The sequence below is a fragment of the Orcinus orca genome, chromosome 13, assembly GCF_937001465.1.
Source record: "Orcinus orca chromosome 13, mOrcOrc1.1, whole genome shotgun sequence".
Classification (NCBI taxonomy): domain Eukaryota; kingdom Metazoa; phylum Chordata; class Mammalia; order Artiodactyla; family Delphinidae; genus Orcinus; species Orcinus orca.
Window position 1 is genome coordinate 76,140,823 of NC_064571.1, and position 143,180 is coordinate 76,284,002.

The window sequence follows — 143,180 nt, forward strand, 5'->3', positions numbered from 1 at the left end:
ACAACTATAAATTTTGATAAAATTTAATTAGCAAAAATTACATCTTAAGTTCCATAAAATATACTTATACATTATTTGTTCAAAAGATGTTATTATGCCATATTTGAGTATGCATGATCTATTATATGTATATATAATATAGTATATAAAGGTACATATAAAAGAATATATATACGTAAATATATTCAATATATGCTGTGTCAGACACTTTTGCCAGCTGATGATGCAATAATAAAAAAACTCAGAAATCTCAGCAGTTTACAACAACAAAGATTTAGTTCTTTCTCCCATTACACATCCTTCACTGGTTGCTTCCACCTCTATTCCATGTCTTCCTCATTCTGGGACCCTGGATAAATGAACAACCCCAATCTGGGACATACTGATCTTGGGGCAGAGAGATAAGAGGAATGACAGAATCCCATAAGGGTAGAAACCCTCAATGGACCATCTGTTAACATTTCATTGTCCACAAGTTTGATACCAATGGGACACAAAATACAATCTCTCAGCGGGAAGGGCAGAAAATTATTGGGAATAACTTTATTGCTTAAGAGACTTCCTGGAAACATGTTTATCCAAACAATGGACTGTTCAGCTCTCTTCTTCACAGGACAGTAGATCTCTCAACTGGGCAAATCTGCTTGCTTATCAAATGACTTTACCCATCAGTACATCAGAAATACGGCATAGAAGCAAAGCAAAGCTCAGAGGAAAATTCATAGCTGGAAAGTTTATATTTACAAACAAGTCTCAAGGTAGGAAAAAAGGAATGTCAAGGAAAGCAGAAGGGAAGAATCATAAAAAGTATTCAATAATGAATTTGAAAAGAAGAAACATAAAACTATTACATAAATCCAAGAGCTGCTTCTTCCCAAAAAAACCCGTAGAAATATATAAACACAAACCATTAGGTCATCTGATCAAGTGGGGAAATGAGATAGCACAAAAGTACAAAAGTTGAAAATGATGATGAAATAACCACAAACACAGAGAAAACTGAAAGATTCATAAGTGACTACTTTGCTCAACTCTAAGCAAATAAATATGAGAGCCTGAATTAAAAGGGTGATTTTTAGAGAAAATATAAATTATTGATAGTTCCAATACTATTTAAATTGTTCCAGAGCACAGAAAATAAAAAGAATGAAAACTTCTAAATTCTTTTTATAAAACTAGTGTAATACTGGTAACAAAACCCCTAAAAGCCACAAATTAATCCCACTTAAGAATATCAATGGGGCTTCCCTGGTGGCACAGTGGTTGAGAGTCCGCCTGCTGATGCAGGGGACACGGATCCGTGCCCCAGTCTGGGAAGATCCCACATGCCGCGGAGCAGCTGGGCCCGTGAGCCATGGCCACTGAGCCTGCACGTCCAGAGCCTGTGCTCCGCAATGGGAGAGGCCACAACAGTGAGAGGCCCACGTACCGCAAAAAAAAAAAAAAAAAAAAAGAATATCAATGTATAATTCTACGTAAAATATTAGCCAATAGAATATAGCAGCATATTAACATACCATTTTATTATTATTTATATTTTTGACAAGACCCCCAAAATAGTACCCTTCATCTAGATTCTGAAAAAACTGAGAAATAAGACCCTTGTCTTCTTTATGCTTACAGAACACCTGGAGGCCTAAATATCATCTCGACTTCCGATAAAGGCTGCATTAGGGCCCATAGCTAGCATGCATATCAAAAGGGCTTGCAAAGTGAACCCCAGAATTAAACAGACTTACCCACTCAGTCAGAGGCAATCTTCTACAGGGGTGGAGAGTTGCTTAGGTTATATCATGGAAGAGCAAAGACCTCCTACTCCCTATGGGATGCTAGGGAGAAGAAGAAAGAAAACAGAAATGAGTTAAGCATGAATAGTTTATTCTTCCAAAAGTTACATTATCAGGCAAGTCACTCCACTTTCCCTTGGCAGAGTGCAGAGGGGCTTGAGAGAGGCCAGGACTGTTAAACTAATTGAGGTCCTTCATTTTGAAAAGAAACATTGCAAGTGAAAATTATATTCCAGCTTGTTGGTTTTGTTGGTTTTTTAAAAATTCATTTGGTTTGACCATTAGCCCATGGTCTATATCCATCCACCCATTAGGAGAGTATTGCTCCCAGCCTCAGGAGGCTATTCTACCAATAACTGCTCTTTGGATGTCCTTCTAGAACCACTGATGGACAAGATAGATTTTGCCTCCAGAAGGCTATCAACTTGCTTAAGAGTACATTACTTAATAAATCCAAGGCCATGCTATGATTCATGCTCAAAGCTAAAACTTTATTTTATCTACATTTTATTTTCCATTTTAAATTTTGTCCTTGCTACACTGTCTAAAATAGACCATCAGAGGCTCTGCAATGAGAGTAAATGACAACATTAATATACTCCAGTGGTAAAATGCAAACACTTACTATTGTCCTAGAAGCCCCAGATTGGAACCATGAAGACACAGTCAGCTAGATCTATTTTAGAGAAATTAAATATGAGATGGATATTTAAAAACATTAAAGAGCTATTGCTAATTTTGTGCAGTGTAATAGTGGTATTGTTGCTCTTTCTTTGAAACTCCTTATCTGTTAAAGATTCATACTGAAGTATTTAAGGTTAAAATATAGTGTCTGGAATTTGCTTTTAAATGTTCCATCAAAACAAATAAACAACAACAACAAATAGTTGTGTGAACATACTGTAGAGGTAATAAATGTAAGACTACAGATATGTTTAAGGTATCTTGAAAGCCAAGTAGTCTAATTCTGCCTAGGAAAGTAAGGACAGTGATATTTGAGTGTTGAAAGCTGTGTAGGAATTTTCTGGGCTAATGGGGTAGGGTTACTGGGGAAGAGAATAGCATTCCAGGCAGAGGACGTGAGATATGTAAGCTCACAAAGGTTTGGAAAGTATGTTGAAATGGACATGAAGGAGCACAGGGCAATTCTTCAGTAGAAGCTGTGAACAACCTTAGTGAAAATATCTGAGGTAAAAGCATTATTCGTCTTATTCTCCAGGATAGAGCATATCTTGGGTCACAAATCAAGCCTTGGTAAATTTAAGAAAGTTGAAATCGTATCAAGTATCTTTTCTGATCACAATGCTATGAGACTAGATATCAATTACAGGAAAAAAAACTATAAAAAATACAAACACATGGAGGTTAAACAATACACTACTAAATAACCAAGAGATCACTGAAGAAATCAAAGAGGAAATCAAAAAATACCTAGAAACAAATGACAATGAAAACACGACAACCCAAACCTATGGGATGCAGCAAAAGCAGTTCTAAGAGGGAAGTTTATAGCAATACAATCCTACCTCAAGAAACAAGAAACATCTCAAATAAACAACCTAACCTTACACCTAAAGCAATTAGAGAAAGAAGATTTAAAAAAACCCAAAGTTAGCAGAAGGAAAGAAATCATAAAGATCAGATGAGAAATAAATGAAAAAGAAATGAAGGAAACAATAACAAAGATCAATAAAACTGAAAGCTGGTTCTTTGAGAAGATAAACAAAATTGATAAACCATTAGCCAGACACATCAAGGAAAAAAGGAAGAGGACTCAAATCAACAGAATTAGAAATGAAAAAGGAGAAGTAACAACTGACACTGCAGAAATACAAAGGATCATGAGAGATTACTACAAGCAGCTATATGCCAATAAAATGGACAACCTGGAAGAAATAGACAAATTCTTAGAAAAGCACAACTTTCTGAGACTGAATCAGGAAGAAAGAGAAAATATTAACAGACCAATCACAAGCACTGAAATTGAGACTGTGATTAAAAATCTTCCAACAAACAAAAGCCCAGGACCAGATGGCTTCACAGGCAAATTCTATCAAACATTTAGAGAAGAGCTAACACCTATCCTTCTCAAACTCATTCTACGAGGCCACCATCACCCTGATACCAAAACCAGACAAAGATGTCACAAAGAAAGAAAACTACAGGCCAATATCACTGATGAACATAGATGCAAAAATCCTCAACAAAATACTAGCAAACAGAATCCAACAGCACATTAAAAGGATCATACACCATGATCAAGTGGGGTTTATCCCAGGAATGCAAGGATTCTTCAGTATACGCAAATCAATCAATGTGATAAACCATATTAACAAATTGAAGGAGAAAAACCATATGATCATCTCAATAGATGCATAAAAAGCTTTTGACAAAATTCAACACCCATTTATGATAAAAACCCTCCAGAAAGTAGGCATAGAGGGAACTTACCTTGACATAATAAAGGCCATATATGACAAACCCACAGCCAACATCGTTCTCAATGGTGAAAAACTGGAAACTTTTCCTCTAAGATCAGGAAGAAGACAAGGTTGTCCACTCTCACCACTATTATTCAACATAGTTTTGGAAGCTTTAGCCACAGCAATCAGAGAAGAAAAAGAAATAAAAGGAATCCAAATCAGAAAAGAAGAAGTAAAGCTGTCACTGTTTGTAGATGACATGATACTATACATAGAGAATCCTAAAGATGCTACCAGAAAACTACTAGAGCTAATCAATGAATTTGGTAAAGTAGCAGGATGCAAAATTAATGCACAGAAATCTCTTGCATTCCTATACGCTAAGAACGAAAAATCTGAAAGAGAAATTAAGGAAACACTCCCACTTACCATTACAACAAAAAGAATAAAATACCTAGGAATAAACCTACCTAAGGAGACAAAAGACCTGTATGCAGAAAACTATAAGATGCTTATGAAAGAAACTAAAGATGATACAAACAGATGGAGAGATATACCATGTTCTTGGATTGGAAGAAACAACATTGTGAAAATGACTCTACTACCCAAAGAAATCTACAGATTCAACGCAATCCCTATCAAACTACCAATGGCATTTTTCACAGAACTAGAACTAAAAATTTCACAGTTTGTATGGAAACACAAAAGACCCCAAATAGCCAAAGGAATCTTGAGAAAGAAAAACAGAGCTGGGGGCTTCCCTGGTGGCGCAGTGGTTGAGAGTCCACATGCCAATGCAGGGGACACAGGTTCGAGCCCTGATCCGGGAAGATCCCACATGCCGTGGGGCAACTAAGCCTGTGCACCACAACTACTGAGCCTGCGCTCTAGAACCCGTGAGCCACAACTACTGAAGCCCCTGTGCCTAGAGCCCATGCTTGGCAACAAGAGAAGCCACCACAACGAGAAGCCCGCGCACTGCAACAAAGAGTAGCCCCTGCTCACCACAACTAGACAAACCTCACACACAGCAACGAAGACCCAACACAGTCATAAATAAATAAAATAAATAAATTAAAAAAAAAAAAAAGAAAAACGGAGCTGGAGGAATCAGGCTCCCTGACTTCAGACTATACTACAAAGCTATAGTAATCAAGACAGTATGGTACTGGCACAAAAAACAGAAATATATATCAATGGAAAAGGATAGAAAGCCCAGAGATAAACCCACACACATATGGTCACCTTATTTTTGATAAAGGAGGCAAGAATATACAATGGAGAAAAGACAGCCTCTTCAATAAGTGGTGCTGGGAAAACTGGACAGGTACATGTAAAAGAATGAAATTAGAACACTCTGTCACACCATACACAAAAATAAACTCAAAATGGATTAAAGACCTAAATGTAAGGCCAGACACTATCAAACTCTTAGAGGAAAACATAGGCAGAACACCCTATGGCATAAATCACAGCAAGATCCTTTTTGAGCCACCTCCTAGAGAAATGGAAACAAAAACAAAAATAAACAAATGGGACCTAATGGAAATTAAAAGCTTTTGCACAGCAAAGAAAAACATAAATAAGATGAAAAGACAACCCTCAGAATGGGAGAAAATATTTGCAAATGAAGCAACTGACAAAGGATTAATCTCCAAATTTACAAGCAGCTCATGCAGCTCAATATCACAAAAACAAACAACCCAATCCAAAAGTGGGAAGAAGACCTAAGTAGACATTTCTCCAAAGAAGACATACAGATAGCCAACAAACACATGAAAAGGATGTTCAACATCACTAATCATTAGAGAAATGTAAATCAAAACTACAATGAGGTATCACCTCACACCGGTCAGAATAGCCATCATCAAAAAATCTACAAACAATAAATGCTGGAGAGGGTGTGGAGAAAAAGGAACCCTCTGGCACTGTTGGTGGGAATGTAAATTGATACAGCCACTATGGAGAACAATATGGAGGTTCCTTAAAAAACTAAAAATAGAACTACCATACGACCCAGCAATTCCACTACTGGGCATATACCCTGAGAAAACCATAATTCAAAAAGAGTCATGTACCACAATGTTCATTGCAGCTCTATTTACAATAGCCAGGACATGGAAGCAACCTAAGCGTCCATCAACAGATGAATGGATAAAGAAGATGTGGCACATATATATACAATGGAATATTACTCAGCCATAAAAAGAAACAAAACTGAGTTATTTGTAGTGAGGTGGATGGACCTAGAGTCTGTCATACAGAGTGAAGTAAGTCAGAAAGAGAAAAACAAATACCGTAAGCTAACACATATATATGGAATCTATGAAAAAAAGAAAAAAACGGTTCTGAAGAACCTAGGGGCAGGACAGGAATAAAGATGCAGATGTAGAGAGTGGACTTGAGGTCATAGGGAGGGGGAAGGGTAAGCTGGGACGAAGTGACAGAGTGGCATGGACCTATATACACTACCAAATGTAAAATAGATAGCTAGTGGGAAGCAGCCGCGTAACACAGGGAGATCAGCTTGGTGCTTTGTGACCACCTAGAGGGGTGGGATAGGGAGGGTGGGAGGGAGATGCAAGAGGGAGGAGATATGGGGATATATGTATACGTATAGCTGATTCACTTTGTTATAAAGCAGAAACTAACACACCCTTGTAAAGCAATTATACTCCAGTAAAGATGTACAAAAAAGCATTATCAAGTTTGATTGTGCAAAGTTGAGACTAGAGTCAACTTTTCTCCACAGGATCATGCCACTTAGACCATTTAATTTAGACTATTATATTTTGTTAAATCAATCTCCTCATCTAGAATGCCATTTTCTTTCTCCTTTATGCAAATAGTAGCTATCTTTCAAGGCAGGACTCAAGAACTTCTTTCAGTCAAAAGCTCTTCTTACCCAATTTGTAGTTCAGTGAATTCCCCCTCTTCTAACTCTTAAAAGCATGCTATTCAATATGGCACTTGAGAATGAGCTTGTCTATAATATCAGGACAGTTTTATGTAGGATACTCTCATTTCCTCAGCTAGAAGGAGTTACCTTGAACCAAGCCCAGCACAATGCTTAGGATGTTATAAAATTTATCATGTGGAACATTTCCCCAAGCATTGGGAGAAGGCCAGATGTGGGCAGCCAAAAGTTCGGGCATCCACTCAGTCCCCAGAGATACTCTTTGTGGTCCATATCTCAATTTTACCATCTGGGAAAAAAAGATCCAAAAAAAAGCGAGAGAAAAGGAAAATGAATGTGGTTCTCTGACCTCTCTGAAATGTTACAAAAATGAATGATGCTTAAACTAAAAGTTAAGATGCTTTAATAATGTCAGAAATTCAACATTAAAAAAATTTTTTTGGTTTAACGCTATCAATTTTAGTAAGGAATTCTAAAGAAGACCATAAATGAAAATGTACTCTGTGCTAATGACATGACTACTTTTTAGTTTTCAGGAACTAGACTATGAAAAGATAGGAAAGCATGAGACTCTTTTAAAAGGATCTAAATCGAAGAGAGCAGAAGTTGAACAGAAAAAACATAATAACAGAACAAGAGAATTGTAGACATTTTAGTTCCTCTGTTGTGTGGTACCCAGCATTGTGGAGAACAATATCTCTATTGGATAATTCACAGAGAGCTAAACCATAGGCCTGGGCCTCATTAAGGTTGCTACTGAGAGTGTGAAACAAATATGTTAGTCTGGTTGGTTTGGACTGAGAATAGAATTCCTTTGCAGTTTTTAAGGACACAACATAATGAATTTTTAAGCTATAAACTTAAAAACTAATACACATGGCTAAGCCAAAAGAAACCCAAACGTTAGAGGAAAACATATATTAGTCAATTAGCTTTCTCTCTATCAAGATTAAACACTTATCAAAAGTCACATGAAACAGGAATACAGTCGTCCCTTGGTACCCACAGGGGATTGGTTCCAGGATTCCGGCACCACCAATTCCAAAATACGCAGATGCTCAAGTCTCTTATATAAAATGATGTAGCACTTATTCAGCAAATAGCAGAACGGAGGAACAATGAAAGAGAAATGGGCTTCCGTCATGTTTGGAAGAAGAGAAGCCTTAGGATTTGGGTAACAGCCTGTACTCTGAAGACTGAATTCTACCTGGCTAATATTATTCACTTGTTTACAAAACAGAAATGTCTAAGCCTTTATTTAGTTGGTATATTAGTTTCCTATTGCTGCTGAAACAAATTACCACAAATTTATTGGCTTAAAATGTATTATATTACAGTTCTGGAGTCAAAATCAACTTCACTGGGCTAACATCAAGGTGGTGGCGGGCCTGTGTTCCTTCTGGAAGGCCTAGGGGAGAATCCATTTCCTTGCTTTTTCCAGCTACTGGCTGCCTGCGTTCCTTGGTTTGTGGCCCCTTCCTCCATCTTCAAGCCAGCAGCATAGCATCTTCCGATCTCTCTCTGACTATGACTAGTGCTTTCACCATCACATTTTCTTCTCTCCTTCAGCTTCCAGTGTCACATAGCTTCTGTGACTCTGGTCTTCCTGTTTCCCTTTTACATGAACCCTTGTGATTACATTGGTCCCACCTGGATAATCCAGGCTACTCTCTCCATCTCAAGATCCATAACACATTTTAACCATATCTGCAAAGCACTTTTTGTCATGTAATGCAGAATACTTACAGATTCCATGGATTAGGACAAGGACATCTTTGGAGGGCCATTACTCAGTCTATGATGGTTGAACACATGGATAATACAGACAGACATTTTGATTTATGAAAAACTCCATACTTATTTTACTGGGGAATATAAAGTCTCCATTAAAAAATCAGAAGGAACGATGTGTAAAAGTTCTGTAGCAGTATAATTAGCCCACAAAAACCTTGTTGAAAAGAGCAATTAGTTCCCAAGGAATCCAATAAAGTGGGAACATACTATCCTCTAAGGGGATATTCATCTGTAGCTAGTCCCAATCTCTACTTTGTTTTTAATTTATAGAGATAGTTGAACTACATTTCCCATATTTTTCTTATCCTTAACGTACCGTGCTCTGCCACTAAAAGCTTCTTTATGGAATGGTTTCATTGAGGGGGACTAATTGATCATATCAATGGATAACAGTAAAACATTTGGAGTTGCAGTTATATAACATGTGGTGAATGACCTTGAAAGTCTTAAAATAAAAATATTATTCTAGTCTCTTTCATATATACACATATATATGTATATATATACATATATATGTATTATTTTTGATGGCCTGAACATCTAAATGTTGATGTTTGCCAGATATTTTTTAGTTCATTCCTTTTATTAGCCAAGTGCCTCTACGAAGGCAATGCTGTCAGTGAACAGTCCTATAGTGAGACACTCCAAGTCTCACAGTTCAAGGGTGCTGGCTTTTAGGACCAGCTATCTCTTGGTCAGGAGGAACAGTATAACTATAATATGGGGGTTAAATGTGGTTTTGTCGATTTTTAGCTACTGATTTTAAATTTATGTTTAAGAGAATCATTATGTGGACTTCTTGACCTAAAATGTTTGAAAAAAGACATTTATGTAGATCTCAGGGTACACCAGAGCCATCGTAAGGAGGCTGCATGGAGCAATGGCATTTTTACAAGCATTTAGAATTATTTACACTTAAAGATTTACAAATGAGAAAATTCACTATTAGAACCAATTCACTATTACAACCAACAATTCAAAATTCACTGATACTCTCTCGAGAATATATATTGAAGATAAATCTTAGTTGTCTTCTACACTTAGAAATAAATATTTTTTTCTCTTATTTCCTTGCTCTTCTTTTTCTTTCTCTTGTTCCTTTTTATATAATATTCAATCTACATATCTTAATTCAAAGGGTGTCTAAACTAAGAGTTTCAACTTTCTGTGTAATGAAATAATAAGATGGGAACATACTTTATTAATAAGTACAGGTCCTTCTAACATTCTCATAACATCCACCAGAAATATTCTTTCCTGTTTTTCGAAACAAAACAAAACCACACTCGTAGATACAGAGAACAGATGGGTGGTTGCCAGAGGGGAGGGAGTTTGGAGGTAGGTGAAATGGGTGAAGGGGGTCAAGAGGTAAAAACTTCCAATTATCAAATAAATAACTTGTGGGGATGTAATGTACAGCATGGTGACTATAGTCGATAATATTGTATTGCATATTTGAAAGTTGTTGAGAATGAATCTTAAAAAGTTCTCATCACACACACACATACACAAAAGAAATATTCTTTCCTATCATAAAGATCTAAGTGTTACCTACCACTCTGTCTCACTCTCATTGCTATTGTGGGCCCTCAATCACATCTGCAAAGTGTCCCCAACTACTCTCTTACCTCTGCTAAAGTGTTCCCAACAGCTGTGGCAGTTTCTAGGAGCTGTTTTTAAAGATCCCTGCATAGTTGATCTGGGCCATATCAGAAATGCAAACTTTTTATTTTTTTCCTCTTCCTCTTCAATGATGTTGCCCATGAAATGGCAGGAGTCTGAGACACTACCTCCCCTGCAACTTCTTCCCTGTAAGTGCTACATGTGGTTGACAGTCTCCTTAAATCATCCCCTGTCCGCGGGACACTGCACAGCTTCCCTGCTCAACAGAAGGCAGGTTTCCTTGGTACTCTGTCACAGTGGTTCCTGAGCTGCATTGCCTTGGGATGCCAAAATCTCTCAGAGATTTTGTGGGAAATTTCTTCTTTCTGCTTCCTGCCATAATCCTTCTCTTGCTAGGACTCAGACATGAATCCATATGGTTTGGGCAAAGAGGGGACCATTTATCTGAGACCATCATTCTGAACTCTGTCCTCAAACTTCTCTTTCCCTTCTAGACCTATGTAAAGCATTCAGCACAAAACTTGGCACAGTAAATGTTCAGGAAATATTAGCCATTACTCTCATTTGACAAAAGTCTCTCCTTCTAGTAATTTACATTCCTTAGAGTTCCATAATTAGAATAATTATTCTACATAAGCCTAAATTTACCTTTTGAAGCTTTCTTTCCGTAAATTATTCCTTGCCATGCAGTCATGAAGTTAAACAGTCAGAAGACCCTGCACTGCATCTCTTTGTGGACACTGCTAGATTAATGAAATGCGGAGTCAGCCCCTGAATGCTTTTATGAGTCCCCAGATGCCCCTGGAGTAGGTCAGCCTCTGGCCAACAGCCAGTGAGGAACAGTGGCTGACTAACAATCACGTGACTGAGCTTAGTGCTGGATTTTCCAGCCTCAGTGGAGCTTCGAGATATCTGCAGCCCTGACCAACCAGCTTGGCTGAAACCTCAAAGACTTTGAGCTCCAGGTAGGCTCTCCGGGATTCCTGACCCTCAGAAACTGTGTGAGATAATAAATGTTTTAAGCTGCTATGTTTTGGGGTAATTTGTTAAGCAGCAGTAGGTAATGAATGCACTCCTCACTCTCTTTTACCCTGCCTTTTAGTTCCTCTTCCACTGTCACTATATATCAATGTATTTAATTTGTTTATTTTGGGTTTTGGTGAGAGCAAGTGTTTTTCTCTCTGGGTTGCCTTTGAGTCCTCTGTGCCTGGAAGAGTGTTTGGAATGTAATAGGTAGTCAATAAACATTGAATGAGTAATGAGAGTCTAAAATTCTTGTAAAAGGTGAAACTGTTTCAATTTCATTTATTGTTTTTAAATCATTGTAAATAGATACAATGGTCTAATTTTATAGCCATGTCTGCTTGTAGTAGACACCTTTGTGGAATGTTTGCCTGCTCACTAAAATACCCTTAACTGTAGCAGAGGGTCCCTGTCTACAAGGTACAGTATGACCCCTAGTGCTTGTTACTGATGATTGGACAACTGCTGACAACCAGACCCAAGATGAGGCAATCAGAAAGTCTCCCCTGAGTATTTAGAATTAAAAATCAAGAGCCTGAGAAAAAAGATCCTCTCTGTGGTGGCTGTCCCTGTGTATCAATTAGGACAGGCTACATTGTAAGAACACCAAAAGTGACAACAGAGGTTTCTTTCTTTCTCCAAAGTATTCGTCACAGGATGGTCAATAGGCTTTATGTAGCAGCAGCTACTGAAGGACACAGGCTCTTGGGACAGACATCATTCAAATGTTGCCAGTACCTCACCAGGAAAAAGTGAAGTTTTGGAGCATCTCACACAAGAAATCAACTGCTCAGCTGGAAGTTACACAGCATTCTCCTCACAACTCATTGGCCAGAATTACTCACATCCCCTTGGTCCCTCCCTTCCTCCACTCCCCACCCCTGAACTATAAGGGAAATGTGATCCTAATAAGTGCCTAGAAGGTAGAAAGTAGAAACTATATGAACAGCAAATAATATGGAGATAATAATACAGACTGGCCAAAGGTCTGGAAAGATAGATTTAAAAAAAAATGGAACCCCTTTGGTTAACTTTTCTGGCACAGTCTTATTTAATGAAATCAGAGACACAAATCACTTGAGCAATGCACCATAAATGCATATGCAAGAATTGAAAGAACTGCTGCATTTGAACCACACTCATCGGAATTTTGCACACATTGAGCTGTGCATTAGTAACGAGGGACAACACCTTGAACATACCATGTAATGTCACTGCAATGTAATCATTCACTTATTTTGTGCATTTGTCTATGTTTCCAGACTCTATGGTCACACGTTAATACTGACTTCATTGGGGTTGCTGTGAGGATTAAAAATGAGTTGATTCATGACAAGCTCTTAGCACAGTGAGTGGCATCTTCTAAACTCATTGGGTTAACTATTATATTTAGGAAGTTAAGTGAAAGCAGGGAAGGTAATAAAGAGGTACCAGTCAACTTCCAACAACTGGTTGGAAGGTGGTGCCTATAAGAGGTACCAGTCAACTTCTAACAACTGGTTGGAAGGTGGTGCCTATCACTGACATGTTGAATGAAAAAGCATCAAGTCTTCTCCTCTATGTGTGGGGGAGATTACTGATTTGCCAGTTTACTAGTCCGCTTCGACCCCTGGCTATAAAACTACTTTGTTTTCTCTATTGCATTTTTGAACAGATATATGCCGCTCACCTATTACGTGCCAGGTGCTGAAGATGCCAACAGTTCGCAAGATGAATATGACCTTTGTCTTCATGGAGTTCGGATGTGGTAAGCTCGAAATACCTCTGGAATCGGCATTTTCAGCATTTTGCTAAAGGGCCGAGTAGCAGATGCTGGGCATATTAATGCTAATAAACAGGGCAACCGAGAACCAACTTGCCTGTGAATGTGGGGAAAGGAAGGGAAGAGATGCAACCAGTAACGTATGAAGGGAAACATGGGCATGGGGGAGAACTGGAGAAAGGGAAGCTGAAGTGTATTAAGGATGACTAAAATAAGAGGCGGATGAAATTCATATGAAAGGGAAGAGAAAGTTTCAGCGTAGCGACAGCTTCCCAGCGGTCTCGTTGGATCTGGGCCACAGGGCCTAACCCAGGGTAAAGAACCTCCCAAATCCCAACACACCACGTCTGGTAAAGGAACCAGTTCCCGGGAGCGGCGAGCGGCGCGCGGCGCGGCGCGGCGCTGTGACGTCAGAGGGAGGCGGGACTTCCCGTCCCGGTGACGCCTAACCAAGACGGCCACGGTAGAGCCAGCTGCCTTCTAGGCTGACAGGTGAGGACCTGCCTCCCACGCTCGGGGTGACTTTGTAGGAGAAAGGACGGCCGGGCAGGCACGCGGGAGCTGGAACCCTTCCTCTCTGTGGCTCCTCGCAGAGCCCGTGCTGTCCTTAGCCAAACGGCTGCGACCGCTCGGGGGTTCGGGGCCACTTTGGCCGGGAGCCCCTTTGGCTGCTTGCCCAGCGGGAACGTACCATTTGTTCTGCTAACTGTAGCCCGCCTGTGGAGAGTCTTATGGCGGCTCCTCTGGGGGGTAAGGTCCAGGACGTTGGGCGACTGGCAGGGCAGAAATGACTAAAAGTGACTAGAGTCTGGGCCGGGGACTCCAAAGGTCTGAGTTCTTGTACCAACCAAGCCTGTAGCCCTGGGCAAGTCACTCTCTTCCCTCCCTGGGTCTCAGTTTCCAACCTTGTCCATTAACGGGCTCTTTTGATTTGGAATCGAGTTTCTCATCAGGATCAACTTCCTCCCCCACGCCTCTCCCAAATTTGTTACACCAGGTATCCTTGAGAACTGACTCTTGCACCAATTTCTGAACTTGACACTCCCCTAGCCAGTCATTTGAGGTTCACTCTAGCTGCTGTAATATTTCTCCGTGGCGCCAAGGTCAAAACGGCGCTTGCTCCCTTGAATTTGGAGTGCAGCATTTTGGGGAAACAATTGCGGGTCTTGTTGCCTCTACTGAGTGCCATGCATCATGGTATTTTTCAGAAATAGTCTGTCTCATTTTTTCTCATGTATAAAATGGGGTACATTAGTAGCCACTTGATAAGATTATTTTATTAACTGAGATAATTCATACAACACTTGGAACAGTGCTTTATGTGTAATAAGCACTTAGTAAACATCAACTCTTAAAGAATGACCCGTACACTGACTTTCACAGCTCTCTTGAAGTTCTTTGCAGCAGACACCTAGTGCTCATGCTGCTTTTCATCCACACATAGGCCTTACTGTAAACTGTCACCCTTGGTTTTTTTTTACTTTTCTACACGAGACAGGTTGCATAATTCCTTTAAGATGCATCCAAGTTGTTGAGTGTGTCAATAGTTTGTTCCTTTTTATCGCTGAGTAGTATTCTATGGTATGGTTGTACCACAGTTGGTTTTACCATTCACTTGTTGAAGGACATTTGCGTAGTATCCACTTATGGGCTGTTACAAATAGAACTGCTGTGAATCTTTGCTTGAAGGTTTTTCTGTGAATATGTTTTCATTTCTCTAGGAAAAATGCCCAATAGTACAATTATTGTGTCATAGGGTGTGCATTTAGTTAATTCATGTGATCATATGTTTTTTCTTTAGCATCTTGATATGGTGGACTACACTGATTGATTTTTGAATGTTGAGTATACATGGAATAGATCCCACATAATTCTTCTTATACATTGCTAGATTCTATTTGTTAATATTTTGTTAAGGTATAGATATGAGAGGTATTGGTGTGTAGTTGTGTTTTGGGGGTTTATTTGGTTTGTTTCTTTGTTTGTTTTTTGGCCACACCGCATGGCTTGTGAGATCTTAGTTCCCCGACCAGGGACCAGGGATTGAACCAGGCACAGGCAGTGAAAGTGCCAAGTCCTAACCACTGGACTGCCAGGAAATTCCCGTGTAGTTTTCTTTTTTTGTACTGTCTTTGTCCAGTTTTGGTATCAGGGCAATAGTACTCTGTAGGGTCTTTAGTGATAACCCCTGTTTCATTCCTGATGTTAGTGATTTGCATCTTCTCTCTTTTTCAGTGGTGGTTTATTGATTTTATTGATCTTTCTCAAAGAATTAGCACTTTAATTTTTCTGTTTTCAATTTTATTGATTTTTGCTCCATCATTTTCTTCTGCTTGCTTTAGGTTTAATCTGCTATTCTTTTTTCTAGTTTCTTGATTATTAATTTGAGACCTTTTCTTGTTTCTAATGCTAGCATATAGTGCTATAAATTTCCCTCTCAGCATTGCTTTTGTTGCATCTCACAAATTTTGGTGTATTGTCTTTTCATTTTCATTGAGTTCTATGTATTCTTAAAATTTCCTTTGCAACTTCCTGTTTGACCCATGGATTATTTAGAAGTGTGCTCTTTGGTTTCCAAGTATTTGGAGATTTACCTGTTGTCTTTTCTGTTACTGATTTCTAGTTTTATTCCATAATGGTCAGAAACATAAGCTGTATGATTTTAGTTCTTTTAAATTTACGTTTGTTTTATGGCTCATGATGAGGTGTATCTTGGTGAATGTTCCATGGGCACTTGAATGTGTATTCTGCTGTTGTTGGATGTCAATTGCATGTCAATTATATCCTGTTGGTTGATGGTATTGTTAGGCTCTTCCATATATTATTGATTGTCTGTCTAGTAGATGTTTCCATTGCTAAAACTTTCCAGCTATAATTGTGGAATTTTCTGTTTCTCCATTTAGCTCTATTGGTATTTGATTTATGTATTTTGAATGTCTGTTGTTCAGTGCATATATATTTAGGATGTCTTCTTGGTGGATTAATCTTATCATTATGAAATGTCCTTGTTCAGTAATTTTCTTTGCTTTAAAGTCTACTTTATCTGATAGTTGCATAGCCATTGTTGCTTTTTTAAAATAATAATATTAGCGTGATATATCTTTTCCCATTCTTTTATTTGCAACCTACCAATGTCATTATGTTTGAAGTGAGTTTCTTTTAGGCAACATATAGTTAGGTCATGTTTCTTTTTAAATCCATTCTACCAGTCTCTGCCTTTTAGCCAGTATAATTAGACAATTTGTATTTAAAATAATCATTGATATGTTAAGGCTTAATTCAGGTATTTTATTATTTATTGTTGTCGTTGGTTTCCTCTGTTATCATTTTTCTGTTTCTCTTTTCTTGCCTCCTTGTAGGTTACTTAAATGCTTTTTAGAATTTTATTTGACTTATTTACATTCTTGAGTATAGCTCTTAGTATACTTCTTTTTTTCATGGTTGCCCTAGGTATGACAGTATATATACATAACATCATACAGCCTACTTTTGTATTGACATTTTACTGCCTTAAGTGAAGTGTAGAAAACTCACTTACATTTACATCTTTTTACCCTTTCCATTTTTTAAATATAATTATCAGATTTCCTCTACATACACTGAATACCACATTAAACTTTTGCTTCAACCATGAAATATTATTGAAGGAGCTAATGACGAGAAACATAATCCATTATATTTACCACTGCTTTTACCTATTGCATTGTTCTTTTTTATCTGAAGTTAAACCTTATTCACTTATTCCTTTCTGTTTGGAGAACTTCCTTTAAGAGATCTTACTTGAGAGGTAGATACGTTAGTGACAAATTCCTTTAGTTTTTCTTCATTTGAGAATATCTTTATTTCTCCTTCATTCTTGATGGATAGTAAGGATAGTTTTTTCTGGTAAGGAATTTGGGGTTGAGAGTTACTTTCCTTCAGCACTTGAAAAACGTTCGCCACTTCTTCCTAGCCTCCTTGGTTTCTGATGAGAAATCTGCTGACATTCAAATTATTGTTCGCCTGTAGGTAATATGTCATTTCTCTCTGGCTGCTTTTTAGATTTTTTTCTTTGTTTTTAGTTTTCTGAAGTTTGACTATGATATGCTTTGTATTGTATTTCTTTGGTTTTATCCTATTTGGGGTTAACTCAGCTTCTTGAATCTGTAGGTTTTATGTGTTTTGCCAAATTAAAGAGGTTTTTATCAATTGTTTTATATAACATTTTCAGCCCCATACTCTTTCTTCTATTTCCCTGGGACTCTGGTTATACAAACGTTGGGCCATTTGTTATTTTCCTACCAGTCCCTGAGATCCTGCTCATTTTTTTAAAAGTCTGTTTTTGTCTTGTTTAGATTTAGTAAATTCTATTGATGTGTCTACAAGTTCACTGATCCTGTTCTGTCAATTTAACTCTACTAGTGAACCCATCCACCAAGTTTTTAGAAATGTATTATACTTTTCAATTCTATAATTACATTTGGTTCTTACTTTTATAAAGTATTTTATTGTTTAAGGAGAATTACTTTGAATATCCCTGTAATTTCTGAGCAAAATTAATGATAGCTGTGGATTATTTGTGCATATAAACTAATCATCTTACTCAAGATTTTAATCTTCTCAGCAGAATTATTGCTTTAATTAGCAGAAGAAAAGTGAACACATGTAATTTTTCTCTCCTTGTTTCAGTCAATTTCTTATTAGAAACCTAATAAAAGGGAAATGGGGAAGGAAATGAAGAAGGAAATTTAGGCCTTGGTAAATGGCAAATTGTAGTATCCCACTAGCAGGTGGAGTGGGAATTTTGGAATTCTAGAAAAAAGAAACCAAGAAGCAAAAATGAAATGAAAAATTTACATTTGCTTACTAAAACTTTTAAAGGAGTTTTGTGATATAGTTCCAGATTCAGAAAGCTCCCTCCTTTCCCCCTTTTTCCCTTGAATAACACTGACGATTTTAAGTACAACAGGTAACTTTCACTGGCCATACTTGAGATTTAGGTAATGTTGATTCTTGGTTTTATTGGTTCGATTTCTACCCTTACCAAATAATTAAAAATTAATCATGGACCCAATTGCCAGATTCATTGACATTATAGCACTGTGATTAAGAACGTATTTCCCAGTAAGTATGAAAATTTAATATATGAAAAAGTGGGGAAAAGATGATTTTTTAAAATTAAATAGGATTAGCACAAGTAGCTCTCTTGTAAGAAAAACAAAATTGAATTCTTATATAGATGGCTTAAAAGTTAAAATGTAAAAACTAGAATAATAAAAATTGCAATAAACATCTAGGAAGCTATATGTTAAATATAGGAGTCCAGAAAAGGGTTAGTATCAGCAATATACGAAGTTGTCTCACAAACCAATAAGAAAATGATAAATAACCCACTTGGAAGTCAGGCAAAGGATATGAATAGACAATTCACAGAAAAGAAAGTCCAGAAGGCCAGCAAACATGAAAAGATGTTCAAGTATACTAGTAGTCAGAGAAATACAAATTAAAGAGTGAGATATTTTATACCCAAAGACTACAAGAATTAAAAGTAATGGTACTGCTTATTGATGATAGGATTGTAGTATTTCCATTCCCCTCATCTTTAGCATCAGAATCCAAGTCATCTTTGTCACTTTCCCTTCCCTGGATTCCCTTACAGAATTATTACCAAGACTTCAGTCTCTCATTCACTCCTTTCCCACTCTTGCCCTTATTTCTTGCTTAGGTTATTTTGATAGCTTCCAAACTCTAGTGAAATCTTGTGTTTTCTCTGTCTTTCACAATCTTCTTAGTAATATAATTTGAAAGCGTCTGCAGAACTAAAATCTTTGTTTAACCTATTTTGACAGATTGTGTTTTCCAAAGTTGGCCACAACAATAACTCCCATACCACATACTATTCATATGATATGATACTTCCCTTATTTAGAGAGGTCCATTTTGCTCCCCTTGCATATAGGTGAGCTTGTGGCTAACATGCAAGTAATGCTGTGTGACTTCTGAGACTAGGTCTTAAAAGGTGATGCATTTTCAGTCTGTTCCTCTTGAGACAATTGCTCTTGGAACCCAGTTCTCATGCTCTGAACAAGCCCAAAATAGTCCATGTGGAGAGACCATACAGAGTGGACATGTATAGATATTCCTGGCCAGCAACCTATCTGAAAGCAGCATCAGTCATCAGACTTGTGAATAAAGATACTTCCAGAAGACTCTCACTTCCAGAAGACTCTTGCCCCCAGTGAACATATCACACCCACCAGTCACCACAGGAGAAGCAAATAATAATAAAGATAAATAAAAGAAATAATAAAATTAAAAACCATAGTACAGCCCTCGTTGAGGGCAGTGGGAGAGGAGGGGCTGCCCTGAGTGTGGTCCTTGCCTGGATTTTGACACAGCAACTTTCTGTAGTGAGCACTTTGTATGAATTGTGGACTTCCTTTTCTCAAGTTGTGGGTATTTATTCTGTAATCTGTCTAGAGCACACATTGAAATCCAACTTCTAATAAACATAATGGTGCATTCCCCCCCGCCGCCCACAGTAAAAAGTCTCCTCAGCTAAGGCCCCAGATATTGCAGATTAGAGATAGGCTATTCTTGCTCTGCCCTTTCTTAATTCCTGACGCACAGAATCCATGAGTATAATAAAATGGTTGTTTTAAGCCACCAAGTTTTGGAATAATGCAGCAGGCATAACTAGAACACCCATATAATGTATATAATCTTGGTGTTTGTGACTAATGACAGCTATCTTTCTTCCTATCCAATCAATATATATTTATTTCTCTTCTGTGTCTTATTACATTGGTAGAGACCTCAAGTACACTGTAGAATAGAAGTGTTGACAGCAGACTTCCTTGTCTTGATGTCAAACTCAGAGGTACGTGTAGTATTTCACCCTTAGTAAAATATCTACTGTAGGTTTTGTTGTTTTTGCTGTAGGTTTTTTATAGATTCTTAGATTCTGTAAAAGATAATCCCTCTATTTCTTCTTTTTTAAGAGTTTTTCGTGACTGTATTGTATTTTATCAAGTGTATTTTCTATTGGTTGAGATGATTATATATCTTTCTCCTTTATTCTACTAATGTGTTACATTGATTACATTTTGAATGTTTAAACAACCTTGCATTTCTGATCTATACACAATTTGGTTGTCGTGTATACCCTTTATGTATCACTGAATTTGGTCTCCTAATATTTTGAATAGAGTTTTTGCATCTATGTTTCTGAGAGAGGTTGTCCCATATGTTTCCTTTCTTATAATGCCCTTGTCAGGTATTATACCAAAGTTTACTGGCCTCATAAAATGAGTTGATAAATGGGCACTCTTTCTCTGTTCTCTGGCCAACTCTGTAAGATTGGTATTATTTCTTCCTTAAATGTTGACTCTCATCTGGACTAGGAGTTATGAATTCAATGTCTGCTGGATATAGGACTATAAAGATGTTTCTAGCCTTTTTGTGTTTGTTTCAGAATTTGCCCACATCAAATTTATTGGCATAAAGTTCCTCATAATATTCTTTTATTATCTTTTTAATGTCCATAAAATCTGGAGTGATATCTTCTCTTCACTTCTTATATTGGTTATTTGTGCCCTTTTCCTTGATGTGTCTTCTCAGGGATTTGTTTATTTATTTATAGGTCTTTTCAAAGAGCAAACTTTTGGCTTTGTTAATCTTTTCAAATGTAAACTTTCTTTTCCTATCCCATTAATTTCTATTTTTTATTATTTTACTTTTTCTATTTTATTTATTTGGATTCATTTAGTTTTTCTAACTCCCTAAGATAGATAGTTAGATCCTTGATTTCCAGCCTTTTTTTCCTACTATTTTAGAAAATATTTTAGAAAGTATTTTAAGACTTTAAATTTTCTTGCATTCATGCCTTTGTCTGTATCCTATACATTTTGATATATCATATTTTCATTATTTGTTTCATTATTCTATTCTAAATTGCATTGTGATTTCTTCTTTCCCTCATCAGTTATTTAGAAGTATATTGCTTAATTTCCAAAAATTGGCAGATTTTCTTATTATTTTTGTTATTTATTTTTGGCTTAATTCCACTGTGGTTAGAGAACATCCTCTATATTATTTCAGTTCTTTGAAATTTGTTGAGTCTTGCTGTATGGCCAAGTATGTGGTCAGTTTTGGTAAATGTTCCATGTACACTTGAAAAGGATATGCATTTTGCACTTATTTGGTGTAGAGTTCTATATATGTCAGTTATGTTGATTATGTTAACATAAATATTAATTATGTCAATCAAAATTTATATATTTTTGTTGATTTTTTTTCTGTGCTCATTCTATCATTCTAAGAGGTGTGTTAGAATCTTTCACTATGCTTGTGGATTTGTCTATTTCTCTTTTTACTTATGTCCCCATACAATGTTGTTACAATATTATTGACCATATTTCTTATGCTGCATATTACATCCCTGTGACTTATTTATTATATAACCGGAGGTTTGTACCTCTTAATCTCCTTCACCTATTTCACCCACCTTCCTACCCACTTCAGGATCAAACTTAATTTTAATGTACTTTTTTTTTGCGGTACGCGGGCCTGTCACTGTTGTGGCCTCTCCCGTTGCGGAGCACAGGCTCTGGACGCGCAGGCTCAGCGGCCATGGCTCACGGGCCCAGCCGCTCCGCGGCATGTGGGATCTTCCCAGACCGGGGCACGAACCCGTGTCCCCTGCATCGGCAGGCGGACTCTCAACCACTGCGCCACCAGGGAAGCCCTAATGTACATTTTAGACTAAAAAAGCCTCTCTAATTTAAAACAACTCCTAGACTCACTTCTATTATAGACCAAACATTTAATACACTACAGAGATCACCAGCATGTCAAAGTTTGCTACCAGCCTAATTAAAAAAAAAAACTTGGAATAAAGCTTCCGCTGCCAATTTTGTATGTATTTGTACTTCTTATATTGTGTTTTGATAACAATTACAAATTTTGTATCTCTTCCCTGGGCCTTTAAAAATTTAATGCTCACTTGTCTAGTCACTAAATACTTTACAAGTAGGTTTAGTACTATGCCCAGGAATACCACTAATTAATTGCCAAAGTGCAGTACATGCAGAGTGTACGCTCTGCTTTGTGTAACTGTGGGACAATAACACGGGTCACAACTTATATTTGATAATAATATATATAAAATTTTTGTCATTTGAAGAGGTTTCAGCAGCTTCTTATCTGCCTTATATACATGATAAATAATACAAGTTATTTTTAGATTTTGTTTGTGCTTTAACTTTGAAAGAAAAGTATCTTACTATCTCTTTTTCAAATGTAATGTAGTTTCATTGAAGACTACCTGGACATTGCAACGAGTTCTTTAAAAAATTTTTTTATCATGTGCAGTTCTTACATGATGGATAAAGTAGAATTCTGAGTAGCCAAAATAAAATGCAGACATTACTTGGATGCTAAAGCTGAGTGAGGGACTCATTTATAGTGGTCAACTGCTGCTTTTCAGTTTTGTGTATTGTCTAGGTTTGTATAAGATTTAATTGGAAAAAAATTCTTTTCTAAATAAAGTTAGAAGCCCATTAATATAAGCAGATGAACACCTATGCTTAGCTGAGTAAGGATTGCCTAAGTTGTACAGATTATATCTACACTGTACACATGGTTTTTATCCAGGCTAAGTCTTGCCGCTTATCAAAACTGATCATTAAAATTGCTTGTAGGTGGCGGCTGAAGGCGGGGCCATCAGCCTTTAATAATATATATTAGAACACATTGTCCTGTCTTAACCTGCCTACCTTTGGCAGCATTGAATTACCTTGGGTTCTTAGGTAAGGAAGAAAGTAAAGCTTTTCTTTACTTTTTTTATTTGGCTGTGTGAGATTCAGAAACATAAGAGTGAAGTAAAATAAAAAGATGCTTTACAAATACATACATTAACTCAGTGTTTCTCAGCTGTATTTTACTTGAAGTGTTTTAGAGTTGTTGCTTTTTTGTTTTCTAATTTTCATAGACTGTTTAAGTTTCATATCTACTTGCATTCTCATTAACTTTGTGGCTAATCAAACTCCTAAGATGTCATTTACTTTGAAGTTAAGTATTTATGAGTTGAATACAGTTAATAACTTTGGATTCTCTTGTGGTGCAGACCTTAAATTTAGCCAGTGTTCTCTCTGTCAGTGCTCTAATTTAATACTGTGTATAACAGTTAAATCTAATATTGTTTCTAACACTTTACAAATGTCATAAGACCTTTATAAATATACTGTATTTTGTGATAGTTTCAAAGATTGGGCTACAGTGACATAAGTGAACTAAAAATCAATCCACAAGAAAAGGTGAGATGATACTTTTATTTATTTAGTCAGTCAGTATATTTTTAATATAATTTTGAAAGGAGTCCCCACTTTTTAAGTGAAAATTTTTCATTCCAGATATTTTTCCAGCCTTGGCACTATTGACCTTTTGGGCTAGTGATTCTTTGTTGTGGGCGCTGTCCTGTGCAGTGTAGGATGCTTAGCCGCATCCCTGGCCTCTACTCACTAGATGCTGGTAGTAACACCTCCCCTGATACCAAGTTGTGACATTGAAAACTATTTTTATTTATTGCCATATGTCTTCTGGGAGCAAAATTGTCTCTGGTTGGAAGTCACTGCTCTAGAGAGACCTCACAGCCTGAGCACGGGGATGAGGGGAAAAGTGCTCCAGAAATCTTCTGAGAGGGTACATTGAAACCAGGGGAGAAATCCTTCTTCCTGCAGTGTCTCTCTTTCAGCACACTCTTCAAGGTTAACATCATATCAGTTGGCAGAGGAAAAATATTTAAAAGACCCAGATCCATTTTTCCAGAGAAGGCAATGAAGGATGAATTTGGAGGCAATAAATTGATAAGTTGCACAAGGGGGAAAGCATTCCAGAAGTGGTGGCAGAGTAAAACCATTAGCAAAGGTATAGGAGCAGAAAAGCATGAAGACACTGAGGAAATGCAGGGACAAGATAGACCAGAGTACAAGCTTGGCATAAAGTGGAAAGAGGAGAAGAAGCTTTAGGGGTACTTATAATCTAGACTCTAGAGGGCTCTGAATGAAAGGAGGATAGCTGAAGAGGAGGATAGAAAGAACAATGAAAGTTTGGGACATGGTCGTATTGATAGACACAGGGAAGGCAGAGGTGGAAGGGTAATATAAATAATTTGGGACTGCATTTTTGCACATATATTGATTATTCAGAAAATTGTTCATGATGTTATCTCCTATTCTGTTTTCTTCCACCTATCCATTTCATAATTTAATGATATAATGCTTTAATAATGTATAAAAATATACTTACAGAATTTGGGATGAGAGGATTAATAGAGGAGAAAACTCAGAGCTCATCACGGAGTTCACTGTCCCTGTTTACAGTTCTATCTGAGAGAGTACAAGGGCAGCCATAGCCTCTGTATTTTTTCACCAGACTTCACCAGGTGAAGGTAGGGGGACTTCTCTCACTGGTAGAGCATATAGCTATATAAGAATTCCAGCAGAGGGAAAGTGGAAGTTAGCCATGGATAGTGTCAATTTAGACTGGAGAGGAGAGTGGTGGGATTTTTGTTTTGATTCACACTCCTCTGTAGTCTTTAATTTCACCAAAGACATTCCCCTCTTTCTCTCTTCTCTTGTGGTTTAATTTTTTTTTCAATCCTGTAATCTAGAATAGCTGAATAGTCATATATCTCTCATATCTCTTTGTGACATTTCCTTCTAGGTATATTGAATTTTGTCTTTTTTATTCTCGAATATTGTCTTTGGCTCAAAGTTTTATATTTTAGTGACTCTTCATATTGTTCTTCTCCCCTTATTTAGAAATGGACTCAGAAATCAAGGAAGAAATTCCTGTGCACGAGGAATTCATTCTATGTTGTGGAATTGAAACCCAGGTTCTAAAGTGTGGGCCCTGGACTGACCTCACTAGCGATCAAATTGCCAACAGGCCTAAGCTGCTTATTTTCATTATTCCTGGTAAGTTTAAAAATCTGGATGAGAAGACTGTACACAGATACTTGTAACTATTTCTGATTTTAAGAGAATTTGATAAATATAAAAATCCTTATAGAAGGAAATACATTCAAGCCATTGATAACAACCACCCTTGATACTTTAGTGGCTGGATGTTTCCTTTGTCATCTATGCATTAATAGTATATATATTATATACATTTTTTAAATCACAATGTATACCATAAGTAGTTTTATAATCTGCTTTTTAAAATTTCTTAACAATATTTGGAATAATTAGAACTTTATCAAATAATATTTTTGATAGTTTTTTAAATAATTTTTACTGTCTTATTTCAAGATGATTATAAGATTATGGTAGAACATTTATTTATTCTGGGATTTGTCAACTGGGTCATTTGTGATTTATGCTGGATCAGTATCAATAGAATGTTAGGGGAAGATGCTTGATTGTAGGTATTCGAAGCAGTTTTTAAAAATATGAGCTTGAAAAATATATGTGTGTGTGTGTGTGTGTGTGTATATATATATATATATATGTATCAGCCTAAAGGTTGAAAATGAAACTGTTAATATGTATCATATTATATCATCTCATGTACACAGCTAGGCCTATGGGGTATTATTATTTCTTTTCTTGTACATTTTTGTTTCTTTTCCCTGGATTAATGGTTGTCCCTTTTATTTGCTTAGTTTTCTATGTTTCAATTGGTAATTTATCCTAAAATTATTCTCCAGAAGTGAAAAAAACTTCTCATTTTTTGAGTAATAGGGTTTCTGTTTTGTTTTGTTTTGTTTTTTGGGGGCTGTCCCTCCCAGAACTCTGTGTTCTTCGGCTCCAGTCCAGACTGGTTGCTCTCTAGGCTTCTTACACAGGCCATCCTGGGGACTCCTTTCACTTTTCTCCTGGTTGGATTCCTTGTTTCCTGGATCCCGTATTTTTTTTTTTTTCTGGGTTTATTCCTTGTTTTTGGTGGAGCATACCTTCTAGGAGCTTCCTGAGAAGAGGTGCATGGGAAGTAATCTTTCACAGTTCTAGCATGTCAGAAAATGTCTTAGAGTTCTAGGTTGGAGATCGTGGTTTCCTTAGAATTTGGAGGGCATGTTCATTGTTTTCCAGGGTTCAGACTGTTTTTGAGAAGTCTTGATATTATTCTGATTTTTTATCTTTTGTATGTGAAGCTCCCCCCCTCCCCCAGCAAAAAAATATTTTAGATCTTTTCTTTGTTCTAAGATTCTGAAATTTTATAGTCAGGCACCTTGGTATGGCAGTTTTTCATACATTGGATTTTGGTGGACCTTTTTAAGCCAGAAACGTAACTTCAATTCTCAGAGCTCTGTGTTCTTTCTTTTTTATAGTCTTCTGTTTCATGTGTTTTGTGGGTGCATTATCTTTTTTTTTTTTTTGGCTTCCTGCATTGTTAGACTTTTTGCTGCATTCCTTTTTCTGTTTCTATTAGTGTTTGTTTTTCCTCAAATGTTTGATAATCCTTGACTACCCTTTCATTTTGAAGAGGAAGATGTAAAAAATTTATTGGAAGCTTGTATTCAGGGGTGGGGCTTGTCCACAGGTATGCCTAGGGTGACCAGCCATCCTAGTCTGAGGGGTGTTCCAGGACACAGGACTTTCGGTACTAAAACCATGACAACAGATAGGCAAAACGGAGTGGTTGGTTACCTTAGGTAATCCTCACCTTAAGGTGATTGGGTAGGGACCCAGCATTTCATTGGAGGATTTCCAGCTTTCAGTATCTGTAGCTGTTTCTTGGATTGTTCAGTTTTCCAGGAAGGAATCTTCCAAGTATCCTATTTGAGGAATGGAAGCCTGTCTGCTAATGTTCAGAGCTGAACAAGGGAGAGGAGGTTGGAGTTTCAGTGTTTCTTCTCAGTATAGTGCTTTCTCAGTATAGTGCTTTTGTTCTCAACTGGGCTAAGACTTCTGATCCAGAATCTCTCTTTGGTTTAACCTGTTCTGAAAATAAACTTCCAGTGTTCTGCCATGATGTAACAGTCTTTTTGGAAAGCAGTCTGTCAGCATCTATTAAAATTAAAAATACAGGGACTTCCCTGGTGGCACAGTGGTTAAGAATCCACCTGCCAGTGCAGGGGACACAGGTTCGATCCTTGGTCCAGGAAGATCCCACATGCCGCAGAGCAACTAAGCCTGTGTGCCACAGCTACTGAGCCCGCGTGCCACAACTACTGAAGCCCACGCGCCTAGATCCTGTGCTCTGCAACAAGAGAAACCACCACAATGAGAAACCCGTGCACCGCAATGAAGAGTAGCCCCCGCTCACCACAGCTAGAGAAAGCCCATGCGCAGCAACGAAGACCCAACACAGCCAAAAATAAATAAATAAATTTATTTAAAAATATATATATATATGCTCTGCCAATAGTGAGGGAGAGTTTGAAATTCTAGGCGTGACAAGTGCTATTAGATGAAGCCGAGATTTGGAGGCAATGGTAGAGTGTGGGATTGAGAAAATAATTAGAAACATTATCTTGGACTGGAGAAGGAATATCTTTCTGAGGCTAGAATGGAGGTGACGTTGGTTACTGAAATGGAGAAGTGTGAAGGTGTGTCAGAGGAAATAAAGTAGTTCCTGCCTCCTGACCTCTGTTTTCTCTGTTAGTTAAGAGTTGAGGTGATCTGTGGAGAGTAAGGATGGCAGAGGGTGGATTGGGGCCTTAAGGAAATTGGTCAGCATTGAAAATAGCAGATATGCAGGATGAAAGGAATTATTGACCAAAAACAAGTAGATAGATTTTGAGCAGGGCTGTGATCAAATAGCAGGTATATTGGGAGTGAAGTCTAAAAGGGTCAAAGATTGAGCTGGAGAAGGGCTATCAGAGTTAGGATGCTTTGGATGTATACCATTTCTGGGTAATGAAAAGACATAGGCCTGTCATTGTTAAAGTTGTTGTCAGGATCAGCAGCATCACCTAAGAACTTGTTACAAATGCAAGTTTTGGGACCCTATCCCAGATCTTGTGAACCAGAAACTCTGGGGGTGGGGCATCTGGGTTTTAAGAAGCCCTCTAGTGGATTTTGATATGCACACCACTGATCCAGGCTGTGGCTACTGGAATTCGTTGCTTAAATTGGATATAGGTGAAGTTCTTTGAATTTGATCGAGATAATGAATTATGGGACAAAGGTGTTGGCTCAGTCAGGCCTCCCAGATTTTGAAATCACCTAACTTATGGAATGGCAAGTGAAACTGACATTTAAGGGTCAAGGTTTTCAGGGAATGTGTGAGAATGACTAGAAAGTTGATAGATGGAAGCAGATGGCTTCAATCTTAGAGGAGGAGAGCTTGTTAACAGTAGGATGAACTATAAGTGGAGCAAACAGCCCACTCTATACTTCCCCAGTCAGAGGTGTTTTCACTCACTCATTGGTATTAGGTGCTAGGAGTGGTGTGTTGCAAAAGCCTTTGCTCTCATTGAGGTATATGAAGTGTTAGAGAATAGTGAGGTCTCTTTTGCAGGGCCTTGAAAGGAAGAGAGTCTATCATAGCGGAGAGCCAAGTTTAAGATATGATGAAGAGATAGAAGGAGCATTCATTGAAGACACTGAGGAGAAAGGGAAGTTTAAAACACTTGTTTTTTGTTTTTGTTTTTGTTTTTTTTTGCGGTACGCGGGCCTCTCTCTGTTGTGGCCTCTCCCGTTGCGGAGCACAGGCTCCGGAAGCGCAGGCTCAGCGGCCATGGCTCATGGGCCCAGCCACTCCGTGGCATGTGGGATCTTCCCGGACCGGGGCATGAACCCGTGTCCCCTGCATCGGCAGGCGGACTCTCAACCACTGCGCCACCAGGGAAGCCCAAACACTTGTTTTTTAATAGTGTCATTGTTTTATAGTGGCTTTGACATTTTCAGATCATTCTGTTTCCTGGTGGTCTTTTATGTTTGCCCTTCTATTCTCCTTGCTGCCCTTGGCCCGTTTCTGTGGGCTTTGTGCAAGCTGTAGGCTCTTGCTTCTCTTTAGTTTGTGGAATTCAAAATTGTATTTTATTCGGGGAGCTAGTACTTTTATATTGTGGGGAAAATTAGGATGACAGTATTTCAAAGATTGTTAAACCACTATAGACCTCATGTTTAGTCCATCTCTGATAGACTGACGTAAAATTTTATTTTAAATCACTTCTTCTTTTTAACATCTTTATTGGAGTATAATTGCTTTACAATGGTGTGTTAGTTTCTGCTTTATAACAAAGTGAATCAGCTAATCCCCATATCTCCTCCCTCTTGCGTCTCCCTCTCACCCTCCCTCTCCCACCCCTCTAGGTGGTCACAAAGCACCAAGCTGATCTCCCTATGTTATGCAGCTGCTTCCAACTAGCTATCTGTTTTACATTTGGTAGTATATATAAGTCCATGCCACTCTCTCACTTCGTCCCAGCTTACCCTTCTCCCTCCCCATGTCCTCAAGTCCATTCTCTACATCTGTTTCTTTATTCCTGTCCTGTACCTAGGTTCTTCATAAACATTTTTTTTTTTAGATTGCATATATATGTGATAGCATGCAGTATTTTTCTTTTTCTGACTTCACTCTGTATGACAGATTCTAGGTCCATCCACTTCACTACAAATAACTCAATTTCGTTTCTTTTTATGGCTGAGTAATATTCTGTTGTTTATATGTGCCACATTTTCTTTATCCATTCATCTGTTGATGGACACTTAGGTTGCTTCCGTGTCCTGGCTATTGTAAATAGAGCTGCAGTGAACATTGTGGTACATGACTCTTTTTGAATTATGGTTTTCTCAGGGTATATGCCCGGTAGTGGGATTGCTGGGTCACATGATAGTTCTATTTTTAGTTTTTTTAAGGAACCTCCATACTGTTCTCCATAGTGGCTGTATCAATTTATGTTCCCACCAATAGTGCAAGAGGGTTCCTTTTTCTCCACACCCTCTCCAGCATTTCTTGTTTGTAGATTTTTTTTTAACATCTTTATTGGAGTATAATTGCTTTACAATGGTATGTTAGTTTCTGCTTTATAACATAGTGAATCAGCTATACATTTACATATACTCCCATATCTCCTCCCTCTTGCATCTCCCTCCCACCCTCCCTATCCCACCCCTCTAGGTGGTCACAAATCACCAAGCTGATCTCCCTGTGTTACGCGGCTGCTCCTCACTAGCTATCTATTGTACATTTGGTAGTATATATAAGTCCATGACACCCTCTCACTTCGTCCCAGCTTACTCTTCTCCCTCCCCATGTCCTCAAGTCCATTCTCTACATCTGCGTCTTTATTCCTGTCCTGCCCATAGGTTCTTCATAACCATTTTTTTTTGAGATTCCATATATATGTTAGCATACGGTATTTGTTTTTCTCTTTCTGACTTACTTCACTCTGTATGACAGACTCTAGGTCCATCCACCTCACTACGTATAGATCAATTATATTTCTTTTTCTGGCTGAATAATATTCCATTGTATATATGTGCCACATCTTCTTTATCCATTCATCTGTTGATGGATGCTTAGGTTGCTTCCATGTCCTGGCTATTGTAAATAGTGCTGCAATGAACATTGTGGTACATGACTCTTTGAATTATGGTTTTCTCAGTGTATATGCCTAGGAGTGGGATTGCTGGGTCACATGATAGTTCTATTTTTAGTTTTCTAAGGAACCTCCATACTGTTCTCCATAGTGGCTGTATCAATTTACATTCCCACCAACAGTGCAGGAGGGTTCCCTTTTCTCCACACCCTCTCCAGCATTTATTGTTTGTAGATTTTTTGATGATGGCCATTCTGACCAGTGTGACGTGATTCCTCACTGTAGTTTTGATTTTTATTTCTCTAATGATTAGTGATGTTGAGCATCCTTTCATGTGTTTGTTGGCTATCTGTGTATCTTCTTTGGAGAAATGTCTATTTAGGTCTTCTGCCCATTTTTGGATTGGGTTGTTTTTTTGATATTGAGCTGCATGAGCTGCTTGTAGTATTTTAAATCACTTTGCTTATACACATGGCAAAATTAGTTCATCACTTTTAAGTTAGTAATGATAATGAGGAATTATTTATTGGAAGCCACAGATTGAGGAGGTTTTAATTTAGTTTCATCTTTTCCAATGAACTTTTGTAGAATTTCTGCTAATAGCATCCTTGGACTTCCTTTAAGTAGTGAAATAAGCAAAGGAAGGCAGTATGAGAACTCACTGTAGAACATATTGAATCATTATAATTCTCAAGTGGTCATATGGGGATAATGGAATCATGTGGCATGTCTTGTATTGTGAGTACAGTGATTGGAGATGGAGCAGACAAGGCTCCATGGTGAAGCCCAAAGTTCTGTCCACATGACAACCTTCTCTAGATGCCATGCCACATTAACTTGATATATGGAAGTTTTGTCCCATACAAGATTAACTAGAAGGCATAAGTCTACAATTGCAGTGTTAAGTAGTTAAGGGTTTATTGGCATTCAGGGTCTAGAGATGATCACCACAGCCTCTGTTATACGTTGCTTAGGCATTTCACTATGTGTATGTTCAACCATGTGTTTATAACACCTTTTGATATCCTTTGATAAAATGTATAACTTGCATTTCTGTATTGGAATGCTTTTGAACATCTTTACACCTGGAGGTAGATATATATATATACGTACATATATATCTGATTTTAGTTGTATAAACAAGACCCTTTTAATTTTCTCTGTGATCTCCTAACCAGGAAGTTTAGTTCATGGTTCATAAAGTGTAACATAAGCCATAACATTTAAGCGGTGAAGTATGCAATGACATTTAAATGTTTTACATTATATTTTCTACCTCTGTCTCTGTTATAAGTTGGATCTCCATGTTAGTGGCCAATGTGGACTTTCTTCAGGAGCCAAGCCCTTTATTACTTGAGGGCCTTTGCACCTATTCTTCCATCCTAGTATTCTTCTCCCTCAAATCTTTACATGGTGGATTTCTTCTCATCTTTTGAGTTATAGCTAAATGCCACCTCCTCAGACATTTTTCTCAGGCCATCCTAATCTTGTCCCTTCTCTATCATATGATCCTGTTTATCTCCTTCATAGAAATTATCACCCTCTTGAACTATCTTATTTACCTACTTAGTTATGTGTATATATTCTCCTACTAGAATATAAATTACAAAAAAATAACTAAAAGAATACAGTAAGTCCCCTACATACGAACGAGTTCTGTTCTGAGAGCACGTTCATTAAGTCCAATTTGTTTTTAAGTCCAACAAAGTTAGCCTAGATACCCAACTAACACAGTTGGCTATATGGTACTAAACTGTAATAGGTTTATAATACTTTTCACACAAATAATACATAAAAAACAAACACACAAAAAAGAAAACAGTTTTAATCTTACAGTACAATACCTTGAAAAATACAGTAATACAGTACAACAGCTGGCATACAGGGACACGTTCGCATCTTTGAAAGTTCGCAACTTGAAGGTTCATGTGTAGGGGACTTACTGTATACAAAAGAAGCTATATTACTGAATGGAATAAATGGACATGGAGTAGCTGGCATTATCATTTACTTCATGGTGATAAAATAGTAAATCAGAAAGTTTAAGGGGATTTGCTTAAGATCTTACAGTCATTAAGGGAAAGAACTCAGACTTAAACCCGGAGATAGAGAGAAAAAGTTGTTTTTTAGCAGTTCCATTATCTAGTACTCATTCATTCTGGTTTTATGTATACTGTCATTGCAACCATTGTGTCTAAATCATGTAGTTGTTATCTTTGGATTCTCCTTAAAGTTAAACCAGTTTAACACTCTCTACATCCTAAACTTACAGAATGCTACATGTTAAATCTATTCAACTTAAAAAATTAAAAATTAAAAATGTAATAATAATTGTAGTAATAATAGCAATGATAGTAGTAATGATAGTAATAATAATAATGGCTGTCCACTCATTATCCTTGGTGATAATGTCAGCTACTTTATAGCGCTGTTGTAAGATTAACTAAAACAAGGTATGCAGAAGATCCTAGACTAGGTAATTTTATGTTCTTTTTAAAATTCAGTATTATTTACTTTTTATGTTCTTTCAGTCTTCAGATATTTATTGAGCACTTATCATTTGTATGATAACACTGGTAACACCTTTGGCAAGTTATTTAACCTCCCTACCTCAGTTTCCTCACCCATAAAATGGATATAATAATAGTACTACCTCATGTGAGGACTGAATGAGTTAATATATGTAAAACACTTAAATACTGCCTGGCATGTAATAGGTTATAGTACTTAAAAGTGTTATTATTTTCTAGTCCTATGAAGAAAACTTATAAATCTTTACTGAGAGACATAAAATATTTGAGTATGAGACATGACACATTCCTAAAAGGTTATACTCAGTAATGTGGAAAATATCAAATATTTCTAAACTTATGTATAAATGAGATAAAATTTCAATCAGAATTCCAAAGAAGTTTTTAAAAATTGAAACTGTTGAAAATAATTCTAAGGGCCTACCAGTTACTGAAACATTAAAAAACAAACAAACAAACAAAAAACCACAATGTAGTAATCAAGACAGTATGATGCTGGCAGAGAAGAAAAGGAAAAAATAAGTGGAATTATTTGGAATCAGAATTAGCAAACAAATGTAAGAATTCAGTATTGGATCAGAAGACATTTCAAATCCATGCAGAAAGAATGGGTAATATAATAGATGCTCTTGGGACACTTGGCTATTCACTTGAAAAGAAGCTGGATTACTGCTTTGTACTTTACACTCAAGAATATTCCAACCATACTGAAGATTTAAGTATAAAACATGAAACAGTGTCATCACATCCACCATTGACGTTACAGTAACTCTGTGCTGATACACACCCTGTTTCCCTTCTTTCTCCTCTAGCTGCACAGCAGACACTTAATCAGCTGACCAAAGAACACATTACTGTATTTGAGGAAGTCTTCACCTATTTAACAAAGATGACACGAGCACCATCACAAAAAGGAATTTGGAACTTGAGTCACTAGGTCAGAATGCAACAGAAGCAAAGTAACAATAGGGGTGATAAGGCCTTCATGTATTACCATCATGGCTAGACACTGATGACAAGTTTGAATAGCTAACATTTATACAGCAGGCAGTGTATTGAGCATTGTTTAAGTATTTTACATATATTAGTTCACTTAGTTCTCACATGAGGTAGTATGATTATTATCCTCATTTTATGGACAAGGAAACCAAAGCCTGAGAGGTTAAATAACTTGCCAAAGGTCACACAGTTGGTAAGTGGCAAGGTAAGAAAACCATCCCAGGCAGTCTGGCTCCAGAGTCTATGCCCTTAACCACTTTGCTACATTGCTTATCTAGGAAACTAAAAGATATAGACAATGAAAAAGAAATCAGTAAAATTTGACAAGGATGGCAGAGGTTACATCAGTACAGCAAAACCCTGTCATGTAATTGCAAAGAGGAGAAAACGTAGCAGCATGAAGAAATAGATAAATTGATTGGAGAAACAGATATTGAATGAAATGGACTAGTATTTATGAAGGTGTTATACAGATGATGATTGTAAGATGAAAACACCATTTCACTCTTTTCCCCCAAAGATGTGTCAGATTGACTATTTTTAAAAAAGATCACTTATTCATTCTGTCTCTTTATAGCAAACCCACCTCAAAAATACCTTCTGTACATACACAAGAAAAATCTACATGTATTAATTGGTGGTCTTTTCCCCCAAAGATCAAACTATACATCTCTACAATATAAGTACTTGTGATAAATGACCAGAAAAGTTAGTAGATTCCGTAAAGTTGTCTTTGTGAATGATTCTGACACTGGTTTTTGTGCAGCTTGGTAACTGATCATAGTCAAATCTTGAAGGGGCTGACAGGCAGTATTAATGATTTTAGACAATGTGAAACGACTGGAAGGTGTTTAAGTAGGGTACTGCTGTGATTCAATTTGAGGTTTGGAGATATCTCTCTGGGTACCCTGAAGAATGGATTCCCAGGGGACAAGAGTAGATAGAAGACCTGTTAGGAGGCTGTTGTGGGAAACCCAGTGGGAAGTGATAACACTAATGGAGAGAATTGGACAAAGTTGAGATGTATTTTGGAAGCAGAGTTGACAGGACTTATTGATGAATTGGATGTGAAGAACAGGAAGGAACCAAGAATGACTCCTGCTGTTAGGACTTGAGTATTTGATTTATGATTGGTGCTTCCACTTATTAAGATGAGGAACATGGAGGAAGAATTTATTTGAAGCAGTTGGAGAACAAAGCAGGAGCAGAAATTTTCTAAATGATAATTCCCAGACTTAAGGTATAAAGCATATTAAAATTGAGTTGTATGGGTAAATGTTACTACGTTTGTATAGTAACATTTAGGGAAGTATAAGGAGAAATAGATCTTTCTTTTTCAGTCAGCACATTGTCTTATGTGAGTTTATTGCTTTGGTTAATCTAAAAGTCTGCTTCTTTTCTTAGGTAACCCAGGTTTTTCTGCCTTTTATGTGCCTTTTGCAAAGGCTTTGTATTCTTCAACAAAAAGACGCTTTCCAGTTTGGGTTATCAGTCATGCTGGGCATGCCTTGGCCCCCAAAGACAAGAAGATTCTTACAACCTCAGATGGTATGTGTTTGTTAACATCTGCTTTCCTTTACAGTGAGTGGGTGTTCATATTTCTAGAAAGCCTGCTAAGGTTAAGAGTTATACCAGTGGAAACCTCCACTTGTGTCATTGGGCCCATGATGCCACATTCTGGTAATTTTAGGATTTGGGGGGTCATTTTAATCATTCTGCAGGTAATTTTCTTTAAAAGTTTGGGCAGCTCAAACAGTTTGTCTAGGACTTGCCATCTGTATTTACCTACTAGTAACCAACTATATGTTTATCGATCATGTACTATAGTTCCAGGGTTGTATTAAGAGGAACAGTGAAGTAGTATAAGATGACGTGGTCCTTAGCCACGGTTCGTACTCTAAAGAAGCTCTCATTCTCATCTTTAGAGAGTGATTAAGTGATAAACTCTGGCCTGCTGATCATGTGGCGACTTAAGGAGTAAACAAAGGAGAGAGTAAAAGAGTTTTAACAGCTGAGTAGTATTTGGAATTGAGGGGTGGAGGTGGGTGCCTTCTGTATAATAGGCAGAAGGATTAGCATAGCAGGAAGAGAGATTCAGTAGGTACTTGAGTGCTAGGCAGGGTCAGATTGGGAGGAACCTTGAAAGCTGAAGGGAGAACTAGGACTTTACATGGTAAATTTCTGGAAGCTTTTAAATGGAGGAAGTAGTACCACAGAGTTGCAAATTACCTGCTTCTAATTCATGAGTATTCTAGCATGTTCACTCTTCTAAAAAAAAAAATGAGATGAGAGGAAAAAAAAACATAATTTCTGTGTGGGCATTCCCTAAGGGTTCCACTTTGTTAATCTGAGGTGGGAGAGAGGTGGCTATGGCTTCATTGCCTAGTTTGCCCCTGGTTCTGGTATGCCTCTCCTATGGTATGAGCATCTTCTTGTACTTATTGAGCATCTAATGATAGGGAAAACCATGTGTGGGGAGGGAGGGAGAAAGAGGTAGGTGATATGGGAACTTTCTGGACTAACCTGTTCAAATTTTCTGCAACTCTAAAACCATTCTAAAAAATAAAATCTGTTAATAAAAAAATACTGGAGGGCTTCCCTGGTGGCGCAGTGGTTGAGAGTCCGCCTGCCGATGCAGGGGACACGAGTTCGTGCCCCGGTCCGGGAAGATCCCACATGCCATGGAGCAGCTAGGCCCATGAGCCATGGCCGCTGAGCCTGCGCATCCGGAGCCTGGTGTCTGCTACGGGAGAGGCCACAACAGTGAGAGGCCTGTGTACCACACACACACAAAAAAATACTGGAGGTTTTTAATAATTTTAATATTTACATTATACTTTTTATCATTGTATTAGTTCAGACTCCCATAACAAAACCCATAGGTAACTTAAATAGCAGGAATTTATTTTCTCATAGTCTGCAGACTATAAGTCCAAGATTAGAGTTTCATCATAATTGTGTTCTGATGAGAACCCTCTCCCTGGCTTTGAGGTGGCTGCCTTCTCTTTTAGTCCTCACGTGACAGAGAGAGAGGCAGAGAGAGAGGGAGAGTGAGGGAGCATGATAGAGCGAGAAGGAGTGCAAGCCAGCAAACTCTCTGGTGTCTCTTCTTATAAGGGCACTAATCCCTTTGTGAGGGCCCCACCCTCATGACCTCCTCTAACCCTAATTACCTCCCAAAGTCCCCATCTCCAAATACCATCACAGTGGGGGCACGGGGGTTGTTCAACGTAAGAATTTTAGGGGACACAAATATTCAGTCCATATAATCATGAATGGGAATGTTATGTTTTAAATCTGATCACAGGTATAGGTCAGCATATACATATGACATTGTACCTGAGCAATAGTAGAACATACAAGTTATCTCTTAAAACATTTTTGCTAAATATTTGTTCAAGTTTTATTAGCTTACCTTTGGTCCATCCTCAGAAGTATTACCTTACAGTTGTTAGAAGCAGTCCCTCTGAAGCCTCGATCCTGTTGAGTAGCAAAGGAAAAGTTTCTGTTCTAAGTGGCAGCTCCTTCCACATTCATGAACATCTGCAGGCAAGCTAAATTGTAATAATTTTTTTATTTGAAGAAGTGGGTGACAATTAAGAGGTGATTCCTATTTTTATCCATGTCCTATTTTTGGCAGTTAACTGATACATATGGTCAGGACACAATGTAGTTATTACAGAATTTAAGAAATGAAATCACCCTGTCCATACAGAGTAGATAGATACTCTTTGGTTCTGTAGTTAGCATGGGATTTGGTTCTCTTTTCTTTTCCCTCCTGAAGCCATAGCTCAAACTATTCATGTGTCATCTCACTGTGAACATCACAACTCCCTGGCTCTTGATCTCTTAATTCTCACATATCGTGGTATATATCAGCTTCCTGAAATGTTAGTTCTGGTTCCAGAATCCTGTGTTAATTTTAGATTGACTTTAACATCAGATGCCAACTCTTGAGAATGGAATTTAAGCTTTCTTTTTTCCTAATTCCATTTACTCAATTTAATCTTTTTTGAGTACCTGCTGTGAACCTGCCTCTTTGCTAGCACTTAACGGAAAAATACCTCTGTGCTTAAAGCAAATCTGTTGCACTTACATTGTTTATTATTAGGTTATCTCACCATCCAGACTTCCTGTGTCTTTCTTTTTAAGGCATCACATGTAAGATTACCTTTGTCTTGGCTAATCTCCTCCTCTCTGTTAAAACAGTTTCCACTCTCAGTGATCAGGCCCTTGATAAGCAGGATCATCCAGACTTTGTTTCAGCTCTTTAGTTGCTCAGATTTCTTCTACTACCACTTTCACCTACTTTATCTTTTTTATTTCCCTAATTATCTTCTATTTAGAATTATAAATTTACAGATTAAGTGCAATCCCTATATAAATTCCTACAAAAATTACAGCTGCAATTTTTCACAGAAATAGAAAAAAAGTCCTAAAATTTGTATGGAGCCACAAAAGATATCAAATAGCCAAAATAATCTTGGGGAAGAAGATTGAAGTTAAGGTTCAAAGGTGAAGTTATCACACTTTCTGATTTCAAACTATATTACAAAGCTAGTAATCAAAACTGTATGGTAGTGGCATAAAAACAGACCAGTGGATCAGAATAGAGAGCCCAGAAATAAACCCACAAATATAGGGTCAGCTAATCTTTGACAAGGGCACCAAGAATACACAATGCGGAAAGGATAGTATCTTCAATAAATGGTATTGGGAAAACTGGATATCCACACGCAAAAGAATGAAATTGAACCCTTATCTTACACCATACACAAAAATTAACTCAAAATGGATTAAATACTTAAATTTAAGACCTGAAACCATTAAACTCCTAGAAGAAAACATAGGAGAAAAACTCCTTGACATTGGTCTTGGCAATGATTTTTTTGGATATGACACCAAAAGCACAAGTAACAAAGGCAAAAATAAACAGTTGGGACTGTATCAAACTAAAAGGCGTCTGTACAGCAAAGGAAACAGGCAACCAAATGAAAAGGCAGCCTATAAAATGGGAGAAAATATTTGCAAACCATATATCTGATAAGGAGAATTTCCAAAATATATAAGGAACTAATACAACTCAATAGCAAAAACACTTAATAGCCTGATTTTTAAAATGGGCAGATTTTTCCAGAGAAGACATACAGATAGCCAACTGGTATATGGAAAATGCTCAACGTCATCAGTTATCAAGGAAATGCAAATCAAGACCACGATGATATTATCACCTCACACCTGTTAGGATGGCTATTCTCAAAAAAGACAGAAGTTAACAAGTCTTGGAGAAAAGGTCACTTGAGCAGTTATTTAGGTTACCCAAAGCTTTCTGAAAGGGAAAGCCTTCATGGGTGGGGGTGGCCTAGTTCCTTATCTGGTTGTTTTGCTAGTAGCTGGGTCATTACAGCTGGCAATATGTTTATTCAAAGTGGATGTCTCATCAATCAAAAGCTTAATGTCAGGCACTTAACACTCAGTATGTGAGGTGATGAATGTGTTACTCAACCTGACTGTGGTAGTCATTTCACAGTGTATATGTATATTAAGTCATCACCTTGTACACCTTTAAAAACAATCGTGTTGTACAACCTAAATATATACAGATTTTCTTTGGAGTCATACTTCAGTAAAGCTGGAAAGAAAAAGGAAAATAATTTTTGAAGCTGGACCATGGGTACATGGGGGTCTATTATACTATTCTCTGGACTTTTGTGTATGTTTCAAAATTTCCACTATTAAAAAAAGGTTTTAAAGAAAGAAAAAGAATTATAGGATCTTAGAGCTAAAAGTATCTACCATATGATCCAGCAATTACACGCCTGGGTATATAACCAAAGAAAGTGAAAACACTAATTAGAAAAGAGATATGCATCCCAGTGTTCATAGCAGCACTGTTTACAATAGCCAAGGTAATGGAAGCAACCTAAGTGTCCTTCAGCAGATGAATGGATAAAGAAGATGTGATGTGTGTGTGTATACACACACACACAGTGTTTTACTCGTCCATAAAAAGAATGAAATGTTGCCATTTGCAGCAACATGAGTGGACCTGGAGTGTATTATGCTTAGTGAAATAAGTCAGACAGAGAAAGACAAGTACTGTATGTTATCACTTATATGTGGAATCCAGAAAGTAAAATGAAGGAATATAACAAAACAGAAACAGACTCATAGATATAGAAAACAAACTAGTGCTTACCAGTGGGAAGTGGAATGGGGGAGGGCAACACAGAGGCAGAGGATTAAGAGGTACAAACCACTATATAAAATAAATAAGAGGTACAAACCACTATATAAAATAAATAAGATAAATAAGATAAATAAGATACAGGAATATACTGTACAGCATGAGGAATGTAGCCAATATTTTATAATACTTTTTAATGGAGTATAATCTATTATATAAATGTTGAATCACTATGTTGTACACCTGAAACTAATATAATTTTGTAAATCAACTATATTTTAATTTAAAAAATCAACCTAAAAAACAAAAGTATTTACATTAAATTCCATCTTGAACCCTTATTTTTCAAGGAAGGAAAGTAAGGCCCAAAAGGGCTAAATGACCTTGTCCTGGTGAGTGGTAGGACGTGGTCAGGAAGCCAGCACTTGTGATCCTGAGGTCAGTGCTCTAGTCCTGTGGTAGGTCATCTCAGGTGGCTGGTGCAAAGTGCTAGTGATTAGCCCTTCCACGGTCACAGATTGTACCTGGTCTGTCACCCTTTTCCTGCTATGACTTGTAAAGGGGACAGGATAAATGGAGTGTAGATGAAACTATGCAACTCATGGCAAAATCTTGCCTAAATACCTCAAAGTGCCTCTTTTTATAGTGTCTTTTTCTATCTGTTTACGTGTATGTGTGTGTGTGTTCCTCTGTGAATGCAATTTACTTTCGAGCCTTTTACACTTCTCTTAAAGACTAGGGTATGCTTTGAAAGGCAAGCAACTATTGATTACCTAGCAGTGAGAGATTTTGTGAAGTGAAACCGAATATACAGATTTTATTGCCTTGATTAAAAACATCTATTTCAACAGCTGTCACAGAAATGTGGCTGAATGTGAATCAAATGTATAGTATATACTTGCTTTACCTTGAAATAGTTTAAAAGATACATATTTATTATTTCTTCATATATACCCAAAGAAATTTGGGGGTTTTAATACCACAGTTCTTCCTCTGTCAGGAAATTTGTACGTCTGCTTAGAATGTGCTTTGGCTATCTTATGTGGTATTGGAAAACAGAGGTGTTAAAAGAATTCTTAGAAAACAGGCTTGTTTAACTTGCTAAATCTCGAAAAGCTACCGGTTTTGCTGGCCTGTTATCTTAACTCTGGCAAGAGAAGAGATAACCAAGGACAGGAGAAGCTAGGAAGTAGTGGAAATACCTCATAGTACTCATGAAGGATAATACCTCTCCTTTCATGGTGTTCAAACTTAGTGATGATTAGCTAAAATGTCTTATTTCTATATTCTTACCTCAGTGAGAAAGGTCATCATCATAGAAGCTATATATTGAATTACCTAATGAAAGCAACATCCAACTCAGTTATCACAGTAAGCCCTTAAGTCGTACTTGAAGACAAAACAAACGTTGAGCAGAACATGAGTAGCAACTTTGAAAGTTGAAAATAGACTCAAAGAGCAACCCTACATCAGGGGTTCTCAAACTTTGGCCGGCATCAGAATCACCTGGAGGATTTATTGAAACACAAATTAGTGGATGCTACCTCCTGAGTTGTTGATTCACTACAAGTGGGGTAGGACCTGAGAATTTGCATTTCTAACAAGTTCTTAAGTAATACTGATGCTGCTGGTCCTGGTACCACATTTTCAGAAGCCCTGCCATAGATCTTCGCCAGTAAACACTGGTGGGGAAAACCAGCAGAAAGTATCTATTGTGTCTGAATTTCTGAGAAATGTATTTAATTCTTGTTTTAAATTGACATATTATTTATAACTTTATTTTGAGTATGTTTATTGCTTAGGCTGCTTGTGTGCTGTTGAGTTAATGACTGAGTAATTAGAGCCTGGGTCCTTTGCTGCTAATGAGAACAGTGCCATCTAGAGGCATTAGCCCAAAGGGCCACCACAGGGCCATAGGAAGCTGTGGTTTCTAGAGGGGGGTGAAAGGGCAACTCATCCATCATCAAGGATTTATCGACAACCTACTAGATTATTATGTGTGGTGCTACAGAGGTATACAAAGAAATGAAAATGCTGCCTTTTAGTGACTTTGCATCTGTGTTGTGAGTAGCCCAAAAGTTCTGTAAAGGGCACATGGGGCTCTGAGCTTCACTAGTCCCCCCGATTGAACCAGAACAGTTCTGCCTTCATCTGTTTTACAAATTGAAGGTTATGTTTATAAATGCATGCTACAGTAGACTGAAATGGATAGGCAGGACAGATATATTATTCATCATCCAAGATTATTGTTCTAAAGTACAGGTTTTCTGACATGCAAAATATGGTGTGAAAAATACGTAATCATTGAGAGAAAAGACATAAGCTATAACCACACATCAAATGTTGAAAGTACGTTTTGCTTCATATTAGCACATGTTAAAATCATGAACAGTTGGAAATAATATTCTAGTTGCACCACATTATCACAATCATAAATTGTGTATAATTGGGAGAACAGATGTTCACCAGTGTCAGAAGGAGGTGACTCAGGAAAAAAAAAGTGTGAAAAGAAAATTTGAGGAATTAGAAGTATAAACTCTTTCTGGCTTTGATTTACTATGGAGTCAGCTTACTTGATGGCAGATTCATTATCAACTATTTTGTCATTTGTTCCAAACGTGTAACAGAAAAGCTAGAAATCATAGTGGTTTAGTTTCAACTGGTAAAACATTACCTAAAAAAGTTACGTAGTCTTTCAGCTAATGATGAATTTGCGTCATGTTTATCCCGAGAATCATTAAACCACTCCCACTCTAGTACCCAAAACTGAAAGAAAGAGAAAAAACAGTAGGGCTTTCTCTTTCCAGGACTCTGGCAGAAGAACATGGAGGCTACAGGGAACGACAAGATTCTCCTGAGGCAGGGACAGTTAGTCAAGTCTCAGGGCTCTCAGTCACTAGAAATAAACAAGTAAGTCTCTCAGTAGGTGGGAAGAAGCAGAAAACCAAAGGGTAGAGCAAGAAGAAGAGTTAAGAATCGAGCAAACTGTTAGATTCTCAGGGAAGACAGAAATAAGAAGCAGACCAGAGGAGGGAGAAAAGCATTGTAGCTGATGTCCTATAACACAGACCGGATCGTTGTCCCTCCCTTTGAGATCCTTGGGCATCTTCTCACTGCTCACACAGTGGAGTCCAGATCCCTTAGTGATGTTCAGGGTCCTACCTGATCTAGTCTCAACCTTCCTTTCTAACCTTATTTGTTCCATCTCTCTTATAACCACAAACAGGCACAGTACTCATCGCAGTGTCCAAAATTACACCTCACACTTTTATGCCTTTATGTTCTAGTATCATGAATTTAGAGTAAATTTAATTTCTCTTTTTTAGTTATGTATATGTAATGCTAAACAATACATGATATTGTTTTGTGTGTTTTTCAAAGCTTGACCTAAAGAGTAAACTGTATATTCATCTTGCTCAAAGCATTCTTTAAAATATGAAGTGCTATTTTTAGCCTTTTAATCTCCACGTGTAAGTTGTTTAATTAAAGTTATTATTAAGGTATAGCTTTGGAGTAATGATGGGAGCAGGATGGAAGACTTCACTAGTTGAGAAAATTCTGGTGTAAGATTTAGAGAGTTTCTGTGTGCAGACTCAGTCCTAGCAGAAGGCTCATGTAGCACTAATCTTTGGTCTTGTTAGCTCTGTGGTCGTTGGTGACTTGTAAATATTGTTTGTGTGACAATATATAGTAAAACTTATGCATTTATATTCAGTGTGTATCTAGATAAACATATATGTGGATGTGTTGTTAAAATGTGTTGTTAAATTTAGACCATTGTGATAGTATTCAAATGTGTAGTTAAGATTACACAGTTATAGTAATGTGCATGTAGTAAATAGTATTTTCCAGGTATCTCTCTTGGTTTATTTGGAGAAAGGCATAGTACTTTTTATGAATTCAAAGGGGCATTACCTTTCTATTTTGACCCAATAAAACCCTCTTATTTTCTCAAGGAGATGCTTGAGCTATACTTACTTCAGTGTTTTATAATAATGTTTTTATCTACTTCTGTTTCCTCTTATTAGACTGTGAGCTCCTTGAAGACAAGGGAGTATATTGTATTTATATCTGAGTTTTCAATATTATCATGGGCCAATTAGTCACTGTTTTCTGTCAGAGTGGTCAATTTACTTCATGAGAAATGGAAGAAAATAATAGTTATCAGATTTACCTGTCTCCTGAAGCTATAAGGGATGCATGATATTTTGATCCAGAATTGACAGAATTTTAATAACTGGATCAATCAGTTTGAACAACTAGATGAAAAGTAAATGCGAAGTACTGATATTACTTAATTCCCCAAAGAACTACTTAGGAACAGATTATACATACCTTTTGAAATAAACTCCAGAATCAGTAAATGATCTATGAAGTGAATTCCATTGAGATGGGTCTAAGAAACAGGCTCGGGTTCTAAAAGGCAATTGTCAGTACTATATTCAGGACCATATATTGGTAAAGAATTGGTGAATTGGATTGCCATCTATCAATTCAGGCAGTTTTCAGTTTAGAAACAGTTTACTTTCCAAATATACTTAGTTGATCGTAACTTGGAGTACATTTTCCCTATAAAAAGAACGGTATAAATCATTTCCATATTATCACTCTGATTTTGATACAATTTAATGTGAATTTTTTACAATATTTTTATGGAGAGTAAATAAATGATTCCTAGAATTTTTTTCAGAGTATATTAAAATCATAATAGGAGAGAAAGTATAGAGTATACAGTCCAGTATATAGATATTCTTTTAGCTTTTAGTTTTTGCTAGTAAAATAATATCCAGAGTGCACATTGAAATTTTCTATCATAGATTATTTATTTATAGAAAGAACTTTCCCCATTAATCTCATTACTTCAGAAAACACTAAGTAGTGTGTTTATCTTGGAAATCTACTGAGCAATTCCCAGAGGTAAAGCCAGACTTACTTCTGAAATATTCACTTCGATAATGATTTGAATTATAATGGTCATTAAAGTTCATCTGAAATATGTTTTAGGGCCTTATTTCTAGAATCAATGAAGTTTCTAAATGTTTATTGTATTTAGCTCATTTTCTTTCTCTTTGCTCTAACCATATAAATGTATATTTGAGGGAGGCCTTAAATGACAGGAATTGAAATGATAGCAGTCATAAGTTTCATTTCTCAAATAGTTTATGCCAGACACTTCCTATGTGCTTTAAAGTGTTACGCAAGCAACATTCCTCGGAGGCTAGAATTACTATCTCTGTTTTATATATGAGGAGACTGAAGCCAGAGGTTAAAGTATTTGCACGGAGTCACATAGTAAGGTGCTTAGCTGGGAGTTAGAACCAGGTTTATCTTGTCTCCAACGCCCTTGATCTTTGTACTATACCATACCGTCCCAATGAAAGGAAGACTTCAACATTTTCAAAAGCTGTATATTTTGAAAAATAAAGAACTTGGGTTGCAAATATTATAGGTATTTGGGGTATCAGAACAATACGATCACTCCTGGGTAGAGTGATCAGAGAAGAGATATGACAGTAGTGGAATATGAACAACTCAAACTTAAATAGAATATTAAATAAATAAAAGCTTGGATTTGGAGCCATCGGAGGCCCTACGAAAATCAAATTTCCAGATTCTGTCTCTTCCCAATTCTGTTTTATGGGGAACTTCCTTGTTAAATAGAGAATGAATTCTAGGCTGACCTGGGAAGAAGGGTTAAAGCAGAACATGTCTCACCTGGGAAATCTCCTGTTTCAGTAGTACCAGTGAAACGGGGAACTAAGCCTCATTAATTCAATAAAAAGCACTTCAATAACTGTATGCCAGGCATTGGAGAAAGAGATAGGCAAGACAGGAAGTACAGAAGTAAATTAGGAGTAGTGTGGTGAGATAAATATGGGATGTGGTGGAAACTGAAAGGAAGGCCACTTTACTCCTCATCTACTGAATCATAAAAAGGCTTCTCAGAGGAGGTAACACTTGTTGAGAGTTTGAAGGATAAAGAGGAATTAGCCAGATTAACAAGGGGGAGCTGAGCACTGAAGGAAGAAAAACCAGCATGTACAGATAAAACTGAAGAGCAGTTCTTCCTAATGAGTTTTGGGTACCTTTGTTATAGTTTGCGTCAGTACCTTGAAGGCAATTGACTACCTTGTGATATCTTGAAATATTACACCCTGTCATTGGGGTTGTATATATGTTCATAGGGAAAGCCTATTGAAGTTTTCTCTGCTCATAGAATATTGGAGCTGGCAGCATCCTCAGATTGTCTAGTCATTTCATATTTTCATTCAACAATAATATTTACTGGGTGCTAGTCACAGAGGACACAGAAATGAAAGATGGACCTTGCCTTCAAGGAGCTCGCAGTCTCAGGGAGGAAACAGACAGTTATACAAATATGATAAAGTGCTATAATAAGAAGTGAATACTAGTTAAACACAAAGGAAGGCTCATTCATTTTTCTTGAAGATTAGCTAGATAAAGTTTTGAGTAGGTCTTGAAGAATCTTAAAGACGTTCATTTGTGAAAGGAAGAAAGGATATTTCAGGTCAGGACTGTGCTGGTTAAAAGGAACAGTTTAAAACATTTCTACTTATGCCTTTCAGTCTTGACTTCTTTAAACAAAGATTATCTAAAATAATGAAGCAGTGTCATGGATTTTCTTGGTTATATATTAATCATGTAACCTAGCCTAACCAGTGGTTCTCAATGTGTGGTCCTGGGACCAGCAATATCAGCATCTTCTGGAGGCTTAGAAGTGTAAATTTTCGGGCTCCAGCCCAGACCCACTGGATCAGAGACTCTGATGGTGAGGCCTAGCAATGAGTGTTTCACCAAGCCTTACAGAGAATTCTGATGCATACTCAAGTTTGAGAACCAGTGGCCTAAACTGTAGTAGTTGATGGAATAGTTGAGAGTTCATGGGCTTTGAGGACAGACACCTGGGTTTGAATCTCACCTGTCGCACTTAACAGGTATGTAACTGCCAATCTATCACCTAACGTCCGTGAGCTTTGGGATTTTCATCTATAAAATGAAGATAGGAATACTTCCTTTCCAGGGTTGTTGTGAAGATATAATTTAAATAAAGTGCCAACACTGTGGCTTGCACATGGTAGGCTTTCAATAAATGATAGCAACTGCTATTATTATTGGTTTGTTTTTTTTTAGATATTTTCCCCAGTGAAGCGATTGCTTTCACTTATTGAATGAAAACATAACTTATATTTTTTATTTTAGATCCAAATGCTCAAGAAATTAAGGACATCTATGGACTCCGTGGTCAAGTAGAACACAAGCTAGCTTTCCTGAGAACTCATGTGCCAAAGGAAATGAAACTTGTGGTCATTGGCCATTCCATAGGCTGCTATTTCTCCCTTCAGGTTCTGAAGCATGCCCCTGAGCTCCCAGTAAGTACGCCTCAGGAGGGGACTGTCGGTGCTCGATTGTGCACTCGCACAAATCCTCTCAGATTTCCTTTGCTTTTTTGTCTCGTATTGAATTGATAAATAAAACACAGAGAGGGATACTTGTTAGCTGCCTTTATCCTTATCTCTATATTACTGTGGGCCTGTGTGAGTGTATGTTCATACATTTCCCATAATGTTTCAAAAAATAACGCTGAAGGAGGTGGGAATTTTCTGAATAAATGCCTCTTCTTTTTAAATTGAAGTATAGTTAATTTACAGTATTTTATTTGAACAAATGCTTTTTAATCTAGGGTTATCTGGAGTTCTTAAATTACATACAACTTGCTGTCTTTGGTAAAGGAATATTTCTTTTTTTATATTTATTTATTTATTTTTTGGCTGTATTGGGTCTTAGTTGCAGCACGCAGGCTCTTCGTTGCGGTGTGCAGGCTTCTCTCTAGTTGTGGCACGTGGGCTTATTTGCTCCGCAGCATGTGGGCTCTTAGCTCCCTGATTAGGGATCAAACCAGCGTCCCCTGCATTGCAAGATAGATTCTCAACCACTGGGCCAGCAGAGAAGTCCCTGTAAAGGAATATTTAAAAGCAGTCACCAACTAGGGCTGAGGCAATAATCTTGTCTAGGGAGAGTATTATGCAAATATTCATGCCTCCTCTCAAAAGGAAGAAAAATTATTATTATCACCATTGTTGATAGGCAAACAGTTATTCTTAAGGAACATTAAATCTTTATTTAGTCATAAGTCTGAATCCTTATCTGTTCTATAGCTTGGCAGCCTGTTTGAGACACTCATTTATTCATTCATTCATTCATTCACAAATACTGGGTGCCACTATGTGCCAGATATTAAGTGAGACACTGGAGATATAAAGACCTATTTAAGGGGCTTCCCTGGTGGTGCAGTGGTTGAGAGTCCGCCTGCCGATGCAGGAGACACGGGTTCGTGCTCCGGTCCGGGAAGATCCCACATACCACGGAGCGGCTGGGCCCGTGAGCCATGGCTGCTGAGCCTGCGCGTCTGGAGCCTGTGCTCTGCAATGGGAGAGGCCACAGCAGTGAGAGGCCTGCGTACCGCAAAAAAAAAAAAGACCTATTTAAAGTGCCAGGAAAGCTAGTGAACTATACAACACTTCAAAACAAAACAAAACCTCATACTTTCACTGACATATACCATTGAAATGACCTATTAAATGAATGTGATTCACAGCATAAATTATTTCTTCATTCAACAAACTTATATTAAGCACTCGCCTTGTATCAGGCCTTGTGCTGTGTTTTGAAGACATCCCAGTGAATAAAATAGTCTTTGAGGTAAGAGAGCCTGAAGTCTAAGGGAGGACACAGACTAACCCATAGGTGTGATACCTACTTCTTATGTAAATAGAGGGTGTGTGAGATCATGAAGGAGTGCTATTTAACCTGGTAATCTGAATACAAGATAGGAAGTGATTCCTTCCTGGAATCTCCCTATCCTGGGATATTGACTTTTCTCACTCCATGTGGTAAAATATCTTCAGTGGAGGCTTGGAGCTCACAAGGAATTTGCTTCTTCCCCTCCAGCTTGACACACTTACTTCTTACTTATAATTAATTGCCTTTGGGAAAAGTACAACTATAGCGTCCTTGGGTGTGCTTTTTAATACCAAATGGAGGCTGTTAATTTCTTACATTGGGTATCAGAAAGTATATTTTTCATTTCTAAGTGTGAATTCAATAAATTCTAGATTGCATTCCATTCACTATATTATTGCTTCTTCTCTGGTTTTTTCCCCCTAGATAAGGCATCTTAATAAGAAAATGGGCTTTCCTTTTAGCATTTTTTTTTTTGTTTTTAGCATTTTGCATGGCTTCTAATCTCTGTTGTGCCTCTAAAGCTCCTCTGGTACCACGTTATGAGGTTACTGTTTTCATAGTGTCCAGTCTTAGCCCTTAGCGGTTCTCTTTGCACAGTTGCCACAAGTCCTCACTCTAGAAACAAGACACCTACGTTCAGATACTTGCTGTCATACTTTGTCTTGGTGACCTTGGGCAAGTTATTGAGTCTCTGTACCTTTGTTTCCTCATCTGTAAAAGGGGGATAGTAATATGTTCTTCAGAGGATTTTTGTGAGGAATTATATAAAGAATTAAGAATGGTGCCTAGAACTTAAAAGTTCCATATAAGTATTAGCTATTATTATTATAATGGAAATGACTCAGTAATTAGGTTAACTACTGTGTTAGTAATCTACAGCTGTGTAACAAGTTACCTCAAAACTTAACAGCAGACGCAAGAGGGAAGACATATGGGAACATATGTTTATGTATGACTGATTCACTTTGTTATAAAGCAGAAACTAACACACCATTGTAAAGCAATTATACCCCAATAAAGATGTTAAAAAAATAAAAAAAAAAAAGAAAAGAAAAAACTTAACAGCATAAAACAATACACATTTATTCTCTCACAGTTTCTGTGGACCTGGGACTGGTCACAACTTAGCTAGGTTCTGTGGTTCAGGGTATCTCACAAGACCGTAATCAAAGTGTCTTTCAGGGCTGTGGTCTCATGTGAAGATCTGAATTGAGGAGGATCTGCCTCAATTCACTCCCTCAAGGGTTGTTGGACGGAGGAGGGCCTTGGTTCATCACTGGCAGTTGGGTGGAGGCCACCCTCAGTTCCTTAGAATGTGGGCCTTTCTAACTCACCCCATGAGAGCAAGTCTGGGAGGAGAGCCAGAGAAAGAGTCTGCTGGCAAGATGGAAGTCACAGACTGTAACCCAATTACAGAAATGATATCTCATTACTTTTACAGTATTCTCTTTGTTAGAAACAAATCACTGGCTCCAGCCCAAACTAAAGGGGAGGGGATTAGACTAGAGCATGAATATTAGAAGGTGAGGATCACTGAGGGCCATGTCAGAGGCTGCCTACCCCACCACTACTACAGTTAGGACTTCACTTGTGTGAGGTACCATCAAGCATGTAGATATATAGGTATATATCAATATATAAGTTAAAATACTGAATTTATTTCCTGGTGTAGGAAGTAACTTGGTCCTGTCAAATAAAATGTTGCAAACTGATATGACATATAATTTTTGGCTATTAGTTGTTCCAGGTGTTTTAAAAAGAGTACTTGCATGTTTGAAATAATAATAACATTATTATTTGTGATGGTTAATTTTACATGTCAAGTTGATTGGGCTAAGGGATACTCAGATAGCTGGTAAAACATTTCTAAGTGTGTCTGTGAGTACTTTTCTGGAGGAAATTAGCGTTTGAATTGGACTGAGTAAAAAAGATCTGCCCTCACCATTGTGGGCGGGCATCATCCAATCTGTTGACGGTCCAAATAGAACAAAAAGTCCCAGGAAGGGCAAATTCTTTCTCTCTTCTTGAGCTGAGTCAGCCATCTTTTCATGCCCTCTGACAGTGGAGTTCCAGGTTCTCAAGCCTTCGGCATCATCTGTTCCCCTGGTTCTCAGGCCTTCGAACTCGGACTGAATTATACAACTGGCTTTCCTGGTTCCCATCTTGCAGATGGCATGTTGTGTGGGACTTCTTGGCCTCTATAATTGTGTGAGCCAATTACTATAGTAAGTGTCCTTTTATCTATATCCGTATATATAGTCTGTTTCTCTTGAGAACCCTGACAAATACACTACTCTAAACATAGGGAAGAAAGTAACCATTTGAGTCTTTCAGTTTGTTAACTTAATCAGATCTTTCCTTTTGGTTTTTGTTTGTTTGCTCCACATCCATTCTGCATGTAATGTGTAATTTCTCTTATGCATACTTGAAAACAGTTGTTCAACACATTTGTTTTGAACCCGTCTCTTTTTTGGCTCGCGTTCACAGCGTCTGTTGGGAAAGAAGTACAATGCATCTTAAGGTTAATGTAGCTTCTTATAGCTTCCTCAGCTCTATAACTTTCTAATTAAGGCAGGAATAGTGGTGAAAAGGAAAAAGGCAGATGAAACATGAGCTTAACCTAGTCTAATTGTGAAGACATAAGTCATACTGTGATTATAGAGTTTTCAGAGAGACATGAGAAAGTGTGTTTTCTTAAAAAGGGTGTACTCTAGAAAATAACGCATATAATAAATTGTCCACAAAGGTTACCCGGGGAGGAGGGTGAACATCTGTATGATTTTTTTATTATTCAAAAGCTTTATCTGGTTTCAGTTAACTACATTATTGAAGTCCACGCCGCCCGCCCCCCGCCGCCCGGCTTAAACACCTGGCCCAGTTAATATTGGTGGTGTGACCCCTGCTGAAGTGTTGAAATTTCAGTGTCTCTGGGCTACTCTAAGATGGCACAGTGCCTGCATGCCTGAAGTTAGCATGACATACTCCATTTAAGATGCATTTGACAATCAAATAAGTTTGTATTAGCCAGAGTGTTGCAATCCCTAATCATTTTGCCAAAAATAAGTTAGCTGTTATGTTTTACAACATATGAAGTGTGATAATAAGAAACTTGTGTTTCCATCTCTCTGTTATTTTTACTGGAATATTTGACTCCTATAAGATTTTAAGGACATATGTATAGTTTAGTAGCTGGTTTATTTGGTTTTATTTTGGTTTAATTCTTTATAATATTTTTGTAACTAATTATAGGAAACTTTGGTCTTAAAATTATTTTAAGAGACTTACTGCGTATTTTAGACATAATGTCTGACCTATTTTTTCATATTCTGAAGAAAATAATTGACTCTTAAAAATCTGGTATTAAAAATTTTGTTTGTTTCTTTAAGCAAATTTGGTACATAGAATTATAGAAAGTCTTCATATATTTTGACAGTAGTGTCCAGAATAAAGAACTTAAAAAAGAAACTTAAGAAAATAGATAATCGGAAGATTGTTAAATAGTACTGTCGTGACTTAAAATAATAAACACAATTTCAGATTCATAGGATTTTTAGAGACAGTCTAGTCCCATCTTTAATTTTATAGGTAGAAACTGAGAGAAAAGTGCCTTGCCAGGATACAGCCAAGGCTCTGTCTTAATCTAGGGGTGGGGTATGGTTATGTTAGCTGTGGATATAAAGACAGTCTACAAAGATATCTGATGGTCTTCTCAACCTTTGGATGATGGCAGAGACTCTAGATAGTATGGCGTGTTCCTGGAGTGTTCACAGCTAGCTCCACATGACTCATTACATTGCAGCTCAGGGAGTAGGAGACTCCATGAATACTGTTCTAGCAGTTGGGGGCAGATGGGGTGACATGGGGATAAAAAAGTAATCATCTTACCCCCACTATCTAGAATCTTCTTTCCTTCAACATCAATCCTCTATATGTTTAAAATGTGCCATCTGATTTTGCCAATAAATTGCATAAAGTTCAAGGTTGGGCGTTGAAACCCTCAATTCTTTTTTTTTTTTTTAAATAAATTTATTTACTTTAGGCTGCATTGGGTCTTCGTTGCTGCGTGCGGGCCGTCTCTAGTTGTGGCGAGTGGGGGCCACTCTTCGTTGTGGTGCACGGGCTTCTCACCACGGTGGCTTCTTCCGTTGCGGAGCACGGGCTTCAGTAGTTGTGAAAGCCCTCAGTTCCTAACTGAGCACTGCACTAAGTCATGAAGTGAAATTCAAGTAACTTAACTATTATTTTCCTCTAAGAATTTATATGGCATTTAATGATAATACTTCCTCCCCTTCCAGGGGTATCAGATCCTTCAAAACTTAATTTTTTATATTATTTGGACTTCCTTCGGGAAGATGCACAATAACATAGACCTTCCTTGGTCTGTCTGGTTGGCAAAAATATCTTCTCCCTAAATGAAATTTCCAGATTACTTAAACTGACTCCTTTAAGCCCCAGACTATTTTATCCAGTTGGGTAAAAATTTGTCTAAAATATATTTTTTACTTATCTGCCTTCTTCGACAATGTAGGTTGATTATGGAAGAATTTTTCCCTAATGATTCAAGGACATCATTTTGATACTGTTACTATACTACGGTAAAATACAATTAAAGGGATTTTGCCTATGTCCTGAAATTTCTTAGGTGATAGTGCTTCGTTAAAAAGAATTCTCATGTCTGTTTATTTTATAGTTTTTCCATCTCCTCTCCTAGTGTCAGGTGACATTTCTCTTCCCTACTTACACCTTGTTGCTACTAATTTGCTGCAGATAGAGAAAACAGATAACCGTGTTAGAATTTTGTCTCAGGTAAGAATGAACACGTCTTAAATGAAGATATGAGAGTAAAATTACAAAATTTAGTAAATGGATTTTGTTATTGTTCAGAGCAATAAAAAAAAAATTTTCTTTTGTTTCTTTTGGGATCCCCAGTGGTGTTGTACATACTCAGAATTTTAGAGACTCAAAACACACCACAAGTACAGCTGAGAAGCTTGAAAAACTTTACCAAAAGAGTCAAAATAGTATGTTAGATCATGTATGTGTTGAGTCAGGAGTACATCTCATCTAAATTAGGAAAAAAATAGATTCAAATATTCTGGAAGTAATGAGATCATTGAGCCTGTGGTGTACTTACAGTATTCTGATGAACATGAGTATCTGCGAAGTCAGACCTGCTTGTGAGAAACATTTATATGACGCCACTAAGCTGTGTTCAACAATCAGGGTAATCTGGAGGTGAGGGAAGAATAGGAGATAATTCATTTGTCAGAGTAACTGTTGTCAGAGTCCTGTCCCTAGATTAATTGATAAGAAGCCAAAGGCAAAATGAGGAAGTACCATGAGGCTCTGAGTGTTTTAAAAAGAGAGATGGCTTCTAACTGGGAAGATCAAAAAAAGCATCATTAAAGAGCTGGTATTTGAACAGAGGAAGGATGAGTCAGTATTTAGAAGTATTTATAAGCAGAATTTGATGGGGTTTTTTTGGGGGGTGGGGGTTGCTATGCCTTCTAAGCAGTAGGAAATGTATGAAGAGAGGAGAAATGGGCTTTACCACTGGGCACATGAAGACAGCAGTGGGTGGTCGGATTTCAATGCAGCACAGTGTGTGTGAAGGGAGCAGTGGGATAGCAGAACCTAGGCTGATAGAGTGGAAAGGCAAGAGAGTTTGCACTCTTGTTTTCTGGACAGCAAGGAGCCACTGAAGGATCTCTGATAATAATAGTCATTCATTGGGTAAATTAATGTCTCATTGAAAAGGAAAATAAGGGCTTCCCTGGTGGCGCAGTGGTTGAGAGTCCGTCTGCCGATGCCGGGGACACGGGTTCGTGCCCTGGTCCGGGAAGATCCCACATGCCGCGGAGCAGCTGGGCTCATGAGCCATGGCCGCTGAGCCTGCGCGTCCGGAGCCTGTGCTCCGCAGCAGGAGAGGCCACAACAGTGAGAGGCCTGCGTACCGCAAAAAAAAAAAAGGAAAATAAAATGGAGAGAGAGTATAGAGTAAAAAGTGAACAACCAAGTGATAGGCAAGTTTGCTAGTCCAAATGAGAAATAATGAAGACAGTATATGGGATTTGCCCAGGGAAATTGTTAAGAGAGAAAAGAAACAGATCATAGATGTATATTAGGGGAGTGACTTTATTTGGTGGAAAGGAGGATGAAGAGGAGGAAGCAGAGAAAAAGGCAAAAGGTATAATAATTTTCCATGCTGTTGGCTGCACTCTATTGGTGGGTCCTGAATTCACTTCAGTGGGTTGCAACTAGTGGATTAGTCAAGATGCGGTAGACGGTGCCATGGTAACACAGTGTCTGTGGCTTTTAACGACAAAGATTTGTTTATCGCTCATGATATAAGTCCTTTAAGGGTAGGCTGCCCTTGTGTAGTTCTCTCCATGCACTCTTATTCCAGAATCCAGACTGATGGAATAGCTTCTATCTGGAATATTCCAGTCTCGTGGCAGAGAATAAAAAGGAAGTAGTGAACTACATGCAGCATTTTAAAACCTCTGCCTGGAAGAAGTGACATTTGTCACTCCTCATACTGCATTGGACACAGCAAGTCACATAACCAGGTCTGCCAACAGGTATTGGTGATCGGAAGCCATTAATGGCCTGGAAGAGAACATTTTTAGTGAAATAATGGGAGAAGGACCTTGCAGGAAGTTAGGTGATCCAGGAATTGGCCAGTGAAGGGGAGAAGACAAGAAGATAACTTAAGGAAGAAGCTGGTCAAGGGAACATCTTTTCCCTGTAAGTGGGAGAGAATTTAGCATACGCTGGGGGGAATAACCCATGCAGAGAGAGAGATGCTGAAAATGAAAAAGAAATAGAAATGTTTATCGGAGCAGATTTCCTTCTCTTTGTCCTTTAAGCCTGCACACTTGAAAACCAGGAAAATGGGATTTTTCTTAACCTTCACATCCTTGCAAAGGTGTTTTGGTGCCTTATACTTGGTTCTTCATTTGAGCCCAGAAACCTGAAACAGTTAAAAATTGAGGTTATTGTCATTACTAACAGTTATACATGCATTTGAAATTTATAAAACATGTTCATATGTAACAAGGTTATTTAACAACCTAATTTTTTCCCATTTTACATATGAGACCGAAGTTCCAAGGAGTTATGTGTCTTATCCATATGTCAGTTAGCTAAGTAAATGGCAGAACTAGGACTCTCTATTCTGTTCTCTAACTTTTCCATCGTCAACCTTCAGGTGAGTTAGTTACGAAGGTTACGATTATAAATAATTAGAGCAAGTTACTTCGACAAACCATCAAAACCTATTTAACCTAAACTTAAGGTTTCTACTGTTATTTCTTTAAGAACTGAGGTCTTTGGATACACAAGGAGGGTTTTAGCAGTTATGAGTGAATGCTTTCGGGGGAGGTCAGAGAGAATTGGGAGAAACGAGAACATGTCTTGAGTGTCTGGAGCATAGAAGATCAAGGGAGCTGGTAGTGAGGTATGGACCAAGGGCAGAAATTAAACTCCGAAGACAGTGAATCAGAATCCTAGAATTGAGCTGGGGCAGAAGGAAGATTAGAATGTGAAGGGAACTGGAAGATTCTGCAAACACAGTGCACAATAGTCTACAGTTGTGTCTGCATAACCCATTAGTGAACCCCAGTGTGTGAAAACCACACGGGTCAGGCAGTTGACAACTACTCTGGTTTGTGAAAGACTCTTCATTTCAGAAAACAACAAATCCCCTATTCTGAGGAAAGTTTGTACTGAATATGATGAAATGCTATTTTTCTAATCACGTATGCATTTATTTATATATATGTTATCTGTTTATGTGTACACACAAACACATTATCTTTTCTGAATTACCCACAGACTACCTTATTGAAAACTAGACACATGGAAAGTTTCAACTTTTCAACTTCAGCCATTTTTTAGTTATCTGCATATTAAAGAAAGATCCTGAAATTGCTTTGAAAGTGGAAAAATTGTGTGGGCTTTTTCATTTTTCATAACTCAAAAACTATTTAATATATTTTTCTCAAACTTTGCAAAAAAAAAAAAATCACCTTTGGGCTGAAACCAAGCATGGAAAATTTCACCACAAAGGGCTAATTTTTTGGAAAGCTGCAAGAAAATGAAAACAGTGGTTTATAATAGAACGTTCTTCATGCATGTTAATACTTAGTACTTTATCTAATGCATTTCATCTGAGAATTTCTGAACACTTTTCAGATTTAAATATTGAGCCATTTTAATATATGTGTATCCGTAATAGACTGTTAGATATGGAAAATTCCCCCCATGCTCTCAAAGGTTCAGTATATATTGGGAGTTAGTGAGATGTGTTTAAAGGGACAGGTAGGACAAATGATGTGAAGTGGCTACTAGCCAGAGAAAGCCTTACATTAACTGCCTAAACATATTTTATCACCACCTCTTCCTCGCCCAGGAGTAGTTGTGAGTAGAGTATACTTGATGACATAAGGTATTTGATTCATATATCTGAGCCAGTAGTTCTCAAACCAGTATCAGCATCACCTGGGATCCTGTTAGAAACACAAATTATTGGACCCCACCCAGACTTAAGAATCAAACTCTAGGGCTGAGACTCACCAGTCAGTGTTTTAACAAGTACTCTAGGTGATTCTGATGCATGCTCTAGTTTGAGAACTAGAACTTTTTCCAAAAGCTTGGAACGTAGAATATTCTGAGATGTTATGGACAATTAAATCTGTCCTCGGTCTTTCCATACATGTCATCTCTGTCTTCTCATATCATTCCTTGGAAGCAGGAGGAATACTTATCAAGTTCTCTAAAAGAAAGATCTTTTCTGTGTTTCATGTATTCTAGCTCTTTGCACCTATGACCTTACCACAAGCACAGTGAGCCCCCTTGAGTAAAGATGTTGATACAGGGAAACAGCACTACCAAGACGTATTTTCTCATTTCCATAATTCAAGCCTGGGATGGGACCATATATTTCATTCTCATTTCTTTGAAGTCTTAAGATCCAAGATTTAAGCAGCAAGGTAGCAGAGGTCTGTCAGTGGAAGCTGATTTAAGCCCTGCTCTTTTATGGGCAAGTTCTTAATCTTAAGTTTCGTTAAGGGCCCTCTGCATTCCAGCAAACTCCAGTGTCAGTATTTTTGTGTTTAGGCACTGAAGTAGTTGTGTATGTGGCATTGTAACAAATTTTAAGAATATTCTCCTGATGACAGAAGTGGACTTCTGGCTGATCACTGGTGCCCCAGCTTGTAAGGGTGAAGCTTAGGTATAGCCTGGGAGAGGTGTTTAAGCAGTTTAAGGTTTATGTCTTCAGTTGCAACCCATCTTGACAGAAGCATGAATATAGCTATCTAAGCTAATATCAATGGAAAGGAAAAAGAAACATCTTTTTAAATTGATCATTTAAAATTTTTATTATGAAAAGTTTCAAACAAAAAAAATTGTTTAATGTATCTCCAGACACCCATTATCTAGATTAACATAGCTACTAATGTTTTATCTTTACCTCATTTTTTTTCCTCAAATACTTTCAAGTAAATTACAGCCCTCATAATATTTCACCCTTAAAAACTTCATTGTGCATCTTTTAAAAAGGACTTTTTCTTATATAACTACCATGTCATTATCACACCTAGCAAAATTAATGGTAATTCTTTGATATTGTCTAATACAGTTCATATTCAGATTTTCTTAGTCCCCAGAATGTCTTTTTACAATTGGTTTGTGAGATCTTTCTTTAAATTAGAGGCTTTTCTTTCCAATTATAAAAGTTAATATATTTGTAAATTTCAGGAAGGTAGGAAAAGCAGTAAAAAAAAAGTAAATGTGCCTTTGAGGATTGCTGTAGTATCCAGAGAGACATAACATACTTACCACGAATTGCTTTTATGAAACAACAAGTAGCCTATTAAAACAGAATGTGAAATTGTTTAAAGAAGTACCAATGGGTCTGAGAATAATTTGTTACAAAGAAATTTGATGTAAGAGTTCATGATTTTAAAAGTAATTAATTTGCTCCTTGAGTTTTCATGCTTAGACCAGAGAGGATAATGCAATACCCCTTTCAATTTTGTTTTTATTTAATAAGAAAAAAAGGAAAATGTGGGATGTTTTTGCACTATTATTTATTAGGGTGTATTTAAGATACTTAATTCCCTTAATTAAGGGAACTAATTAGCATAATTAAAGGTTAAACTATTATTAACTATTTTACTTTAATTATTATTTATTATATTACTATAATTATAATTTAAGGACCTTATTCTTTCAACAGTTCTTGAAGGGCGTTATTCTTTTCCCATTTTATGCATGAGGAAACTGAGACTTAGAAGGACAGAAGTAACTTGTTCAAGTAGACAACTAATAAGGGGCTGTGCTGGGATTTGAATCCACATTTGTTTGGCTCCAAAGTCCATGTTCTTAGCCACTAGGCTAAAAGTTAATTTCTTATTATAAAGAATTTGTGGACATCAGTAAAAAGAACAGCAGCTTCTCAGATAAAGATGCAAAGGACATGAACAGATAATTCACTGAAGAAGAGCTAGATAATAAAGTCTATCAAAAAATGTGTACTCAGCACAATGTATGACACAGTGCTTAATAAACTAGTGTCTGGTAGTAGTTAATAATGTCTGCCTATTAACTGAAGAAGTTCAGTGTTGTGTGTGTATACTTCTTTATGCATTTTTAGGAAGTCTGAACAGGTGAATACCAGGTGGCTTACAGTGGTTATCTCTGGGGGTTAGAGGTAAGGGTATATATAGGAGGTGGAGACTCTACATTGTTTCTACTCTTTTACAATGACCCTGTGTTACCAGAAAAAAAAAAGTTCCTATAAAAAGTGTTCATAGCCTTTGAACCTACTGATTCTCTTTTTTTTTTTGCGGTACGCGGGCCTCTCACTGTTGTGGCGGAGCACAGGCTCCGGACACGCAGGCCCAGCAGCCATGGCTCACGGGCCCAGCCGCTCCGCAGTGGGATCCTCCCGGACCAGGGCACGAACCCGTGTCCCCTGCATCGGCAGGCGGACTCTCAACCACTGCGCCACCAGGGAAGCCCTGAACCTACTAATTCTTTTCTTTGGAATCTATATTAAGAAACTAATCTCAAAAATAAAGAACACATTTGTGTACAAACATTATTTATTGTATCAAAAAATTGTAAACATCCTAATGTCCAACTCTAAAGGAAAGTTTGAATATGGAATTTGCAACTATTAAAATTATATTTTCAAAAGACATTGTAATACGTGAAAGTTGATTGTAGAATATTAAGGATGTTAAAATATAAAGAGAATATAGAATACAACTATATGTCAAAGAAAACATACATTTAAAAGCTTGAAAATAAAATGACCAAAATAAATACAGTGGTTATGTTTGAGTGGTGCATTTTGGAGTGATTTTTTTCTATTTATTTTTTGTCCTTAAAATTTCTTTTAATGGCATATATTTTTATAATGATTTAATGGTTATGTATTTTCTTTCCTTTTTTAAAAAGCAGTTTGATTTTATGACTTCATAACAGAAAGTTGGTTCAGGAGAGATAAAGTTTTCAGTAACTTGTTACACAGCAAGAGACAACAATCACAAGGGGAAAGTAAAAGGGTAATGTAATGTCAGCTTCACGGTTTCTCTGCAGGAAAACCCACCCCTGAGACCAGCAGTGGCCCTTGGTCTGTAGCAGCATCTTTGGCAGTAGCAGCCATCCTAGCCTTTTAACTCATCCTTCTCTACTCAATTAGCGAGGCTTTTCCCCTTCCTTGCAATTTTTTATAAACCCTGCCTTCCCCCACTTCACAAAATAATTTGGGTTGTCGTTAGGTATATATTTTGATGGCCTGCCTCACGATTGTTATTTGAATGTGATAACAAAACCACAGGTTGGGGCTTCCCTGGTGGCACAGGGATTGAGTTCGCCTGCCGATGCAGGGGACACGGGTTCATGCCCCGGTCTGGGAAGATCCCACATGCCGCGGAGCGGCTGGGCCCATGAGCCATGGCTGCTGAGCCTGCGCGTCCGGAGCCTGTGCTCCGCAATGGGAGAGGCCACAACAGTGAGAGGCCCGTGTAACACAAAAAAAAACCAACAATAAAACAAACAAAAAAACCCCACAGGTTGGGATTAGCATCATCATTCATCCTACTGCTAGGGTGAAGCAGACCTTATTCAGATCTCATTGGACTACAAGTTTCATAGTGGCTAGGACTTCAAGAGGGTCTGGGGTGTGAGTGAGTGAGTGGCCCATGCTAAGGCAGAGATGTTGTATTTGTGAATACCCTGGCAGTTGGATGGATACAGGTCTGAAAACTATAGCTTGTGCCTTGCTACATTTAGACCTTGTTAAGCCAATGAACTGGATGTTCACAGAAGAGCAGATTCTCAGAGCCTCAGTGGACGGAGCATAGCAGTCAGAAAAGGGATAACATAGAAGAAAGTAGAAACAGATGAGCAGAATTCTGTGAAATTGTTTTTTTGTGGCTATTGTTGATTCCAGCCAGAAGATTCTTTTCAGGCCTATCAGTTTGTGGAGATGAGAACTATGAATATGATCTTTAAGGAAGGAAAAGACTCTCTAACATGGTTACCCTGTGTGCATGAGGCTGTTTTACCCTCCCTTCTTGCTAGTATGGAAAATCTGTGAACAATATGCAATGTAGGCCACAAAAAATTCCCTGAAGTGGAAAAAGCCTAGCAGGCACTAAATGAAAGATGCTTCACAAGAATGAAATGTGGTTGCTTTGAGACCTTACATTCCGAGCCAGTTCAGACCAATTGTATTTGGTTGGGAAGAAGCCAGATCATCAGGTATCAGGGAGGTATATTGACAAACGGATAAAGACTGAAGCCAGCATCATTTCTGACAACCTGTTCCTAGGAAACCAGACAATAAATCACTTCCCATTATCAGTCATACAGAGACCAGAGGAAACATGCATGAATGAAGTCTGTAGACAGTCCAGAAACTCCGTTTCAACAATTTTATCTCCTCACCAGTATAGTTGTGGGAACTTCTGTATAAGCCAAACTGAGTGTTAGAGATTCAGGCTTTTCCTCTTTCTGAACGTACTACCTTCAGAAAAATGCTGAGGAGTTTCTTGTTCCTATTGCAGAGGAGAAAGGTTCTAGGACTTCAGTAATATTACACAAATGTTGATTGAAAGTGATTCAGAAGTGATTTCATAAAATCTTAGGGACGATTCTGATTATCTGGGTGCCAGGGGAGCTCTCCTCAAGGTCCTCTGAGGGAGATGGCCTCAACTTGTCCCCTTCGGTCGTAGTCCCTACACCTGCCCTGTACATACCTAGTACTCCTCCTAAATATTATTATTTCTTGTCGTCCACTTCCTTTCTGTTTTTCCTACCACCACCTAACAGATGGCATCTATCCACCTTTTCAAGTCATCTCAGTGCAAACTTCTGTGTGAGCTCTTTCCTGATTCTTCCCAGTTTTTACTGTCCTTCCTTTATAACCCTTTTTCTCAAAATTCTACCTTGTATTACAGGCATTGCATATTTATTTGATTCTCCCTATTAGATCTCTGAGCTTTTTTTTTTTTTTTTTTGCGGTACGCGGGCCTCTCACTGTTGTGGCCTCTCCCATTGCGGAGCACAGGCTCTGGACTCACAGGCTCAGCGGCCATGGCTCACGGGCCCAGTCGCTCCGTGGCACGTGGGATCTTCCCGTACCAGGGCACAAACCCATGTCCCCTGCATCGGCAGGTGGACTCTCAACCACTGCGCCACCAGGGAAGCCCTGAGCTTTTCTTTTTTAAAATTAAGGTGTAACTTTCACACGATAACTCTTTTTTCTCTCCCTGCTTCAATCTGGTTATTCTGTCCTATTTTCCAGTTCACTAACCCTCACTTCAGCTATGTATAAACTCCTTTTAAACCCATATGTTGAATTCTCAATTTCATTCATTCTATTTTTTGCTTATAGAATTTCCATTTTATTATTATTATAGTTAACCATTTCCTAAAATTCTACATCTCATCATTTAATTTCTTTTTTTTAATTAATTAATTTATTTTTGGCTGCGTTGCATCTTCGTTGCTGTGCATGGGCTTTCTCTAGCTGCAGTGAGCGGGGCTACTCTGCTGTGGTGTGTGGGCTTCTCACTGCAGTGGCTTCTCTTGTTGCGGAGCACGGGCTCTAGGCACACAGGCTTCAGTAGTTCTAGCACGCGGGCTCAGTAGTTCTGGCTTGCGGGCTCTAGAGCTCAGGCTTAGTAGCTGTGGCGCACAGGCTAAGCTGCTCCGCGACATGTGGGATCCTCCTGAAGCAGGGCTCGAACCTGTGTCCTCTGCATTGCAGGCAGACTCTTAACCACTGCGCCACCAGGGAAGCCCTTGTCATTTAATTTCTTGATCGTATTAATCACTGTTATTTTGAAGTTCATGTCTGACTTTATTCTCCTTTGTACTGTCAACAATTTTTTGAAGTACAATTTTACTCTTAAAAAATAAAATTCAGAGGTGACATATTTGAAATAAAAATAAATGAAAATCATAACTGATAATTCTAGTGTCTAAGCCTCTTGTAGTTACATTTCTTTTCTGCTTTTTCCTTCTTTGTTTTTTGGTCATGTTGCCTTGTCCCTCAGTATGTTTGTATATTAGTCAGGGTTCTCCAGAGAAACAGAACCAATAGGATGTGTGTATACATAGAAAGTGACTAACTATAAGGAATTGGTAACACAGTTATGGAGGCTGACAAAGGCAAGATCTGTAGTCAGTAAACTGGAGACCCAGGAGAGTCGATGGTGTAAGTTCTAGTCCAAAAGCAGGCCAACTCGAGACCCAGGAAGAGTCAGTATTTCCGTTGGAGTCCAAAGGCAGGGGAAAAAAAAACAGTGTCCCAGCTCAAAGGCAGTCAGCAGAAGGAATTCTCTCTTACTCAACCTTTCTGTTTTATTCAGACCTTCAACTGATTGGATGAGGCGCACTAACACTGGGGAGGACAATCTTCTTTACTAGATCTACTGATTCAATGTTAATCTCATCCAAAACATCCTCTCAGACACACCCAGAATAACTTTTGACCAAATATCTGCTAATCCCATGGCCCAGTCAAGTTGACAACGAAAATAAACCATCACTGCTTGGTAAGGTTCTTTTTAAATTGAATACCTGACATTATATACGAAAAATTATTAAGACAATGTGAGGCTTCTGTCTTCCTCCAGAGAGGGTTTACCTTTGCTTTTGACTAGCAGTTATAGTGAGGATCCATCACTTTAATGTGATAAGGAATTGGACTGAATCAAAACTATCTTTGTCAGGCTGGTTCATCACTGCTTCTAAGGGGTAACCCTTTAGTAGTTCCCACAGAGAGCCCAGGTGCCTTCTCTTTAATGGGCACCAAACGCCCGAGTTTTGACCCTTGAGCCACAGAAGATTTTCAGAAACTGTTCAGCTTCTTGGCCTTATAGCCATTGCTTGCAAATTGGTAAATAACTGAGAAGAACTGTTTCAGCACACCTCTCAAAGTTTCCTTTTTCTCTAGAATTTTGGCCCTTCAAATCTCCTCTGCCTTTGATGCTTCCAAAGAGACTTAAAAAAAATGCTTTTTCCAGCTTTTCTAATTGTTCTTGGCAGGCAGATGGCTCTGCAGTAGGCTAGCCTGCCACGCCCACTCCCCGTGGCCACCGTTACCACTGCTGCCTAGCTTCCAGTTCTTCAGGCTTTGCCCTGAGAAGTATTCCATTTCGCGTTTTTTGTTCTTTATGTGCCCTGTTTTTTCTCTGGACAGTTTTGGAATCTTCACTTTATCTCCATTATATTTTGTGGTGATACTCCTTGGACTGTTTATCCTTTTTAATCTGGAAACTGGCATCCTTACGTACTGAAAACTTTTCTCGTATTTTTTTCTACTTGTTTTCTGATTATTCATGTGTTAAACCTCCAGAAAAGATTCTCTTGATTTATTTCATTTTCCGTTGTTCATCTTTCTCTTCTCCTTTAAAGTTTTATACGATGAGAAATGGATATTTTCCCCAGCCTTATCTTGGAATTCATCTAATTAAACTTTTTATTTCAAGCCTTCATACAAACAGTTTCTAAGATAATTTCTTGTTCCTTGTTCCGTTTTTGTACAGTCCTTTTTATTCATGGGTATTTCTCTCTCCCTCTCTGTCTCTGAGGAAAGCAAATTTTGGGCGTTTTGCTGTATTCTTGCACTGTCTCTATTCATTCTGAATTTTCTTTTTCACGTTTTGCTTATGTTGATCTAGAATAGAAGGTTTCTCAGATGTCTAACATTCCTTTTTATCTATTCACATTTAAGGAATGAAGCATTGGAAATCCTAGGAGGTTTGTGTGGGGGAGTGGGCCTTGTCAGCTAGGCAGCTTCACCGCAGGGTTATGGGACAGGGGTCCTGACTTTCTTTTTTGGTGTTGTTTCCCAGTGTCACTATTAGTATGTTTTTTCTCTAGAGCCATTCAGTTTCTCCCCCTAAAATCTTCAGATCTTCTGCCTGAGAGCAGCATCATCTAAGTGAACCATAAGAGGCTGGTGTTTGCTTGTGAGAGTGTCAGCATTCATGTTGGGCTTTCACTTAATCCTCCTTTCCATTGATGGCCCTTTTCCCCAGCCATTCCCTATGCCTTCAACTTCTGTACACGATAAACCTCCATTCCCGAGGTGCAGCTCCGGAGGAGGAGCTGCTTGGGGGTACTGGATGAGGCAGTCAACATGGAGACCCTGCCCCTTAGCCTGGCTTTCATTTATTCAGTTTGCTGTGTCCTTGCACTGTCACTGAGCACCTGGTATGGACTTGAAGGCACCCATGATCAAAACAGGAAAAAAGCCCTGACCTTTCAGAGGTCATAGTCTGCTAAGGGGAGATGGTAATAAACATAAAAATTAATACGTTCAAAGGTGAGACTGCCTTGATAAAAAGTGGAGCAAGATGTGGGGATTAGAAGTGCCGTGGCTGGGGGATAGAGGGCAGTGGTGGACTGGACTTTATTTTTTAATACTTTATGTGGAAAGAATTTAAAACTTACAGAAGAGTTGCAAGAATAAGAATAGTACATAGAACACCATATACACTTGATCCCAATTGACTGTTGTTAATATTTTACCTCATCTTACCTGTTATTTGCTCTCCCTCTTCTGCCCCCTGCTGCTCTCTCTGTCTCTCTCATGCATATATATGAGGGGGGTAGGGAGAGTAAGTGTGCATGTGTGTGTACACATACATATAAATAATATATATGTGTGTGTGTATATATATGTGTATATATAAATGTATATATATATAATATTTCTTTCTGAACTACTTGAGAGTAAGTTAAATATATCATGGTCCTTTGAGCTGAATGAATGTTTTTAGTTGGTGGCTAAAATTTGAACTGGTAACAGAGTATATGATTCCCATTTTCATCATACAGTATTTTCAGATACCATGGGACATTTTTAGTTGATAAATTAGTGACTGTCATATTTGTCTGTCAAGTGCAGCGTACCAGTTGGCAGAGATGTTTAAAGGCTCTCGGGAATGCAGGCCAATCCTGTTAAGGAAGGTAGGGCCTCCCCAGGGGCATTTGGCCACTCTCTGAGCTCTGTAGAAGCTGAGGCCTCAGAATCCCAGCGAGGCAGAGGTAAGACTCAGGAGCGAGTGCGGTGTTCGGCTAAGCCTAGGAGTTATCATAGCAGCGCCAGGAGGGTTGCTACCCTCAGGGAGCTGGTGCGTCTGGGTGACAGTGGGAGAGGAAGCACCCCCTTCAGAGACCTGTGAGGGAAAAGATATGTTAAGATATGTACATCTCTGATACATCTTTATTTTTTCCTGAATTGAAAGGAGGACAGATTCTTACCTGTTTCATTATCATAGCTGGTATTAGGGTTTATGGACTTTCTTCAATTATTTGGGCCTAACTTTTTGTTGTGAGTTAACTGCTTTTTTCCCCAAGTTTTAATCTGTATCTCACGGGTCTTAGCTTCCCTAACTGTTGGATTTGCCTGCTGTCAGATAAAATGGGACATACTTTGCCGTACTTTGTGCCTTGCTTTTGACTTCTGAGAAGCTAGGAGTGTTTACTGGGACAGCTTCTGTGGCAGAAATCCCTCGTTGTCTGGTGCTTTGGCCTGCACCCAGTGTGTGTCTCTGCCATGGGCCCTTTCATTGTCTCACTCTCCCTAGTCTGAAGCCCTGTGATGGATAACTTTGCCTGGTCTTTGTACAGGTATGAAAGTGGTATTTTAGTGTGTGGAACTGAAGCATATACATTTCACAGTTTCTTTCAGCAAAGTTAAACAGGGAAGAATCTTTTTTACTGATTTCCCTGGATAACCCTGAGGTCTGTCATCAGCACTTTGCTTATGTAGATATTCAGTGAATGTTTGTCAAACAATTTCTCTTTCCATGGCCCTTTTCAAAGGTTCCTAGGTGCCAACTTAAAAAAATTGCAGAACATGAGAGTTGTGAGTTAAGTTTTATTGGGGGCAAAATGAGGACTATAGTCCGGGAAACAGCATCTCAGATAGCTCTGAGAAACTGCTCCAAAGAGGTAGGGGGGAAGGTCAGTATACATGTGATTTTGGTGATGGGCGAGTACATGCAATCAGGCACATATTTTTTGCAGAAGGTTTCTGCTAGTCTCGTGAAGGTTACTGCTAGTCACAAGGAGCAGACATCACCATGAAGGATTTTAGTGCTTTTCTAGATTTGAGGAGATACAAGAATTGGGCTCATAAAATCAGCTCCTGAAAATACCTAACTATCTGCAGACCTGTTCTGCCAGTTTTTCCCAGAGCACAGAGTGCCTCATTTCTGCTCTCCACCCTGAACTCCTTTCAGGGGATGTTGGAAGTCAGCAGCTGCAGCAGCACATGATTTAATCCATGTAGAGGTAGATGGCAAGTGCCAATTTGTAGCTGACATACGCCACGATGAATAAGAGGTTTCTCGTGCCCATTTTATATGTTTGTATGGTACTCTTTATTTCCCTTAGCATGGTACCTATCGTGCGTTACTGTAGATACCTCTCCCATTCGACTCTAAGTTCTCTAAAAGCAGAGGCTCTTTCACCATTTCGTCTCCAGCACTCACCACAGCATCTGGTGCATCGTAGGTGCCAATATATCTTTAATGAATGAACAAATGAACAAACTAACAATCAGTAAACCCAATGAACGACTCTTCCCTCTCAAGTGGCTTAAGCTCTTAAAGACTGGAGTTTCTAACTTAGAAAAGTCCCAACCCCATTGTCAAATAATTCATGTTTCTTGCTTCCTGACTCCCACAGAGTATTCCAGCTCCAAGTCTAAGGAATTGCCAGATAACAGTTTTTTGATCAGCAAAGCTATTCTTTCAGATTCTGTGTAGCTTTGCCATTATTAACCAAGAGAAAGCTGATGTTGCCGAAGGCCATAGTAGCTACATGAGAATATCAGCGCTGTAGACGTGAGGATGGGTTTGTTATTGTCACCATTCGCTGAATTCTGAGGCTGCCTGGAAAACACCGTTCGATGCGGAATAACAGTTGCTCTGCAGTAGATTGCTGCACTCCAGAGCAGCTGAGCTTCCTTAATTTTCTGTTGGAGTTCTTAGTGATTCTGAATCTGAAAGACTCAAAAGGAAGTAGATTACAAGAGATTTTAAACTGAGGAGAGCATTTTGCTTTCAAAATAAAATAAATCTGAAGTGTATAAAATGACAGAAGCTTGAGAAGAATGGGTTATAGGAAGATTTTGAAGCTATGTTTCAAATATTTAACTGTAATCATATGCAAATATCTCTGCAAATATGCAGCGTTCCTTGTAATTAACAACCCTGACATGTAGATTAAATGCATGAAATGGCTTTTTTTTTTTACATTCAGGTAATTAAAGTGTAGAAAAACCTCTGCCCCAGAAGATCTGAGTATAATTCACATGAATGGGAAATGGTAAAAGTGGTCAGTTTCATGAATGCCATCTATCTTAAGCAAAACATATTGAAGTGGCATAATTTTTTTTCAGTATCAATTTTGAAGGATCTTCCTTCTTAGGATTTAACGTTCTTTCTGAAGCTGAATGATTTGAAACACTTGTAAATATTGAAATATTGGCCTATCTCTAACAATAATGGTAGCAGTTGTTTAAACCACAGGGAATTATGTCACCAAACAATAATTATTACGAAATTCTTTTGTTTGCAAGTATGTCACCAAACAATAATAATTATTAAGAAATTCTTTTGTCTGCAAGTATACAGTGTAATTAATGGTTAATGGCATGGGCTCTGAAGTTACCCTCCTTGGGTCCATACTTCGTCTTTATCACTTAGTAGCTAAACCTCACTTTTCTCATCTATAGAATGAAGACATTTACTTGATGAGGTTGTTATGCATATTAAGTGAGATTATGTATATAAAGTACATCAGCCTAGTTCCTAGAAGATAGTAAGCTATCATTACTACTGTTATTCCAAGCAGTTCCCTACTGTGGGGCATATTCCTGTCTTACTAATGTATGAAATTGTTAAGACAGAATAGAAGATCTCAAAAAGCAAGCTCTTGATCATTAAAATAGAATGGAATTTGCAGTTTATAAACTGAATACATACGATTAAATAAGCTGAATAGTCTCATCCTAAAGAGAGGAAAAGAGATAAACTTTTTGGGGAGAAGAGATAAACTAAACTAGGATTATTCCTAGGTCTGCGTTTTGACTACCAACAGCTTTATCTTTGAAGGCTGCCTGGTTTATATTGCATGTTCTCTGACATGTCTTAACAATGTTGGCAGTCATACGAAAGGAAAAACTATGTGCTGTGTTTTCTTGTTTTCAGCTTGTTATAGTAGGGAAGTATCCTGCCATTACTGCAGCAGGTGGGCTCAGCTGATAAGCAAATAGGGAAAGTAGCAGTGATGCCATTCTTTCAAAGATGTTGAAGTACTGTTTATCATGGCTTCATTTAGTCATAACATATAGGCATAATTGCTGCACCCCAGAAAAGTAAGCTATCTGAACAGTATAAGTGTATTGAAGATATTTTTTAGATTTTACTCTGTTTAAAAATAAAATGCCTATTTAATGAAACAGGTTGTACAAAAACCACACCTGAACATCATAGTCCTTACTTTATGGCTATACTTCAAATTGTTTCCTAACTTCCTTTTTGGAAAATGATTAATAATAATAATAAATTCAGGAAAAATAAACATCAAAATACTGTCTCCAATTCCCCAAACGTACCCTGTATAAAAAGTCCCACTGTGTATATTTGCTTTCCCATACTAGTCAAGAAAACATGGTTGTGCTTCATTATCAAAAGTGACTCAGATTTCAAATGAGAATGTGAAATATATAAAAATGTTTCCTTAGAGTAGAATGAATTGGCCAGCCTAGAAGTTCTTTCTTTAATGAGACAGTAACATAAGAAAACGTTTTGTCATGTACACAGACTTGGAAACTTTTTCTGCACAGCTGTGTTATAAAATTGGGTATATTTCCTTGACCTCAGTGATTTTTTTGCCAGTAGGTGTCTATATGAATAAAAGAAAATTTTATTACTGTTCTTTAACCTATCGTATTTGGACTATAAATCTCACTGAAATTATTGTTATGGTATCTAGGAAAAGTATAAGTTTCACCCAACAGGTAATAACTGTTGCTCTCCAAAGGCAAGAGAGGAAAACCAGTTTCATCAACTATTAGTTGTGATAAACAATCTTTGGTTTTCTTATATTATTGAGAGGCAATGATGCCTTCAGAGTACACATTAGAACTTCCTTATTGTTTCAGTACATTCCCATGATTTCAGAGTGCACTTTAATTCTCAATTTATTATTGATATAGATCAACCAAATGTAACCCTGTAGTTCCTCGTGTATTTTTAGAGTTTTTCCTTGCATGCAGTTTTGTTTAACACAGGTCACAGTAATGGACCGTTTATACAAAGTAACGGATTGTTTCCTCTTTCTGCCAACTGATTTGATCAGCCTGAAGTTCCTTAGATACTGTGGGTTACATAACTAGTATGGAATCTGTATGGTACATTTTTTAGTATGACAGTAACTGTATTAACCATTTAATTCTTTAGGACATTTTAATAAACACAAGGAAGCCCGTTATTTTGAAGTGAATAAACTTGAAACTAAAATGAGCAATGAGTTACCATACCGGACTCAATTACCAGACTTCTTGGAAAACAGATTATTTTCATTAGTTGATTGTTCTGGTTAACTGTGGATTGGCCAGGAAAAAAAAAAGACAAAAAAACAAAACTTTTTCTTTCGAACTTTCCCCTTTTAAGTGTTTGTAATGTGTTTTAGCATATTCTCCTGCTTTTATAAGCAGAGTACAATAGAACATAATTTAGTTTTACTTTCCTGAAGAATTTGTAACACCTAAGAGTCCTAGTTATGAATATTTTCTCTTATCATCTCTGGTGCCATTATAAATGCAGAAGGTTTGAGAGTTGAATAGTTAAATTCTAGTCAGTGGAGACTGCATTATTCAGTGACGTCTAATTTTCCTGGTATCACTTATAGGATATAGTTGAAGAACCTGAAAATAAGCAAAATTACCTTTGCCCTTTCAGAATAAAAAGTTCAGAGAACATATGAGCCCCAAGGCTTAGAATGTCTTCTTTGAAGCTTGCTAATTCCCTTTTATTCATAATTCCAACTATTTGGTTTCCAAGAAGAAACAGAATTTGGACACCCTCATTGTCAGCACATGCGAATCTGCCTAATGTTCATTATAGCATAGTATTCCATTAAATGGATATATCATAATTTATGTAACCAGTCCTAATTATGGACATTCATCTCCAGTCTTTTGCTCTTCTAAATAATTCTGTTTTCCAGTTTTCCCAACTGCATTTATTGAACAACTCTTTTTTTTTTTCCTCCACTGATACCTTTATCATAAACTTAATTCCCATATATGTTCAGGTCTGTTTCTAGACTCTTTTTTGTTCTGTTGAGCTGTGTGATGCTTTTCTGATCATACAGTTTTAACTACTGTAGCTTCATAATATGTGTAATGTTTAGTAGAGCTAATCTCCCCTCTTTCTCTTCTTTTTCAGAATTTCTAGGTTTAGTGCCTTTCATTTTCCAGATGAACATTAATATAATTTGTCAAATTTCAAAATAAAGATCATTTTTTAGTATTTTAATTGGTATTGAATGAACTGAATTGATTAACTTTGTGGGAGAATTTATATCTCTTTTGCAATGGAAGAACAAATGTCCCTTTGGATTTTAAAGTTTTCTTTATATAAGTGTAGTACATTTCTTTTTACAGTGGTATTTAGCTATTATTTTTATACATGAGATTTTGTTAATGTTTAAAACATAAGCTGAAAATAATGGTAATTTTACCTTCCCAATATTTCTTACTTTTTTTTAAATCTTGTCAAATTTCATTGATATAGTACTTCTAGGACAGTATTAACAATACAGTAACCAGAGTAACCCTATTAAGATGGAAGTCAAACATATCACCCCTGTTTTCAAAACCCTTCAAAGCCTTTTCAGTTACTCAGAGTGAAAACCAGAGGCCTATTGGACAGTCCATTGTCTGTTGCCCCTGTGATCACAGCTGCCGCAGCCTGAGCTGCTGTCCTCTCACATACTCGGCTCCAACTGTACTTCTTGCTTTTTACTCAAACACCAAATTAGGTTCTGTTTTATGGCCTTTGCACTTGCTCCTCCCTCTCCCAGAAAAACTCTTTTCCCAAATATCATCAGCCCACTCCGTAACTGCCTTTGCACAAATGTCACCTTTCACTGAAGCCTTCTGTAAACACCCTATTTAGAGCTACACCACCACTTCCAGCAATTCCTGATCTTTTTTCATTATCTTCTTTCTTTCCTACCCCACCATAGGACTTGAGATTTACTAGTATTATACATCTCTTAATTACTTATTATTATTTTATTTTTATAATTATTCATTCCTTAGATTGTCATATAATTATTTTTAAATTATTAATCATTTATTGTGACTTACTAACATACACATTTTATTCATTGTTATATCATTTACTCAATTCTTTATTTAGTATTTACTGTCACTTATGTTTTTATTACTTATATCTTTCTCATGCAAAACATGGTAAGAAAGAAGAAAAAATGGGGTAAGGAGATACAAAAACTAGAAAGCACAAAATTAGATTTAACTCCAAAATATTGGTATTTTTAAAGTGAAAATGTAGTAAACGTATTAGTCATGTTAGTTAAAAGACATAGACTGTCAGATTAGATAGAGATAATAATCCAACTATCTTCTAAATATAAGGCTATAGAAAGGTAGTAGAAGGGTGGGAAGGGTATATCTTGCAAATTCTAACCAAAAGAAAGCTGGTATAGCTATGTTAACATTAAACAAAATAAGCCCTAAGGGAAAAACATTACTAGAGATGAAGAGAGTTCCTTCATAATTATAAAAGGTTTACTTTATCAGGTACTAATAGTCAATAACGGAATAAAAGAGGTAATATCACTACTGGTGGTCCAGAGATTGAAGTATAATAGCAGGATATTATAAATAACTTCATGTCAATAAATTTAGAAGTTTAAATGAAATGGCTAAATCCCTAGAAAAAGATAACATCAAAACAGATTCTCAAGGAGAAATAGAAAGCCTGAATGGTCCTAAGCCTTTAAAGAAATTGAATCAATCAATAGTCAAATCTTTCTAAAAATAAAACTCTAGAGATTTCCCTTGGTGGTCCAGTGGTTAGGACTCGGCGCTGTCACTGCTGTGGCCTGGGTTCAATCCCTGGTCAGGGAACTAAGACCCCATAAGCTGTGTGGTGTGGCAAAATCAAAACAAAACAAAACAAACAAAGTTTAGGCTTCCCTGGTGAGTTCTATCAAATATTCAGAGAATAAATCATTCTATTATATTACAAAATCCTCTGAATAATGGGAAAGGAAACCATAGTCTCCAACTCTGTTTTCTCAAACTAACAAAACCTTATATGCAAACCTGGAATAAATAATATAAGAAAAGCAAATTATAGGCCAGGCTTACTTATCAACATGCAAAAGTCCTACACAAAGTATTAGGAAACCAAATATAGTAATATAGTAACATGAGAAGGATGTATCATGACCCAGGTGGGTCTATCCCAAAAATAGAAAGTTAGTTTCACATTAGAAAATCAATTGATAGTTTACCACGTTAATAAATGAAAGGAGAAAAATCATATGATCATTTCAATAGGGACAGAAAAGGTATTTTATAAAACTCAGTATCCATATATGGGTTTTATCCATTTAAAACTCATATCCGTATCCAATGCAGAGAGCCAAAAATACTCAAGGCATTTTAGAAGAACAAGAAAATGGGGTTTAAGTTACTCTACCAAATACCAAAATATAAAGCTTTAGTAAATAAGATGTGTGCTTGTGGCACAGAGTTAGAAGAGTAGGCCAGTAGGACAGATTATAGAACCCTGGAAAGGACCTGTTCACATATACACAGGATTTACAACAGAAATGTCACTGCAGAAGGGCAGTCTTTGCAGTTAATAGTGCTGGAACAGTTGAGTTTCCATGTGGAAAAAAATGAAATTAGACCCATATTTCACACCACACATAAAAATCAGTTTCAGGTAGATTATGAACCAAAAAGTGAAAGACTAAGCCGTCGAGCTTTTAGAGATATTATTGAAGAACGTTGGCTGCCAAGGAGCCTGCAGTGACTGTGAACTGCGGCCAACCTGGCTTTCTTACCGTATCGTGTTCCTATAGCTCCAGGTGGGAGCGACAAACGAGAGCCCAGCTGAGGCTGAGAACTCAGTTTCTTCATCATTGTCTTTGCTGCCACTGCAGCTGCTAACAAGAAACCTGCTCTTCAGCATCGAGGGAGAACTCTTCCTGTGGGGTGGGGAAGGGAGCTCCTTCTTAGCCCTTCAGCTGGGAGGCCTCAGCAGGGCAGTGAGAAACCCTGCCTCTCTCAATACCAAAGATTGCTTTATACAAATCCACCCCTGTTTGAAATCTCTCAAGACTTAAGTCCAATAGAACATTGGTAGCACTTACAGGAGTTAAAGGACTCATGATATTAGAATTACGTCAAGAGATAGGGGAAGAAATCTGAATTTGAAGGTATAAAAGTCAGTGGTTAATTGTAGTACCACTCCAGTTGCTAAAAGATTTTTTATTGTTTCTACCCTTCAGAGTCTTAAAGTGTGCTGTTTGGTATCCAAGTGAAATGCCAGATCCCTGGATTAAACTGCTAACATTAGATGATATGATAAAATTTACTTTCTATGTGAGCTCCAGACACCCACCAAAGGGATCATACTTTCGAAAACAGAAGAAGAAAGGCTAATAATTAATGCCATATTGTTTAAGAGTTCTTGCTGATCCACATCATTAGTACTTGGTATTGTTAGATTTCTTATTTTTTGCCAGTCTGAAGGGTATATTCCATATCTCTAAGAGAGACAGCAGCCCTATTTGACTTTGAGCCATTGGGAGCAGTCCTGAAGAATATCTTTGGACAGAAAAGGCAAAGGTGAAGCAGTAGCATACCCACTGTATATGGAATACGAGAATACAGAGACCTGTTCAAGAACCCTGGAGACATCAGGAAGCGATCAGGTTCTTTACTTATGCTTCCCAAGACTGAAGGTAACTACAGTTAGGATGCTCACGCTACATACTCTGCTTATCCTGTGTCCTCAACACCATAGGCATCACTGATGAATCAGGAATGCTGTGTCCCTGTGTTATGCTAGAAGGGGAAGAAGAAGGTGACCAAGTATCAAATGTCCCAGGATCCCGAAGCTGATTTCATTCCTCCTGTGTTTGTGTTCAAATGCATTGAGTTAGGGACTTCCCTGGTGGTGCAGTGGTTAAGAATCCACCTGCCAATGCAGGGGACGTGGGTTCGATCCCTGGTCCAGGAAGATCCCATGTGCCATGGAGCAACTAAGCCCATGAATCAAAACTACTGAGCCTGCGCTCTAGAGCCCATGAGCCACAAGTACTGAAGCCTGCGTGCTCTAGGGCCTGCCTGCCACAACTACTGAGCCCCCATGCTGCAACTAGTGAAGCCCACGTGCCTAGAGCCCATGCTTCGCAACAAGAGAAGCCACCACGATGAGAAGCCCACGCACTACAACAAAGAGTAACCCCCTCTCACTGCAACTAGAGAAAGCCCGTGCGCAGCAACGAAGACCCAATGCAGCCAAAAATAAAATAAAAGTAAAAAAATACAAGACAAATGCATTGAGTTAGAGTTCACACTGAAATTGGCATCCAGGGAGAATGATTCCTTTAACTGACTTTTCTTGTCCAGTCAGACTTCCCAGAGATCCTGTAACCTTTGTGTGAATCTTTATATATAACCTTTGTATAAACCCATTGTAATGCAGGCAGCTGGCTCTGACTGGAAGATTCTGGATCATCCCTGACATTCTGGAGCCCACAGTGATCTGCATCACAAGTGCCCATGAATGCCCCATAAAGGCCCCAAAGGCCTTTATTAAGCACAGTCCATGCCGCATCTCCTCTGCTTTGTGCTTGAGAAGATGCCAAGGTGGCAGAAGCTCCCACCTTCTGGGTGAAACTCAGCGTTCACTCAAAAAGCACATTATGAGCGCTTTGTCGTGTGTTGTTACTGACCCAGCATTTTAAAATCATCTGAAAAGGCTGTGCCTCCCTGCTCCCAGAGAACACCAAGGCCAGGGGGAACAGTACCCTACTTATGTGACAGAGGAGGAAATCTAGTAGAGATCAAATTACTGTGACCAAAAATAAACAACTAAAATATCTCAGATATTGTTGAGAGAAAAGGAAAGGTCTGCAGGAAATGGCTAAGCACTTAGCTGATAGATACGACCAAGGAAGAACAAGAAGATACCATGATTAGAAAGAAGAGTCCTCCACAGTTTTCACCCTCAAATCCCTGTTCTCTATTAGTGAGACAGACATGAAGGCACAATGACAGGTGTTACCTGATCAACTTTAACATTTGGTCAGTGCCATCAAATAGGTTACTATGAAAAAGGACTGTCAACAGTGGAAGGTAAAAAAGAGACTGAGTCCACAAAACCCCACCTTTACTGTCGGGGCCTACCAGGAAAAGTGCATCAAGTTCATCCAGGAGGAAGAATGTAAATACATAAGGGAAGTGGCAAATCACTGATGCCTGCAATCAAAGGAACAGACTCACAGCTGAAGTTAAACACAGCCCAAGGCTTAAATCCACATTGTAGAACAGATAAGAGGTAGCATGAAAAAATATCTTGTAGAATTTCTTAAACCACAGACAAAGAACAATAACTGTAAGAGAAAAGACTTAAATTCAACTGCATCAAACTTAAGAACTTATCTCCATTAAGAAAAAAAAAAAGAATAAGGGTTGAACAGGCAAGCCAAGAACTGCAACATGACAAAGGACTGGTATCTAAAATAAAAAGCAACTTCTACAAATCAATAAAAAATAAGACAGTCTAATAGAAAAATGTGAGACTTAAATAAGACATTTGCAAAGGATATATAGAAAATGTCCAGAAAGCATATAAAAGCCTTATCAGTCATCAGAGAAACACAAATTAGAGCCACAATGAAATACCTCTAAACACCAGGTCAGTCAATTACAATTATAATTATAAAGTTTGCCAGTACCAAATGTGAGGAAATGTAACAATATGAACCCTCATGTATGTTTTATATGCTTTTCTGTATGTAAATTGGTATAAGTACTTTGAAAAACTATTGGGGAAATTGGGATTGACATATATACACTAATATGTATAAAATGGATAACTAATAAGAACCTGCTGTATAAAATAATAGATAAAATAAAATTTTTTAAAAAATTGGAACTACCTATTAAAGCTGCACGTGTGCAACCGTATGACCCCATATTTCTACTTCGAGGTGATATAGTCAACAGAAATACATGCACACATGCACAAGAGATGTGTGTAAAAATATTATAACAGCATATTTGTAATAACAACACAAATATCTGTCAGTAAAATAAATTGGGTTATGTTCTTACAGTGGAAAACCGTATAGCAAAGATAGTGAGCTGTTGCTACATGTATCAGCATGGTTGGATGTTACAAACAATGTTGAGTGAAGCAAGTAAAATACAAAAACATACTGCATGATTACGTTTATATAAAGTTCATTAACAGACAAAAATTAACTATGATATTAAGGGATAGGTATTAGTCTGCTCGAACTGCCATAACAAAATGCCATAGACTGGGTGGCTTAAACAACTGACATGTATTTTCTCACAGTTCTGGAGATTGGAAGTCCAAGATCAGCATGCCAGCATGGTCAGTTTCCAGTGAAACTTCTTCCTGGCTTGTAGATGGCCACCTTCTGTCTGTGTGTTCGCCAGACCTCTTTGTGTGTTCTTGGGATGAGAGTAAGCTCTCAGGTGTCTGTCCTTATAAGGATACCAATCCTATCCATTAGGGCCCCACTCTTATGACCTTATATAACCGGAATTACCTCTCTCTACATGCAGTCACCTTGGGAGTTAGGGCTTCGTCATATCAATTTGGGGGTGACACAGTTCAGTCTATAGCAGCATGATAAGCATTAATATAAAGCAAAATAAGGAAATGATTATAGTATTAAGGAATGATAAGTATTGATATAAAGAAAAGTAAGAAAATCAGTATAGAGATTACCTAAGATGTGAGCAGAGGAAGGGGTTGTGATGGGAAGATGCCATGCTGGCAGTGTCTTCTTTCTTGACCCACACAGCTGTTCATTTTATAAATTATTTGTTAAATTGAACATTTATGTTTCATATGCTTTTCTGTATGTTATACTTAACAATTTAAAAGGTTTTTTTTAAAGTAAAAAAAGTTTTTTAAAGTAAAAAAAAAAGTTTTTTTTAAAGTCCATTCTCATTTCCTGTTCTACAATCTGCTAACATTGATGAGCTGTTCCATTTATGTTCCATTTATGTTATCCTATTATTAATATGGATTATACTTAACTATTTTGACTTTTCTGATCCCCATATAAATTATTTTTATATATTAATTTTTTAATATTAATATGGTAAATAATGGTAAATTTTAAATGTTTTAGCGATGCTCTTTTCGTCTGGTGTATTATTAAAATATATTTCATGATATTCTGATGAATTGAGTTGAAATGATATTTTTGTCCTTAAACATTTTCCCACATAGGTAGAAATTCCCAGCTTCCTTTGTCCCTGGCCTACACTTTATTGAGGTTGAATCAGTTGCTAAAAATATATTTGGTCCTATGAAAGATTATCTTTGGCTGGTAAGATTAAGGAATAGAGGAGCTTTTCAAAAGTGAACTATCTCCAAATATAATCAATAAAAGAAATTCTGACTAGAAATGGAGTCTTTTATGTAGCTTTATTCTCTTTTGGCATCATTAGTCAGTCAAGTTGGTATAACTACTGAAATGGTACATTCATTTCTACTTTCAGCAATCCTTCAAAGGAATTGTGAGTTGCTGTCACAATCAATAACTTATCTAGGAATCTGATTTCCTCCTCACCCTGAAAATTAACCCCAGCAACTTAAGGGACACCCTTATATCCTACCCAGGTTGTTTGAGGGCTGAGAAGGCAGTGGATGGTACTTCTTCTCAGTCTGAATAGATTGTTAGCCATATTATAAAACCCAGTCCTTTGTAGATACTATATAGAAGAAACAATAAAGCAATGACTTATCCCTTAAGAAAACTTCTCATCAAAATGTGTTGTTTTTTTTTTTTTTATTGTAGGTAATTCGCTCTTTTCTGCTCTTTCCAACAATTGAGCGAATGTCTGAGTCACCCAGAGGCAAGCTCGCCACTCCACTTTTGTGCTGGTTTCGATATGCTTTCTATGTTCCTGGCTACTTACTACTTAAACCGTGGCCTGAGAAAATCAAATCCTTGGTGATCAGAATGCTCCTTCGAAGGATGAACCTACAGAGCGAATTTTCGTTTCTGAATATGTTGGAACCGTTCTGCCTCAGTAAGCACATTTTAAAATGTATATGTTTATTCTTGTATCAGAAAGTGTTAAGAGAATAAGCTCAGACAGTGGATGAGTATCAAGCAAGGAATTATTTGTTGTATTTTTCTCCCAAAAGTTTAAAACTAGAAATAAAAAGAAAATAGTGGGGGGTATTCTAAATGACAGAAAAGCCTCATCAAGCTTTAATTTTAAACCTTATCCTTCTGATTCTCCACTCTAGCTACAGGATGATGAGAAAGAATCCTTCTGTATCGAGTATATATGGAGTCCTTACAGGAATCCAGGGTGTGCCCTGTTAAGCTCAGTGTGTGAACTTCGCAAAAATCAGCCCAAGGAAATCAGGCCTAATATTCCCATAGAGTGAACAGGCTATGATTTTACTTTGCTCTTTAAAAGTTTTTGGAGAAGTTTGAGTTATAAAACTAATAATAAATAATAGTCATGGTAATGTAACACTGGATGTGTTACTGATTATGGTTTCTGAATGTGCCAGGGAATGTTTTTGCTACTTTACTTCTTGGCTTCAAATGCTGTTTTTAAATGTAATTTATCTGTTTAGTTAATACTAATTTATATATTTACAAATGATTTTAATAATAAAATATGCTACTTTCTTAATCCATAAAATGGGATAATAATATCCCATACCTCAAAAGATTATTATAGGATTAAATGTGATAATATATGCAAAGTGTCTATCTAGTATTTTATTTATAATAAGCCTCCAATGAATGATATAACAACAGTTGCGGCAGCAGCAGCTAATAGCTGCTGTTCTAAGCTTTAACCTGTAGTCCTCAGAAGAACTAATAAGGTTTAGGTATTATTATTGTCCCCATTTTACAGATAAAGATACTGAGGTTCAGAGAAGTTACCTGATTTGCCCGAAGTCACACAACTAGTGGGTAGTGTTCAAACTCCAGCAATATGCCACTGTGTTAAACTTCCTTTTACTATAGCTGCTGCTATTACTGTCTCTTTGCTCCTTTCAGTCATAAAAGCAGGACTCCTGAGTAAAGTTTACCATGCTCACCTACATCGAGTGCCATGAGATCATGTGCATAGTGAATCCAGAAGCAAGTCACAGCCCTGCCTTTAGAATTGTACAGCTACAGATTGTATGGGAGGTGTTTTTCTAAATATGTAGCAAGAAGCAGTCATCACAAATACAAAGTTCAATATATTTTCTGTATTTGTGGATTTTTATGCTCTCCCCAACTCTCATTCTTTGTTATAGGCTTAGCATAGTAGCAGCAGAAGATGAGATAGGGAGTAGGGAAGCAAGGCTCAGGACAGTCATAAAAATCACGAAACATTGAAGTTGGAGATGTCCCTTGAAGACCTTCTGGTCCAGCCCCTTATTTTTCCCTCATAGAAGAGAAAGAAATGGCCTAGTAAGTGAAAATGACACTGACTACAAGTCAGAAACCCTCAACTCTCATTTTGGTTTTGCCTCAGACTCCCTCTGCGGCCTCAATTTAGTCCCTTCCCCTCTCTGGTTCTCAGTCATTGATCAAATCAAGAGTTAGACTGGACACATTTGGAAATTGAGATCAAATGGAAATCACTTGAAATTCTGGCAAACATATATAAAACTACTCCACGTATACTTCAATAAGTCATTACAGTTTACAAGGTTTTTTTTTTTCCCTTCTTTAATCTTTTTCTTTTTACCCTTAGAAAGGATTTTAAAAAAGCATTCTCTAGTTAAGGAATCCATTTTCCTCCAAGGACTTCTGCTTCCAGGAAGATGAAATAGATGTATTCGTCTCCCTGTTTCTCCTACTAAGTGCTAAAAATCCTGCATATTATATGTAAAACAAATATAAGACTCTGAAAGGTGGAGAAGAAAGCAGACTATGTAGGGACCTTGGGACCCACAGAGCAACACAGTTGTAAGTTCCCTGGGTTTTCTTTTTACCACATGTATCCTAGACTTGGAGCCAGTGACCCAGAAATACCAATGGGTGTGCATTTTTAAAAAGCCCTGAAGAAAGCCTGCACTCTGTAGCCAGAGGACCAGGAAAATGACAGCCTTTCTAAAAGAAACTTTTGGATAATGACTGCCCTAATCTAGCCATGCACCATAGTAAAAACCGTGGCCTTATCCCTACCCAAAACAGCAAAGGCCAAGTGGGAGGCCTGGACTTTACCCCACACCCAACAGTAATGAGGCACACCTCTCCTTCCTCACTAGCGTGGTGTCCAGAAGAGGCTGGTTGGAGAAGCAGGACTTTCACCACTGCCCAGCAGTAATGAGGCCACTACCACCACCACTCCTGTGAGATCAGTGGGGATCATATGGGAAAAGCAATAAGGCAATTCTGCCTCTCCTGGCTGGGATGGTAATAATGGAAGCCTAGTGGGGAGTCAGAATTCCTACCCATGCCCAGCAATAATGAGGAGCCCCTCCACCCCTTGGTTGTCAATAGAAACCAAATGGAGAACCTGGATTTCTGCCTCACCTGGCAGTAGTGAGGTGGCACTTCTCCTTCCCCACTTCCCTTGCTGAAGAAGTGTCAGGGAAAAAAAAACAAAAAAAACCCACCTAAAATAGAAAGTTTAAATAAGATCAGGAGTATCATAATATCCCATTGTCCTTGTTTTAGTTAAAAATCACTTGTCATACCAAACACCCAGAAAATCTCAGTTTGAATGGAAGAAGATAATAAATGCCAATACCAAATGACAGAGATATTAGAATTTTCTGACAAAGATTTTAAAGCAGTCATTATAAAATACTTCAATGAGCAATTAATAAACATGTTGGAAAAAATAGAAAGTCTCAGGAAAGAGAAAATTTAAAGAAAAACTGAATGGAAATTTTAGAACTGAAAAATATAATAGCCAAATTAAAAACTCAGTGTTTGAGCTCAACAATAAAATGGAGGGGACAGAGGAAAGAACCAGGGAACATAAAGATATAATAATAAAAATAGGAACTTCCCAAATTTGGTAAAAGACATAAACCTACAAAATTCAAGAAGCTAGATGAACTCCAAATAAGTAAACCCAAAGAAATCCACACCAAGACACATAAACATTTGAAAACAAAAATAAGGAAAATATCTTGAAAGCAGCCAGAGAGAAATGATACATATTTATAGAGGAAAATCTATTTGAGTGACAACTACTTTCTCTTCAGAATCTATAGAGGCCAAAAGAAATGGCATATATTTCAAGTGTAAATAGAACAGAACCATCAATACAGAATTCTATATCCAGCAAAAATGTGCTTCAGGAAGGAAGAGAAAATTAAGACACTCTCCAATGAAGGAAAACTAAAGGAATTTGTAACTATCAGACCTATCCTAAAAGAATAGCTATAGGAAGTTCTCTAAACTGAAAATAAATGATCAAAGAAGGAATCTTGAAACATTTAGAAAGGAAAGAACAGAAAGAAAAAATGTGGGTAATTACATTTTTCCTTCTCCTCTTGAGATTTCTAAATTATGTTTAACAGTTGAAGCAAAAATTATAACATTGATATGATCTAAGTGTATACAGAAGTATTTAAGGCAATTATATTATAAATAGGGGAGGGTAAAATAACATAAAGGGAAGTAATATACCTCTGTACTTCACTTGAACTGGTAAAATGTCAACACCAGTAAACTGTATTAAGTTACATATCTAATGTAATACCTAGAATGACCACTTTAAAATCTATAAAAATAGACATACTCCAAAACACTATAGGTAAATCAAAATAGAATTCTAAAACATTTATTAAAAAATATAGGAAGGCCAGAGAAAGAACACAGAGAAATAGAAAACAGACAACCATCAGAAAACAGATAATAAAATGGCATACAGGCTCTAACATACCAATAATTACATTAAATGTAAATGGTCAAAATATACCAATTAAAAGATAAAGATTGACAAAGTGGATTAAAAAACAGAACCTAAGTATATACTGTCTTTAGAAAATTTGCTTAAAGTATAATTGTATAGGTAGACTGAAACTAAAAGAATGGGAAAAGATACATCATGCAAACATTAATCAAAAGGAACTAGTAATGACTATATTAATATCAGATAAAGTGAACTTCATAGCAAAGAAAATTACCAGGAACATAGAGTGACAATACATAATAATAACAATAAAAGGTTCAATTTACCAAGGAGTCATAGCAATTCTAAATGTGTATGCATGAAACAAGTGAGCGGCAAAATATATGAAGCAAAAACTGATAGAACTGAAAGGAGTAATGGACAAATGCACAATTATAGGTGGACGCTTAAACACCCCTCTCTCAACAATCAGTCAAATAATAGAACAGAAAAAATTAGCAAGGATATACATAAATTAGCAACAGTATCAACCAACAGGATTTAATAGACATTTATAGAACACTCCACCCAAAACATCTGGGTTTCTGATAAGCATTAGATAGGGAAATATTTTCTAAACCCAAATCAGCACATGGGATATAAGAAAGTTTTATTTGTTTTTCTATATATATTTAGTGACTATGTAACACATCACATATGACATATGACGTGTTTAATGTTTTTTCATTAAAATGGTTACTTATATAAAGATTTTTTTTCAATTTTTCTACAACAGAATTGTAAACACCCTCTTGAAGAAGTAGGCTGCATAGGCTGCACTTGAGAGAAAGGAATCTTCCTTTCAGCTGCAGTGATTGACCTCTTACTGAGTCTTCCTGGAGCTGCAAGTGCAGGCATCAAGGAGCAAGACAGTTTGGACATAGGACACATTCCCCACCCTGACTCAAGGCAACCAGAGCCTTCCAGCTGCATTGTTGCTTGGGGAACCCTGGGATTTCTTTCTCATAGTAGAGTTATACTGTGTGCAAAATAGACTTTTAGACCAGACTAAACACTCAGCCACATTGCTTTATCTCTGTTCCAAACAACCAACTTGCAAACAAACTTTTGGAGCACAGCCCTTATGTTTCTAACATCCTTTCCTTCTCTGATTTTCTCTTCTCTTCCTTCTGGATCTGCCTTTCTGATACCCAAGTAACTAGTACTTCAGTAGTCTCTTTTGTTTCCCTATTACCCACCCTGTCTGTATAACCTTGGGTAAAGAGAAAGGAGGCAAGAATTACCTGTCTTCTTGCTGCTTTGTGTTCTTGGTTTATTCTCTGCATGGGAACTTGGTTCAGTCTCCTAGTAGTGACCGTAGGCTAACCCTTAAGCAAGCATTGCAATCATCCTAGCCGGCCTCTTTATACCTCTCCCCTTTGGGTCCCGTGTCGCCCCTGCCTCCTCTTGCAACAGCTACCACAGAACCTGCCTTTACCCAGGCTTGCCCTGGCCATGCCTCTAGTGATTCCTGTTCCCTTGCTTATGACAAATGCAAGAAGGCCCCTGCGGAGAGGGACTGATACTCATCAGATAAGACTCTGGCCCTTGTGGATGGTTAGTGCACTCCTCCCGAGCTTATATCCCATGAATGGTGAAGGGTAATCGATACTCAAACCAGGCACTTGAGTTGGTGACATGATTTTCATGTTACACAAAGAGAGGGGTCATTAGGGGAAAGGAATACCGGGTCTGAGATCATTTTCAGTGGTCAAATCTATGCCGTCCGGACCTTCCTCCTCCAGACCTGCTTCTCTGTGGCTTGACTGTCATCCAGACAGTGACCTTTAGCATACCAGTTTGACTTTTAGGAGGACTTGGGGTGTTTTCACATTATGTAATGTCTGTGCTTCAGTAGAAATCTTATGGAAACAAATGGAGGAAGTTTGCCAGTCCAAGTAGTGGATAATAAATCCTGACCTATCTGGATAGAAACTGATTTTCTGTATCCTTTAGTTTATACACATATTTTTTTATTGTAGTAAGGTCTGAAAAATTCAAGGAACCAAATTATTCAAGTATTTCGAATGCTGTTGTCCTTTTGGCAAAAATGGTGCTTCTTATAGGCTGAGATGCTATGTGTTAGCCTTCTTCAGCAGACTGAGTAAAACATCCTTTCCTATCCAGCATTCAGGATAGAGGAGCCCTAATTCAATTAGGATACTTTATAAACTTTACCACAGTGTTCATTAGATCAATTGATATAACTAGATTGTTTTGAATGTTATTTTTAAAGAAAATATATGGTTTTTTTCTTTAATTTTAAATATGGAATATTTGCTACTACATATTTTCTTTAGAATAGATGTTCTTCTGTTTCATGAGAAATAAATTTTTGAGGGAGACAGCTGAACTGGATTTTCTGATCAAAGCTAAAAGCAAATATATTTTAGCTTAGCAGTATCACAGGTCAAGATAATTAATGTTAAAAAATATTCTAGGGTCTTTTTGTTAGGCCAAATTGATGTTTTAATTCCTTTCAGTTACCTAACTAGAAAAACATAGTGCAGACAAAGGGCATTCCTGGTAGATTACGTTACTTCTGTTGCATACATTCTTGTAAAAGACACTTTCATAATCTTTCCTTTCCTTAGTCAAATATGGAAATAACTTTTAAAAACATATACAGTGATATGAAATGAACAGAACTATTCAATGAACTGACACATAAGCTTCACTAAAAAATCACAAATTTCTTCTCAGCATATTTTTGACTTAATCCCAGAAAAATACTTTGAATAAGACAAAACCAGACTGCCATGTTACCTATTCTCTCATTTATGTGTGTAGCTTAGGAAAATCCATTTATAAAAGCCAACTTCAGCTTTAGTTATTCATGGAAGTTTAGCCTAAAATTCAGCAATGAAGGAAAAGATTTTGTGTGTGTGTGGTCAGTATCAGGATTTAGGGCAAAAGGTGATTAGATACAGTACTAGAATATCATCTCTGGTTTAGAAGTAAATGACTCAGTGAAGGTTTTATTATTTTTTTCTATAGAAATTTATATATATATATATATATATATATATCTTTAAATTATCTGCCACTCTAAAAGTATTTTTAAAAAATCATACACCTTGAGTTGTGTGTTTCACTTTGGTGAACTCAATATCACATAGATAAGACTGTCTGTTTGCAGACTAAATCAATGGTTATAATAACGAAAGTCTTGGCTTATGGAGAAACATGTGAATAGTAAACATTACTCCAAATTACACAGAAAATTTAGAATGGGAGAATTACTTTTTTAGATCTGGTTTTCACATTGTTAAAAGCCACAATTGGCACAAATAGAAACTGTAGAAAACGATCGGGGAAAAAAATAAAGACCTACCAAAGAACTGGCCCTTGTAAGACTTCATCTGGGTTTCTGAGCATGTGTAATCCTGCTTAACTTCTGACAAACTCTCCTGGTTTATGCTTCTTGATTGCCTAGCCTTAACTTTGCCTGAGCAGCTCTGGACAGAACTCTGCTGGAGCGTGGGATACTCACATCTCCAGGACTATCCAGTTTCACAGTCTGTCCTCAGCCCCAAGAATTTTGCTACCATGCAGCCCTGCTTGGCTCGCACCTAACTCCTCTACATTTGGCAACATCTTGCCAGCCTCAGGACCAGTTAGAAGATGTGCTAGGAGGGGCTATCCTTGGAACGGCTTTTTTGCAGTCAGCTCCTACCTCTTGCCTCCTATAGGGAGGATCTAGTATGTATAGATAAAGCTTGATGCCACCCTCCTCCCCTACTCAAGTACCAGAATCTGATAGGAAGTTGACAACAACATCAACCCCTGTTAACCAAAAACACCCAGAAAATCGAGAGACCCCATTTTTATTTGCTTTTATTAGCTAAGACTGAATTTGGCTATAGATAACAGAAAACTAAATTACAGTGGCCTAGACAGATAGGGATCTATCGATATTTTTCTCATGCACCAAGAAATATAAAGGGGAGAGTCCAGAGATGAATAGTATCTCAACAGTGCCATCAACGATGTGCGTTCTTTCTGGATTTCCACTCTGTCCGCAGCACATTTATCCTCATGCTCGTCATCTCATGATCACATGATGACTTCTACTCTAGGCCTCATGTCTGACATTCAGATGGAATTAAGGAAAATGGGGCAAAAGCAGAGACTTATTCCTGATGAGGCTTTGGCTTATGTAGGAAGAGAAGTCCTCCCCCAGGAACCTTGCCTCTACATTGCCTCTACTAGCCAACACTAGGCCATATCCCTAGCTATAAGGGATGTGGAAAAGCCATAGGTTTTGACTTTCCCATGTCTCTAGTCAAGGAAATGAGGGGGTTTTTATTGGCTTTTGGGTAGGTACTAGTATTTACTACATCCCTACTTCAAGGTGGTCTTGGACCTACCTACCTACCATCTTCCATGGACCTACCAAACACCTAGCTAGTAACTCCATCCATACTAGTTAACTAGTAACCTAGACAGTTAACTCCATCCTCTTCACCATAACTAAAGTCCACCACATCCATGCCCCCTCCAGAATGTCTTTGGGCTTCACAAGCCCTGACAAGACCACCTCAGACTGGGGTCTGCAGTTTATTTATGGGAGACTCTCTTGGAAGCACATCTAGATGCACCTATCCACAGGAGAGCCTGTCTTGGTTCCCGTGATTATTAGTAGTACCCTTATTATTTTAAAGAGAATTTAAATGAAAACTTTTTGCTGTTTACCTCTATTTGTGTGCTTACTAGTGGCTTCTGTCCCCAGCCACCCTCCCATCATGGAGGTAAATATACCAAACCCTTTTTCTAATCCAGCAAATCTTGTAAGGAGCATTTTTTTAAGAGACTGGTTTTTTTCTTCTAAACCTTATGGCATACTTTGGACATACAGAACCTAACAGCCATTTTAAAGAATATTAAAGTGACTAGAAATAATATCTTGGTCAGAACAGACCAGGAGTAACAATCACATTGTACACTGCAGTGCACACACCCATGTATGGGAGATTTCCTACCTCCAAATTTCACCTGCCCTAAGTAAACTGTGCCCAGTTCAAGTAATTCCCTTTGCTTCAGCACCATCAATCCTCCCTCCCCAATATAAAGGCAAAACTGAACAAACTGGGGCATTCTACTGTGAAACTGTGCTAATGGCATTGGATCACATACCACCAAAACAGCAGGACAACTTGGCTTCCAACCCCCAAGTTCTACTTCAGAAAACTGTTCGTACATCTCCCCCAGACCTCCTATTGTATCATTCATTGTGGTTTTTCTTCCCTCTGCATTTTCCCTCACTGCTATGGCCAGTGCTTTATGTGGCCTAGTCTGGGGCCAGTCTCAACAGAAGCTCTTAGATTGCCACTCTTGCCTGCAATGATTTGTCCCAGTTTTATACCAGTATCTGCCAGCTTGGCTTACCATGTCAGTGTTCTGGCCTCTCTTGTGATGTCAGCTCTTGCACCACTTCAAGGGAGGCAGCAGGTATTTCCTCCTGTTTCCCTCCTACCCCCGCAAAAAAGGAAAACACTGGCCGAGTCCCTTCCCATTTATTTTATTTAACAGCCCTTAACTCACAGCTGCCATGAACCAAGCACTTGCGTAATCACTGGAGAGAATAATAAATGAAATATAGCTACTGCTATATTTTTATATATATATATATATATATATATATATATATATTTATATAGCATGGTAGGGGAGATAAATGTGAAGAATTTTAACATATCACACTTACGACTGTTATAAATACAGATACAGGTCAGGAATGGTACCAAGAAAAGGAGAAATTGGTTCTATCTAGATAAGTAAGGGAGAAGACAAATGAATTTGGACTTGAAGATGAGTTGGGAATTTTCCAGACAGACAAAATGGCATCAAGATAGGTGATTGAGTTAAACAGAAGGCAGCCTTCTATTGTAGATTATGTGTACTTGGAGAATTTAGTGGTACCATTTAGCCTGGGAGATGAATGTCCTATTGGTCTTCCAACTTTAGCCCTCACTCATTTCGTTCCTCAGCCACTCCACTGGGAGTTGATGTCCTGTAGTGATCTTTAAACGCTAAGCAGATTTCAGAAGATGACGGTAGCAAATAAAATAGAACATTAGACTCAGTGAGGTTTTTATTACACCTGTATTTAGATTTTTAAGGAAATAAAAGTAAATAAGTACCATTCTTCTAAACCATTCTCTTCCCTTCGTGTTTTGTTTCCATTACTCCTGCTACTAGATATTTCCTTCACTGTGGTGCTTGAAACTGAATTCTGCTGGGTTTCCAGGAATGCTGTTGATAGTCATTGCCAGGAGAAATGTGTTTTCCCCTTAGGAAATTACACTTCTATTTAGTATTATTGTTTTTGGCCACTGTGCTGTGTTATGAGCTTTTTTTTTTTTGCGGTACGCGGGCCTCTCACTGTTGTGGCCTCTTCCGTTGCAGAGCACAGGCTCCATATGCACAGGCTCAGCGGCCATGGCTCACGGGCCCAGCCGCTCCGTGGCATGTGGGATCCTCCCGGACCGGGGCATGAACCTGTGTCCCCTGCATCGGCAGGCGGACTCTCAACCACTGCGCCACCAGGGAAACCCTATGAGCATTTTTGAGGAAAGAAAAAGATAATTGCTTCCTTGGAGCAATTACTGGAAATGAAACTGGTATTCTACTTTCTAAAAACAACAAAAAAGTACACTTAGATGGGAAACTACCAGGAAAAACAAGAATAAGAATAAAGGTGAGGTGAGGTACATTCCCTGATGAAAAATTTACTTTTAGAAATGTAAGATTCCTTACAAGTTTTTTGAATGTTTATATTTTTTCCAATTTAAGAATAACACTACAGAAAAGTGCTTAAGATTAAATGTTTACCTCCATGAATTATCAGAAAGCAAGCTCCCATATAACTCCCTCCCAGCTCAAGGATCACCATTGCCTGGATCTCAGAAGCCTCTTTTATACCCCTGCATATCCCACAATCCACTTCTGAGCTCATTCAGGTTGTTGGCAGAATCCAGTTCATGTGGCTTTTTGACTGCAGTCCCCATTTTCCTGCTGGCTGTCAGCCAGGGGTCCCTCTCAGCTCCTGGAGGTCACTTTCAGGTCCTTTTCACATGAGCTCCATTTTCAAACCAACAGTGGTGCATTTAATCCTTCTAGTGCTTTGAATCTGTGACTTCTTCTGCCACTAGCCAGAGAGAACTCAAATTTTGAAGGACTCGTGTGATCAGGGTAGGTCCACTGGGATAATCTCCCTTAAAGTCATGTCAACTTTATAACATAACCTAGTCATGGGCGTAATATGTCATCATACTCACAGGTTTCACCCACACTCAGAAGGGAGGGATTGTAAAGGGCAAGGAGTATTTGTGTCATCTGGGAATTCTGCCTACCACAGACCACCTGTTTTCTGCTGCTCTGAAATGCTACCTTTGTCAAAAATTAAATATCTATATATATGTAGTCATTTGTGGAAGAATTTATTTAAAATCAATATTATTTCTTCCTTAAATGTTTGGTAGAGTGGACCAATGAATTCATCTTGCCCTCGAGTTTTCTTTGTGCAGAGGCTTTAAATTACAAATTTAATTTCTTTAATAGATATAAGACGATTGAGGTTATCTATTTATTGTTAAGTAAGCTTCAAATTTGTGTCTTTGAGCAGACTGGCTGTTTCATCTAAGTTATTGAATTTCATGACATAAAGTTGTCCACAAAATTACTTGATTATCCTTTTGATGTCTGTATTATCTGAAGGGTTGTCATTTCTCTTTCCTGATACTGGTAATGTTTTATGTCTTCTCACATTTTTTTCCTGATCAGTCTGCCTAAAGATTTATCAGTTATTGAACTTAATTTTAGTTTCATTTAGTTTCTCAATTGTTTTTCTGGTCTCTATTTCATTAATTCCTGCTGTGAACTTTATTATTTACTTTATTCTGCCTCCTGACTGGAGTCAGACCAAATATCTTTTATATCAATATACGTGAGTATGTTAAGTCCCTTTATTTAAGAGAGAGAGACTTTAAATTTTGTTTTTAAAGGAATCTACTTATGATTTCAAGAGACCTAACTTATGACAAAAGATTAAAAATAAAAGACAAATAGGCAGATGATGCCAAAAAGAAAGCAAAGTAACAATAATAACACCAATCAAAGTAGAATTCAAGGCACAAAGAATCAAATGAAAATTTGTGTAGCAGTACCAGAAAATCACATCAATTCATGTTATCTCTGGCGTTCTTCCTTTTTCTCAGTTACTTGACATCTCAAAAATGAGGGTCACTCTGCTCATTCCACAGTCAGTATAATAGAACTAACCCTCATAAGCAACTCCTAAAGATCACTTAAACCTGTTTTAAAATAAACATTCTTTTTAGTTGTGTCCTTTTTAAAAAATTATCGAGATGGTTTCATGTTCATAACTATGTGTGGTTTCCCTGGTATACATGATTTATCTGTCAAAATTTGTGATTCTAATCCTTAAATCATAAAAATGCCTTGATCAGGTATGATTACACACACCTGCTGTGGTATCTGACATTAGGCCATCATACTGCTAACGTTGCTATTGAGAAAGCCAGGTGAGGGTGAGAGAGATTCTTCCACAGGGCATGCTCTTGTTTCCAGAGACAGTGCATGTTGCTGACTCACATGCCTCTCTTGGCCTCACTAATATCTCACATCACATAGCATTTGGCAAAAGAAAAGAGTAAAACAGGAATATACTACAATTAATTTGACATTTGTGTTTGTTCTGTATATTCTAACTGTTTGCCTTTTTTTTTTTTTAATGTAGTTAATGCTGCCTACCTTGGGAGCCAAGAAATGATGGAGGTGGTGAAGAGAGACAATGAAACCATAAAGGAACATTTATCTAAGGTAATCACTTTAGTGCTACAAGGAGGGAAGTAGATGGGCAGCAATACTTACTGAGGATGAAAGGCTAGAGTTGGTTAGAATCTGTAAGACCTCAAGGGTTTGTAAATTTCAGATCAAGTTCTACTTCTAGTTAACATTAAGGCAGTCCTTGAAAGTTGCATAGAAAGTAAGTAAAGCTGACTACATAGTTACTTAAATATGTTTTGCCACCTGTTTTTGTTGGGTTTATTTTTAGGATCGATCCTTCTCTCTAGAGCTTTGTACTGAAAAGACTCTCAATAATATTTATGGAAGAAATGAGTTATATTAAAATATAAGTGAAACATTGGAAAAGAACTAACATGCCTATGAGCTGATGATCCAGTGAGCCCGTCTCTCTTATTCTCCAATGCATTAGAGTAGGAATGCCCAGCTGACACCAAGGCGAGTTTTCTATACAAGCAGGTGCAGAAAGGCAACAATTGAAATATGTAGCATTTTTGAGTTGCTGCTGTAAGTGCTAGAATCTTAACACAGGCATATTTGGAAGCACAGTTTCTGAAACTGTGAGGGGCCATGGTTTAGAATATGTCTAAGCACCCTAGAATTAAGGTGGCCCTGGTACTCCCATGGCATCATCTGTCTGTCTGTCCATACAGCTGTCTGTCTGTACAGCTGAATAGGATAGAGCTGTACCATCTAACACGGTACCCACTAGCCACATGTGGTTAATTGTGGCTACTCTGAATTGAGATGTGCCATGAGTGTAAAATACACATTGAATTTCAGAAACTTAGTACCGAAAAAATAAGTAAAATCGTTCATTAATATTTTATATTGATTACCTGTTGAAATGATAATATTTTAGATACGTGGGGGTAAATAACATATATTATTAAAAGAAATTTCATTCGTTCCTTTATACTTTTTAAAATGCAGTTAGTAGAAGTTTTTAAATTACCAGTGTGCCTTTGTATTTCTGTTGGACTGTGCTAATATAGAGCTTTGCAGTCCAGTGCTGAACCGTGACATCTGCTGGATGCAGTGAAACGAGCCCCACTGAGTGACCAACTCTTACAGGGCCCAGGAACCTACAATCTGCAAGTAAAATCTTAGATATCCTGCTGGGTTTAGAATCTCTTCATAAACTTTGAGACATTTGACTTAAACTTGCCTATAGTGTTAATTCATATTTCTATAACCTCCCAATACAATTATCTTAAAGCAAGAAATATATATGTTCTTAAAACAATATTTTTAGAATATCGATCTATCGTAGCTTCACCCAGAGAGGACTTTTGAAAGTGCCAGTCTGTGTTTGTCTTACGGCCATAGTGGTCATCATATTTCTAAAATAGCAGTTGGCCAGAGATTGAAATTTTGAAGACAGAGGAAACCCTCATTACCTGAATGGGGGAGGTTGGGGCCTCATAAGGACCCTCTTTCCAGGGCTTTCAACTGTTTCCACTCATTGACGTATGTGAAAATGCAAGAAAAACAGTATTTTATTTTTTAGTTAAATTATAAGTGAATTTGTTTCAAAGCTGTGCTTAAGTTCTCAAGGCTGGAAGTTCATAAAAACAACTCAGTTCCCAGTTAATAATAAGACTGGCAGATGCTCATTTCCAAAATTCACACTTGCTGAATGACTAGACCCGTCATGTGTCAAAGCCTGTCTTACCACCTGTGGAAGCCAGCTGCTGTAAAGTACTCATCATTCCTGGATTCTGTTTGTATGTTGTGCTCAGAAGGAGGTCAAAGGAAGGTGCTAACTTATTCCTGTCCTAAGTTAAATCCATATGCAAGTGTAATCATTCCCAGATAGAGGGCTGCTCATGGTAACTGTGTCAGGACCGTACTTTACTGACACTTTTGTGGGAGAAATATGGGGGTATAATGGTAGATGGCAGGCATTTCAAGGTTAATATTAACACACGGTCACAGGACTAAACTTTTCCAACTACAGGGAATGGTTTTATTTTGTTTTTAAGATAACATGACACGTACTTGTGGAGTTTGGGAAAGCAAGGCATTGTTTAGTTTAATGATGCACAACTACCTGCGATTAATTGAATGTCCTTTCTACCAGCTAAGTTTGAACTCTCCACTAGAATAATACAATTCCAATTCCTAAGTGAAACGAGGTATAGAAAGACAAGAAGTTTATTGCAATTTTTTTGTTTCTGTAATGAAAAAAAATGGAAACATGCTGTAATTTAATATTGGTAAAAGTTGAATCAACATATGTCTCAGTCTGCTTGAGAAAGTAAGGAAACTTAAAAGGGCACATAGTTCTAGCAAAATAGTGGGCATTTTCCCCTGCATTCCAAACAACCCTGATAATTAGTCAGACTTGAAAATCAGTTCCCAAGACTAGACATATCCCTACTTTAAATATTCTAGTCAAGGATACTCTGTCTCATTTCTGCCCAAATACAAGCATTCAGAAACCTTGTGCCTCTCCAGGACTGTCCATTGTAACGATGTTTTGAGCCACACATTTCGTTGCAAGAATCGTTAAATATATCTATTATTCAACTTTTAAAACAGTTCTGGAAAATGTATCTTTGTGCCATCCAGTCAGGAAGCCACAGGAGATTTAGTCTAAAAACAGTCATTCTACTACCACATGTGGATGGCTTTTGGATTCTTTCTCCTCCTCTAAAAAACTATTATATCATAATCAGCAGACTTTGGTTCTAAATTCAAATTTTTTACCACTGAATTTCCACATGAAGAGAACTTTTTATCTTCTTGAGGGAAATGTGCCTTTTTAACTCTGAAAAATCTCCGGAGCTGATTGTCTCCCTTCCTTCTTTCCAAGGTCTAGAGACTTTACAGACAGTGTCAGACACTGCTGCAGCACTACATAAGGTTATTTCCCTTTCTTGAAGCAAATATGTCAGACTCAGTTGTTTCCAAAAGAATATAGTAGGGCCTGTGGCATCATAGGTTGTGTTCTTTCTTCACCTGACTAAATTCTACCTGTCCTTTAAGACTTGGCTCCATTGTCATCTTTTTTTTTTTCTTGTGCGGTACGCGGGCCTCTCACTGTTGTGGCCTCTCCCGTTGCGGAGCACAGGCTCCGGACGCGCAGGCTCAGCGGCCATGGCTCACGGGCCCAGCCGCTCCGCGGCACGTGGGATCCTCCCGGACCGGGGCACGAACTCATGTCCCCTGTACCGGCAGGTGGACTCTCAACCACTGCGCCACCAGGGAAGCCCTCCATTGTCGTCTTTAAGAGGGCTTCCCCAGCCCCTGGTTTTGGTTAGAAGTCCCTCCCCTCGGCTCCCATGGCTCCATATGTAAAGTTATCATATTGCATTTATCACACAGTATTTAAACAGTCGGTTTTCCCCTCTCACCCACCTTGAAGGTTTTTCTCATCTTGGTATCCCTGTGGCATAACACCATGCATGATACCTGGTGAACCATCAATAGATGTGTACTAGATGAACGGACAGGGACGCTGTTACAGATTCTAAGCCTTTTTGTGCCGTGGATCTCTCCAGCTGTGTCGTGTGTGGAATCCTTCTCAGAATAATTTTTTTAAGCGCATGAAATAAATACATGAGATTACCAAAAAAAAATTATATTGAAGTATAGTTATCAAAATATATTAAAAGCAAATTTGTGATATATAATTTGTGCATCTTTAACAAACTAAATAATGAGATATAATAGCAGTCAGAATTACTATTGTAAATATGTAGTGATATGCATAAACTTTTAGTTACTTAAAACAATTTTACTGTAATTTGAAATTTTCAGTAATTTTATAGATGACAAAAGATAGGTATTTCTAATATTCTGTGGTTTGTTGCCTGTGTTCATAATTGAAGGAAATACTAAATTATTGTTAGAGGTTAGCAAAAAAAATGATATATTCTTTTTCCCATCCAAGTTTACATTACTCCGCTCCCCTCAACTGCCACTGCATCTACCCATGAAACTGCGTGGACCTGTAGATCCCAGGTGAAGAAGTTGCTTTGAGGCACTAGAAAAGGTTAGGGAGTATGGTACTGTGGTTTGGTGACTGGCCTGAGAACAAGAAGCCATGATATGCTACACTAAAGAGACTATTTTGAGTTGTTAGGGAACCATTGAAGGATTTAAGGAAGGGGGTAATAATCAGGGTGATACTCAGAATGTTTGACAACCATATGACATAACCACTGACCCATCAGAACATATGCCGTCTGTGAACAGCCAGTTCAGAGGTGCCAGTTCATATCAGTTAGTCCTAGGAATGTGGCTAGATTAACCAATGAGAGGGATTATTTGGGGGGAAATGTGTATCAGAATGTTGGAAAAGAATGAAATTTGAAGTGGGAAAACTGTTTAGAAGACTTTTACAAGAACTAAGGCAGTGGAATTGGGGATAAAGAAGGGGTAGAATTTGGAAAGATTTAGGAAGTAGAATCAAAGACACTTAGTACCCGTAGGATATGAGAGAATGGAGATGGAGTCTAAGATTAGTTCTCTGTATTTGGATTTTGTAACAAGATAGGGAATATGGGAGAAGAAGCGCCAGCACGTTGTGGGAGCCGGTTGAGAAAGTAGTTCATTTTGGTACTTTCGTTTGAGATACCTGTGGGACATCCAGGGGACACGTGTCTGGCAGGTAGCTGGATATATGGGTGTGAAGCCTAGAAGAGGAATCTGGGCTGAATTTTGATTTGGGAATGATGAGGATATATTTGGAGTCATGAGCATGGAAATAGTAACCCAAGGAAGTATGTAGTATGAGGAGAGAATACATCTAAAGGTTGACCCTTGGGGAACACATTTAAAGGTTGGGAGGAAGGAGAGGAACTAATGAATAAGACGGAAATGGAGGGGGGGAGGGACGGGAATGAGAACCAGGATGGAATAAAGCAGAGTAAGAGAATCAACTGTACATTTTCACCACGCCGGTCCCAGTCCTTCCGGGAGCCGCTGGGGTATGCTGTGTGTTATGAGGCACCTGGTGTGTCTGAGGCAAATAGGAGGTCAGCATTCCCATTCTGTCATTGTTCTCAGCTATAAGGGGATATAGTCTCATTCAAAGAAAAGTGAATTAGTGTTTGGTTTAGAAACTTGAAGTTTTCATTTAAAACTCACTTAGGAGGGAAATTCTAAACTGCCGTGACCATCCTTGGCCTAGGCTTATGGAAACAGCTGGTGTGTGCTACTGCCAGACCAAATCTGAACATCACTATCAGTCAACAGGGGTCTGAAATTGTTCCCAGCGAGAGCACATGAGACGCTGCTTTCTGATGAAGGTAGGCAGCGGTGGAAGGACTTCCTGCAAAGTGGTGCTGCCCCTGCCCCCAGAGGGCCAGCCTGGGGCCAACAGTGGGGTTGGGAAAGGGGCAGCGTGTCCTCAGGAACAGGGACCCCTCTGCTACGGCTCTCCCCATCCTGCTTAGCCCGCCTGAGCCCAGAGGCGCATGTTGCCTTTGGGAACAAACAAACCTTGCACAGTTTGCAGATCTGGGCATGCAAATCCTTCGGACATGCACACGTCCCGCTTAGTGGAGCTTAGGATGTGCTCTCTGGACCAGCTAACCAAGACTGCCTTTCCGCCAACCTCGGTCTGAAACTGATGGTGTTAGTTCTGCCTGTTTAATTTGAAGCCTGTTCAGAATATCATAATCATCCTGGAAATAGATAGGTTTGTTTGTATCTCAATCATTTTGACCTTGAGAGCTTCATTTTAGGCACTCATTTATGTCAGCATACCCTTGAGTTTTCTAGTGGAGCGTGATCGGGGAGCAGAATCTTCAGAGGTACAGCATGAGCTTCAAACTCCAGCTCCACCATTTGCTTACTTATGTGACCCTGGTTAATTTACTTGACCTCGCTGTGTCTCCTTTATTCATCAGTAAAATGGTTTAATAATACTATCTATTCTCATGCAGTTGTTCCAAAACTATAATGCTATATGCAATTCATATAAAGACCTTGCAAGAGTGTCTGGCCATGTACTAAGCATTCAATAAAAGTTTATTATTACAAAGTTAGTTATATCCTAGATATGCCTCTGAGTACTTTAAAAAGACTTTGCCTATCTTTTCCTCCCCCTGCGCACCCCTTCAGATATTTTCATTCTATAATGAAAGATTTTGGTAATATTAAATATGTAGCCAAGTGACCCTGGAATGCCCCAATCCCATTCTGGCCACTGCTTCCCATAAAATGGCTAAGGGAGATGTTGTATAGGAACAGCAGTGAAGGAAGTAGTACTTAAACTTTACCAGGACTTGGGCCCAGTACGGAGAATTCAGATGAGCTGGAATTGGCCATTTCTCTAAGTTAGTTAAGCAAGACCATTCCCAGCACGTCTGCCAGTTTCCTGAGGCATATAACCAGGGAGAAACAGAAGCACAGGAGGATAAATTTGCTCCCAGTGCCTCATACTCTGCTGCCTCACCAGAGGAAGATAGATGCCTTGGGTCAGCTTCTCACTCCAGGCCCAGGTAAGAAAGAGACGAAGCTAGTTACTCTGGAAGGAGCAGTGACTTACATTTGGGAATGAACAGGTTCTGGCCCTTTACACTTGGATCGTGCAGAAAGAAGAGAGCCCCACTTTGCAGGGCTTTTGATGCATGACTGTTCCAGCTACTGGAGAGTAGCCCAGTCCCTAACCCGCTTGGACTTCCTACTCCTTTCGCACCCAATTCCCACTGCTCGCCTAGATGCCTTCAGGGGGAGCAGGGCTTGGTGCTTGTGAAGGATTGTGTGTTCACCTCTGTCCTCAGCCACTTTTTTTAATTTTTAGGGATTTTAGTTCCCTTTTTTAAAAAATAAATTTATTTTATTTTTGGCTGCCTTGGGTCTTCGTTGCTGCACACAGGCTTTCTCTAGTTGCGGTGAGCGGGGACTACTCTTCCTTGCGGTGCACAGGCTTCTCATTGCAGTGGCTTCTCTTTTTGCGGAGCACAGGCTCTAGGTGCGCAGGCTTCATTAGTTGTGGCTCACGGGCTCTGGAGCGCAGGCTCAGTAGTTGTGGCACACAGGCTTAGTTGCTCTGCAGCATGTGGGATCTTCCTGGACCAGGGATCGAACCCGTGTCCCCTGCATTGGCAGGTGGATTCTTAACCACTGCACCACCAGGGAAGCCCTAATTCTCATTTTTTTAAGAATGGAAATTGAGCCAGTTCTAGATAAAAGAAAGAAAGGAAACAAGGTAAATCGGAAAATGAATTTTCTAAACTATCTCCCTTTTTTCAGGAGTTGTTCAAGTTCTTAAAAATGGTTGCTCAGAACGGCTGCAGTGAACTGTTAAAGCTTTGTGACTGCTACCTCTCTGTTCCTGAGAGGGCTGGGATTTTCAAATAACTGAAAGGAGATGCTTATGTCACAGAACAGGTTTCCTTTAAGGTTGCAGGGTCGAGGCTTAAGTGTCTGACTTCGCGGGGAGGGTAGAAGCAGCAGCCTGTTGCTCTTGTCCAGCAATTCCTATGATGCCTGTAGTCTAGTCAGCTACTGAATAGAAAGAAGTAATTCAGATAGAGACTTTTTTTCCAGTTTTATTGAGATAGAATTGACACATAACATTGTATTAGTTTAAAGTGTACAACATAATGATTTAATACATGTATATATTGCCCAGTGATTATCACAAGTTTAATGAACATCTATCACCTCACTTAATTACAGTTTTTTTTCTTGTGATGAGAACTTTTAATGTCTACTCTCTTAACGACTTTCAAATATTACAGTATAGTGTTAACTATAGTCACCATGCTGTATATTACATCCCCAGAACGTATTTATCTTATAACTTATCTTATAACTGGAAGTTTATACCTTTTGACCACCTTCACCCGTTTCCTCCACCCCCTACCCCCTGCCACTAGTAACCATCAGTCTGTTTCTGTGAATTCGGTTTTTTGTTTTAGATTCCACATGTAAGTGAGATCATACAATATTTGTCTTTATTTGTTTGACTTCACTTAGCATAAAATACCTTCAGGGTCCATTCATGTTGTCGCAAATGGCAGGATTTCCTTCTTTTTTTATAGCTGAATAATATTTATTATCACCAGATAGAGACTTCTGTGTGTGGCTTTTTTCATGTTTAATATTTTAAGATGTTGATATATCATTGGAAGTGATTTTTGTTAGTTATTAGCTAAATCAAATATATAAACTTGTACCATAATGTGGTTTCTAATATGTCTTTTGTTCTTAAAATAAATCCTCTATTAGTAATGCATAAAAGCCAGCAACTCAATGAATACTAAAACAAAGCTTTGTTGCATCAATCAGGGCAGAAGTCAGGTTTTCCTGCTTCTGGCTCCTACAGTAGTTTGTTCGTACCTCTCTCTGCCTGTTGTGTTTAAGGGCCAGCTTGTACATGCCTGAGTTCTTCGCTACTCTGGAGCTTCTCCAGGGCAGAACTGTCTTACTTCTGAATTTCAACCACTTAGCCATTGCCAGATGGGAGATAGGTTTAGAGTCATTTTGGGTGGAAATGCTGGGAATCTGCAGTTTCAGGAGCAAAAAGTAAAAAAAAAAAAGCCATTGGAAAAGACAACTGTGGCTGCTCTATGGGGGCAAGCTGCAGCAATTTGCAGGGACATTTTAACAGGGACATGTATCCTTAGGGGCAACTGAAGAGTTAAAGGAAAATATATCTGTGAGCACAGAGACTATCTGTGATAACCATGGTTATCACAGTAACCATAATTCCGCCTTACTATAGAAGGTACACAGAGAAGAGCAAAATCCTGGGCAATCAAAACATAGAATTGAGAAAATTAAATGTTGTGTTTAATAGAGAAACGATTACTTAACATAACAATTTGGAAATAGAATAATTTCCATCTCAATAATGTATACTCTTTATCAACTCTCATGCATATCAAAGCAAGTGCCAAGGAGAAATAAGCTATAGGAAATAATTTATTTTCTTGTAAACATTTGATTTAAACATCCTTCTGATAGCCTGAGATTCTTGGTTAACAATTCCAGTATTTTCATCACCCCTGTGGCATGCAGCACCCCAGAACTGTATACATCAACTTTGTGCATGTCGGTGATTGTCACATGCAGGTAGTTTTCATAACCAGTTTAAGACCTCTCAGTCTTCAGGTTTGTGTTTTCATACCATGGTTCAGTTTATTCTTAACTGTAAATAGTAGTAAAAGGTACTGATTAGGAATGCCATCTCTGGGTTTATAACTCGGTTTTTCACTGGGTTATATTCACTAATTGTTTCAACTTAAGCAAGTTAGTCTCTCTAAGCCTAAGTTTTCTTTTCTGTAAAACAGGAATAAAATACCTTCCTCAGAATATTATTATAAGGACTCAGTGAACACAAAACTTAGCATAGAGCCTGGCAAATCATTCTCAGTTTTCATCAGGTCATCGTTATTTGTTGCGAATCATTTTTACATATCGACATAGTAGTAGTGTACACTCTTCACCACTACGCTTTGGTGTCCGATTATTTCTTTCTTTATACTTCACCTGTCCTTCCCCCTCCCCCACCACTACCACCACACACCCCATACTTTTCCAGTTTCCTGTTTCAGGTTACAGGCGCAGAGTCCTCTGTTCGGATCTATTGCCTGTGACTTATAATCTGTAGGGATCAGGAAGTATCTTGAGCCAGTGTATTATGTAAAGGCAATAGAAATAACCACGTGTTTGACTTGTAAGCCAAGATTTTCTTACAGAGCCCTTCTTCTGAAGAAGAACTTAAATAAACAATACAAAACAAAAAGACCTTACCCCACTATCACTTAGAAATGTAACCAAATACAGCCCCCTTAAAATGATTACAGTATGGAGGATTGAGAGGTAAAGTTAGATGAACATATGGGAAATCTATTATCCTCACTGTTATGCCGTCTTGAACACTGACATCACTTTGTGTTGCGGTTCCTAGCATATGCCTTGGGCAGCGCGTGCCCCATAACTACTTGGACAGGACTTGTCTCTTGATACCTGAAGGTAGGGGTGGGTTCCTGTAATCCATATTTATTACTCCTGCTCAACTGTCTGATACCTTCATGCATGAGGGGAGGAATGGCGCTTCCCCAGTGCTCAGGCTTATCAAGCTGGATTTCTCAGTGGAGATGGTTCCAGTTGTAATTGCCTCACTGAAAAGGAAACGCTCCATAGAAATCATCTTTGAAGAGTTAGGCGGAAAGTAACAGCAGGTGCCACAGTGATGCTTTCCTCCTTGTCAAAGCAACTTCATTGGGGGAGGTCTTTCCTGCCTTGCTTTCCTTCTAGGTGACCCTTTTGTGTTAGGATTTTTCATAAGACCTCACCACCGTAGCTTGTACTGGTGTGAGGACTCCCACAGTACCCTTCTCAGTGTCCTAGTGTCTTCGGGCAAGGGTGCAGTGGAGCAGAGGAACAGACCTGATGGACACGAGCCCAAGTCTGAATTTCGCATTTCTAGATTTCTCAACACTGTTTCATACTCTGAGGAAGTGTTGAACAGCTGTGCATAATGACTGTTCCAGATGCTATTTCCTAGATATAATTTAAAGGATTCTTGGTGCTAAGAGTAGGGAGTGGTTTAGAGAGAATCTAAAGTTATTAGCCCTATTGGTAGATCATTAATGCCTGCAGACAGCTTGTACTCCCAGCAGGATTGCAAGGGGAAGCTGTGGCAGGGTGGTTGCTGAGGAATTCTGAGAAATTTATTTTTTCCACAACTGGCCAGAATAGTCACCCACTGGTTGTGAGGTTGCAGCATTTTAGAGCTACAGAGAGACCGGCACCAGGAAGAAGGAACCAGGCAACTGCCAGGCTCTCCTGTTCTCCAGGAATCAAGAGGAACTTCATACACTGCTGAGAGCCCTAGCAAGATGAAGTGTGGCTTGGGACCTTTGGCATGCCCAGAAATGGTTGTAGTGACAAAAACAGGAGAGTAGGAAGAGGAAATTCAGTGAGAAATCTGTGAGCCACAGATCCTTTGCAGCTTTCAAAACCAAAGCCCAGGTGAAAGCCAGAAAAATCCCTATGAAGTGTTTTGGAATAAGTCTACAACTCAAAGTTTATTTGTCAGTAATTGACTCTCTGGAGTACTACATTAAATATTCTCCTCTTTAAAGTGTTTTTTAATTAACCATCTCTTTAAATGTTGGTTACATCATAACATTACTGTAATAAAAGTTGGTATTTTTATAAGAGTGATCTCACCTGTCCGTATTCAGATAATGGATTTAATGATCCAAGTAGAAAATTATCCAGTGGGCAATAACACGTATTTCCCATATCCTCCTCCCGCCTCTGCTTGATCCCCTCCAATCTCTTCGTCACTGCAGCTGGAGTAAGTTTCCTACCATACAGACTTAATCACGTCACTTCATTGTGTGAAGTCTTTTGTTAGCTCCTGTGGACTTCAGAACAAGGTACAACCTCCTTATTGGGGCACAGAGGCTGTTAATGACTTCATCTCTCTCCGCCAGCTCTCCAGACTTATCTCCCATATTCCAGCCTTTTTTTTTAAAATTTATTTATTTATTTATTTTTGGCTGTGTTGGGTCTTCGTTGCTGTGCGCAGGCTTTCTCTAGTTACGGCGAGTGAGGGCTACTCTTGGTTGTGGTGCGCGGGCTTCTCATTGCAGTGGCTTCTCTTGTTGTGGAACATGGGCTATAGGCATGCAGGCTTCAGTAGTTATGGCGTGTGGGCTCAGTAGTTGTGGCGCATGGGATTAGTTGTTCCACAGCATGTGGGATCTTCCCAGACCAGGGCTCGAACCTGTGTCCCCTGCATTGGCAGGCGGATTCTTAAGCACTGCACCACCAGGGAAGCCCAGCCATTTTAAATTACTTCCAATTCCCAAGCGTGCCATGCTCCTTCATACTTTTTATTTGCTTGGTATACTCCCCACAGTGTGCTCCCCCAACTTGAAGACTCAACTTGGACATCAGTGCTCTAGGGAACCTTTCCTGCCCACTGGTTCCCACCAGATGCCCTTATCTGGGCTAATTGTCTTGTGGATGTGGTGCCTCCAGTCCCTCCCTCCCCCAGAGACTGTCTTATTATCTGTTTTCCAGGTTCCTAATACAGAGTAGATGCTCAGTAAGTATTTGCTGAATAGATTAATGATTAAGTGTTTGAATGAGTGAACAAATTTGGTGTGTTATGGAAACTACAAGAGACTGTAACTAGCCACTTATGGCATAACTCTTTGTTTTCAGTGATAACAGATGTCAGAGGGGCCTTAAAATTTAGTTTTGGGGGGTTTTTGGTAGAAATTACCAGTATGTACCCTTCTGAATAGGATTTCACTTTTGTTGCGTTTTTTTTTTTGTCAGAAATACAGAAGTAGAACATAGTTTTTCAGTGAAGAACAGCAGCTTAGAGCTAGACGTAGAGATAAAGATGTGTGTGTGTATACGCTTATAAATGTATATGTGTATATACACATAAATACACATACATACACATATATACATATTTATATATACATAGGTGGTGTATATATGCTTATGTGCCCATACATATGTACACATATGTGTGCATATGTACACATTTGTATGTGTATATACATATATGTGTATGCATGAACATGTGCGTGTGTATGTGTATCAGAGATTGGTACAGATCAATAGTCAATAAGCGTCTTAGTGATGCCTCAAAGGAAGCTCTGACTCCATCCAGCCTGCTTGCTTTCACCTGAAGTATGATTGTAACACCTTCCCACTGAATCAGCACACTCTCCTACTACCTGGAGCCTATTCCTAGAAATGTCATAGACACTCAGAGTTCTGATAACATTTCATCTGCTACATTAAGAAGCAGAGTCCATCTGATTCATCTTTGCATACATCCAACAAACATGTCCCATATGCCTACATGTGGCTGTATGAAAACTATTAAGTGCATAATGAATGGTTACTAGTTACTCAGTGATTATGTCTCAATAACTCTTCCTTGCCCTCATCAGCCATCTCTCCAGTGTCCATCTCAACCTCAACATACACAACTTTGCTGGCGAGTCCTTTTAGTGAATCATGGGTGATGTATCACACCAGGCTCTCCCTACATGAGTTTCTTTCCATCAGATGCCAAGGTTCGCTCCCATAAGCCATGAAAGCTCACTGCCTTGAGAGCCACTCTCTGGAGGGAGCCTTGGGACTCGCTTATAGGGCCAGGTGCAGGGGCTGTTTTCAAAGCATTACAGGTTGCTGGTGTCGTATCCGTGTTGGGAGGGGAAGTGTTTTCTAATAAATTTTTTTGTCTTGTCTTCTAGCTTACATTTTACTATGGTACTATAGATGGTTGGTGTCCAAAAGAGTACTATGAAGACATGAAGAAAGATTTTCCAGAAGGAGATATTCGACTCTGTGAGAAAAAAATACCTCATGATTTTATCCTCTATTTTTACCAGGAAATGGCAGATATGGTAGCTGACTGGCTAAAGGATGATCTGTCCAAAATATAAATACTGACACAAGGAGCAAGCACTGACAGCTAGTACATAAAGGCAGTAGGTGTACTTAGTAGTAAGTAGTATACTTAGTAGGTAAATGTTTAATTTTAATGTTGGATATTAGAAGAGAAAAACAGTGAGACCCTCTTGACTTAAAAACTATCAGCTCCCAGCTCCCCATGCTACAGACTGAAATAAACACAGTTGATCAATATTCCATAGGATTAACAACACATTTTCCAAGACTCAGGGAACACAGTGATCTAAACAAAGTCTCTTATGTTTGCACGAGATGCCCAGTGGCACCATACAGTTTATTTTGGTAGGCAAGATCCTTTCAGACAAAAAGAAATCTAAATGTATTTGATTTTAATTGAGTTACAATGTAGAATAGGCTCCCCTAGAGAAAATTATGAAAGACCTACTAGAAAATGTAAGAGACCACTGAATGTTAAGTGTGTAGTCGGATATGTGAAGCATGTGAGATCATGAGAAGGATACACTCAAGTCCAGTAGCAGGAAGTGATGAGCAGTGGATCTTGGCAGTGGACCTGGGTCTCTCTTAAGGACAGAAGGTGAAGATCAGCCCAGACTAACTTTGCACAGGTCTTGGCTGAGATCATCCGAATCAGACTGGATATCAGGACAGCCTGCACAGCCCACCTGTTACCACCTTGCAGCATGTCTCAAACCACCAAGTCAGCCTTCTGTCTGGCCGCCAGTGGCACAAGCCCCAGCAGAGCCAATGGCAGGGGAAGCACTGCTTGTCTCCTTTCCCAAGGAGTGTGACTTCCCGATCTGCCTGCAGTAGTCAACAAATAAGGCTCGTCAGTCATTCCTCTGGTCAACTAACAACTAATAAGAGTTATTGAAGGATCCCAATTCTGCCTTCCTCCACAGACAGCTAGCAGGCTCTGGCTGTGAGCTCCCCGCAGGCTCCTGTTCTCCAGAGCCAAGGTGGGGAGGCCCTAGGCTGTCCCAGATCAGCCTTGTACCTGCCACATGCAACTGCCCCTTCTGTGATATTTTTCAGTCAAACTCCACTGAGGACCAGCAATGAACCAAGTACTATAAAGGCATTGTGGATAGATTGTTAGCTACATTATGATTCTTTTCTTCTGAAAATCTTCTAGTAAGTAATTTTTGAAAGGGTATCTTCAAATTGCTGACTAGAGAATTACCATAAGTGATTTCTCCATTAGTTTTGTTAGTTGGAAAGAAATTGTTTTACTAATGAACCTAAACAACCCATTGAGTTAAGTGAATTCACCCTCTCCGGGCACCTTGAGGTCCAGTAAAGAAGAAACTTGTTCTCTGGCCTAGAGCAGGCTAACAATATTGCTTCCTTCCCTAAATTGACTCAATTCTGGGACCTTAGGAGCCAGTAAGTCCCGCTGACTGCAGAGATGGTTGATGATAGATAGAAACATTCCATTTTCTCCTAGAGGAAATCCCTCATGGTGTCCCGTTCCTTAAGGACAATGGGATGTTGTCCTTCTTCTCAAAACCTAAAGCCCCCTGATGAAAGATTCACCTCTGATAGGTGCCAGCCCAGTGGTGAGCGCTGTATGAGTTATGACCCTTTGGCGTGGCTGCCATGTCAGAGCAAATGACTTCTCAGAGGGGAGGAGCCACGCTCCAGGCAAGCAGTGCTCTCGGCCCCGGAAAGGAGCCGGTAGATGCCTAAGCCGCTGGCGCAAGGCTGCATACAGAGTCCTTATTGGCAACTGTGTAGGGAAGCCTTCTAGAAATCTGATGTTAGGAGCTCGGTCTCATGGCTTGAAGTGCCTTGCATACAGGAGATGCTCAGTAGTACTAAGCAAGTACTGGGTACGTCACGCTGCTGGAATGAAGAGTAACACGCCCAGCTTTCCTTTTAGCGTGACCTTACAACATTGCTTCCTATTTCAGGAGTCCACATGTATGAAATTTTGTCTGATAAACCAAAGGTTACCAGAGCTTAAAAAATGATAAGAAGTAAAATGATAAAGTAAATTTCCTGTTTATCATCTAAGCACCAAATGAATTTTCAAAATAAGTGTTTTACCCCCACTTTCTGACCTTGCCTGGCCTGATCTCTGTGTGTTGGGGGAGGAGGGGTACAATCCTAGCATCCTCCTGAGTTAGACTCGGGTCAGAGTCTCTCTGTTAAATTGAAAAGCCACTTTCTCAGTGCTTCTTGTAGAGAAGGAAGAATCAGATTTCAGGAGATTGAAGTTCATTTTATTTCATTAGGAATTAAGCAAAAATGTTTCCGTGCATATGTATGAGGTGATGGGTACGTGAACTCTGGAGGTCTTACTGTCTGTGTGATTTTAGACAACTTCATCTAATTTCTCCATGCCTCAATGTCCTCATTTATAAGATAGGATTAATAATAATATGTACCTCATATTGTTGAAGAATTCAATGGGATGATTAAATAAAAGCCTTTAGCACAATGCCTGACCAAGAGTATCTTCTCAATAAAGACTGGCTATATTAATAATAATTATTATTAAACATCATCATAATAAAAAATAAAAGACTAAAGTTGGTAAGCAGTGGATGAAATCCATTTTCCAGAAGCATTTCTGCCTGTATATCCCGGTCAGCCACTTGAATGGCCCTTGTCAAAGATTTAATAACTTCATCAGGGGTTATCTAGGGCTGACTGAAAGGCCTAAACTGGAAATCATGACCAGTTGTTCTCAGTCTGCTCTGTACCATGGGGGAGAATCTCCAGAGGCAGCCCCTGTGGCTTTTCGTGGCCAGGTGTCCAAGGCAGCAGCCCTCTCACCATTGGCCTCTCCACTCAGCCCTTGGAGAGCCAGTGACCTCCAAAGTCTTGATTTTTTGTTATCCTACATTATATTAAAATTAACTTTAATTCCAGACATGAGGAGACACAACAACTTATTATAATACCTGATTCTGGATTAGATGTTTTTGTTATTAAAAAAAACTGTTGGGACAGTTTGCAAAACTTCATTGAATGGGATCTGAAGATTAGCTGGGAAAAAGAGACCAATGTTAATTTTCTGATTTCACTGGTTGTATTGTGGACAAGTAGGAAAATGTCCTTATTTGTACTGAAGACACACAAGTGCCAGGGAACCATGGGGCATTATGTCAATTTACTCTCCAATGGTTCAGAGAAAAAAAAAGTTCTTTGTTCTTGCAACATTTTTGTAAGTTTGAGATGATTTTGAAATATATACGAATAATTACTTTTTAAAAAAATACACTCTCCTTCTGCATCTGTCTCTTATTGCTTCTTTTACAGAAAGTGAATTACTTCTTCTAGGAAGTAAATGAAGACTGGGGTTCAAATCCTGGATCTGTCATTTATGAGGTTTGTGATGTTCAGAGGCTTAACCTCCCCGAGCCCTCTCCTTCACTCCCCCACTGGCCCTCATCTACAAAAGTACTTGCGTTAGCTTTTGGACTTCGGAAGGGTTTTTGTTTGTCTTTAATAGGGTCAAACGAGGTCTTGCATATAGTATTTAGCACCCTGCCTGGTAGATGCTCTATTAAATGGTACCTAAAGGAGAAGGATAGCAAACTTGTCTTCTACGCTCTCTTCTCTTTGGTGCAATGGAGGACTCCTCGATGTCCCAGCTTCTGCAGTGTTTCACCCAGCCTGAAATTTGAGTCTAATCGTCTCAGCGTTTCTGGTTCATATTGGTGAAGGAGGAGGCCACTCGCTCACCCGACACAGCTTTCTGACCCCAGGCCATTGCAGGCCTCCCACACACAGCCCAGGACACCCAAACATCCCCTCGAGGAGCTTATAGTCCTTTGAAAAGATGTAGGAAGCAAAGTGTTTCTTAAATAACAGAGGCATCATCTTTGTTCCTGGCCCCCTCTTGCCAGAGAGAAGAGATGTCCTTGGGCTTCTCCTCTCCTTGCTGGGTGGGGCTTAAGGAGCAGGCAGTGCCTGGGCCTGAGTGTGCTCTGTGAACTAGTACATCTCTGAGGACTTAAGGCTGAAGCTCTCCTGTAGGAGTGCCGAGGACAGGAAAGATTTCCGTTCCCAAGGGGCTGAGATTCCTGCCTCTGTGCCCTGGAGGTGTAGGTGAGTGATCACAGTGGCCCACGTGGGGAGCCAATGGGGGACATGGGTCTGTCCTCTCCAGCAGGCTGAAGGCATCTCCAGAGCAAAACAGTGAGGGCCGGGGAAGGCTCCGGGTTGCCACAGTTCTGTAAAGAGAAAACTGCTGGAGGGAGGGTGTGGCAGGGCTGCTCCTGGTGCCAGGAGGACAGGTGGAACTTGGGTGGGTTTGGAAGAGAAGAGAACGAGTCCAGAGAAAGAGCGTGCTGCTCACCCTGCACTTTCACAGCGTCTCATTCAGGCCTCACAGTCGTGTGTTACCACGAGGGTGCCAAGCAGGTGATGTGCTCAAGACCTCACAGCTACTGAGTGACAGCGGGGCTCTGCCCCAGCGACACGGCTTCACCCCTTCCCACGCACCGTGTTGCCTCCTGAAGGGGACAGCGGGCAGACGGCCAGAGGAGTGGAGGCTTGGGGAAGGGGTCACGCGAGGGCAGGCGAAGGCGAGGTTGTCAGGGGAAGGGAAGAGGAGAGCGTTGGGAACAACTGAGTAGCGTCAAAAGAACAGAGGATACAACAGATGCGGCTTTGGGGTGCGGGGTGCGTATCAGGCAGCGGCCTGTGCGGGTCAGAGCGGGGGCTGAGTCCCGCGTTCCGGTCTCAGCAGCTTTGCTACGGCCACCGGGTGCTCCAGACGCACTTACTTCCCTCTGTTCCTCCAAACTTGTGCTGTGCCCTGAACCTTTGGGATCAACCGCTCCAGCTTTGAGAGTGCCCGTGCCTCGACCCCTCCCCAAAATACAACCGCTTCTGCCCCACAGAGTGGCCTCTCTCTCTCTCTCTCCCCCCCTCCTCTCTCTCTGTCTCTCTCTCTCTCTCTCTGTCTGTCTCTCTGTCTCTGTCTCTCTCTGTCCTCTCTCTCTCTGTCTTCTCTCTCTGTGTGTGTCTCTCTCTGTCTCTCTCTGTCCTCCCTCTCTCTGTCTCTCTTTCTCCTCTCTCTCTGTCTCTGTCTCTGTCTCTCTGTCTCTGTCCTCTCTCTCTGTCTCTGTCCTCTCTCTCTGTCTCTCTGTCTCTCTGTCCTCTCTGTCTCTGTCCTCTCTCTCTCTGTCCTCTGTGTCTCTCTCTGTCCTCTCTGTCTCTCTCTGTCTCTCTGTCCTCTGTCTCTCTCTCTGTCTCTGTGTTTCTCTCTCTGTCCTCTGTCTCTCTGTTTCTCTGTCTCTGTCTCTGTCTCTCTGTCCTCTCTGTCTCTCTCTGTCTCTCTGTCTCTGTCTCTCTGTTTCTCTGTCTCTTTCTGTCTGTCTCTCTGTCTCTCTCTGTCTCTCTGTCTGTCTGTCTCTATCTCTCCCCCTCCCTCCCTCCGTCTGAACCCTCACAGTCCCCTGGTCATGTCTCTATTGAAGTACTTGCCATTATTTCAGGAATTAGATTTTTATCCTCCCTGCCCCACTATCAACACTCCTTCCTGCCCTTAAAAAGAGAGTCCTAGGAGATGGGACTTGTATCTTAGTCACCTCTCTGTTCTCAGGGCTTATAGAATAGGGCTGTCACACAGAACAGTCAATAAATATTGTTTCCTAAATTAATAAAAGTTCCTGCCATAGGCAGCAACATAGCATAGGTTGCCTAATAGGCAACGTCTCCAGAAATACAGTTCCCTCAGTCAGACCAGCAGGGAATCACATCGCTGGGACCCCTTGTCCCTCAAAACTGAATATGTAACTGGCTGTATGACATGGACTTGCTGTTTTATCCCTTAAGCATTTCCTCAGCCTTGCTCTGCACAGTTGGGTCAGACAGATTCCAGGACAGAGACTGTTCACTACCTGGCACTAGCAAGGCCACGGCACATCGCGGCCCATTCTTCAGCCCGTCCGGCTGCAACTGTTACTTCCATTCTTCTATGATTAGAAAACCTCTGGAGTTTGGGTATTAGCAACTACCAAGTATGCGGTTATTACTTGTTGAGCACTAACCCTGTGTAACACCCCAAGTGGGAATTACAGCAACAATACACGAGAGCCCGCTCCGGGACAGCAGAGCGTTTTCATTTTGTATCGCATTCCTCAGACACTCTGGCAGAGGGGCTGTGCTGACCTCCCCACACTGGGACAGACTTCCTTGCTGGGTGAGTCTATGGGAAAATTCCTCTTCCCGGGGATGGGCATGTGACCCTGTGACTGGGCGTCCATGACAGCCAGGAGTGCGGTGCACCTGCAGGGCCTCCCTCCCTCACAGAGGAACCAGGATCCCACCTCTGCAAACCCACTCTCGTCGGGCTTTGCAGAACATCTGGGCTTCCTCCCGCTGGCCGCGGCTGCAGGGCCATGCACCTGCATGCGATTAGGGCTCAGCAGACGCCCCCAGCTTCACGGTCGGTGGCTGCACACTGGTGACACATCACAACGGATGAGTTTCTCCCCAGATCACTGTTCCTTCTGAGCAGAAGAGCTTCCCAGGGATACAGGAGCACAAGGCATCCACAACCAGGTCAGGCAGCTCTGCCCTCAGCAGGGCAGCAGTTGGTGGCATCGTTGCTTTGACCTGCCTTGGAGTGAGCAGAGAGCGGGCATTCCAGGGCACACCAGGGCCGGGGGAGCGGAGAAGTCAATCTTCGCCTCCTTTTAGCATCAGTCTGTGCAGGGCGTATAGACCGTCTCGCATCAGTGTTCGGGAAATAGGATAAAATTTTAAGTGCCACCCCTGACTTTCCTTTCTCCTTGTAACTAGCCCTTCTCAACTGAAAGTGTACTCCTCCAACCACAGAATTCCAGGGTAGGTCAAGTGGAGAGTGAAAAATAAGAAAATGAAGAACTGACCAAGGATCGTTAAAGCAAAGCAATGTAAGACTGTACGCTTTTCAATGGCAGAGTCATAAAGCTTTTATGTTTACAGCAACCTGCCAAGTGAGTTAGTTACAAGGTGCATTTTTATCCCAAAGAAAGAGACTCCTTTATTTGGTAGTAATGAAAGTAAGAAGCAAAAGGGGAGCAGACTTTCTTGATTTACCTTTCACCAGAGCAGGACACATGACCAAGGGGACAGGCATTAACACCCTGCAGGAACACTGGATTACAGCGGACGTGTGCTGCCATCGCTCTGCGAAAAGGTGTGTCACACTGGCCCAATCCATATCCCAGAGGAGGTGATCCTGGTGACAAGTCATTAGTGAGGGCAAGTCCTTGCCATCTTCCCACAACTGCTGTTCCACCACTTATCCTCTCCCAGAAATACTTGGGAACGGATGAAATAGCTTTCTCCTTCAACCATAGGAAACAGGTGTGAGAGCCAGGGCAGCAGTGCAAGGCTGTGTGGTCGGTCCTCTCTTGCCTGGTCTAGGAGAGATGGGAACGGATGAAATAGCTTTCTCCTTCAACCATAGGAAACAGGTGTGAGAGCCAGGGCAGCAGTGCAAGGCTGTGTGGTCGGTCCTCTCTTGCCTGGTCTAGGAGAGATGGGAACAGATGAAATAGCTTTCTCCTTCAACTATAGGAAACAGGTGTGAGAGCCAGGGCAGCAGTGGAAGGCTGTGTGATCGGTCCTCTCTTGCCTGGTCTAGGAGAGATGCTGAAGGAGCCAAGACAGCATCACACAGCACAGATCTTTGTACTTGTCCAGAAGAATACTGAGCAAAGGTATCCTGCCAAATTCGCTGTAGGACTTTGTTGGTTTCCCTAGAATATGTAATTGGCCTCGCAGAGGACGCTGCTGCAGTTGGGCTTCTGCCACTGGAATTCAAAGGCACAACTGTGCAGCCTCCAGAGTGGGAGTGCTCAGGCTTTCTAGATCCTGCAGCAGCTCGATACGTCTGAAAACAGAAAACCTTTCCACTCACACTGCGCTTGGAATGGCAATGATCACTCATGACAAACGCCAGTGCTCGTTTTCCAAAGAGAAAATGTTTTCCACTGCATTTTGGCCTCTTCTCCCCCGAACCCAAGCTGGATTCTTCTACCTTCCCATGCAGTGTCTTCATACGCTATGGGGCTGCACAGCGTCCTGTGCAGTGTCACACCAGTCACAAAGACCCAGGAAGCAGCAGCCCCATGCCTGGGGCCCCCGTCCTCCTGGACTTAGACCCTGAGGTGTTTCAAGGGGGAGTGGTTAGCTTAAAGACTCATGGGCCCGGAACCCCTGTTTCAATGCAGTCACTCCTAACGCCTCAGTGGCTGGCTGGCTGTTCTTAACATGGGAAGGCCGGATCTCAAAAAGTAGTTCTTTAAAGACCAGTCAGGAGCAGTTTTATCAATAAAATATTTAATCAACTTATCTGTACAAAATATTAAAATGGTTAATGAAGAGTATGCAAGCATGTTTAACAAATATATATTGCTATATCATTGTCAAGAAAAATAGAGACGGTTGTTTTACAGGTCATTTACATTTCATTATGTACATCTATTTAAATTTGAGAATACATATACACAGTGGATTTGTACCTGCCCTCGAAGAGTTCCCTGCTGGCCGGCCTGGGCACAGGGGCAGCGTTCACGACGTCAGCTTGCACTGCCCAAGTGGCCAAGCAGGGCAGCAGGGAGCTGGCCCGATCTCCAGCCCCCAAGCCTCAGAGTTCTGCCCTGGCCGAACCAGAGCTGGAAAATAGGTGACAAAGGAGATTCCAGCTTGTGTTAAATGAGTTTAAAAACCTCTCCCTCTTTCCCACCTTACTCCCAAGCCAAGCTGAGAAACACTAAGTGTCACTGCAAAATGAAAGGGACTTCTCCCCCCAAATAATTAATTTTGTCTTCAGCTGCTGAGGGAATGGCGTGTCATTGAGCTGTGATGGCATCACCGTCACTTCGAGTTTTGCCCATTTCCTTAAAATCACAGTATTGGAGTTTGGAGTGTGTGTGTTTGTCAAGGGGCAGGGTGCCCATCACGTCAGATGCCGCTGTCCACCCAGGGCCCGCTTAAACAGCACCGCAGGTAAGCTGGTGCAGGACTTCTGCAGAAGCCTTCATGGTGAGAAGAACTGCTTCTTCATATATTAAAAAAAAAATTCTATCCAAACTTTTCAGAATCCCCTATTGTCATCTGCTAAAGGACAAGTAAAAATCGTTAAAAAAAAAAAAATCCTTGTAAAAAATCATTAACTTTTCATTTGGGGTGAAATATTTACAGCTAAAAGACCTAAAGTGACTCGATTATGATTCTTTGTCGTAAAGAACATAAAAGCTGTTCGCACTACAGCATAAAGTGAAACACCAGAAACAAAACAATTACTCTAAGGATGCTCGTATTCAATCCATGATTGATCCAGGTGGAGCGTGACCGAGAAGTTCCCCTTTCCAGAGCCTCTGTTCCTGGCTTGGAACTTGAGTACTTCCCAGCCAGAAAACACATTTTATCACGAGCTTGCTTTCTCCCTGAACTGTATCATCACTTCCTAAACAGAATGCTGAATGGCTGACTTTGCTCTGACTCTGACAGGTCCTGACCCGGAAATATAAGTTGCAAAGAAATAAGCCCGACTCGTGCGTGCACCCCTTCCTCAAGCCAGCCTGCTCACCTCAAGCCAAGCTGCTGTTGCCCTGAGTCACGGGGATACGTGCATCTTTTTCTGCCCTTGGCAGCCTTCAGTCACTCAGAGATAAACATGCAGACAAGGAAAGGCCTTTGACACACCTTGTCAGTGCGTTTCAGACCCACTCACCCCACTGAAAAATCCGGGTGAGGGCCGCTCAGGGGTGAGAGGTCTGAGAGAAAGCAAGCTAATCAGAAAGAATGTACAACAGGCACAGGTTGTGTGCAGCTGCACTGAACCACCAGCTAGAGGCTGCCCTTCCCCATCCTGCGGCCCAGGGAACGTGCTCAAGGGAGGTTCAGCCTGTGTGCTCCCGACGGGTTTGTGTTTACCTCTAATTCAGCAGGACTCCTGTGAATAAGCCTGGCAGGGTGGGGGTCTGGTCCCGGTCAGCCACGAGCACACCTCAGCCCCAGAAGGCTCAGCTGAGGTTCTAGATTCTGGAAGTGTCTGAGCAGAGTCCAGGCTGGGAGCAGACACCTCGCCCCGCCTCTAGATGCAATAACCGCTGGTCAGGTGGAACAGCACAGAGACGAAAAGAAGTGGCTGCAAAGGAGACAGCCCCTGGCCCGCCCCCGCCCAGCCAGATCTCCAATCACAGCGCCACCACACTCCTTCTTGCCTGCATCTTAAAAGACAGTGAAAAAGAAATACAAAAGCTACACTGTGCCACCAGGCCTAAAGGTGCCTGGGACTTGACCATCAGAAGCTTCTCCGTGTTTTTTAGACAATTTATTTCACATCTCATTACTGACTTAGAAAGAAGATAAAAATTTCTGCACTGCCCTAAACTAGCAGGAGGAAGTTCATCAGGAAAAAAGAGTGAAAACTGTGTTTCATACACCAGCAGGCTAAGCTGCCCTGCTTACAGACTTACCTGCCTGCAGAAACACCTCTCAGGAAGCGTCTGCGAACACTGCAGCCCTCTTACGTTGGAGCGGGGTGCGTGTGAGAGAAGCCAGTCCTTTCTTCTGCCAGGACGGCACACACAGTATATACTAGAATGTACTACAAGGGCCCTGCAGGACCGCTCCCGGGAGGTCTGCACAGACAAAAAAGCGGACCACCACTCACTGCTTGCGCTGCTCTGGGGATGCATTTGTACTTTTCAACAACTGTAAGCATGACTTGAAATGCAAACTAATTTTTCAACGACCTCACACCCTTCGGTTCCACCCTGGGAGGCCTGGATGGCTCTGCTGTAGCCGCTGCTGCTGCCATGAAGCCCCAACGCGAACACTGCCTATGGCTAAGCCCCAGGCCTGGGGCAACCAGGGTGCCGGCAGTTGCGGGGCGGGTGGGAAGAGGCTGAGCTCCGGGTGCACAAACGGCCCGAGCAGACAGCAGCCCTGAATGAGTGACCAGCCCGTGCCGCAAAGGTCAAATCCTCGATCACCCCCGCTGACTGACTAGGCTGACTTCCACCCCTCTCCCTGCAGTTGCGTCCAGGCAGGTGGCTCTCTGCAAGGCTGCGATGGTGGCCCTCCTGGAAAGAACAGGCTTCTCTCGCCTAACGCCTCTTTGCAAGTTAACTGTTCGTGCGGTTTTCAGCTCTGGGCACAGATTAAAGTCCAGGACAACACAAAGGGAGGAAGAAGCCTGCTCCAGTAAAGGCCCAGAAGGCTCCAGGTACCGAAGGCCGAGCTATCTGAAAAATCAGAAGTAACATCTTTTTGCCCCCTCCTTTCTAGCGTTCCTTAGTGTTTAACTCTGCCACCATTTTCCAGGGCCTAGAAAAGAAGAGAAAGAGTAGCTCTCTGGTACCTGGCCCTGGGTCGCAGCCCCGGCAGCTGGGTCGGACACGGGCATGGCAGGGAGGTAGCTGAGGGGCGGGTGGGGGCCTGGCGGAGCAGTTCATCCTCAGACGGGCTGGCTTGCCTCATCCAGGGACTCTGGGACAGTCCGGCTCGCCAACAAGGCACAGCCTCTTCTCTCCTCTGCTCCCACAGAGGCACCAGCAGCGTGGGCGCCTGCCCAAGACCGAGTGCGGCTCTACCCACCCTGTGTGAGTCCAGGCAGAACTCAAGCAGCGCCGGCAGCGCCCCTCAGCTGGGACACAACGTGAGAAAGGTCGTGACTTTGGTGAGCTGAGCCCTAACCAACCCGCCCCCCCCCCCCAGCAAGATCGTGGCCTCCCCCGTGCCTGCCTTGCCCCAGGGGGAAATCAAAGCACCATCCAGGAAGCACCAGCAAAGGCTAAGAGTGTAATGAACACACACACACACAGGCAAAAGCTGCAGCACTTGTGAGAGCGGCTCTGGGACTGGCTCTGAGGGAACCTTCTCCAGAAAGTCACATCTGCTCTGCCTTTGAATGACGTCAGTGGGCTCTGGGGACAAAGGAGAATCCCAGAACCACGGGACCTGAGCGCTCCTCATTTTATAGGAGCAGAAGTTGAAGCTCTGAGCAGGGCGGTGGCTTCTGCAGAGATGCCTTGTGGAGCGGGCTTCCTGCGGTGGCCATGCCGGGTGGGGCAGTTCAGTCCTGGGCGTGAGGAGGCCATGGTGGGCTCGGCCGCCAGCGCCACCCACAGCCCCTCAGAGGGGTCTAGCTGCCTCCCATTCCCACTGTCCTCTAGCTGTTAGGTTCACTCAGCCGCTGACTGCTCCCTGCCCAGGCCAGGCCCTCTCTGAGAGGACGATGCCAGCCCCTGGCCCCTTCTAACTGCTGCCTTCCAGAGCCTCCCAGCCCACCCGGCATGCCCCACTGAGCCAGCCCTGCTTTCCGGACCTGCAGGAGGTTCTGTGTCCTGAGAATCGTTTGTGGCCCAGAGACGGCTGCAGTGCTTTCTCTTCCTCTCACTGGATTTTCTGGAGAGCACATTCAAGAGGGGAAGAGTCTGACTCTGCACAAGCTGCTCTTGAAAAGCATTCGGTTCCTCTCCCTGCTTTAAGAAGATCCGTCTACAGTCCATAGCTATTTTCTGCTTTGAGTTTGAATGAAGTTGAGATCAGGATAAGTGACTTGTAGGGTTTGAATTACACTGGGATCACATCCACAAGGTGCTCGGTACTCCCTTGAGCACTGGTAGAAGCGAGGTTTCTACTCCGGCCGACACCTCCGAGAGCTGTCAAGAGGGAAGTCATCGCACTGGGGTTTGACGGGTGACTCGCCAATCACACAATCCACTCCTCTTCTCCCTCCCGTGCCATGTTAGCAGTAAAATGCCAGGACAGGAGGGCGAAGGGGAGCGTGTACACGATGAATGGCACAGCTCAAGCCCGCTTCCCCAAGCTAAGCTGACAAAGCCTGCCACCCTCTCCGGAGGACCCAGCCCCCTGACTGGAAAGCCAGAATTCAGCCAGACAAGCATTGCGGCATCGGTGGGCACTGCCACCTGCCAGGGCAAGGGTCGCCCTTGGTGCAGAAGTCTGGCTTCAAGCAGCAGTGACCAGACTGCCTGGGTGTTTGACACACCTGGCACCAACCCCCTGAGGGCCCCAGCTGGCCTGCCCTGTGCTCCCCAGCCAGGGATGCCAACCCTCCCTCTCTAGCAGGAAGAGTAGTTTGAATGATCTCAACTAGCAGTACAAGATTCTCCCCCAGCAAAATGGAAAATGTGATTTACTCTGAGAGGAATACGTTGGTGACCACAGGTGAGATGGGGAGAGCCACCTTCGCTCGCAGTCCTGACACACTCTGTCCCTGATTGTCAACAGCCAGCTCTCTCACCCATGGGGATGGGAGATTCCAGCTGGGTGATTCGGCCTTGCCCCCTGGTGTCTAGAAGACAGATAGACGGTACACGGCACTACCAACTGTGCGGGCGGAACACGCTTCTCCACATCTTGACAAAGCTACTCAAACCACAGCTCTGCAGCAAAAACCTGTCTGCCTCCACACGTGATGGCCCTTTTGCTGTCTTTTTTACAAAGTGCAGCACACCATCCCCTCCATTCACCTGCTTTTAACTCTGAGACGCCAGAAGCCTGAGATGGGCCACAGTGGTCCCTGGTGGTTACATGCAGCTCTGGAGGAGATCTAGGAGGCATTCCTTTTATGTGATAACACACTGAGGGCATAAGGGGCCATCGAAGGAACCGTCACTGACCAAGGACAGTGTTCCCCATCCAGGGGTGCTGCCTGGACTCAAGATGCAGGGAGATGCCCCCTTCCGCCGTCATTTACAACGCCCCTTGGGAGAAGCAAGTCAACAGAGGAAACAGAAAATGAACATTTTTTTCCCGCCATAAAAAGCTCAGGCTAAATCAAGACATTTCTTCCTCCAGATTGTTTTTCCTAGTCACTAAAAAAGCATCAAATGTTTGCTTTTGTCCAAAGATATTATATAGCCTAGAATTTCTCCAAAATAATATTTAGCTATAGCTTTTCAGCTCCCTTTCTAAAACTTCTAATACCACATCTTTTAATACTTTAGTGCCATTTAAAAAATTCTTCATTATGACAGGTATCAGAGCAATCACCATGCAATTATTATTGAAATCATAGTTTAGAAAAGGAGAGTGCGGCTTCCCTGGCAAAATTCGTAAATGTTTGCCCAGTCATTGAAATCGGATGGAAGCCACTTTGGGATTGTGTTATTTGTTCGTTTTAACCTGAAGAGACTGTTGCATTTTCAGGTGATGTATAGCTACTCACATAGCCACAGCATATAAATTCACATTATAAGTGTGCTTTCTCCTCCTTTGGGGGAACTTTAAAGGATAAAAAGGACTCAGGTGGGACCCTTAAATAAATTAGCTGTATCTAAATCTTTCAACTTTCTCTTTCTCTCTTAAGAGTGTAATCACTGAGAATTAAAATTTGTATAAATTGTCTTGGACCTTAGCATCCAACACAAGAAGGGCAAGATGAATGCCTCTTGGGGACCCTAAAGGAGAAAGCCCAGCACAGCCGTAAACGGGAGGACCCAGGAGGGCTGCAGGGTTTCTCAAAGAAGCCCTCGGAGCCCCAGACAGGTGGAATCCAACTTGTTTCTCTTCCCTCTCCCAACCATTTACACAGGCCACAGAGGACTCCCAGGCAGAAATGAACCAAACAGGACCACGAAGTCTGGCATGTTCGACCTCCCTTTTACATGGCAGACACTCCCACCATCAGCAAGAATCCTGGGAGCAAAATACAGAGACTGGGGGATAGGCTTCCACCTCCGGCCCCCATACCACCACCCTTCTAAAGGGGCCACAGCAGCCGAGCTGCAGATGCCCGTCCACGGAGCAAGTAGGGGAGGGGCCGACCTGCTTCCTGCTCTGAACCACTGGGTTGTGGGGAGTTGAAATCTCACAAAAGCACTTTTGTGTGGCTTCGCTTCCCGTTACTATCGCACTGCCAAAAACCACAGCAACAATACAGTGAAAGCACGTCAAAGCCGACACAGCCTTGATAGCAAAGCACAAGCACGTGTTGGCCACTCGAGGGCACCATTTGGAGGGGGCTGTGCCTACCCGGCAGACAAGCCCCAGTCCTCTGCAGGAGTCCGCCCTAGGACACCTCCGGGCCTCCTTCAAACCCTAGGAGCCTCCTCCCAGCTCCTTAGGAAAACCTCCTGGCAGGTCTCTAGGGAAAGCCATAGCGCCCCCTTTCCCCATCCCCAGACATTGCACTAGCTTCCTCCTGCGCGCCCCCAAGGCACTGCGGACACCGCGGTCTACCCAGCTTAGGAGCTGCAGAAACTGACAGATGCCGCGCACCCCCGACCCGATGACATGTCAGGTCAGACTGGCGCTTTAAAACCTCTCCCCCATCTCACCTCCCCCCTCCGAAAATTTTCTTTCCACTTTCTAGATCATTCCCAATTGGAATTTGTATTTTTTTAAAAAGGTGGTGCTGACCGTTGCAGAGATCTGGGAAGCTCCACAATGCAGTCTTTCCGACAAATGTTCCTTTTCAAAACTGGGAGAATGTTAGATTTTGAAAGTTCGAGGAAAAAGATAAGGCCTTTGCAGCGGTTCCTCCCCAGAATAAATGGCCCCGATGCAACGCAAGCCTTCGGAAAGGGCATTACAGCCCTTCCGTCGGTCTCAGGTGCAACACCGGGAACTCTGCCCCCCAGCGGGCCGTGCCCCACACTCAGCCGGAAACAAAAAGGGGTGAAATGAGACTCAAGTATCCCTTTAGCTCCCCCATGCTGAAGCCCCCAATTCCCTAACCCGTTTCTACCCGATTTGGTGCCGGTTACTGTAACAGCAATGCAAAGCCATCCTCCCCCCAAAAGGGGGCGGTGGGCGCAATGGTGATCTGTTTGCAAAATACACATGACTGTGACATTCGGTAGCGTCAAGGTCATCTCTTCCCAGGGCTTTCGGATGCTTCCACCGTAAACGTGCGCATGAGTGACGAAGTGTGTGGGTGTGAGTGTTGGTGTGTGAACGTGCGCTCTTCCTCCTCCGTGCGGCCGCCGGGCCAGACTCCGACACGCAGCCACGCTAGGTGACAGGCTCGGCCCGAAGCTGCTCTCAGCGGGGAGTCCTTGGTGGCGTGGCTGCCCCCTCCCTGGCCCGGCCTGGCCCGCATGCTACCTGCAGCCGCACGCCTCCACCACCATGTCCTCGTATTGCTTGTAGACCACGTTGTTGGCGGCGTCGATGTAGAGGATACTGATGGGGCTGAGGCGCGCGGGCACGCAGCAGGAGGCCGGCGCTGCATCCGGCGCCATGGAGTTGAGCAGTGTCTGAATGATGGCGTGGTTGGTGGGCTCAAGGTGCGAGCGCAGCGGGAAGTCGCAAACGCCCTCGCAGTGGTACGCTTCGTAGTCCAGCGGCGCGATGATCCAGTCGTCCCAGCCCAGCTCCTTGAAGTCCACGTGCAGGGGCTTGCGGCTACAGCGGCTCCGGCCCCTGCGCCCGTGGCTCCGGCCCTCGCCCCCGCCGCTGCCCTGCGCTGCCCGAGTCCCGGCCAACGCCGTCCGCCGCCGCCTGCGGCCGCCGATGACCGCCGTCGGCAACCCCATGCCAGGTCCCTGATCCGGCGGCGGCTCCGCTGCCAGTGCGGCCCCGAGCGCGCGGGCCTGGGCGCGGATCTCTCGGAACAGGCTCTCCTTCTTCTGCGTGCGGGAGGAGACGACCAGCAGCGCGCGCTCCTCCGCCGCCGCTCCGCCTCCGCCCCGCGAGTCGAAGCCCAGCAGCCGCAGTGCCAGTGGGACCGGCGCGGGACCCGCCACTCCGCGCAGCAAGAGGCAGAACGCGCGGGTGGCGCGCGGCTCCCGGCGGTGGCGCCGCAAGGCGTCCGCCACGTCGAACACCTCCCAGCGCTTGGTGTCCAGGGGCTCGGCGGCCCGGGAATGCAGCAAGCGCGGCGCGCGCGCGGCGCTGGGGCACGTGGACAGCAGCAGCAACGGGAGGGTCGCGCTGCCGGGGCCCCGCTCCGGAGACTCGCGGCGCAGCACACGCAGCTCCGCGCCCACCACCTCGTCGGCGTCGGGAAGGCTGGACACGTCGAACAGGAAGTTCAGGCCGGTCTCCGCTGCCGATTCGTCTGCCGGGGACGGGCAGAGACAGAGAAAGAGCGGTGTGAGAGCGAAGCCGGCACGCCTGGCCACGGGGCCTCCTAACTGCAAATAGCAACTACCCTGGACGTGAGAACAAGGCTCGCTGGAGCCGGCGCCTGACCGGGCGTCTCGGCTCCAGCCGGAAAGCCGCCAGCCTGGTCCGGAAGAAAGAGAGCCTTAGGTTCAGATTATCTGGATCTGGGTTTTCGTTCATCGAGCCAAACGATTTCCGACAACCCACGGACATCAACTGAACGCACCTCCTCACCCGAGACCAAGACTTAAGGCCACTACAGTCCACTGCCTGCCCCAGAGTCATGGGTTTTCGAAGACGAGGTCGGAGGCCAGATTTTCAGCCGCTGGCAGAAAGAAGGCCCGGTGGGTGCATCAGAGGTCGTGCGCCTCTTCAAGACCTGGAGGCCAGGCCGGCCGCGGTAAGGGGACTGCTGGTTATGGCCCTGCTTAGCCGCCAAGAGAGCCTCGGAGTCCCGGTTGTGCGAAAACGGAAAATTCTTGTCCCCTGTAAACTGCTTCTGCTACCTCTCTTCCCCAGCCCAGCCTGGACATTCCAGCCGGCCACGATCTCCCATGCAGGCGGGGGCTCGCCTAGAAGGGGAACGCGCCCTCAGGGCTGCAGAAACCCTTTAGTGCCTCCAGCCTCCTCGCTTTGCTGAAGGGGAATTGAGGCCCAGATTAGGGGCCCGGCTCAGCCCCTGGTCGCGATGGGGAACTCCAGGCTCAGCTTCTCCCAGTGTTTCCGCCACCTCCGACGGAGGGGAAAGGCGGCGAAGGAGCGCAAGCAACCTTCTGGGAAGGGTTTGAGGCAGCCGGGACTGCCTTGCTGCAGTGAGGGCAGCGAACCGAGTGAGGTCTCCCCGCCAGTACCCTCTGGTCCCCTCGCAGACTTATTCTTTCCCTCCGTTATGACTCAACTCGGGCTTTGGGATTTTACTTCTGGTTGTGGGCACTTTTTTCTTTTGGGGCTCAGAAAGGAAAAAAGAGTTGAAATTCCACCAAGCAGCAGATAAGGAGCTCCCTTTGAAGAAGGTCATATGGTTTCGTTTTGCCCCAAACGCGAAGAGACTGTGCACACTCCCCCCACTATTGGAGATTTGCTCACCAACCACAGATGCCATGCCATCGACTCCTGGGGTCTGAAGTCTGGGTGCTGCGGTGACCTCAGGCAGCCCTGCTCCAAGCTGAGGCTCAGGGTGGAGAGGGAAGCAGGAGAGGCCCTGGGCAAGTGCTCCCCACCCCTCCCCCGTGCTTTCTCCCAAGGGCTTGCTCGCTGCCACACTTTCTCTGAGCTTCTGCAGCCCCTCTCAGCTTTGAGATGCTGCCCCTGCATCCTCTCCCTCCAGAGAGAGGAAGGAGAGGCGGCCTTACTAGCCTTGCCAACCAAGCAGAGCTCCCCAGGAAAGGATTCAGCTCAGGCTGAGACCACTGAAGGCCTAACTCGACCTAAGAAAGAACATCTGGTGCCTCTACAAGCTTAGGGCCCTGCACATCTCACCTCTCCCACAGCTGGGAGCCCACTCTGCAGAATTAGGACTGGGGCCTTCCCTGGCTCTGTACACCAGGACCTGGGCTCCCTATGAGTACCCTAGCATCCCATCCAGGATGCATGCCAGGCCCTCGGAGAATGCTTGAAAGTTCCCACCAGACTATGAGGCCATTTGGGCCCAGGATGCCCCTGTATCCCAGATAAAGCAGTCTGTGTAGACGTTATGTGTATGTTGGAGGGGGCGAGAGATTTGATCTCTGCCCCGCCTCTACCTGCTTTCCCAGCTAGGGTCGGGCATATACAACCCCCAGTGGCTCCCAGGCAGGACCTGGATTGCAGCAGCACTTAACTTTCCGGCCCTATTTGCCTTTCTTTCCTTTCTGCCTTCCATTCTGGGTCTCTGGCTGGATAGAGTTAAGGCCGAAATTACTTGCATTTCCTCCTGAAATTAGTTAAATTTTCCCTATCTGTCTGTTTTAATGGCTTCAATAGAGATTAATAAAATCCAGATGACACTCACCGACCACCACAGTCTCACCTAAGTCCTACCTTTGGAGGGCTCAGGGTGGAGTAAGGTGGGGTACTTGGTCCCAGAGAAGCCTGCATTCCTGCAGCGTCGCTGGCCCTCCTCTCCTCTCTACACAACCGGAGTCCTTCACCTCTGGCTCCCCCAGGGGCCTAGCACAAGGCAGGCACCCATAGCTACACACCTCTACCCAGACGCAGCCTGCTTAGAAGGGCCCTCCCCATACCTGGTGGTGCCACCAGCCTCTCCAGAACCATTTTAGTCTGATGCCTGCTGTGTCCCGCATTCTCCTCATTTCCCCCAGTTTGTACGGCCCCCCGCAAGACTGGGAACTGCAGAGCAACGAAGCAGCCGCCGCCACCACCACTGCGCAGTCCCTCTGGGCCGGACCCCCTCCTTGCTTCTCCGGATCTCCAAAACAGCCTGCCTCCTCGAGGGGACCCGCCGGCCGGCAGGGCCCGGGCAGCCCGGCAGAGGGACGGGCTCAGCCCTCCGGGGCCGGGCCCCGCAAGCTGCCGCGGCTCTAGCCACAGTCCAGGCGCTGCGGGTTCGGGTGCGTGGGCCTCGGCGAACTTTCTAACACCTGAGGCTGGGATATGCGGGGACCAAGGCCCCCCGAATGGAATGGTGCCGGGACAAGGCTCCGGCGGTGACCTCAGCCTAGGACCCGACAGGATGGACTAGCGCAGTGGAGGTGTGAGTACCTTGGGTCGCCTGGTCTGCGAAGCCGGTGATTGTGTCCGCGCGGCCGTGGCGGCCAGAACCCGAGGTGGAGGCGGCGACTGCCCCGGCCGGAGCCCTCCCGGCCAGGCTCCGGTAAAGCGACATCATGAATTGGTGCGGCACCACTGAGCCGTTCCTGAAGCCAGAGCCCGCGGCGCGGCGCGCGGCGCGGGGCCCGGGAGCCGCGGCGGCCGGGGCAGCGGAGGCGCCCGCAGTCGCGGCGAGGGTCCTCCCGCCGCCGCCGCCGCCGCCCCCCGGACTCCCGGTCGGCCCTGCCCCCGCCGCTCGCAGCACGGCGGCCGCTTCGAGCCCGTCGCGGGGTCGGCAAGCGCTCAGCAGCCAGAGGCACAGCGCGGCGGCCGCGCTCAGGTCCATGGGCTCCGAGGGCCAGGCGGGCGGGCGGGCGGCGCGGGCTCCGTGGCTTCGGGAAGTCCCCCGGCGCCTTTTGAACATAGTGTTTAATAATGGGGGAAGTGTGCGCAGCAAGCTGCGGCCCCCCCCCCTCCCACCCCACCCCCGCCCAACGCCCGGAGCAGCGCCCCCTGCTGAACACTCGAGCGACAGCGCCGCGCCCCCTACTCCGGCCTAACGCTGAGCCCAGGGCCGGAGCCTCCTCCCCCAGCCGAAGCGCTTCGCCCCCACTCTCGCTAGGCGAGTGTCACCGGCCGGAGGCTCCCGCGACAAACCGGGGCGCCACCTCGCTCTCCCAGGGCAAAGTGACCCCCTCCGCCCTCGCTGCGCCCGGGCCAAATGCGCCCTCGGGAGTCAGAGGCTCCGAGATATCGCGCGTACCCGCCCAGCGTCTTCCCTACTCCCCTGCGGAGAAGCACCCGCCCCCCGCCCGCTCCTGTACTGCAGGGGCCCGAGACGCCAGAAGTGCGGCCGCGGAGGGGCTCGGCCTCGCCTGTCAGTGCCACGATCCCGTGGCCACCGCGCACAGAGAGGCCACCAGGGCGCGCAGGGTTGACACAAAAGCGCGTTTTTGATCACCGGTTCTGCGGTTCCCCACCCTGGCACAGCTTCCAAAGATCGGAGCGGGAGGCCGGAGCCGGGGAGGAGACCCGTAGGGAAGAGAGGGCTAGCGGCTGGAAGGGCAGGCCGGAAGGACAGCGGGACAAGGACCGACGGTCGAAAATCAAAGGTTTGGGCGCTGAACACGCGCTTAGACGGGAGCCAGGATCTTAAAGGAGCTCAGGAACTACGAAGGCAGCCCCAGGGTGATGAGGGGACTCCCGCGCGGGAGCGGCTCCCCGAGTTCGTCTGTGCATCGAAAGTGAGGACCTTCCGCCCGCCTCCCAGGGGCCCGGCTAACAGAAACGGGCTACCGGGTATGTTGGGGCGCGGGCAGAGCCGGGAGGGCGGGCGGTGAAGAGCCTCGGGGTGGCGCCTCCGTACTTCCTTCCCGGGGCCTCGGTTCTCCCGCAGGGCGGGGGATGGATGGAGGGGGCGCCCGGGACCGCAGTCGCGCGGGCAGCTTGGCACTTGGGTCCGCAGCCCGCAGGGGTAGGTCCCCGGGAGGCCACATCTCAGGGAGACGCGCCAGGGAGCGTGGTCGTCGGCGGGTGTCGGCTTAGCTCCACTAGCAGCCCGGACATCCCTCGAATGCGGGAAAGCCCAGCGGATGGACAATCCGCTGTTGCGCGGATGGCGGGCTGCAGCCGCACGGCTGGAGCCGGACGTATCCCCGTGGCAGGGCAGACGCGTCCTTTTATTTTAAAATTATGTTTGCTACCGAACTGTTAATCTAGGCGGGGGTAGTGCGTCACAGTTACTTTGAGTTGGCTATCAGCGGCAGCCCGACGCCACCGGACCCAAAGCCGCGTGAGTCCCTCTCTCGCCCGGCTGCCCCGCACTCTGACCCACGGAAGACGCCCGGCCCGGGGAGCCCCTGGGCCGACTGCGGCCCCAGGCTTCTGAGCTCCCCAACACCCGCTGCTTCGTCCCAAGCGAGCTCCTCAGTCGTCGCCCTGCCGACCACCGCGGAGATGCAGCGCCCGCTCAGCTGGGGACTTTGGGCCACACACCTCTCGGGGTCGTATGGGAGCAGGAGAGGCCTGGCAAAAGGTCGTAACTCTCGGACCCCAGGCGGATCAGGGGGGCGGAGGAAAAAGGCCCGAGGTTCGCGTGGGAATGTCTGGGCAGGAAGGGTGGTGGGAGGCTGGGATGACCGGGGCTGCATTAACCCACCTTGCCTTTGGGACCGAGGGCAGAGAGCCCCGACAAGGTCGTGGTCACGGGTCTCCCTCTCTGCGTGGTCCCGGTACAGAGCAGCCCTGCACGAACCCACGCAGGCTGTCTGACAGAGCCGCCCCCTAGAGACACTGGTCAGTCAAAATAGTGGCCGCCCAGCCACCGGTCTCTCCGCTCATGCCGGTGCTGCGTCCCTGCTGTCTTTCTTGGCCTCCTTTCCTCCTTCAGCCACGCACAGTCTTCGGAAGTTTTTTGCACGTCATCTCGTCTGTGATTTGCACAAACACCCTAGGAGCCCTGAGCTGGGGTCAAGTAGCCCTGGTTCTGGTCATGGCTTTGCTCTTAACAACCAGTCCCTTGCATCATCTGGGCTTCGACTTCTCCAGCTGTGTGAGGGAGAGAATGGAAGGGTCCCGGCCCAGGCTTGGTACAGCAGGTGCCAAATAAACGTTTGTTAATTGCATGATACCTCCACCTTGAGGTCACCTTGGGACTTAGGAATTAGGGACGGCTTGGGGGCCATGTGCTTTTGCTGTCCCTGTGGGAGCAGGCCATTAAGCTTCTTTGAGACTGAATTTCCTCTTCTATAAAATGGGGAGATTCTCACTTCAGGAAGGTGGTGTGTGTCCAGGATAACAGGCTGGCACAGAGGCGGCTCAGTCGCCCTGCATCTGTTAGTCTGTTCTGGGTCCCCAGGGAGATGATGGCCAAGAGAGAAGTAGCTTGTAGGCACCGGAAGGCTCTGGAGGAGACTGCTGGGGGGAGGGGTGTGGGGTGCTGCTGCTTGAGCCAACACCCAGCAGCTGCGTGTGCTTGAGCCAGGCCTTAGCTGCTGTCACCTGTGTTCCTTGGTCTGTAAAATGAGGCAATGATGCATTCATTCATTGTTTATCCATCCCTCTATTCGTTCCTTCTTTCCAGTAAATACCGTGAGCAGCCTTCCATGTGTTGTGGATTCAGCAACGCACAGGACAAACGCATGGAGCTTTTGTAAGGGCAGAAGAGACAGGAAACACGTAGATCCATAAATGCGCGTGAATGTACAGTGCACTGTTAGGTGGTTCAAAGTAAAGTGATGGGAAGGGGGGATGGAGGGCCTTTTTGACCAGCCACACTGAACGGGAGGGAGGAAGGGACACTTGGGCCATGTCTGGCTCCCTTTCCTTCCTCTCAAATAATGATGATAACTGTCAATAATGGTCACTGTTAACCAAATAATGATGATTCTTCTCCAAGTGCCAGGGACCCTGGCAACTGCTTAATGTAACTCATGTCACTTCATTCTCACCACTGCTGTGTCCTGTGAGGTAGGTATTATTATTCCCATTTTATTGACAAAGGAAGTTGAGTCGCAAAGAAATTTAACCCCTTTCCCAGGTCACCTAGTGAGTGGCGGAGCCTGCAGTCAGCAACGCTTGGCTGGGCAAAGGGTTACCTCTGGCTGCCCAGAGGGGAGGCGAGATTGTGGGGGGCTGGACCTGCAACACTCTCCCTAACTCCAGTGGAGAGGCAGAGGGTCCTGGCTTTCCTTGCAAGCTCTTTGGGAAATTCTTGGCAGAAAAAGAACTCTCAGGTCCAGGTGAGGATTATGAAAGCATCGTCTTAGGGACTCCTTCCTGCCTCTGGCGTCAGCTGGGAGCTCACAACACCCGCCACTGAACACACTCTGTCATCACCGACACCAAGGCCTGCCGTGACTGGAAAAGCCACGGAGCTCAGAGTAGGACGGGCTAGTAGGAGCACGTGGTCCAATGGCTAAGTTTACATGATGTGACGTGATGGCCTAGCGAGTCAGGCCCACAGTGAGGGCTTGACTTGACCAGGACTCTGGATGCCCTGTCCAGAGCTTCCCTGGGACCCATGACTGAGCATCAGTCTGGAGTGCAGGCAGCACCCTCCCTGAGCACAGAGGAACTTGAGACCAGGAGTTCCCAGCCCTCTAGCCCTGACTCTGTGAAGCTGAAGCCTTCTGGTGAGCAGGTGGCCTTTTGGGGCCAGTGTCAGGCTGGCTCAGGCTCGCCTGGGGCTTCCTCCTGGGGGACACGAGGAGCCTTTGGTAGGTGGGCCAGGCAGGAGGGAGCTAGTGTTCCCAGCCTGAAGACCCGGAAGTTGTATCCTACCTGCTGCAAAGTGCATTTTGAAGGTGGATTCCTATTGCTCTGTGTTGCCCCAGTCATTGTGCAGCTGGGAATGAGGCTCAGGGGCCGGTGCAGGAAGTTTAGAGAAGGCTGGGAGAAAACTGGGGCTGGAGTTCCAACTTCTGTTCTTTATCAGTCTGAAGACCACCCCCCCCCCAGTCTCCCAAGAGCACCAGACTTCAGCTGTTAGCTCCTCAGAGAGGGGAGATGAGACTGGCTCCAACAGGGGGAGGAGGGGAAAAGCAGCCTGGTTGGGGGCGGGGTGTTTCTTGACTGGGGTGGGCAGGAGCTGTCCCCACATTCTCAACCCCAGATCCTTCCCTCAGAGAGCACTTTGCCGCTCATCCGTCCTTTGCAGAAGCTGTTTGCTTTCTCTGACCACCAGGTTTCTGACTCAGGTCCTAGAATCCAAGGATCTGAGGAATATTTTGGATTATTTGGACCTACTTTTCATGTTATGCCTGATTCACCACAAACTGCTACCCAGGCTGTGCTTGCATACCTGAAGAGGTGGGAACTCCCGCCCAATCCCAGGCAGCCTTCTGATAGCTCTGAAGGTGGGGAAGTCTGCACATGAGACCCGTGAGAGCCAGCACACCTCTCAAAGGCACCTCTGCTGATGGAAGTTCACACGCCACCTGGGAACATGAGCTGGCACACTGGCTTGCTGCCACTTAGGAAGCTAGTCTTGGATTCTCCCAGCTTGAACCACTGGAAATTGGAACCCCCCCACCCCCGCTGCAGCCTGCTCAGTCTAGAGCCAGTGCCTCCTGCCACACCAGGCATGAGGCCCCACGTCTGATGACAAGAGCATCAGAAGTTTCCTTAGAGATGCCCTGCTCTACACCTTGCAGTGCCCACGTAGGGCATCCAAGCCCCCAAGGAGGGAAAGGGATCAGTACCCTGTCATTTGGCATCACAGCCACCAGGGATGATGGGGCCCCTCTGTGATCCTGTGCCTTTGCTTTCTGTGCAGCTCAGAAGGTCTCTTCCCAGCTCTGCCCTTGGTACCCTGGAGGTGAGGAAGAGGATGGATGAGGGCTCAGCCTCCACCCTGTCCTTTGTTAGGGGTTCTGGGTCCCTGCAGCCCAGCACTATTGTGGAAGGTAAAACAGATGCCCCCTGGCTATCTGGCTAACCTGGCTAACCATGTTGATGGTTCCCGAGAGTCAGAAGCCAGAATTCAAATCTGGCCTCTATCCTTGGACCGCAAGTCCCTTGGCCCTTCCTGGCTTTTGATCCCCAAAGGCACAGTGAGGTTGACAATCAAATGTCCACCAAGGGTCCACCTGTGAGAGGTGGAGAGCATGAGAGGATGGGACCCAGTGCCAGGGACCTAGCCAGGAACCTGCCCGCAGTGTGGACCTACCATGGCTGTTGTGATTCAGAGCTGGAGAGGGTTAGAGGTGAGGAGGCACGGTTAGCCTGCGGCTCTGCCCCAAGAAGGTGTCCCTGGGAGGGCGGGGGAGGGAAGATGGTGACAACAGACTTCAGCGGGAGCTACCTACCAGCACATCTGGTGCTGTTCTCCATTCAGCCAGACGTGGGCTGCAGCCATCTCCCGCAGAAAGACCAGGGATGCGGCTGTGGGTATGGGGAGCTCCCATCAGGGCTCTGGCTCAGTCCCATCTGATGTCCGGGTCTGGGCTTCCTCAGGCTCAGAAGCATTTCCCATGCTCAGTGGAGGGCTGCCTCCCCCCAGGTTACCCAGGGCAACAGCTCTGGCATCCACACCAGGGTTGGCTGCAGCCTGGCCCCCGGCCACTGGCTTGGCCTACCTTTGAGTGGGGAGGGGAAGGGACCGAGAAGAAGGGAGTGAGATAGCTTCTTTTCCAGAAGTTTCACGGGGGACCTCTCAGAGCCCTTCCTTGGGTATGGGACAAATGGCAGCAGGCTGGCAGATACTGCCATCTGCTGGTCACTGGGTATAACAGCATCACAGTGTGGCTGAACTCCCTCCTGCTCGGATTTACAGACCAGGCCAGTCTGGGAGAAGACTCAGGAACCCCTGCACCCGCACCCTGCAGTTGAACCAGCTTACCTGGAGCTCTAAGGTATCCTGGGAGTTGAAGGGACAAGGATGACACACCTCCGCTGAGGTCAGGAAAGAAACTAGAATATGGGGTCATGATAAAGACCTGGCTTCCAATCTACCTTTGCAGTGCACCAGGTTTGTGACCTTGATTAAGTTAATTAACCAGTCAACCTCCATCTTTAAATGGAGACAGGGATTCCTACCTGTCAGGTGTGCCTAAGAATAAAGGAAACAAAGTAGGTAAAGTCCTTACCATAGTGCCTGGCTCAATAAATGGTGGCTTTTACAGTTTTCTAATTAAGTAAGCCCTGGTTTAACCAGTTGGAAGGCTAATTTAACCTGTCCATCCAGTCTCCTCTGTACGGCCACTGTCTTTGAGGCATTTCCCCTCTATGAGTATCACTAGTCTGAAGTTGTGTCTCCATTAGATTTTTCTTGGAGACCTTTGTGGACACATAAGATTAAAACAAAACAAACTACTTTTGGAATAAAAACTGGCAATTCTTAGAATGTGCAGTGATTCGGAATGCCCAGTCCTCCAATCTTGGTCAGATAGGAGCCCAGGGTTTCTGTTCTAGACACACAATGAGTAGGGAACCAAACTGTCCTCTTTGCCTGGGAAGATAGGTGCTAACAGATGTCAGGAGCAGAGTTGGAGGACCCAGAAGTTGTGTCCCCCAGTCCAGGATGTGAGACTTTGCAGACGCCCCAGAGGATGAGGACATTGGGACCAAAATGTCTCATGGTTCCCACAGCAGAGTGTCGGGCAGGAGCATGACGGGGCTGAGCCAGGGACCTGGTGTCACCAAGTTGGGTGGCCTGTCTCAGGTCTTCTGGCCCACATGGCAAAGGCATCTGTGAGCTCTTCCGGGGGCTAGTCTCTGAGGCTGCCCTGCAAAGGGTGAGGCTGCCTACAAAACTGGGGACTTGGCCTTAAGCCACAGCAACCCCCGTGTGCTTCCCTCATGCCTAGGTAGCTGGTCCACCTCTAAGTAATACCTTAATTTAGGGCAGAGCCCCAGCTGGGTTCTGTCCTCCCAGACATTTTTTCCTGGCTTGGATAAAGAGTTGGAGAACTCTGATCAAAGTGCTTATCCTGACTGCTGGGGGCACAAATCTGAAAGAGTTGGAAAAACATAGGGTGACAAAATCAAAATCCCAAAAGTCGCCAGCAAATCATTGCAAATTAAAAGAATAGTGGGGATGCCATTTTCCTTTACTTCTCGGGTCAGTAAAACTGAAGGATGTAAAATCCATTATCGGTGAGAGGAGAAACAAGTGGGCATTCTACCTACCCTTGGTGGGAATATAAGTCCAGAGAGATTTTTCCAAGAGCGCTGTGACAGCAGCAATATTTTAAAGAAGGAAATCCTTTGATTCAGCACTTTCAGTTGTAGAAATTTAATTTGTTACAGGTATACTCACACAAGTGAAGACAAACATACGAGGATTTTTAAAATTGAGGTAATAGTGAAAACTGGAAATGACCAAAATGGCATTGAATAGGGTAATGACAAAATAAAGTATGATACACCCTCACGTGGATCAGTTTTCCCCTATTACAAGAATGAGCTAGATTGCGGGCATCTTTCTGTGCAACAGAAAGATGCCTGCAATATTGAATGCTGTAATACAAGGAGGGCAGAGTAGAGAGAGCAAGGAGCAGACTCTCAGCTACCCACGCAAATGGTCCAGCCACCCTGGTGGACGTGTGTCTGTCCAGGTGCCACTGTGTCTGTCACTGTCCTTCCACCCACGCTCTGTATCCCAGCCCTCTTACCTCCTCAGGGATCTCTCTCACTTCTTTCTGCTCTAAAAATAGATTCACATTTTTACATCATGAAACAATTAATCCTCCTTGGAGAGCTTCATTATCAGATTTCAATATAAACGAATTCCCATGTAGCGCTTGAAGTGGAACTGACAGATCAGGACAACAGGATAGGGAGTCCGGAAGCAAATCACGATGTTTGTAAATATTTATAATACAATAATGGTGACAATTCCAATGGAGGAAAGGATGATGTATTCAATAAAACTTACTAATGAATGATACTGGGTAATGATACTGACTAAGTATTTTGAGAAAAAAGAAAATGACCCTTGTCTCTTGACATAAACCAAAATTAATTCCTAGTGAATCAAGGAATTGATTGGAGAAAACATATTTGGAGGAAATATGTGAATATTTATACAGTCTGGGGTAAGGAACACTTTTCTAAGTATAATTTCATTGTAAAAACAACCACCAAGAGAAATGTCCACGGTTGGAACTACATAAAAATCTTAAAACCTGCATGTAAAAAAACTCTAAAAACAGAATGGACCTTGACCAACTGACCCAACTCAACATCACCAATCATGGGGACGTTGACATCACGTGTCACCTGATGGGGTCACCAGCATAGTGCTCCTGCCAGATGGTAACCTGCATCGAACCATGAAATTAATTAGACACATCCCAACCCAGGAGCATCCTGACCATTGGTGTGGGCCCCTCAAAGATGGCAGTGTCATAGATGACGGAAAAGCCCAGGAACTGTTAGAATCAAAGAGACTAAAGGAACATGACAATTAAATACAATGCACAGCCCTCCATCCAATTCTTGATGGGCAGCGGAGGGAGGGGAAAGCGGTTGTGAACAAAAGACACTATTGGGACAACTGAGCAAATTGGAATATGATTGTATGATAGGTAATAGTATAGTGTCAATGTCAAATTTCCTGCCTATGGCATTGTGGTTATAAAGGAGAATGTTCAGGTTCTAAGAAATTACACGCTGAAGTATTTATCAGTAGAATGAGGCGTCATGATGTCTACAGCCAACTCTTAAATGTTTCAGGAAAAACACAGAGACAGAGAGAGAGAGAAAGGATGAAGCAAACGTGGCAATGTTAACAATTCTGCAGTGCATCTGAGACATGCTGCCCACTCCCCTCTCCACGACTGAAGTGCTCATCCCACTCTCCCTGCTGCTGAGAGTACTGGCAGGTCTCTGCTCAGTCCTTCCTGGGGCTCATCTTGGCTGAAGAGAGCTGCCTTATCCAAGGTCGGGCCCCTCCTGGGACGGCCCACATCCGAGACTGGTCGATGTCCGATGTCCGGAGTATAAAGGTCGGAGTATAAAGGTCCGTCCCCTCGTCTCAGCCCAGCTCCCCCTGCAATAGGCTGGGGCCTCTGCTGTGTTTGCATCACACTCAGCTCCCTCCACCCAGCCCCCTACGTCCACTACGTCCAGGTGACCTTCCTGCTGGTTCCATTTCAGATAGAACCCAAGTTAGGTGAAGGGTGTACAGATGTAGTATGAACCCTTCCACTTTGCTGTGAATCTGAAACTTTTTCAAAATAAACACTTGGGGGAAAATATTAAAAAATAAATAAGGGATAATATCACAAAGTGTTAGTACCTTTAATATATAAAGCATCCTTACAAATCAACAAGAATAAGAGCTTTTTTAAATGTGCAAAGGAAATAAACAGGAGAGTTAGAAACATTCTAAGACCAATCAACTGGTGAAAACGTATTTAACCTCACTAGTAATCAAATAAATGTACTTCTAAAACAAGAGCTATCATTTTTCACTTAACAAAGTCGAGAGGATTTAAGAAAATGAATCCAGGGCTGGAAAGGGTTTGGGAGGCACACTTCATCCAGCCTTTCTGGGACAGTTTGGTAGTAGATGTCAAAGCCATGGAATAAATTTTGCAACCCTGTGTGCCCAAGTCCTCAGCCTTCTGCGGTCCTCTTTCCCATAATATCCAAACAAAAAGGCTGGATTTGCTGTGACCAGGCAGTGGGATTCCTGAGGATTCCCTGCAGCCTGTGCTTCCACAGTCACCTTTCAATCCATGCTCCTCCCTAACTGCTGCTGACTTGTCACTTTTTGGAACTGTGGTGCTGTGAGCTCTGCATCCCACGCCTGGTGCCATTTCCTTCCCTTATTACAAAGATCATTTCCCCAAGACTGGTGTGCATGGTGGCTGGTGAGGGTTTGGGTTACAGAGCAGAACGTGCCTTCTCCACGTGGCTGGGGGCCCCCCATTCATCTCTCCCAGAGCTCAGGTAGATAACTCCCCCCAAATTTCTTTTATTTCATAACACAAAGATATTAAACTCTGGGTCTCATTTCTCTTCTTCCAATCTCCCGAGACCCTCCCTCCCTCAACAAAGTACACAGAGACTCACCAAAGTGTTTTCTGACACTCTAGCACTTTCCCTCCAAACTTCCCCCTCATGTATTTGGCTCAAACATCAGCCAGCATTTCAAAGCTCACCCAGCCATTTCCCACCACCCACACATCACCTTTCCATCGTAGCTTAAGGACTGGCCAAGTAAGTTATGGTACATTTGCACACAATATTCTAAGTAATCATTTAAAATGATGGTTTGGGAGGAAATTTAACATGGAAAGATGTTTACAGGGTAGTAAATGAAAAAGCAATTTACAAAACAGTATAGCCAGTAAGATTATGTATCATTTAAAAGAAAAGCTAGGGACTTCCCTGGTGGTGCAGTGGTTACGAATCCGCCTGCCAATGCAGGGGACACGGGTTCGATCCCTGGTCTGGGAAGATCCCACATGCCGCGAAGCAACAAAGCCCATGCACCACAACTACTGAGCCTACGCGCTAGAGGCCGTGAGCCACAATGCGGAGCCCTCACACCACAACTGCTGAAGCCCATGCGCCTAGAGCCTGTGCTCTGCAACAAGAGAAGCCACCACAATGAGAAGCCTGTGCACCGCAACGAAGACCCAATGTAGCCAAAAAAAAAGCTAATTTCTTATACATAGGAATAGAAAAAATGTCAGGAAGGCAAGAACAACAAAAACATTAATAATTGTTACATCTGGTATCAAATGAGAGGTGCTTTTTATTTTATGTTTTACTATCCATATTTTCTAGTTTTTCAGCAACAAGCATGCATTATCTCTGTATAATAGTTCTAGAAAATCCTAGGCTTGCCTCCTCTGCTTCAGAATTGAGCTTCTGAATGGTGAAGATTGTGCCTTATCTGAGATGCGTTATCCGGTGCTATTGAAACATTGTATTAAAACTATCTGGAGGGACTTCCCTGGTGGTCCAGTGGTTAAGACTCTGCACTCAATGCAGGTGGGCCCCGGTTCCATCCCTAGTCAGGGAACTAGATCACACATACATGCTGCATCTGAACGTCCTGCATGCCACAGCTAAAGACGTGGGGCAGCCACTAAATAAATAAAGATTTAAAAAGAAAAAAAAAAACTAGTTGGACTAATGAAATAGATTCCGAAGTGTACTGGGATAATTTGTATTTCTTTTCTCGAGATTTAATGCCAAAACTTTGTCAACTGCCTTAACTATATTACTATATGTTGTCCCCTTTAATAAACATTGTTGGCTCAGTTGCTTTGTTACTTTAATAAAATATTTTAAGTGATTGTGAAAATAAAACAATATATTAAAAAAAAAAAAAAGCTTCTGGAAGAGGGTGCCACATTCACTGTCCTCACCTGCTCACCTCCAGTCCCCTCCTGGGCCCTCCCTGACTCTGCTGTCATCTTCCTAGGCAGACATGGCTCATCACACCCCAGTCCCCCTGAAATACTCTTGCCCTTTTGTTTATTCTGTGAGTCCACCCTCTGCTTCAGGATAAATGTAAACTCTTTTGAGTGGTACACAAAAGAGTTTTGTGTGGGCTCGTCTCCCACACACTTCCCTCCCCACTCGCTTCTCCCCAGCTCCCCAGCCACACGGTGGTTCTCTGAAGACACCCTGGCTTTGCACCGCCACCTAGAACATACTTTACTTCTTCTTTTCCTCTTTCTCAATCATCCCTACCCCATACTGAACAGTTTTTAGGTCAGGCCTCATGTAAGTACTTCATGACTGTACCAATAAGGGATCCATTGCAGAAAACCCTACTTAGAGTGGTTTAAGCACTCACACAAGAAGTCCCAAGAAAGTCTAGGGCTGGTATGGTAGTTCGTGTGCCACCAGGTCCTCAGCCTTCTCCATCCTCCACGTGTAGGCCCCAGTTTCACGTTTGTGTCTCATTGTCACAAGATGGCTGCTGTCTCTCCAGCATTGCATCTCCTTTCTAGGCAGAAGATAGGAAAGGTACAAAGAGCTTTCCCCTAGCAAGGTAAAACCTCTGCAGGAACTTTTGTGTGTATGGCCGGAATTATGTCACATGGCACCTTCTAACCGCAAGGGAGACTGGGAGCATGAGTGCTTCAACTGTCGCGCCTCTATGGTAGTAAGGCAAAGAGGAAGGGGCTGTGAATGGCTTTTGGGTAGCTCATCTACAGTGTCTGAATTTCCTCTCATTTCAGTCACCTGTTATCTCATTTACCTCACAGCAGGGCTGTGAATTAAAGATTTCCATCATGCCCATTTCACCAATGAGGAAACCAAGGCTCAAAGAGACACCACCCACTTTTTCATGCCCTGAGTCCGGCACCACCTCCTCCTGGAAGAACCCCTGTATGCCTCAACCCCTGGCTGAGTTGGTTATATTATGCCCTTCTCCATGCACCCTGGGCCTGTACTCGTTTGGACATCTCCAACTGTCCTGAGTGGTATGTGAGCCCCGCCAGGGAGGCCTTCTGCATCCCCAGGGCCTGGAGAGGTCACAGGCCCAGAGCTGTGCCCAGGAGCATTTGTTGAGTGACAAATGAGGTGGTGGTCTTGCTAGATTTGGGGTGCTCAGCCCCCTGGAGCACTAGAGCATCACTACAGAGGACAGAGACGGATCAGCAGGTCCCCAGAAGACCCACCCCACCAGAAACCAGGACAACGTTGGTGTGTGGCAGGACCAGGGCTCAGATCAGTCTCCCTGTGGGCTGTGGTGTCTCTAACTGACCACACTGCCCTGAGGTCCAGCGACTTCCCTGGGGGGTGACTGAGGCCCGGAGCGTTCCTCCTAGGGCAGCGGGGAATGTGGTTTGCGTTACTGTGGCTTCAGCCATGGAAGGGGCTCCTTGAGTCAGGCAGGAAGCAGAACGTATCAGATTTAGATTCCACATTCCACGCATTGTATACAATTACCCGCTGGAGCCACACAGGGGCACGTGGGACGGAAAATGGGGTTGCCTCGGTAGAGGAACGTGTGATGCTGGAGGTGGGAAGGTGAGCAGAACTGCAGGACCATCCAGACTGGGGACAATGGTGGCACAAATCAGGGTGGGGGCCCCCAGCTGGAGAAGAGGGCACAGGTGAGGGAGAGACTAAGGAGCTTGAACTGGATGAGACGGAATCGAGTGCGTATGGGCGGAAGGAATGAGGCAGAAAATGGGGTTGCTCTAGGGGACGGGGTCACTCTTTCAAGGGGAACCAGTGGGATTCTCGGCAGGCACCAGGTGTGCCAAGTCCCCCTGTGGCATGCACTCGGGAACCCTGGTGCCAGGGGTGAGGCTCGTTTGTCTGCAAGTCACGGGTGACCAGCGTGCCACCAGCCCCAGCGGTGACGCAGAGTCCCCTTCTTCGCAGCCCCGGCCTGTGCTTGCCCTGGAACACGCGTGCTTCTCTGCACCTTCCTGGGCTGTCTTCTCCTCAGGCTCAGCCTTACTCTCAGCTCCAATAGCTTTGTGACCCCCGCATCAGGGTCTCCAGCCAGGCCTGCCTCCCGGGGGCCAGAGCCACAGTCACCTCAATGTCCCCACACCCTCAAACACCAGCTGTCCAACACAGAACTCATCATCCCACCCAGAATGTGTCTCTCCTCCAGGTGCCGTGCCCCAGAGGATGGACCACCGTCCGGCTACACCCAGGAGCCGAACTGAAGCAGCGTCTCGACTCCTCCCGCGCATGTGCACTCGATTCTGTCTTGTCCAGTTCCACTTCCTAAGTCTCTGTGTCACCTGTGTCCTGTTCTCCACCTGGGGGGCCCTCACCCCAATTCATGCCACCACTGTCCCCAGTCTGGATTGCTCTGCAGTTCTGCTCACCTTCCCACCTCCAGCATCACGTGTTCCAAACCGATGTCGGCAGCAGAGCTGGTCGGGCCGCTCCGATGTTCACAGTCCGGCGGTGGCCTCGAGTTGGCCTCAGGGTCAGCATGAACCCCTCAGCCTGGCACACATGAGTCTCTACGCCTGTCCTCCCTCTTGAGCTCCCTCCCCAACTTGTTCCCTGAATTCCGTTTCTTCTTGTCTCCAGGACTTCATAGATGATGTTCCTTCTACCCCATCCTATTCCTTCTCATCTCTTCAGGTTAACCTTGGACTCTGGCTCCTTTCGAGTGTCCTCTCTGACCCCTATCCCACCCCAAGTCTAAGGGCAAAGAAGCTCGCTGAGGGCAGCGACCGCACCTAGTTCACTGTACTCTCAGCGCCCAGCACATGGTGTATGGTCCACAAGTGTCTGTGCGGTGGTGACCACTTGACCGGCTGGCCCTTCCCAAGGGCTGAGCTGCGCCAGACTCCTGGGGTGCCGAGGCTCACACCCTTTCTGCCTGCTTTGAAGTGGGGCATGTCAATTTAAACTAGACACGGGGGCCGTCTGCTACCTCCAACTCTGCCCTGCAGACAGACAGACGGGCAGGTGGGCAGGCAGAGCAGACAGCAGACTGGGTGTTCCCGCAGCCCTTTCACTCACTCATCCTTCTGTTCATTATTGCTCATCTTGTCTACAAACAAATTGGAAACGAGCTACTCAAGCATATGAACATATATATCTATTCAAGAGATAAAGTAGAGGGCTTGCCTGGTGGCGCAGTGGTTGAGAGTCCGCCTGCCGATGCAGGGGACACGGGTTCGTGCCCCGGTCCGGGAGGATCCCACATGCCACAGAGCGGCTGGGCCCGTGAGCCATGGCCGCTGAGCCTGGGCGTCCGGAGCCTGTGCTCCGCAACGGGAGAGGCCACAGCGATGAGAGGCCTGCATACCGCAAAAAAAAAAAAAAGAGAGATAAAGTGGGGAAAGTGATTCATTTTTCAAAACTTTTCACTGTAGGATTTCTTCATGAAAATGAGTCAAATACAGATAATAACGATGCTGGTGGGGCGGTGGGTGGGAAGCCGAGGCCCACAGGGACACCGTGCTGCCCCTCCTGTAGGAAACACGGTGCACATTACCCCATCGCGCATCTGATGCCGCTAAGCCCAGCTTCTGCTGTTCTCTGTCAGTGGGGCTCTCATGGACAGAGCACAGAATACCTGTGGCGATTTGCACTTTTCTCCTGGCCCTGTTTCCAGACTGAGCTTTTCTCTTTCTGGGCCACTGTGGCAGGTGATACAACCTCCATTTCTCACCCCATGGACAGTTGAATCTCTGATGAGAGGGTCTATTATGTCCGGTGCACCTCTACCCCAAGGCTTCTCTGAGGGAAACTGGCCCCTTGACCTCACTGCTCTGGCCCCAGCTGTGGACCCAAAGGCAGCCATCAGAGGCAGGCCAGGGGCCCCGTCACCTACCAGGCAGTGGCTCCCCGAAGACCCTGAAGAGAGGCTCGGAAAGGGGAAGCTGAGGGAGCAGGTCCGTGGGCGCACCATGGGAGCACAGGGCTGCAGCATCCTAGTCACTAAGCGGCTCCACAGCCTCCACAGGGCCCAGAACACAGGCCCAGCCCAGTAGATAATGTTGAATGAATGAACGAACAATTGAATGAATGAATGAATGGAAAGTCCACGAGGGAGCCAGGAGAGTAGTTTTGTGATGGAGTCTGACTAGTAGCAGAAGCAGAGCAGACAGACCTGTCTTTTTAGTTGCTAAACATTAGAGCAACACAAACATTCACACTGATTAAATGTCACTATGGGCCAGGCGGAGCTAAGTGGGGTTTTTTTGGGGTTTTTTTTGCGGTACACAGGCCTCTCACTGTTGTGGCCTCTCCCGTTGAGGAGCACAGGCTCCGGACATGCAGGCTCAGCGGCCATGGCTCATGGGCCCAGCCGCTCCGCGGTATGTGGCATCCTCCCGGACTGGGGCACGAACCTGTGTCCCCTGCATCGGCAGGCGGACTCTCAACCACTGCGCCACCAGGGAAGCCCGGAGCTAAGTGTTTTACAGGTAGTTGCAAAGAGCTGGGACATTGGTTGATCAGAGTTCCAGGGCGGTGCAGGTGGGGCAAGGGGCTGGATTTTTGGGAAAATTCAGTCAAGCAGAAGCCCCACCTCCTCTTGCCAGAGGGCCGGAAGCAGCATGGGCAGCGGGTGTCATTAGCGGCAGAGGAAAGGAGGAGTGGGTACCTGGAGATTCGGGTCTGCACGCACAGCGGGGGAGAGGGTTTCTGCAGCTCTCTGAGACGGAAACTTTGGGCAACAAAGACCTTCTCCTTGACGAAACTTCAGGCTCCTCTGAGCCCTCTTCTCAGCTAGGCCTTTGACCTTGGTCCCTGCCCAGTCTTTCGCCTGCCCAGCCCAGTCTTAGCAAGAATCCTGCTAAGTCAGTTTAGAGAGGATTCCCACCCTTGATATCTGATCACCCTTGGTCTCTGATCAAGTTCCTCATCCCCGCCCTTTGATGTCTAAGCCCTTGGCCTGCTTTCAGCAAGAATCCCCCTACCCTTGTCGGCCCCTCCCTACTCCGTGGCTATCGACCCCGGTGTCTGCTGTATTCAGGGTTGAGCCTGAACTCTCTCCCCGTTGCGTCAGTCTTGAGCCCTGTTGCCACAGTCTTGAATAAAGTCCTCCTTACTGTTTTAACAAGTGTCAGAACATTTCCTTAGTGAGCAAGAAGAAAGACACAGAGTTCTCAGAAGCTTTTGTTGGGAAGGCCCCGTAGGCCGTTTTACAGAAAAGCCACTGGAAGGCCTCAGGGGTCAGGCTGATTCTTCTTTGGATCACCGCCCCTCGTTCCACAGAGGGGTCTGATTTATCTTGTTTTCTGGACTCTCCTAACCTCTCTCCGAGCA

At 42.0% G+C, this 143,180-nt stretch overlaps 2 protein-coding genes across 3 annotated transcripts; one reads left to right on the forward strand and one right to left on the reverse strand.

Moving 5' to 3' along the window:
* The first annotated feature begins 13,754 nt into the window (after positions 1–13,754).
* Positions 13,755–109,467, forward strand: LDAH (lipid droplet associated hydrolase). Of its 2 annotated transcripts, XM_004274850.3 has the most exons (7): positions 13,760–13,821; positions 25,131–25,286; positions 35,737–35,880; positions 47,741–47,910; positions 79,943–80,177; positions 92,779–92,861; positions 106,049–109,467. In XM_004274850.3, exons 2-7 carry the CDS (start codon positions 25,133–25,135, stop codon positions 106,238–106,240), a joined length of 978 nt encoding a protein of 325 aa, XP_004274898.1. In that variant the 5' UTR covers positions 13,760–13,821; positions 25,131–25,132; the 3' UTR covers positions 106,241–109,467. The 2 variants fall into 2 exon arrangements, with proteins under 2 accessions (XP_012390318.1, XP_004274898.1); XM_012534864.3 differs by lacking the exon at positions 35,737–35,880 and having other exon boundaries at positions 13,755–13,821.
* An 8,532-nt stretch (positions 109,468–117,999) lies between these two features.
* Positions 118,000–126,404, reverse strand: GDF7 (growth differentiation factor 7). Its single transcript, XM_004274851.2, has 2 exons — positions 125,964–126,404; positions 118,000–123,216 (listed from the first exon to the last, which is right to left on the reverse strand). The coding sequence occupies exons 1-2, from the start codon at positions 126,355–126,357 to the stop codon at positions 122,258–122,260; spliced, it is 1,353 nt and encodes a 450-aa protein (XP_004274899.4). The 5' UTR covers positions 126,358–126,404; the 3' UTR covers positions 118,000–122,257.
* Positions 126,405–143,180: the final 16,776 nt, after the last annotated feature.

Excerpts from the sequence above, each read along its gene's own strand:
- LDAH (XM_004274850.3), top strand. The coding sequence starts at position 25,133 with ATGGACTCAGAAATCAAGGAAGAAATTCCTGTGCACGAGGAATTCATT. Across the intron at positions 80,178-92,778 it reads GTTGGAACCGTTCTGCCTCA|TTAATGCTGCCTACCTTGGG; the intron begins GTAAGCACATTT and ends TTTTTAATGTAG. Across the intron at positions 92,862-106,048 it reads TAAAGGAACATTTATCTAAG|CTTACATTTTACTATGGTAC; the intron begins GTAATCACTTTA and ends CTTGTCTTCTAG.
- GDF7 (XM_004274851.2), bottom strand. The coding sequence starts at position 126,357 with ATGGACCTGAGCGCGGCCGCCGCGCTGTGCCTCTGGCTGCTGAGCGCT. Across the intron at positions 123,217-125,963 it reads CGCAGACCAGGCGACCCAAG|ACGAATCGGCAGCGGAGACC; the intron begins GTACTCACACCT and ends CGTCCCCGGCAG.